Below are 143459 nucleotides of genomic sequence, written 5' to 3'. Positions count from 1 at the left end.
GTGCAGTGACCCAAGCAGGAATCAAACCTGGGACCATGGTGCTGTGAAGCAACAGTGCTAACTACTGTGCTACCGTGAAACTGCCTTCTGATCTTGGTATGGGGAGAAATGCTTATCATTTGGAATATTTTGAAAACTGGCTACTGCTGTCTCTACGCAGATTTCTACCTGTTGCTGGAGAACCTATTATGTTTTGTGGCCTCAAGTACACAGTAGCAAGATGTTTTGATGTTGGTACAATATTGGCACAGGTTTCAAATGGCCTCCATGAAGTGGGCAACCAACCTGATTCCCAGCCTACCTAGGAAAAGTCCCTCAGAGGTGTAAATGCATTGGGGAGCTGTTCTGACAATTCCTTAATATTTTCCCAGACATCTTGATACCAACGACACGGGGGAGGTCCGGGTGGGGATGGTCTGGGAGGCTCTGAAAGCAGTGATCTGGGGGGAGCTGATTTCCATCCGGGCCCATAGGGAAAGGAGGGAGAGGAAGGAGAAGGAGAGACTGGTGGGGGAGCTCCTGGATGTGGATAGGAGGTACCCGGAGGCACCGGAGGAGGGGTTGTTGGGGGAACGGCGTAGTTTGCAGGCCAAGTTCGACTTTGTTGACCACCAGAAAGGCGGAGACACAGTGGAGGAGGGCGCAGGGCGCTGTGTATGAGTATGGGGAGAAGGCGAGCAGGATGTTGGCGCACCAGCTCCGTAGGTGAGATGCGGCTAGGGAAATTGGTGGAGTGACGGATAAGGGTGGGAATGTAGTGCAGAAGGGGGCAGAGGTAAATGGGGACTTTAGGGACTTCTACGAGGAACTGTACCGGTCGGAGCCTCCGTGGGGAGGGGGGGGGGGGGGGGGGGATGGAGAGCTTCATGAACAGGCTATGTTTCCCAAAGGTTCAAAAGGGGCTGGGGGCGCCGATAGAGTTGGAGGAGCTAGTCGGGGATTGGTCAAATGCAGTCAGGTAAGGCGCCGGGGCCGGATGGGTTCCCGGTGGAATTTTACAAAAAGTATGCGGATCTGGTGGGTCCCCTGTTGGTGCGAGCCTTCAATGAGGCACGGGAGGGGGGGGCTTTGCCCCCGACGATGTCGCGGGCGCTGATCTCTCTGACCCTGAAGCGGGATAAGGACCCCTTGCTGTGTGGATCATACAGGCCTATCTCGCTCCTCAATGTTGACGCTAAGTTGCTGGCGAAGATCCTGGCCACCAGGATAGAGGACTGTGTGCCAGGGGTGATACACGAGGATCAGACAGGATTTGTCAAGGGACGGCAGCTCAACACGAATGTGCGGAGATTGCTAAATGTTATTATGATGCCGGCGGTGGAGGGGGAGGCGGAGATAGTGGTGGCACTGGATGCAGAGAAAGCGTTTGATAGAGTTGAGTGGGGGTACCTGTGGCAGGTGCTGGAGCGATTCGGGGAGGGGTTCATCAAATGGGTGAGGTTGCTCTACGCGGCTCCAATGGCGAGTGTAGTTACCAATGGAAGGAGATCGGAGTACTTTAGGCTCTACCGTGGGACCAGGCAGGGGTGCCCCCTGTCCCCCTTGCTCTTTGCATTGGCGATTGAACCTCTGGCTATGGCATTGAGGGAGTCAAGGAGGTGGAGGGGTTTGGTGCGGGGTGGGGAGGAACATTGGGTATCGCTGTATGCGGACGACCTGCTGTTGTATGTGGCGGACCCAGAAGGGGGAATGCCGGGGGTGATGGAGCTGTTAGCGGAGTTTGGGGGCTTCTCGGGCTATAAGTTAAATTTAGGCAAGAGTGAGGTATTTGTAGTACACCCGGGTGATCAGGAGGAGGGAATTGGGAGGCTCCCGTTTAAGAGGGCAGTGAAGAGTTTCAGATACCTGGGGGTGCAGGTGGCCAGGAGTTGGGGGACTCTCCATAAGCTTAATTTTACCAGGCTGGTGGAGCAGATGGAGGAGGAATTTAAAAGGTGGGACATGGTGCTGCTATCATTGGCGGGTAGAGTGCAGTCCGTCAAAATGACGGTTCTCCTGAGGTTCTTGTTCCTCTTTCAGTGTTTGCCCATCTTTATCCCTAGGGCTTTTTTTAGAAGGGTGACTAGTAGCATTATGAGCTTTGTTTGGGCGCATGGGACCCCGAGGGTGAAGAGGGTCTTCTTGGAGCGGGGTAGAGATGGGGGGGGGGGGGGGGGGGGCTGGCGTTACCCAATCTCTCGGGGTATTATTGGGCGGCCAATGTGTCGATGGTGCGCAAGTGGATGATGGAGGGGGAGGGGGCAGCATGGAAACGGATGGAGAGGGCGTCCTGTGGAGATACAAGCCTGGGGGCCCTGGTAATGGCACCGTGGCCGCTCCCTCCTACGAGGTATACCACAAGTCCGGTGGTGGCGGCTACCCTCAAGATTTGGGGGCAGTGGAGGCGACATAGGGGAGAAGTGGGGGGCTCGATGGAGGCTCCGTTAAGGGGGAACCATCGGTTCGTCCCGGGGAACATTGATGGGGGATTCCAGGGTTGGCACAGAGCAGGCATCAGACAGCTGAGGGACCTATTCATTGATGGGAGGTTTGCGAGCCTGGGGGAGTTGGAGGAGAAATTTGGGCTCCCCCCGGGGAACATGTTCAGGTATCTGCAGGTAAAGGCGTTTGCTAGGTGGCAGGTGGAGGGATTCCCTTCGCTCTTGTTATTCACGGGGTTTGGGGGTGGGGGGGGGGATGTGATACATGGGTCGATACGGTCTTGGGGGTGTTACAGTTATTATGGGGTTATTTTGTTGCATTTCATTGTTTGTTGTCATATTTTCTGTAAAAAAGTCCAATAAAAATTAATTTAAAAAAAATAGTTTCCCAGACCTGTGCCACTACAAGAAAATGCAACCCGTTATGTTTTCTCTCCGTTATTTAAAATAAATTTTGAATACCCAATTCATTTTTTACAATTAAGGGGCAATTTAGCGTGGCCAATGCACCTACACTGCACATCTTTGGTTTGTGGGAGCGAAACCCACGCAAACATGGGGAGTTTCTCTCTACATTGATGTTATAGTATCCAATTTGGCCCATCGAGTCTGCACCGACTCGCTGAAAGAGCAGCCTACCTCGGCCCACGCCCCATCACCGTAACCCCACCTCACCTTTTTTGTATCACAAAGGGACAATTTAGCATGTCCAATTCACCTGACCTGCACATAAGAACATAAGAACTAGGAGCAGGAGTAGGCCATCTGGCCCCTCGAGCCTGCTCCGCCATTCAATTAGATCATGGCTGATCTTTTGTGGACTCAGCTCCACTTTCCGGCCCGAACACCATAACGCTTAATCCCTTTATTCTTCAAAAAACTATCTATCTTTACCTTAAAAACATGTAATGAAGGAGCCTCAACTGCTTCACTGGGCAAGGAATTCCATAGATTCACAACCCTTTGGGTGAAGAAGTTCCTCCTAAACTCAGTCCTAAATCTACTTCCCCTTATTTTGAGGCTATGCCCCCTAGTTCTGCTGTCACCCGCCAGTGGAAACAACCTGCCCGCATCTATCCTATCTATTCCCTTCATAATTTTAAATGTTTCTATAAGATCCCCCCTCATCCTTCTAAATTCCAACGAGAACAGTCCCAATCTACTCAACCTCTCCTCATAATCCAACCCCTTCAGCTCTGGGATTAACCTAGTGAATCTCCTGGGCCTCACGGTAGCAGGGCCTCACGGTAGCATGGTGGTTAGGATCAATGCTTCACAGCTCCAGGGTCTCAGGTTCGATTCCCGGCTGGGTCACTGTCTGTGTGGAGTCTGCACGTCCTCCCCGTGTGTGCGTGGGTTTCCTCCGGGTGCTCCGGTTTTCTCCCACAGTCCAAAGATGTGCGGGTTAGGTGGATTGGCCATGCTAAATTGCCCGTAGTGTAAGGTTAATGGGGGGATTGTTGGGTTACGGGTATATGGGTTACGTGGGTTTAAGTAGGGTGATCATTGCACGGCACAACATTGAGGGCCGAAGGGCCTGTTCTGTGCTGTACTGTTCTATGTTCTATGCACACCCTCCAGCGCCAGTACGTCCTTTCTCAAGTAAGGAGACCAAAACTGAACACAATACTCCAGGTGTGGCCGCACTAACACCTTATACAATTGCAACATAACCTCCCTAGTCTTAAACTCCATCCCTCTAGCAATGAAGGACAAAATTCCATTTGCCTTCTTAATCACCTGTTGCACTTGTAAACCAACCTTCTGTGACTCATGCACTAGCACACCCAAGTCTCTCTGAACAGCGGCATGCTTTAATATTTTATCGTTTAAATAATAATCCCGTTTGCTGTTATTCCTACCAAAATGGATAACCTCACATTTGTCAGCATTGTATTCCATCTGCCAGACCCGAGCCCATTCACTTAACCTATCCAAATCCCTCTGCAGACTTCCAGTATCCTCTGCACTTTTCGCTTTACCACTCATCTTAGTGTCATCTGCAAACTTGGACACATTGCCCTTGGTCCCCAACTCCAAATCATCAATGTAAATTGTGATTGTGGGCCCAACACGGATCCCTGAGGGACACCACTAGCTACTAATTGCCAACCAGAGAAACACCCATTTATCCCAACTCTTTGCTTTCTATTAATTAACCAATCCTCTATCCATGCTACTACTTTACCCTTAATGCCATGCATCTTTATCTTATGCAGCAACCTTTTGTGTGGCACCTTGTCAAAGGCTTTCTGGAAATCCAGATATACCACATCCATCGGCTCCCCATTATCTACTGCACTGGTAATGTCCTCAAAAAATTCCACTAAATTAGTTAGGCATGACCTGCCTTTTACGAACCCATGCTGCGTCTGCCCAATGGGACAATTTCTATCCAGATGCCTCGCAATTTCTTCCTTGATGATACATTCCAGCATCTTCCCTATTACCGAAGTTAAACTCACTGGCCTATAATTTCCTGCTTTCTGCCTACCTCCTTTTTTAAACAGTGGCGTCACGTTTGCTAATTTCCAATCCACCGGGACCACCCCAGAGTCTAGTGAATTTCGGTAAATTATCACTAGTGCATCTGCAATTTCCCTAGCCATCTCTTTTGGCACTCTGGGATGCATTCCATCAGGGCCAGGAGACTTGTCTACCTTTAGCCCCATTAGCTTGCCCATCACTCCCTCCTTAGTGATAACAATCCTCTCAAGGTCCTCACCTGTCATAGCCTCATTTCTATCAGTCGCTGGCATGTTATTTGTGTCTTCCACTGTGAAGACCGACCAAAAAACCTGTTCAGTTCCTCAGCCATTTCCTCATTTCCCATTATTAAAACTCCCTTCTCATCCTCTAAAGGACCAATATTTACCTTAGCCACTCTTTTTTGTCTTATATATTTGTAAAAACTTTTACTGTCTGTTTTTATATTCTGAGCAAGTTTACTCTCATACTCTATCTTACTCTTCTTTATAGCTTTTTTAGTAGCTTCCTGTTGCCCCCTAAAGATTTCCCAGTCCTCTAATCTCCCAGCAATCTTTGCCACTTTATATGCTTTTTCCTTCAATTTGATACTCTCCCTTATTTCCTTAGATATCCACGGTCGATTTTCCCTCTTTCTTCCGTCCTTCCTTTTTGTTGGTATAAACCTTTGCTGAGCACTGGGAAAAATCGCTTGGAAGGTTCTCCACTGTTCCTCAACTGTTCCACCATAAAGTCTTAGCTCCCAGTCTACCTTAGCTAGTTCTTCTCTCATCCCCTTGTAATCTCCTTTGTTTAAACACAAAACACTAGTATTTGATTTTACTTTCTCACCCTCCATCTGTATTTTAAATTCCACCATATTGTGATCGCTCCTTCCGAGAGGATCCCTAACTATGAGATCATGAATCAATCCTGTCTCATTACACAGGACAAGATCTAGGACCGCTTGTTCCCTCGTAGGTTCCATTACATACTGTTCTAGGAAACTATCGCGGATACATTCTATAAACTCCTCCTCACGGTTGCCTTGACTGACCTGGTTAAACCAATCGACATGTAGATTAAAATCCCCCATGATAACTGCTGTACCATTTCTACATGCATCAGTTATTTCTTTGTTTATTGCCTGCCCCACCATCTCGTTACTATTTGGTGGCCGATAGACTACTCCTATCAGTGACTTTTTCGCCTTACTATTCCTGATTTCCACCCAAATGGATTCAACCTTATCCTCCATAGCACCGATGTCATCCCTTACTATTGCCCGGATGTCATCCTTAAATAACAGAGCAACACCACCTCCCTTACCATCCACTCTGTCCTTCCGAATAGTTTGATACCCTCGGATATTTAACTCCCAGTCGTGACCATCCTTTAACCATGTTTCAGTAATGGCCACTAAATCATAGTCCTTCACGATGATTTGTGCCACCAACTCATTTACTTTATTCCGAATACTACGAGCATTCAGGTAAAGTACACTTATGTTGTTTTTTTTACCTCTGTTTTGAATCTTAACATCTCCAGTTTTATTCCTTTTGTTATTACTGGGCCTATTCACTGTGCTCCCCTCAGTCACTGTACCTTGTACTGTCGCCCTTATGGATTTCTGACTATGTCTTCTCTGCCTTGCACTTTTCCCCTTACTTCCTTTTGTTTCTGTCCCTGTTTTACTACCTTCCAACTTCCAGCATTGGTTCCCATCCCCCTGCCACATTAGTTTAACCCCTCCCCAACAGCTCTAGAAAACACCCCCCCTAGGACATCGGTTCCAGTCCTGCCCAAGTGCAGACCGTCCGGTTTGTACTGGTCCCACCTCCCCCAGAACCGGTCCCAATGCCCCAGGAATTTGAATCCCTCCCTCTTGCACCATCTCTCAAGCCACGCATTCATCCTATCTATCCTGACATTCCTACTCTGACTAGCTCGTGGCACTGGTAGCAATCCTGAGATTACTACCTTTGAGGTCCTACTTTTTAGTTTAACTCCTAACTCCCTGAATTCCGCTTGTAGGACCTCATCCCGTTTTTTACCTATATCGTTGGTGCCTATGTGCACCACGACAGCTGGCTGTTCACCCTCCCCCCCCCCAGAATGTCCTGCAGCTGCTCCGTGACATCCTTGACCCTTGCACCAGGGAGGCAACATACCATCCTGGAGTCTCGATTGCGTCCACAGAACCGCCTGTCTATTCCCCTTACGATCGAGTCCCCTATCACTATAGCCCTGCCATTTTTCTTCCTGCCCTGCTGTGCAGCAGAGCCAGCCACGGTGCCATGAACCTGGCTGCTGCTGCCTTCCCCTGGTGAGCCATCTTCCTCAACAGTATCCAAAGCGGTATATCTGTTTTGCAGGGAGATGACCGCAGGGGACACCTGCACTGCCTTCCTACTCTTGCTCTTTCTTTTGGTCACCCATTTTCTATCTCCCTCAGTAACCTTCACCTGCGGTGTGACCAACTCGCTAAACGTGCTATCCACAACCTCCTCAGCATCGCGGATGCTCCAAAGTGAGTCCATCCGCAGCTCCAGAGCCGTCAAGCGGTCTAACAAGAGCTGCAACTGAACACACTTCTTGCACGTGAAGGAGCCAGGGACAGTGGACATCTTTGGACAGTGGAAGGAAACCAGACATTCTGGAGGAAACCCATGCAGACACGGGGAGAAAGTGCAAACTGCACACAAGATAGTCACCCAAGGAGGGAATCAAACCCTGATCCCTTGTGCTGTGAGGCAGCAGTGCTAGGCACCTGATTGTTTCCAGCATTTTCTAGTTTGATAAATGTGCATGCATTCATGGTATTTGTTTGTGGGCTCCAGTGCCTGATGGAGGACCCAGCATCGGGGAAGACCCGCTGGGAAGTATTCCCCCTAACTTTTCAACCAGCTCCCTGTGACCCACATCATTTAGCTATGGTTTGGGGGACCCTCATCAATTCTCTGTTAGGTGCACTACCGGTTCTCCAGCTGGCAGGCAAGGCCTTGTTTGCCAACATTAGTAAAGAATTGGGTAGAATTTAATATCCTGCTTAACAAACATTATTTTTTAAAAATAATTTTTATTAAGATTTTCACAAAATATAAACAAAACAATATTAACAAAACAACCATGGTTAAAAACCCAAGAACAACACCCACCCAACTACAAAAGCAACTGCAAACAAAGAAGAAGAAAAAGGCAAACAACAAAATGAACAGAGATAACACCCGCCACATCCCACAAACCCATGCACACAGTTCCCCCTCCCACCGAACCAAACCCCCCCCCCCCCGGTTGCTGCTGCTGCCGACCTATTTCCCTACCGTTCCGCCAGGAAGTCCAGGAAAGGCTGCCACCGCCTAAAGAACCCTTGTACTGATCCCCACAGGGCAAATTTCACCTTCTCCAATTTGATGAACCCCGCCATATCATTGATCCAGACCTCCACATTTGGGGGCCTCGCATCCTTCCACTGAAGAAGAATCCTCCGCCGGGCTACTAGGGACGCAAAGGCCAGGACACCGGCCTCTTTCGCCTCCTGCACTCCCGGCTCCACTGCAACCCCAAACATTGCGAGTCCCCAGCCTGGCTTGACCCTGGATCCCACCACCCTCGACACCGTCCTTGCTACCCCCTTTCAAAACTCCCCCAGCACTGGGCATGCCCAAAACATATGGGCGTGGTTCGCTGGACTCCCCGAGCACCTAGCACACCTGTCCTCTCCCCCGAGAAACCTACTCATCCTCGACCCAGTCATGTGGGCCCTATGAAGCACCTTGAACTGTATGAGGCTAAGCCTCGCACAGGAAGAGGAGGAATTCACTCTCTCCAGGGCATCCGCCCACGTCCCCTCCTCAATCTCCTCACCCCGCTCCTCTTCCCATTTACCCTTCAGTTCCTCCACCGAGGCCTCGTCTACCTCCTGCATTACCCGGTATATGTCCGAAATCCTCCCTCCTCCAACCCACACCCCCGAGAGCACCCTGTCCCGTACGCCACGTGGGGGCAACAAGGGGAACCCCTCCATCTGCCGCCTGGCAAACGCCCTAACCTGCATGTACCGAAACATGTTCCCCGGGGGGAGCCCAAACTTCCCCTCTAACTCCCCCAAGCTCGCGAACCTCCCCTCCACAAACAGGTCCCTCAACCTCCTAACCCCTGCCCTGTGCCAGCCCAGAAATCCGCCATCAATGCTCCCTGGGACAAACTGATGGTTCCCCCGTATCGGGGCCTCCATCGAGCCCCCCACTTCTCCCCTGTGCCGTCTCCATTGCCCCCAAATTTTGAGGGTAGCCGCCACCACCGGGCTCGTGGTATACCTCGTTGGAGGGAGCGGCAACGGCGCCGTTACTAGCGCCTCCAAGATCGTGCCCACACAAGACGCCGCCTCCATCCTCTTCCATGCTGCCCCCTCCTCGATGCTGCCCCTTCCCCGTCCATTATGCACCATCGCTGCGTTGGCAGCCCAATAGTACCCACATAGGTTGGGCAGCGCCAGCCCCCCCCCCCCCACCCAATCCCTGCCCCGTTCCAAGAACACTCTTCTCACCCTCAGAGTCCCAATGCGCCCACACAAATCCCGTAATACTCCTGTTGACCCTCCTAAAAAAGGCCTTCGGGATAAGGATGGGGAGGCACTGGAACAGGAACAAAAACCTTGGGAGCACTGTCATCTTGACGGACTGCACACTGCCCGCCAGTGACAGCGGTAACATATCCCACCTCTTAAACTCCTCCTCCATCTGCACCACCAACCTTGTGAGGTTGAGCTTGTGGAGGGCCCCTTAACAAACATTCTTGATCTCTAACGATATTAGACATAATGTGGAAGTTAGCACTATTTATAAAAGTTTGTGATTGGAAACAAGACTTAATTTAACTAAAGCTGCAAGAATCCGTGCTAGAATATGGAACGGGGTTAGAAGTTTACTTTTTACCCAATGAGTACCAATGGTGGATTTAATCCCCCGCCCCACGCAATGAGAAACGGGTGAATTAAGATTATTCCAGACTGGTCAATGTAACCTGTTCTTTTTCTCTTGCTCTAGCAAGAGCAAGCCCAAGGGCACACAGGAACCTTTCATTTGAAAACTTACATATTCCTTCAATTTAACTCTGCACACTAGAACGTCCGGTCTCTTCACTCAGGGATTACTGTGTTGCGTGAGCAAAGACCAGTAACCTGGCTGTGGGAAGGGAGGCAACCAATCCATGTTCATCCTTACTATGAGGAATATGGCCCTGATTTCTATGGTTGTTTTCCAAGCAAAGGTTACTGGGATCATGGAGTAGTAACTTACAGCTATCAGCCACTGTGGAAGTGTTCACACCTCCTGTGTGCTGTATCAATGTATAGAATCAAACATAGTCCACCATGAATTACAATGCAACCAAAGAGGCAACTGCAGTCACCTGGCTCATGAGATTTTCCGAGTTCCACGAACTTGTCCTGGGCAGGGTTGAAGATTTTACAGAGACACCCACTGATGGGGCTTCAGTTTTGCTGTCGCACACATCCACAAGCATGAATTAAATGCCTCTGTGGCAACATGTTTGATAAGGTACTACACAAAAGGCTCAAGGGGCTGAATTTCCTACTCCTGCTCCCTGGTTCTTATGTTCTAAGAATAAAGGAGTGGAATATTATTTAAATGCAGAAAGCTGCAGCACAGGGATTGAGGATCCTTGTGCATGAATCACAAAAAGCTAGCATGCAAGTTCAGCAAGTAATTGGGAAGGCAAATGGAACGTTGGCCTTTATTTAAAAGCGAATGGAATATAAAAGTAAGGAAGTCCTGCTAAAACTATACATGGAGCTAGTTGGACTACATATGGACAACCGTGAAGAGTTGCCCCCTTACCCAAGGAAATATACACTGGCATCGGAGGCCGTCGAGAGAAGGTTCCATTAGGTTGATCCTGGGTATGGAGGTTTATGAGAGGTTGTACTCATTGGCGTTTAGAAGTATGAGGGGCAAAGATGTGCAAAGAAACAGGCAGTAGTGCAGAAGCAGGGGAGCTGCAGAAGGACTTGGGAGAGGCTAGGAGAGTGGGCAATGTAGTGGCAGATGGAATACAATGTGAAGTGAGAGGTTATGCAGTTTGGAAGGAAGAATGGAGGCATAGACTATTTTCTAAATGCGAAAGAGAAATCTGAAGCACAAAGGGACTTAGGGAGTTCTGGTTCAAGATTATTTTCCGGTCAACGTGCATGTTCAGTCAGTAGTTAGGAAAGCAAATACAATGTTAACATTCATGTCGAAAAGGAGACTTCCGGTGGCGGTGATGTTCGAGTGAGCCGCACATTCGGCGGGCTCTCACTCCGGCGGATGTTTAGGGGCTGATTCCCCGCGATAGCAGGACCATGGACCTGAAGAAAGGCGGCAGCGAATGTGCTGAGGAGCGGGCTGCGGCACATGGAACAGCGGGAGTCCAGGAGGCAGAAGAAGAGAGAGAAAAAGGGACAGAGACAAGGACCTGAAGAAACTTACCTGGAACCTAAGATGGCGGACACACGGACCCCAGACTCAGCAATCCAGAAGGCGCTGGATAACATGCTCCAGGTAATGAAGTCCAGTTTTGAAGCGCTGAAGCAGGACAGCTTGGACCCAATCCAGAAAGCGGTGGATCAGCTGTACCAGAGGCTGGATGCGCAAGATGTTAAAGTTAAGGAGCTGGGAGAGGCGGTGGAGGAGCAGGCGGATGCGCAAACGGTTGCGGCGCTAGAAGTTGACGGGCTGAAGGAGCGGCAGAGAAGACTGCTGGACAGAGTGGAGGAGCTGGAGAATAGAGCCCGCAGGAACAACCTGAGGATGGTCGGCCTCCCGGAGGGGGCGGAGGGAGCTGATGCTGCAGCGTTTGTAGCAGACCTATTGATGCAGCTGATGGGGGCCGAAGCCTTTCCGCGACCGCCGGAGCTGGAGGGGGCACACAGAGTGCACGCAAGGCAGGGGCGGCCGGGCGGACCCCCCCGCCCGATGGTGATTAGGTTCCACAGGTTCGTGGACAAGGAGCGGGTGGTGCGGTGGGCAAAGAGCGGCAGGAGCAGCACGTGGAACAACAGTGTCCTCCACATTTACCACCTAAGCGGTGGCTCGGCGGCGAGCAGCCTTTAAGAATGTCAAGGAGGTGCTGTTCTAGAAGCACGTGAAGCTTGGTCTGCTGTTCCCGGCTTGTTTATGAGGCACGCACCAGGGTCAGCACCCTACTTCTCCGAGCCTGAAGAAGCGATGGACTTTGCGAGGGATCAGGGGCTGGTCCCGAAAAGAGGCCCCACGGACGCGAATTAGGGCCCGAGGACTACCGTAGGAAGGTATGCTGAATGGGCCTGGACTGCTGGTCAGCGGTTTGCTGGGTCAAAGGTTCCAAGTGGAACATTTGGACTCTTTCCTTTGTTCATGGACATTGGTTTGGGTTTTTTTTTTAATTATTGTTTGTTTTTTCCCTTATGTTTCTGTTTTTTCCTCTTTTTTTCTGTTTTTTCCTGTTTGGGCAGATTTGTACTTTTTGTGCAGCTCGCGGAGGACACTGGAGCCGACACGGTAACAACGGGGGGCCAGTCAGCAAGGGGGGGGCCAAGGACATGGGTTGGGGGGGGTTTTTCTTGGGGGGTTTTTTTGTTTTTGTTTTGTTGATGTCCATGCCTTCCTGTGCCAGTGAGTTTGCTCCAGTGGGTTGGAGAAGGGGATGGGTCGCCGGGGAGTGGGGAGGAGGACGGGGAAACAATGGGAATGAGACAGGAGGGCGCCGGAGTGTTGAGTCATCAGGCTAGTAAATTGGCTAGTCAAGGAAGTCAGGTGGGGGGAGATCACTCAGTGGATGGCAGGGGTGGGGGTATCGGGGGATGTTGGTGGGGGGGGGGGGTTGTTCTGCTGACGTGGGAGGGACTTGAAATAGGCACTGGAAAGGAGGTCGAGGGTGGAGGCAGCCAACGGGCGGGCCAGGAATGGCGCGACGCACGGGCCGGGGGCCGGCCCGAGAAAGGGGGGGGTGGGTTGTGCCCCCCGACCAGGCTGATCACCTGGAACGTTAGGGGACTGAATGGGCCGGTTAAGAGGGCGCGGGTGTTCGCGCACTTGCGGGCTCTGAGGGCGGACGTAATTATGTTGCAGGAGACACATCTGAAAGTGTCTGACCAGACCAGGCTAAGGAAGGGCTGGATTAGCCAGGTCTTCCACTCGGACTTGGACACGAAGTCCAGGGGGGTGGCAATCATTTTTTTTTTTTTTTTTTTATAAATTTAGATTACCCAATTATTTTTTCCAATTAAGGGGCAATTTAGCGTGGCCAATCCACCTACTCTGCACATTTTTGGGTTGTGGGGGCGAAACCCACGCAGACACGGGGAGAATGTACAAACTCCACACAGACAGTGACCCAGAGCCAGGATCGAACCTGGGACCTCAGCGCCGTGAGGCGGTTGTGCTAACCACTAGGCCACCGTGCTGCCCGAAGGGGGGGGGGGGGGGTGGCAATCATGATCAACAAGCACGTGCAATTTGAGGTGGAGGGCATAGCCGCAGACAGGGGGGGCAGATACCTGATGGTATGGGGCAGACTGGAGGGGAGAAGAGTGGTGCTGGTGAATATGCCCGAACTGGGATGACGTGGATTTCATTAAAAGAGTGCTGGGGAAGATCCCGGACCTGGACTCTCGCAGGCTAATAATGGGAGGGGACTTTAACATGGTCCTTGACCCGGCTTTGGATCGGTCGTGTCCCAGAACGGGTAGACTCCCAGCAATGGCAAGGGAGCTGAAAGGGTTTATGGAGCAAATGGGGGCAGTGGACCCCTGGAGAGAGGGACAGCCAACAGGAAGGGGCTACTCGTTTTACTCGCACGTCCATAAAGTATATTCTAGGATAGATTTCTTTGTACTAAGCAGGGACTGTATGGGGGAGGTAAAGAACACGGAATACTCAGCAATTACCATTTCAGACCATGCCCCGCACTGGGTGGACCTGCAGATTGGGGGGAGGGGCGAGCTACCAACGCCCGCAATGGAGGCTAGACGTGGGACTGCTGTCGGAGGAGGGGATCTGTGAGAGGCTTCGGAGGTGTATGCAAAATTACTTGCAGGTGAATGACACGGGGGAGGTCTCAGCGGCGACCCTGTGGGAGGCGCTAAAGGCAGTAGTGCGGGGGGAGCTGATTTCAATTGGGGCCCATAGAGCCAAGGCAGACCGGGCAGAGATGGATAGATTGGTCAGGGAAATGGGTCGGATAGATGAAGAGCACGCGGAGTCCCCGGGGGAGGTTTTACTCAGGGAGAGGCAGAGACTACAGGCAGAACTGGGGGCACTATCCACGAGTAGGGCCGTGGAACAGCTTTGGAAGGCGAGGGGCGTGGTGTACGGGTATGGGGAAAAGGCTTGCAGACTGTTAGCGCAGCAACTCAGGAAGAGGGAGGCGGCCAGGGAAATAGGTAGAGTGATGGATGGGGAGGGGCGCAAAGTGGAGGATCCGGCAGGATTGAATAAGGTATTCCGGGACTTCTATCGCAAGCTGTATACTTCGGAGCTGCCAGAAGAACCGGAGGAGATGAAAAGGTTTCTGGACGGGTTAACATTCCCAACAGTAGGTGGGGGGGCAAGTGGATGAGCTAGGGGCCCCGATTAGAGTGGAGGAGGTATTGGGGGGGCCTAAAGGCCATGCATGCAGTCGGGGAAAGCCCCGGGGCCAGATGAATACCCAGTAGAGTTCTATATGAAGTTTTCTGAGCTGGTGGGCCTGGTCTTGGCGAGGGTTTTCAATGAGGCAAGGGACAGAAGGACCCTGCCGCCAACAATGTCACAAGCCACTATATCACTGATATTGAAGCGGGGTAAAGACCCGGAGGCGTGCGGGTCCTACAGGCCAATCTCCCTGATTAATGTTGACGCCAAGCTCCTGGCAAAGGTACTGGCGGTTAGAATGGAGGACTGCGTACCGGAGGTGATTGGGGAGGACCAAACTGGGTTCGTGAAAGGTAGGCAGCTGGCGGCCAACCTGAGAAGATGACTTAATGTGATAATGATGCCCCCGGCGGGCAGGGAGGTGGAGGTAGTGGTGGCGATGGACGCCGAGAAGGCCTTTGACCGGATGGAGTGGGACTATCTATGGGAGGTGCTCGGACGGTTTGGGTTCAGGGAGGGACTGGTGGATTGGATCAAGTTATTATATCAGGCCCCGAGGGCCAGCATCAGGACTAACAGAGAAGTGTCGGAGTACTTTAGGCTGTACTGAGGGACCAGACAGGGCTGCCCGCTCTCCCCGCTGCTGTTTGCGCTGGCCATAGAGCCACTGGCGATTGCGCTGAGAGCCGCAGAGGGATGGAAGGGGATGGCGAGGGGCGGGGTAGAACATAGGGTCTCTCTTTACGCAGTCAACCTGCTCCTGTACGTGTCGGACCCAGTGGCCGGGATGGGAAGTATACTGGGAATGTTGAGGAAGTTCGGCCAGTTTTCAGGATACAAATTAAATACGGCCAAGAGTGAAATGTTTGTGGTACAGGCAAGGGGCCAGGAGAACAGATTGAGAGGGCTACCGTTTAGGCTGGTTGAGGAAAATTTCCGGTATTTGGGAATCCAGGTGGCACGAGACTGGGGCAGGCTGCACAAGTTAAATTTGGCCAGGGTGGTGGAGCAAATGAAGGGAGAGTTTCGGAGATGGGATGCACTCCCGCTGTCGCTGGCAGGGAGGGTGCAGACTGTAAAGATGACAATCCTCCCTAGATTTCTGTTTGTTTTTCAGTGCCTCCCGATCTTTATCCCACAGTCCTTCTTCAAAAGAGTTAACATGATGATCATGAGCTTTGTCTGGGCGGGAAAATCTCCGCGGGTGAAGAAGGCGATGCTGGAGAGGAACCGCAGCGAGGGAGGGCTGGCTTTGCCGAGTTTGATTAATTATTACTGGGCGGCCAACATCGCTATGATAAGGAAGTGGAAGTGGACGGGGTCTATCTGGGAGCGGGTGGAGGCGGCTTCGTGCAGGGGCTCCAGCTTGGCAGCTCTACGGCTCCTCTACTGCTACTGCCAGCCAAGTACTCCACCAGCCCGGTAGTGGTGGCGACCCTGCGGATATGGGGCCAGTGGAGGAGGCATGTAGGGGAGACAGGGGCGCAGTTTGGGCGCCAATCTGCGACAACCATCGGTTTGCCCCCGGGAGTATGGATGGGGGGTTTCGAGTATGGCGGCGGGCGGGAGTGGGAAGGGTGGGTGATATGTTCCTGGAAGGGAGCTTTGCGAGTTTGAGGAGCTTGGAGGAGAAATTTGGGCTGGTAAGGGGAAATGATTTTAGGTACCTACAGTTGCGGGAATTTGTTCGTAGACAGGTCCCATCTTTCCCACGCCTCCCGCCAATGGGGATCCAAGACAGAATAGTCTCTAGGGGGGAGGAAGGGGAGGGCACAGTCTCGGGTAAGGTGCTCATGAGGGAGGAAGGGTCCCAGACGGAGGAACGGAAACTTAAATGGGAGGAGGAGCTAGGCAGGGAAATGGAGGACGGGCTGTGGGCAGAGGCCCTGAGTAGGGTAAATTCGACCGCGACATGTGCTAGGTTCGGGCTGATTCAATTTAAGGTCGTTCACCGGGCCCATATGACGGTGGCTCGGATGAGCAAATTCTTTGGAATAGAGGACAAATGCGCTAGGTGCGCGGGAGGACCAGCGAACCGCGTTCACATGTTTTGGGCATGCCCTAAGCTTAGGGGGTACTGGGAGGGATTTGCAGACGTCATGTCCCGGGTGCTAAAAACAAGGGTGGCGATGGGTCCAGGGGTTGCAATTTTTGGGGTTTCGGAAGACCCGGGAGTCCAGGGGGAGAAAGAGGCCGATGTTTTGGCCTTTGCTTCCCTGATAGCCCGGCGACGAATACTATTGGCGTGGAGGGACTCAAAGCCCCCGAAGACCGAGTTGTGGCTTGCGGACATGTCGCGTTTCCTGGGTATGGAAAAAATTAAGTTCGCCTTGAGGGGATCTGTACAGGGGTTCGCCCGGAGGTGGCAACCATTTATTGACTTCTTTTGCGGGAGAGTGAGCGTCAGCAGGGGGGTGGGAGGGTAGAGTAGAGTAGAGTAGGAGGGATAAAATGGCGGGTAGTACCGGTGGGAGAGGAGCGGGCTTGTGCAGTATGTTACGATTGAAGTATTGAATGTACGTGGATGTTTGCACATTTCTGCCTTTTTTGCTTTCTTTCTGTTGATGTCTGTAACTGTTTACAAAGCCAAAAACTACCTCAATAAAATTGTTTATTAAAAAAAAAACATTCATGTCGAAAGGGCTAGAATACAAGAGCAAAGATGTACTTCAGAGGGTGTAGAAGGCTCTGGTCAGACCCTATTTGGAGTATTGTGAATAGTTTTGGCCCCGTATCAAAGGAAGGATGAGCTAGCCTTGGAAAGGGTCCAGAGGAGGTTCACGAGAATGATCGCTAAAATGAAGAGCTTGTCATATGAGGAGTGGTTGAGGACTCTGGGACTGTACTCGGAGTTTAGAAGGATGGCGGGGGGGGGGGGGTTATTGAAACTTACAGGATACTGCTAGGCCTGGATAGAGTGGGCATGCAGAGGATGTTTCCACTTGTAGGAAAAACTAGAACCCGAGGGCACAGCCTCAGACTGAAGTCACGATCCTTTAAAACAGATGAGGAGGAATTTCTTCAGCCAGAGGGTGGTGAATCTGTGGAACTCTGCTGTGGAGGCCAAATCACTGAGTGTCCTCAAGACAGAGACAGATAGATTCTTGATTAATAAGGGGATAAGGGGTTATGGGGTTAAGGCTGGAGAATAGGAATGAGAAACGTAGCAATGATTGAATGGCAGAGCAGACTTGATGGGCCAAATGGCCTAATTTTGCTCCCATGTTTTATGTCCTTACATTATGGGAACGGATTGGATTCTCAGAGGGCTTAGCAGGGAAGATACAGAGATTGTTTCCTCTGGAGAGAGTCTAGAACCAGAGGAAATAATGTCAGAGTAAGAGGTCACCCTTTTAAGACAGATGGAAGAATTTCTACTCAAGGGTGGTGAAGAGGGCTGTAAAAGCTGGGTCATTCAGTCTGTTCCAGGCTCAGACCAATTTTTAGAGCGTAAGGGAATCAGGATACGGTAAAAAGAAGTTGAGGATTTTCATCAGATCATTCATTTTTTTTTTTTTTTTTTAAATAAATCTAGAGTGCCCAATTATTTTTTCCTATTAAGGGGCAATTTAGAGTGGCCAATCTACCTACCCTGCACATCTTTGGGTTGTGGGGGTGAAACCCACGCAGACACGGGGAGAATGTGCAAACTCCACATGGACAGTGACCCAGGGCCGGGATTTGAACCCGGGTCCTCAGCGCCATAGGCAGCAATGCTAACCACTGTGCCACCGTGCTGCCCTATCAGATCATTCATGATGTTATTTTTTTTAAAATGAGTACCCAATTTTCTTTTTAGATGAAGGGGCAATTTAGTGTGTGGCCAATCCACCTGGCCTGCACATCTTTGGGTTGTGGGGGGGGTGAGACCCACGCAGACGCGCAGAATGTGCAAACTCCACATGGACTGTGACCTGGGAGCCGGGATCGAACCCGGGTCCTCGGTACCGTGTAGTAGCAGTGCTAACCACTGCCACCGCAGGAACAGCAGACTCTTATGGGCTGAATGGCCACTTCCGCTCCTACGATTTGCATACATCCTTTATAGATCATAGAATTTACAGTGCAGTAGGAGGCCATTCGGCCCATTGAGTCTGCACCGGCTCCTGGAAGGAGTGCCCTCCACAAGGTCAACACCTCCACCGTATCCCCATAACCCAGTAACCCCACCCAACACTAAGGACAATTTTGGACATTAAGGGCAATTTATCATGGCTAATCCACCTAACCTGCACATCTTTGGACTGTGGGAGGAAACCGGAGCACCCGGAGGAAACCCACGCACACACGGAATGTGTAGACTCCGCACAGACAGTGACCCAAGCCAGAATCGAACCTGGGACCCTGGAGCTGTGAAGCAATTGTGCTATCCACAATGCTACCGTGCTGCCCCTTATTTTATCTTTGTCCAATTAATCTACGTTTTGTTTTTATAAATTCAGAGTACCCAATTGGGCCATTTAGAATGGCCAATCCACCTAACCTGCACATCTTTGGGTTGTGGGGGTGCAAACTCCAAATGGACAGCGACCCAGGGCCGGGATTCGAACCCAGGTCCTCAGTGCTGCAGTCCCAGTGTTAACCACTGCACCACATGCCACCCTTGAATCCATATCTTAGCACACTTACGTGCATAAAAAGCAAGAGGGTAGCCAGGGAAAGGGTTGGCCCACTGAAGGACAGGGGAGGGAATCTATGTGTGGAGCCAGAGGAAATGGGCGAGGTACTAAATGAATACTTTGCATCAGTAGTCACCAAAGAGAAGGAATTGGTGGATGTTGAGTCTGGAGAAGGGTGTATAGATAGCCTGGGTCACATTGAGATCCAAAAAGAGGTGTTGGGCGTCTTGAAAAATATTAAGGTGGATAAGTCCCCAAGGCCTGATGGGATCTACACCAGAATAATGAAGGAGGCTAGAGAGGAAATTGCTGAGACTTTGATGGAGTCTTTGGATCCTCACCGTCTTCAGGTGATGTCCTGGAGGACTGGAGAATAGCCAATGTTGTTTCTTTATTTAAGTAGGGTAGCAAGGATAATCCAGGGAACTACAGGCCGGTGAGCCTTACGTCAGTGGTAGGGAAATTACTGGAGAGAACTCTTTGAGACAGGATCTACTCCCATTTGGAAGCAAGTGGACGTATTAGCGAGAGGCAACACGGTTTTGTGAAGGGGAAGTTGTGTCTCACTAACTTGATAAGAGTTTTTCGAGGTCACAAAGATGATTGATGCAGGTAGGGCAGTGGATGTTATCTATATGGACTTCAGTAAGGCATTGAACAAGGTCCCTCATGACAGACTGGTACAAAAGGTGAAGTCACACGTGTTCAGAGGTGAGCCGGCAAGATGGATACAGAACTGGCGAGGTCATAAAAGGCAGAGAGTAGCAATGGAAGGGTGCTTTTCTGATTGGAGGGCTGTGACTAGTGGTGTTCCGCAGGGATCAGTGCTGGGACCTTTGCTGTTCGTAGTACATATAAATGATTTAGAGGAAAATATAACTGGTCTGATGAGTAAGTTTGCGGACGACACAAAGGTTGGTGGAACTGCGGTAGCGATGAGGACTGTCAGAGGATTCAGATCGTTTAGAGATTTGGGTGGAGAGATGACAGATGGAGTTTAATCTAGACAAATGTGAGGTAATGCATTTCATAGAATTTTTTTTTTAAAAGTGCAGGAGGCCATTCGGCCCATCGAGTCTACACTGGCTCTTGGAAAGAGCACCCTACCCAAGCCCACACCTCCACCCTATCCCCATAACCCAGTAACCCCACCCAACACCAAGGGCAATTTAGCATGGCCAATCCACCTAACCTGCACATATTTGGACTGTGGGAGGAAACCAGAGCACCCGGAGGAAACCCACGCACACACGTGGAGAACGTGCAAACTCCGCACAGAGTGACCCAAGCCGGGAATCTAACCTGTGACCCTGGAGCTGTGAAGCAATTGCTCTAACCACTGTGCTACCATGCTGCCCCACAGATCTATCCCAGAATAATGAAGGAGGCTAGAGAGGAAATTGCTGAGACTTTGACAGAAATCTTTGGAAGATCTAATACAGGTAGGGAATATACAGTGAATGGTAGAACCCTCAAGACTATAGACAGTCAGAGATCCAGGTGTACCCACAAATCACTGAAAGGGGCAACACAGGTGGAGAAGGTAGTCAAGAAAGCATACGGCATGCTTGCCTTCATTCACCAGGGCATTGAGTATGAAAATTGGCAAGTCATGTTTTACATAGAATTTACAGTGCAGAAGGAGGCCATTCGACCCATCGAGTCTGCACCGGCTCTTGGAAAGAGCACCCTACCCCCTATCCAAGGTCAACACCTCCACCCTATCCCCATTACCCAGTAACCCCACCCAACACTAAGGGCAATTTTGGACACTAAGGGCAATTTATCATGGCCAATCCACCTAACCCGCACATCTTTGGACTGTGGGAGGAAACCGGAGCACCCGGAGGAAACCCACGCACACATGGGGAGGATGTGCAGACTCCGCACAGACAGTGACCCAAGCCGGAATCGAACCTGGGACCCTGGAGCTGTGAAGCGATTGTGCTATCCACAAGGCTACCGTTGCAGCTGTATAGAACATCAGTTAGGCCACACTTGGTGTATAGTGTTCAATTCTGGTCGCCACACTACCAGAAGGATGTGGAGGCTTTAGAGAGGGTGCAGAAGAGATTTACCAGGATGTTGCCTGGTATGGAGGGCATTAGCTATGATGAGAGATTGAATAAACTGTTTGCTCTCACTGGAATGATGGAGGTTGAGGGAAAACCTGATAGAGATGTACGAGGCAAGTTTTTTTTTAATACACAGAGGGTAGTGGGTGCCTGGAACTCGGTGCCAGAGGAGGTGGTTGAAGCAGGGACAATAGTGACATTTAAGGGGCATCTTGACAAATACATGTATAGGATGCGAATAGAGGGATACAGACCCCAGAACTATAGAAGATTTTAGTTTAGACAGGCAGCACGGTCTGTGCATGCTTGGGAGTGCCGAAGGGCCTGTTCCGGTGCTGTACTTTTCTTTGTTCACTCTGCGCCTAGGCCATCTCAAACTGCTGCTGAACAATACTTAGAAATGAAAACTGTCGCTGATACTGAAGCAGGACAAGGACCCGGAATCCTGCGGGTCATACAGGCCAATCTCCCTGATCAATGTGGATGCCAAGCTCCTGGCAAAGGTCCTGGTGATTAGAATTGAGGACTGGTGATTGGGGACGATCAGACAGGGTTTGTGAAAGGCACGCAGCTGACAGCTAACTTGAGAAGATTGCTTAATGTGATCATGATGCCCCCGACGGGCAAGGAGGTGGAGGTAGTGGTGGCAATGGATGCTGAGAAGGCCTTCGATCGGGTGGAGTGGGGCTATCTGTGGGAGGTGCTCGGACGGTTTCGGTTCGGGGAGGGACTGGTGAATTGGGTCAGACTACTGTACCAGGCCCCAAAAACTAGAGTTAGGATGAACAGGGTAGTGTCAGATTATTTCAGACTACATCACGGGACCAGACAGGGATGCCCACTCTCTCCGTTGCTGTTTGCGCTGGCCATGGAGCCGTTGGCGATTGCGTTGAGAGCTGCAAAGAGATGGAAGGGAATGACCAGGGGCGGGGTGGAACATAGGGTCTCTCACTATGCGGACGACCTGCTCCTGTACGTGTCGGACCCACTGGCCAGGATGGAAAATATACTGGAAACACTGATGAAGTTCGGCCGGTTTTCAGGATACAAATTAAATATGGCCAAGAGGGAGATGTTTGTGGTGCAGGCAAGGGGCCAGGAGAATAGACCGAAGGAGCTGCCATTTAGGCTGGTTGAGGAAAGTTTCCCGTACTTGGGGATACAGGTGGCACGAGACTGGGGCAGGTTGCACAAGTTAAATTTGACTAGGGTGATGGAACAAATGAAGAGGGAGTTTCGGAGATGGGATGCACTCCCGCTGTCACTGGCGGGGAGGGTGCAGACTGTAAAGATGACAGTCCTCCCTAGATTCCTGTTCCTCTTCCAGTGCCTCCCGATCTTTATCCCACAGTCCTTCTTCAAAAGGACTGGCAAAATCATCATGAGCTTTGTCTGGGCGGGAAAATTCCCGCGGGTGAAGGCGGCGATGCTTGAAAGGAGCCGCAGCGAGGGAGGGCTGGCTTTGCCGAGTCTGATTAATTATTACTGGGCGGCTAACACAGCCATGATAAGGAAGTGGATGGTGGGTACGGGGTCTATCTGGGAGCGGGTGGAGGTGGCTTTGTGCAGGGGCACCAATTTGGCAGCCCTGGTCACAGCTCCCCTACCGCTGTCGCCGGCCAGGTACTCCACCAGCCCGGTAGTGGGGGCAGCCCTGCAGATATGGGGCCAGTGGAGGAGGCATGTAGGGGAGATGGGTGCGTCTGTCTGGGCTCCAATATGTGATAACCATCAATTTTCCCCCAGGAACATGGATGGGGGGTTTTGAACATGGCGGCGGGCGGGGGTGAGGAAGGTGGCCGATATGTTCCTGGAGGGGAGCTTTGCAAGTTTGAGGGGCTTGGAGAAATTTGGTCTGGTAAGGAGAAATTACTTTAGGTACTTACAGATGCGGGACTTTGTCCACAGACAGGTCCCATCCTTCCCACGCCTCCTGCCAATAGGGATCCAAGACAGAATAGTCTCCAGAGAAGGAGGAGAGGGTAGAGTCTCACATATTTATAAGGTGCTCATGAAGGGGGAAGAGTCCCAGATGGAGGAACTGAAACTCAAATGGGAGGAGGAGCTTGGCAGGGAGATGGAGGACAGGCTGTGGGCAGAAGCCCCGAGTAGGGTAAACTCACCCGCAACATGTGCCAGGCTCGGCCTGATTAAATTTAAGGTCGTACACCAGGCCCACATGACGGTAGCTCGGATGAGCAAATTCTTTGGGGTAGAGGATAAATGCACTAGATGCGGGGAGGACCAGCGAACCACGTTCACATGTTTTGGGCATGTCCTAAGCTTAGGGGGTACTGAGATTTGCGGGGATCATGTCCCGGGTGCTAAAAACAAGGGTGGTGATGGGTCCAGGGGTGGCAATTTTTGGGGTTTCGGAAGACCCGCGAGTCCAGGGCGAGAAAGAGGCCGATGTTCTGGCCTTTGCTTCCTTGATAGCCCGGCGACGAATACTGCTGGCATGGAGGGACTCAAAACCCCCAAAGACCGAGCTATGGCTTTCGGACATGTCAAGTTTTCTGGGTATGATGGGAGGTGCTGGAAAGGTTTGGGTTCGGGGAGGGGTTTGTCAGTTGGGTGAGGCTGCTATACGAGGCCCCAATGGCAAGCGTAGCCACAAATAGGAGGAGATCGGAGTACTTTTGGTTGCACCAGGGGACGAGACATGTGTCCCCTGTCCCCCTTGCTCTTTGCGTTGGCAATTGAGCCCCTGGCCATGGTGTTGAGGGAGTCGGGGAATTGGAGGGGTCTGGTGTGGGGTGGGGAGGAGCACAGAGTGTCACTTTACGCAGATGACTTGTTGCTATATGTGGCGGATCCAGTGGGGGGAATGCCAGAGGTGATGAAGATTCTCAGGGAATGTGGGGGCTTTTCAGGGTATAAGCTCAACCTGGGTAAGAGTGAGTTGTTCGTCGTGCACCCGGGGGATTAGGAGGAGGGGATTGGTAGGCTCCCATTGAAAAGGGCAGGGGGGAGCTTTCGGTACCAGGGAGTCCAGGCGGCTGGGGGACCCTACACAAACTTAACCTCAAGGCTGGTGGAGCTTAAAAGATGGGACATGTTGCCACTGTCGCTGGCGGGGGCAGGGTGCAGTCAGTCAAGATGAAGGTGCTCCCGAGGTTTTTGATCCTGTTCCAGTGCCTCCCCATCCTTATCCCGAAGGCCTTTTTTAAGAGGGTCAACAGGAGTATTACGGGATTTGTATGGGCGCATGGGACTCTGAGGGTGAGAAGGGTGTTTTTGGAGCGGGGCAGGGATGGGGGGGGCTGGCATTGCCCAACCTCTGTGGGTACTATGGGGCTGCCAACACAGCGATGGTGTGCAAGTGGGTAATGGATGGGGCAGGGGCAGCATGGAAGAGGATGGAGATGGCGTCCTGCGTGGACACGAGCCTGGAGGCGCTGGTAACAGCGCCGTTGTCGCTCCCTCCAACGAGGTATACCACGAGCCCGGTGGTGGCGGCTACCCTCAAAATTTGGGGGCAATGGAGACGGCATGGGGGGAGGTGGGGGGCTCGACGGAGTCCCCGATACGGGGGAACCACCGGTTTGTTCCAGGGAGCATTGATGGCGGGTTTCTTAGCTGGCACAGGGTAGGTATTAGGAGGTTAGGGGACCGGTTTGTAGATGGGAGGTTTGCGAGCTTGGATGAGTTAGAGGGGAAGTTTGGGCTCCCCCTGGGGAACATGTTTAGGTACATGCAGGTTAGGGAGTTTGCCAGGCGGCAAGTGGAGGGGTTCCCTCTATTGCCCCCATGTGGCGTACGGGACAGGGTGCTCTCGGGGGTGTGGGTTGGAGGAGGGAGGATTTCGGAAGTGTACCACGTAATGCAGGAGTTAGACGAGGCCTCGGTGGAGGAGCTGAAGGGTAAATGGGAAGAGGAGCTGGGTGAGGAGATTGAGGGGGGGGGACTTGGGCGGATGCTCTAGAAAAAGGGTGAATTCCTCCTCTTCTTGTGCGAGGCTTAGCCTCATACAGTTCAAGGTGCTGCATAGGGCTCATACGACCGGGACGAGGGCGAGCAGGTTCTTAGAGGGCGAAGACAGGTGTGCTAGGTGCTCGGGGAGCCTAGCGAACCATGCCCATATATTCTGGGCATGCCCAGCGCTGGGGGGATTTTGGAAGGGGGTAGCAAACAGTGTCGAGGGTGCTAGGATCCAGGGTCGAGCCAGGCTGGGGGCTCGCGATATTTCGGGTAGCAGTGGAGCCGGGAGTGCAGGAGGCGAAAGAGGCCGGTGTTCTGGCCTTTGTGTCTCTAGTAGCCCGGCGGAGGATCTTGCTCCAATGGAAGGATGCGAGGCCCCCAAGCGTGGAGGCCTGGATTTCTGATATGGCGGGGTTCATTAAATTGGAGAGGGTGAAATGTGCCCTGAGGGGATTAGTACAAGGATGAAAGAAAATTAGAACTTTTCCATATATGGTAGTTAATGTACAGGGGTTTTTTTTGTTTTTTTTTATATAAACGGTGGCAGCCTTTCCTTGACTTGCTGGCAGAACGGTAGGAAAATTGGGCGGCAGCAGCAGCAACCGGGGGGCGGGGGGGGTTTGGTTCGGTGGAGGGGAGGAATGTGTACATGCGTTTGTTGAATATGCTAGGTGCTAACCTATTTCTTCTTTTTATAATTACTGGGGGGGGGGGTTCTTTTTTTTGTTTTTGTTGTTAATACTGTTTTCTTGGTATGGAAAAAATTAAGTTCGCCTTGAGGGGATCTGTACGGGGGTTCGCCCGAAGGTGGCAACCCTTCATCGACTTCTTCGCGGGAGAGTGAGCGTCAGCCGGGGGTGGTGGGGGGGCAGATTAGAGTAGAGTAGGAGGGATAAATAGGCGGGTAGTGTCGATTGGAGAGGAGCGGGCTTGTGCAGTATGGTTCGATTGAAGTATTGATTTTACGTTGATGTTTGCACATTTTTGCCTTTTTTGTTTTTATCTGTAACTGTTTACAATGCCAAAAAATACCTCAGTAAAATTGTTTGATAAAAAATGCAAGCTGCTTAGATTTGCAGCAACCCAGCGAACTCAAAATACAGCCACTGAAAAGACTAGAAAAACCTCAATAAATTTGATAGATGAAATTTAACAAGGAACAGTGTAAAGCGATAGCATAAGCTTTAAGCAAAAGGCACAGAAACACAATAACCATGTGCTTTACGCTGCATCTTTGAATGTTTCTACAAAAGGCAGTTCTGCATTTGATCTTCCCTGATGCCACTCTGAAGCTGTTAAAAGTGAAATCATGCCCCCTTTTTAAAAACACTAGTTGCCATAAAACAAGGTCCCAATCACTTGGACAAGCCGGGAAGTGGGGGAAAAAAAAGAGGTGTGATGTCATCAATTAGGCGACAGGGAGTCAGTACTATTATAGTTACTGAGGAGATAGACGTGGTTTTAATTCTTAAATTTCCTGGCTTACTATTCTGGTAAGAGAGTTGGAACCAGAGTGTCGAATGGTTCCAACTGGAGGGTAATTGCTGATTGGAAGCTTGACCTTGTGCAGTCCTCGTGTGGGGGCCCCAGCTGATCTGGGATACTTACTGGGTAAAACATGGCTAGAGATCACAAGTCCTGGGCCAATGTCCCCAATCAAGCAGATGGGACTGTCGTTCTCCTCAGCAAGACTGGGCCTCCAGTACTCTGCTGCACTGTAGTCTTAGCATATGATTATGTACAGAATGAGAGATTGCCACTTTCCTGAACTATACATCAGGGCAAAAAGCAAGAGGCAATGAAGATTAGATTTAAGAACCAAGGTTAGAGGGAAATTAAAAGATAAAGCGAAGAGAGGGGGAAATAATTTTCACCTAAAGAATAATTTCCATCATCCAATGTGCCTTAGAGAGGAGAGGAAAACAGAGGAATGGATGCCAACATATGAGAGTTCCGAGAAAGGGGACAGAAACTTGGTGAGAAAATATTTCAGGTTTTGGGAGAGATGTTCAGGGGCTGCTTGGTACAAGGTTTGCAGGGGGTGGTGTGGAGGGGAGGTTAGGCAGTTTAAGGGTGGCTGATGCAAGTCTTTGCACATGGAGATTACACTTAAAATGATTCCTTTTTTTCCTTTCAAAATGTCCCTTTTATGTGGGTCATGGTTACTGGCAAAATAATTACTTAATAGTTGGGGGGCTCAGGATGAGTTTTCATACAGCGAGTTATAGGCTGGAATGAAGTACACCTGAAAAGGTGGTTGCAGCAGATTCAAAAGCAAATAAATCGGAATTGAATTTCTACTTGAAGAAAAGCTACAAGGAAAGAGCAGGGGAATAATTCTATTTGAAGCTTAAAGAGCTGAATGGTTGTTTGTATTGATCAGAGTAGTGGACTGATTTTCCACCTCATGGCAACCATTAATAGTCAATCACTCACAGCACAGACCCACACCATCTACAATAAGGAAACCACAAGGAAGTTAATGCTAATATTACTTTATTTGTAGAAGTTGTCTTAATTATTCCAATATGGCTTTATAGATACACAGGTAATACAATTTGTACAAATGTCACTTTCACATTCAGTTATAAAAGCACAGCAGTGTTAATGAGAGCAGCAGTGGACTCGCGTCGTTGATCCTGCTCTAGTTAAATTCATGCGGTAAATCAGTGTACAGCAGTTACTATTTGTTAACCTGATCATTTACTGTAAACTACATTAACACAAGACAGGAACTGTACAGTGACAGTGTTACAGGTTAGGGTGTAGTGACAGTGTTACAGGTTAGGGTGTAGTGACAGTGTTACAGTTTAGGGTGTGGTTTATTAATGTAGAGGGCGAGGGAAGTGTGCTGGACAGGTCTGACTAACCTGAACAATCAGCTTCAAAATTGCTTTAATGCTGTTCATTTAGTAAGAAACATGTTGGGGAGGAATGGTGAGAAGGGGGTCACAAATAGGCTAAAAGGAAACATCTAAACAGGAACATTACAATGATATGTTGAACATTAATTGTACACAATATCAAGGCACATCTTGGAGGTCGTTATGAATGTCCAAACAAACCTTGAATAGTAATTGAATTCAATGCATCTTTTCACAGATAAACAGGTTTCCCAGTGAGCCTGGCCTCTAGCATACAACTCCCTAAACCAATGAGTTTTAGCAATCTGACCCCAGTTTCCCAACAGTTGAAAGCAATTAGCCAATGATGATTGCATTTCATCCTTTAGAACATTGGAACAGGCCCAGCATAACATTTGCAGGTTGAACAACAATGAAAAAAATCATTAAAATTATCTTTATTCTCATAAGGCAGCATTTTAATCTCAAGTCATTCCATTAGATGATCAGCTTTGTCAGGGCTTTTGAGCCCACTTCAATATTTTAGTCACCTTGGTGAGGTTCATTTCATTCCATATCCAGGGTAAAGGCAGCTTCAGTCATGCAAATTAAATTACGGAATATCAGCTGTAACCTGTAGTAGCTGCATAATGAGAATGATGTATTTGTCATGGACTCATTCACTCTAGATTGCTGTAGGTTTAACCTGTTACTTCAGGAATACTTTAGCTGTCCAGGATCAGATTTGTGATGTTCAATAGAGTATACTTGGATATCTATCCAAAGTGATTTAAGGAAAAGGACTCTTTTGCATTTAAGATATTCTTAGAATTACATTTCACATTATTTTAAGATAAAAACAAGAGAGAATCTTCTAACCCCTTCCTCAAACATTCAGGCACCATCTTCCTACACACGGGTCCCGAAGAAAGCAGGAAAGGGTATTGGTTCAACAATGGATATCATATCATCATCAGGATATCAGCATAAAAGCAAGAATCCATTACGTTAAATAACTATAACAGTGTAGATATAGCTCTCGAACTGATTCGGGATTGTCAATCAACAGGACACAACAGTGGTACTTGGTCTTGTCACAGTAGAGTTGTACTTGTCGCTTTCACATTCTGTTTTTCACGAGTTTGTTTGTTTGGAGCTCTGCAAGTGTACACAAAATTATTTTACAAAGGGGGTTAGCTCAGTTGACTCGCTGTGTAGTGCAAAATGATGCCAACAGCATCATTCCAGGACCAGCTGTGTTAGTTCATAGAGGCCTGCCTCCTTACCTTGCCCTACACTTTGTGCCCCTTGCACCATATAACCAATAGCCTCTCCGAAAGGAGTTTCCCATGACCCTTCCTGGACTATGGCTAATTAATTAAGTATAGCTGCTGCTTCTCAGTTTATGATAATTAATTCCAATTGTGGGCCACAATGTTTGATAATATAATAATCTTTTTTTTAAATATAAATTTAAAGTACCCAATTCATTTTTTCCAATTAAGGGGCAATTTAGCGTGTTCAATCCACCCACCCTGCACATCTTTGGGTTGTGGGGACGAAACCCACGCAAACACAGGGAGAATGTGCAAACTCCACACGAACAGTGACCCAGAGCCGGGATCGAACCTGGGACCTCGGCGCCGTGAAATTATATAATAATCTTTAATATCATCACAAGACTTGCCTTGCATTAACACTGCAACAAAGTTACTGTGAAAAGTCCCTAGTCGCCACACTCGGCACCTTTGTCACAAGCAGGCTTACACTGCAACAAAGTTACTGTGAAAAGCCTCTTGTCGCCACATTCTGTCTCCTGTTTGGGTACACGGAGGGAGAATTCAGAATGTCCAATTCACCTAACAAGCACGTCTTTCAGGACTTGTGCGAGGAAACCGGAGCACCTGGAGGAAACCTACGTAGACACGGGAGAACATGCAGACTCCGCATAGAATGACCCAAGCTGGGAATTGAACCTGGGTCCCTGGTGCTTTGAAGCAACATTGCTAGCCATTGTGCTACAGTTTCTCAAGTAAAATGTTGCAAAACAAAACAAAGACGTCTCGACATTGGGAACAGTGAGACTTCAAAAGACAAATAGGAAGTTAGGCAAGTACAACCTCAGCCTAAACGTATATCTAGAAGACTTCAGACAATGCAGAATTCACCTCGTACTGCACCAGAATATCAGCATGGATTGTGACATTTAAAGAATTGCTATTCGGAAAGCTAGAACACTAGTGGCACGGTGGCAGTGGTTAGCACTGCTGCCTCACAGCACCAAGATCCCAGGTTCAATTTCGGACTTGGGCGAATATGTGGAGTTTGCACTTTCCCCGTGCGCTGGTTTCCTCCCGCAGTCCAAAGATGTGCAGTTTAGGTGGACTGGCCATGCTAAATTGCCCCCGAGTGTCTAACAGATTAGGTGGGATTACAGGGATAGGGTGGGAACCTGACTAGGTAGGGTGCCCTTTCAGAGGTTCGGTGCAGACTCATTGGGCCGAATGACCTCCTTCTGCACTGTAGGGATTTGATGAACATTATAGAAATCATGCAAAGCAGTAAATGTCATTCAAGAAATGTGCAGATTTGTGAATCAATATTCTTGATTTACATGGAGCTGGGAACCACCAACACAATACAATGCTGGAGTCATATCTACTTGGGTGGGTAGAAACATGAAAGAGAAACAGTGATTTTACATCAAAACTACAGCAACCCACTTTTAGGATATTTCGCAGAATTCTCATCAGAATACCAGGTGTACCTTTTGACTTGAACAAAACAAGTGCATAGCACAGAGTGCATCAGAGGAGGACCTCAAGTGTTCCCAAATCAAAAAAACAGTGCAGTTCTCAAGATATCATGGGGGATCTCGATGCAAAGGTAGGAGTTCGTACACACAAGCAGAGAACATAACGGAAGTGGCATATCGGTCAATCTGACTGTTCCTACAGCACCAATTAGGCAAGGCTGAACATGGAGAAGTCCAGGAAACAAAACAAGAAATCAGTAAATATACATTTATGAAACTATCAGTCAAAATTATATCCTGGAGCAGACTGACAAAGATCACAAAAAGTGATTGCCATAATCAAGCTGAAAATTCCTATTAAAGTAAAAGGCAAGCTGGAGGTGAAATAAATGTTTTAAAAAAGTTCAACACGTTCAAGGGGATCTTAATAGAAAGTGCAATTAAGGTTCCAACAAAAAAAAAGTGTTAAGCAAAAATGGATGACCGAGAAATGATGGAGTTGATGGAAGAAATGCAAAACCGTCAGTGAGCTTAACTTCAGTAGTAGGGAAGATGCTGGAATCTATCATCAAGGAAGAAATTGCGAGGCATCTGGATAGAAATTGTCCCATTGGGCAGACGCAGCATGGGTTCGTAAAGGGCAGGTCATGCCTAACTAATTTAGTGGAATTTTTTGAGGACATTACCAGTGCAGTAGATAACGGGGAGCCGATGGATGTGGTATATCTGGATTTCCAGAAAGCCTTTGACAAGTTGCCACACAAAAGGTTGCTGCATAAGATAAAGATGCATGGCATTAAGGGTAAAGTAGTAGCATGGATAAGAGGATTGGTTAATTAATAGAAAGCAAAGAGTTGGGATTAATGGGTGTTTCTCTGGTTGGCAATCAGTAGCTAGTGGTGTCCCTCAGGGATCCGTGTTGGGCCCACAATTGTTCACAATTTACATAGATGATTTGGAGTTGGGGACCAAGGGCAATGTGTCCAAGTTTGCAGATGACACTAAGATGAGTGGTAAAGCGAAAAGTGCAGAGGATACTGGAAGTCTGCAGAGGGATTTGGATAGGTTAAGTGAATGGGCTAGGGTCTGGCAGATGGAATACAATGTTGACAAATGTGAGGTTATCCATTTTGGTAGGAATAACAGCAAATGGGATTATTATTTAAACGATAAAATATTAAAGCATGCCGCTGTTCAGAGACTTGGGTGTGCTAGTGCATGAGTCACAGAAGGTTGGTTTACAAGTGCAACAGGTGATTAAGAAGGCAAATGGAATTTTGTCCTTCATTGCTAGAGGGATGGAGTTTAAGACTAGGGAGGTTATGTTGCAATTGTATAAGGTGTTAGTGAGGCCACACCTGGAGTATTGTGTTCAGTTTTGGTCTCCTTACTTGAGAAAGGACGTACTGGCGCTGGAGGGTGTGCAGAGGAGATTCACTAGGTTAATCCCAGAGCTGAAGGGGTTGGATTATGAGGAGAGGTTGAGTAGACTGGGACTGTACTCGTTGGAATTTAGAAGGATGAGGGGGGATCTTATAGAAACATTTAAAATTATGAAGACAATAGATAGGATAGATGCAGGCAGGTTGTTTCCACTGGCGGGTGACAGCAGAACTAGGGGACATAGCCTCAAAATAAGGGGAAGTAGATTTAGGACTGAGTTTAGGAGAAACTTCTTCACCCAAAGGGTTGTGAATCTATGGAATTCCTTGCCCAGTGAAGCAGTTGAGGCTCCTTCATTACATGTTTTTAAGGTAAAGATAGATAGTTTTTTGCAGAATAAAGGGATTAAGGGTTATGGTGTTCGGGCCGGAAAGTGGAGCTGAGTCCACAAAAGATCAGCCATGATCTAATTGAATGGTGGAGCAGGCTCGAGGGGCCAGATGGCCTACTCCTGCTCCTAGTTCTTATGTTCTTAATTCGAATCAACAGATTGAACAGAGAAATAACAGTGCAGACAGAAAAAAGAAAAGTGGCCGAACGACAAATGCATTTCAGTGGAGACAATGAAAACTGCACCCCAAGGCCATTCACCAGCTTGTTAGCAACATTTTGGAGAAGCAAATAATTTGTAGCAAAGTAGCTCTTTGTAAGCAAAGGATGGATCAATTCTAATGGAAAAGGGCTAAAAAAAAAAAAATCAGGGGAAGTTGGAGTAAATACATAACAATTGTTGAATGACAGAAGCTTCCAATCAAAAATGAAGACAGGCCCAGAAAGAGAAGTAGCAGGAGGGGTAAGAATTTAAAAACGATGTTATTCACAACACTGAAGATCTAACCAGATTTTATCACTTTGTCAAAGAAACCTGGTTCAATAGAATGCAAGATACATCAATAGACTAACTGAGTCATGGAATGAAGGGTTATCCTTACATCCTAACAGCTAAAGTTAGAGAGAAAATTAAATCAGATTTCAGACATTCCAAATAGCTTTGTCGAAGATGATAGAAGAAATGCAAATCTTTTATTGATTACACTCAAGCACTTGATTAACACAAATCATCCTGTGAAAATGCTGAATGACAAACATAGATGGGAAAGATCCTGGAATCAACAGGAATATTGACTGGAATCCGGTAGTGACAATTAGACATTAGGAAGCAAACTGGGGGTTAGACAAAGCTGCATTCCCACACCAGACAATTTCTCCATATACAGTGATTGCATTGTTAGAGGAATTGAAAGGAAGAATGTAAAGTGATCAACAACATCTGCTCTGCTGGTGATTCCATACTTCTCTCAGCAAATGAAGATGACCTGCAAAAATGAATGGACAAGCAAAATGGTATATACGGTCTTTTACTCTACTGCATTATGTTAATGAAAAAGAAAAGGAGACACTGCAGGATGCAACATCACTGCAAATAGGAGCTAGAACTTGGCAATGAATACCAACCATTCAGGAAGCACAGCAACACCCAAGGTCAAAAGCACTATGAAAGTCCAAAAAAGGTTTGGACAAACTGGAAGTGTATTTACAAAATTAAGCAACATTCCAAGAGATATCAGCTTAAGAGTTTCGAAATGAGAATCTGTGCACTGTATAATGTTAGATTTGGTTAATGAATTATAAATGTGAAGCTCGGGAGCATTGGGAAAACAGAAGGCAGTGTCCATGCAGGATGCCAACTGTAAGCTGCGTGAAGAAAATAACCAACACAGAATGCTGAATTGAGGCTGGGACAAGAGAACTCTTAAATAATATATATTTTTTCTTTTTTTTAAAATTTAGATTACCCAATTATTTTTTCCAATTAAGGGGCAATTTAGTGTGGCCAATCCACCTACTCTGCACATTTTTGGGTTGCGGGGGCGAAACCCACACAGACACGGGGAGAATGTGCAAACTCCACACGGACAGTGACCCAGAGCCGGGATCGAGCCTGGGACCTCAGCGCCGTGAGGCGGTTGTGCTAACCACTAGGCCACCATGCTGCCCTTAAATAATATTAAAAGATAAATATTAAAAGACAAATGGAATTTTGTGAATATGCTATCCAAGCTGAAGTGTCTCATCACCACTATAAAGATCAACAGAACAAGAGCAAGAGGCCAACAACAAAAGCAATGGCCTGACAACATTTAGATTGGTTTAACCAGAGCCCCAATGAGGTAATTCACTGATGCCATGATCAGCAAGTTTGGAAGACCATGGTCACCTGTGCCAATCAACTTGGCACTAAGACGATGGCAGAGACTAGAGAAGGCTTGCCAGTTTGACTCAACTGTCAAACTGGGGGGGGGGGGGGGGGGGGGGGGGGGGGGGGGGGGTGGGGGGGGGGACAAGAGAAGAGAAGAGAAGAGAGAGAGAGAGAGAGAGAGACGAGAGAGGAGAGAGAGAGAGAGGAGAGGAGAGAGAGAGAGAGAGAGAGAGAGAGGGGGAGGAAGAAGAAGAGGGAAAGAGGTGATCGAGGTTCCTATGCATTGAGTGGATAAATACATATGGGACTCAGTCAAATATAGGGTTCTCTAACTGAGAATATTCATGAAGGCCTGCCTTCTCAACCTTGGCCCTCACCAGAGGTGTGGTGATCCTCAAGTTAGACCACCACCAGTCAGCCCTCCCCCTCAAAAGGGAATCCTATGGTCATCTGGGACTATGGCGACTTTATTTCACTCTAAATGGTGCAGAGGGGGTGGGAAGAGTTAAATATATTATTTGTAAGATAATGCAAAGTCCAAACATTCCATTAACCTATTTCTTCTCATTTTTCCCCACTGGGAGCACAGGTTGAAATATATTGAACAGTCAAGAGGGATTCCCAACTGCAGTTTGTTTTATAAGCACACCAAATGCAGCTTCACTTTGGTCAGGTGTACTGCACAACTATTGAGACCAGGGCTAATATCCACCTAACCAGGAGGCATGATTGCTATTTACTGGTACGAGCTTTGTACAATGGCAGGTTTGGGAGATTGTGCAAACAGGCACAGGTTCAGGCTGGGAAGGCCTTGCAGCAAAGCTAGACTGAATGCAGAGGACAATTTCACAAATACTGAGATCTCAATGTAAAATGGCATTAAAATTTTGAAGATGGTCTCACAACAACAAAAAAAAAGAAAATCACGGAATAGACAAATTGTGAAATCACAAAATTCTGCATCAACGTGGGCCTCAGCTGGAGAGCCCAATCTCTTATCATTTAACTCTGGGAGGCTCTGTCACCACAGATGGTGCGATCTCTACAATGACCTGCTCTTCTGCAGCAGCCACAGTCAGTGGGAAAACCTGCGGGTAGTGATGCGCTATGGGAGCACCAAGTTTCATCTGAAATGTTAAGAGGCAGCCCCCCTCACCATGTGCTTGCCTTGGATGGATGTAAATGATCACATGACACCAAGAACAGGAGAGCATCTTCCCTGGTGTTCAAACCAATACTTTTACCCTTAACAGTCAATCATCTGTTTATAGAATCTGTACACAAATTTGCTGTACATCTTGTACATAACAGTAACTACATCAAAAGGAATGGAAAAGGAAAAAGTTCTGTTACACTCGCTCAGATTAATGTTGAAATTGGACAGGAAACTTGCAAATGGAGCTTAAATGGGCTCAGAGTTTTCCAGCACAGAGACCCATTACGTCTGTGCGAGACCAAGCAGCTCCCATCTATTCCAGTAATCGGACGAGAAGTGAAAAATAAATTCACCTGGCCAAAAATGGAACCAACATTTTTTTTTTTTTAAATTTAGAGTACCCAATTATTTTTTCCAATTAAGGGGCAATTTAGAGTGGCCAATCTACCCATCCTGCACATCTTTGGGTTGTGGGGGTGAAACCCACGCAGACATGGGGAGAATGTGCAAACTCCACATGGACAGTGACCCAGGGCCGGGATTCGAACCCGGGTCCTCAGTGCCGTAGGCAGCAATGCTAACCACTGTGGAACGCACATTTTTTTAAAAAAGGATAGTTACTCAACACATTTAAAGATTTTACTTGCCTCAGGATGGTGTCTTCTCAGCTGCACCTTTTGCACACTCTACGGTAGAAGACTGATCCATTTGGTGCCCGATCTGCATTTCTTCACTTCCTGGCTTTTCAACTGCCTTAAAAGCCTGATTTTGATCGGTCTCTTCATTTTTGTTACCAGTGGATTCCATTGCATCACCTTCCAGCTTCTCATTTGCAGCTTCTGGTGTACAGTCCTCAATAGGAGAGATCATTTTGGCTGGGACATCTTGCGAAGTTTGTTCTTCAGCCTGTGGCTGGGCATTTACAGGTTGGTCTTTTCTCGCCAGTTCGAGAGACTGGTGCGTTCCTTCAGGCTTCTCTAAAGATTGGCAGCATTCTACTTCAGTCATCTTGGATACGTCAGGCAACGATGCAGATTCTTCAGAAACATGGTCAGATAACGATTTCCTTTCTCGCTTAGTTTCCACTGATGCACCAGCTTCAGTCTCAACTGCTTTCTGATCACCCTCTACTGCTGCTTCAGACACCAACTCGATTGACTGAGTCACTGCCACCTCTTTCGCCAAAGCGTCAGTCTCCTTGCTTTCCAGGGTTCGCACTCTTTGGCAAACTTCATTACCTTTTCCTTCTGTTGTGGTGACCAGTTGTAGCCCTGGTATCTTTTCTTTATCTTCTTTATGCATTTGCTCATCGTCTTGACCGTGTTCATGCTCAGCAGAAACCCGTGCCTCTATTCGAACAGTTGGCATCACAACATCCTGCATTAGCCCCCGAGCAAGCATTGTGCTTTGCTGTTCAAATGTCTTTGCTTGGCCAACTTCTAATTTGGTCTCTGTTTCCAAAGATTGTAATCGCTGTTCAACTCCAATTGTATGTTCAACTAACCCTCCTTCAAGCCGATCGGTGCTGGAGCTTTGCTGCCTTTGCCCATCAGAAGTGAGCCTATTTTATGACTCACACCAGGAGTGTCCACCATGCTGCCAGCAGCTGCTTCTATTGCGACCTCTACAATGGCAGCTGCAGTTTCTACCACTAGACCTGGTACCACATCAGGCTGAGCCAGTTGGAGAACCTGGTCTGCAGCACTTAACTCTGAAAGTTCCGTCACCACAGGCACGACGGTCTCTGCAAGGACTTGTTCTTCTACAGCAGCTGCAGTCACAGGGAAAAGCACTTTGTGAGGCTCTGAATTCTCAGCTCCAGAAGGATCCACAATCAGGGTCACAGTCTCACTTTGTACAGCATGAAATTCATCAATGGAACCAGAGTGCAATTTTACTTCATGGTCAGTTCCTAAAGTTAGATCATCAAGTTTGGATCCTTCTTTGCCTCCTTCAGTTGAAGTTTCTGTGGAGGCCAACTCTCCAGGAGACTTCAACTTGATTAAATGTTCATCAGTTGCTCCATTGGACCACTCCACAGCATCTCCTTTTTGCAATTCAGCAGCCCTTTCAGTGGCTTCACATAGTTTAGGTATGGTCACATCAACTTGTCCCCTCTTTATTTGCTCCATCCAATTGGCCATCTGTATGTGGAGTCTCAATGAATTCAGCTTCATGTGGACCTGGTTTGTCCTTTTCCACAGTCGATAGCTCACACCCCACTTTCTCCACAAGTTCGATCACTTGGTCAAGACTCTCGCCTTCATGTGTAGCTTTGACCTCTTCGGTTGCTGTGCTTTGTAACTTGCTAGTTACACAAGGTATGGTCATTTCAAATTCTTTGGTCACTGATTCAACCACCTCAGTTTCTGGAACTTCCACAAGTTTTACGTTACAAATGGTATCAACTACTTCTGTTTCCACATGCTTCACAACCTCAATGATTGTACTCTCAGTAACTAAGTTTTGAATAGTTTCTTTAGACTGTTCTACAATACTTGGCTCTGGATGTAGAATTTCAGTTGCTGGAATCAACATTTCGACTACTTGTTCCTTTGGTCTCTGCTCCTCATCCATTCCTTCAAGAGTTTTTGTAGTCTCTCCACACACTGCCTTACTCATTTCAGTTTCCATATTCGCAGCAACAGTTTCCTCACATGCTTTGGTTTCAACCATCTCTTGCATAATCGTGATAGCACTGACCTGCTCGTGTGCAATTTTATCACCTGTTGCCATTATTTGTACATTCTTTTCAATTTCTTCCAATTTTGTAATTGCTAGATCACCTTTTTCTTCATAAGCAGCCTTGCCCTCTTCCACTTCCACCTCCACTAGACCAACAGCAACAGTACCCTCACTACATACGGTCTCCGTCTCCACCACAACTGGACTGGCATCAATAGCCTCTTCACCAAGTACAGCCTCCGTCTCCACCACAACTGGACTGGCATCAATAGCCTCTTCACCACGTACAGCCTCCGTCTCCACCACAATTGGACTGGCATCAATAGCCTCTTCACCACATACAGCCTCCGTCTCCACCACAACTGGACTGGCATCGATAGCCTCTTCACCACGTACAGCTTCCGTCTCCACCACAACTGGACCAACGTCAGTACCCTCTTGACTACGTGCGACCTCCACCTCCTCAACTGGACTGGCATCAATAGCATCTCGACAACATGTGGCCTCCGTCTCCCCTGGAACTGGACCGATATTAGTGCCCTCTTGACCATGTGCAGACCTCCGTCTCCACCACACCTGGACTGGTGTCAATCGCATCACTACTGGACTGATTTCAGTGGTCTCCCCATTAAATTTAGCCTCCAACATGGCATGGGTGTCTTCAGTACACACAACCTCCATCACTTCTACAACTGGATTGATTTTGACAGCTTCTTCACTTTCTGTAGCCTCCTCACTCCCACCACTGGAGTGATTTTAGTGGTATCTTCACTACACACAATCTCAGTCACCACAACGGGACTGATTTTTTATTGCCTTTTTCCCTGCACGCAACCTCCACTTCCACAACTGGAGTGCTTTTAATGGTCTCTTCACTATGTAGAACCTCTGTCACTCCTACAACTGGAGTGATCTGCACATTCTCTTCACCAAGGACAGCCTCGGTCACTTCTACAGCTGGGATAATGTTGACGGTCTCTTCACCACACACCTCTGAAACGGTCACCACTGGAGTGATTTCAATGATCTCTTCATTACATACCACTTTGGTCACATCCACTGGAATGATTTCAGTGCTCCGTTCACACACCACCTCAATGTTCTTTCCACTCGCTAGAATCTCTCTGCATATCCCCACAGCCACTTCCCCACCAATTTCTTGAGCTTTTCCAACAGTCTCTTCCAAAAGAGCCTCAACTTTTTCCGCTCTTATCTGATGTGCAACTTCTGGAATTGCTCCACTTGTCTGTTCCAACATCACTTCAACCTTCTCAGCAACCTCTGCTGGGATTGCTTCAGTAGCCTCCCTTCCCATCTTCTCAGCTATCTCTGCAGGAGCAGCTACAATAGTCTCCTCACATTCTGGCAGAACCTTTTCCATACAGCTGGTTTTAATAGTTTTGATGGACTCTTCACACGAAACCTCTGGCTTTACCACATCTTCTGCTCGACTGACTCCAGAGGTCTCTTCAAGTACACTCTGCACATTTTCTGTCCCAACCTTCTCTCCACAGCCTCCGACATTCCAGTTTCAACTCAGCCAAAACTATCAGCTGCCACAATCTTGTTCACTGAAACGTCCTCATCGACCATGGGCATTAACCCAACAGGCCCGTCAATCTGTTCTAGCGAAACGCTACATTCCACACCTTGTGTTGTACTTCAACTACCACCTCCTGAACCACCTCCACTGTAGGCTCTAGGCGGGCGGAAGCAGTGCTTTCTATTGGAGGAATGGTTTTGGGCTCGAGACTCTGGGCAGCTGAAGCCTCTTGCATTTTAATCATCGTTTGCTCAAACCATTTTGCCACATTCCTGCTGCACATCTACAGTGGCAACCTGGATAATCCCATTAGAGACCTTGGAAGCAACATCAGATTTCTCACTTTCTACTTTCTGGGCAGATTCAGGCAGTTCCATTTCACACGAGGCCTCAACCACTTTATCCTGGATTTTTCCCACGGAGATTTCAGGCTCTCGCTGGCTGCTTTGCATCTCTGACGCAGCCATCATTTCACAGAAGGACACGACCGGACCCACCGACAACTTCACTTTTCAGCCAGCCTCCTGCAGGACCTCCTGGGTTTGCCTGGTTACCAGGGCTTCATCCTCCCCGTATCGGGGTGCCTCTGCAGTAGTCACGGGCGTCTCCGTAACGCGAGACTGCTGAAACCATCTCAGGTTGTCTCCTCGGTTAAGGATCCTCGGCCGGTTACTCTGGTGCAGTCACAACCTCAGAGATCATCTCTTGTGCTTCTTCAGCAATCTCAACCGTATAGTTTCACTAGTCGCTTCTGCTAACGGAATTGCATCACCAACCGCCACCTCTCCTTTAAGAGTTCATTCATAACCACAGTTTCTTCACTCTCTGCTCAATGGTGTCGGAACTGCTGCCGATATCCACGATGGAGATCTTTCATCAATGCTGCTTTTGATGACATCCAACTGCCCCCGTTCATTGTGACAGTTTTCTCAGCATGGGGTTTCTCCTGTTTCAGCTGGAGCTTCATGCTGAGTTAGAATTTCGTCCGTGTGAACAGAGTCCTGTTGCAAGGGTTATCTGCTGCTCCTTAGTCATTCCCTCTTCTTCCACAGCATCATATTCAGAGAGGGGAACCACTGCAGGTGTGTCAGACTCTTCTCACCTCTTGCTCACTCCAAACTCTGCCCATCCTTCAACACCTTCAGCCAGAGGTTGCTCAGGTTTAGCATCTGACCTCTTCTTTCTTCGGCCTGGTATCAGTTTTTTGAAAGAAGCCCACGACTCCTCCTTGGCAGATTCGGTTCTCCGGATGAACAGCTTCAGTGGAGGGTTACGGATTCATCTGCGCGTTCTTCAAGCTTGTGATTTGGACTTGCGCCTTGAAGTCACCAACCTCTTAAAAGATTCCCATCGTGGAGACAGCCCAGACACTTCATCTTCCACAGGACTCGCAACACCTTCTGGAGGTGTTCCAACTGGTTCCTGATCGGTAATCTTGCAGACTGTTAGCCTGCAATTCTCAGCACCATCTTGCACTTGACCCCTTTCCTCAGGTCAACGTTTTGGGCCTCCTCATTTGGGGCATCCGAATCAGATAGTTTCCTTGCCCTTTTCTTCGAAGATCCAACACAGATTAAGGCTTCCCAGGATACAGGGGCATCAGCTTTCTTTTTAGAATCATCAGTGCTTTGTTCTAAACTATGTTCCTCAGCAATCGATTTAGCTTCTTCCCTTTCGACTGATGCAGCACTCTCATTGGAAGAGAGGGTTGCACTCTTCACTTTATCAGTCTGTTCATCTTCTTTGTCACTATCAGATGGTATTTTGGGACGTTTTTTTGATGTCACTAACTTTTTAAATGAAAGCCCATGCGGTGATGCTTTCCTTCTTTGCCCTCTCCATTGGTGGCACAGTTTACTCCCTCTGCCTCTGGGTTCACGGCGCTTCTACTGTATCAGCTGGGGTTGTCTCACCCATTTCTTCTGGAGGGGTTAGAGGAGACTCTGACTTCTGCCCTTCAGGACTGCCTTCAGATTCAGTTGAAGACTGTAACGCACATCGTCACCAGCATCTCCCAGTTTGGTATCCCTTTCTTGGCTTTGTTTTTTTACCAGACAGCTTTTTGATACTACTGCTTGTGAAGAGTTTCTCAGGGGGCTGCCTTGCAGCTTGGCCTTTTCCTGTGATGACAAGAGCTCTGCCTCGCCCATTATAGGGTTCCTGCACCTTGACCAAAGATTGCTCCTGGACTATATCAGTCCTGTTCAGCGCAAAGCCCCTGGAGCTCCAATGCAGGCAAATTCCGCTTTTACTTCTCCCTCAGCTGATGCACTTGGCTCATTCCTCATGATGAGCTGGTTCACCTGATCCTTCTCCAATGCTGCAGCAGTAGCCGCCACCAACTTGGTCCTTGCAATTTGTTTTGTTCTGTAGAAACACCATCTTGTCGTTAGCAATTCCCAGGTGCTCTTTTGCCTCCTAACACTGGCAGTTCTGCTGTGAGGTCCTCAAAGCCATCATCCCTCTCGCTCTTTTCTTCCACTGTCTGAACATCCAAGATCTCTGCAGCTTCCTGTGAAGCAGAGGTCTCGTTTTGAGTTTTGGCTCCATGGTCACCGTTAGCATCTTCAGTGGAAATGACCTGCTCCCCATTTACTTCAGCCTTTTCCCCAATGACAAGTGGCTCATCTTTAGCTTTCTTAAAACTTGGCTTCCTTCGCAAAACCGAGAAAAAGCCTTGCCTGAAAAATCTCTTGAGTGGAGAATCCACAGCAGGGCTCTCTACTGGGCTGGCTGCAGACTCCACCGCCACCAATATCTCCTCAGCTGCAGCTGGTTTTGGTTCTGCTTGGCCAGTGGACTCTTCCATTTTCCCAGGGGAAAGAACTTCAGGTGGACTTCCCTCTGCCTCTTCGGCGACTGGACTCACTTCACCATTTGTGCTTCCTTCCATTTCTTGTTTGGACTCACTGCCCACTTGACCATCTTCATCCTTTTTCACAGTCAGTAACTGCACAGGCTCTAACTTCACCGGCTTCTCTTTCTTCACCGTGAACTTGCAGCCCACAAACTTGAAGACCTTCTTGAAACCAATCTCACCAGCTTGTGCCTCCTCTCCAATTTCTGCAGGAGGATCGGTGGCTTCTGGAGAATCTCTCTGTTCACCTTTGACCTCCGGGGGAGTCTCTTTCTGTTCAAGCTCCATTTCCTCCAGCTCTTCGTCTCGGAATAGGCTTGTTGGTTCAACTGTAACAGAAACACCCAAAAAGGTCAGTCTCTTGATTTGGCAAAACAAAAATTAAACAAGTAGACAACATGTTTCGAACAATTTGTCGATTAAAGATTTAAAATGCAGTCACCGCTACAGCTAAATCGCCTCCCATTCCTTACTCACATGGTATAAAAGTCAAATTAAAATATTTTGCCATTTCCAATTTAATCAAGTTTAATTGACGTCAATTTTCCCCAATGGGATACCCCAGCAGGAAGGCAATCTTTCTAGATTTATTTTCCTCCGGCACCTCGGGTGCTTACTTAGTTGCACCTTGTTCCTCTGGCCCCATGCAAAACAATGGTCAGCAAGATTCCATCATTAGTCCTGATCCATGACTGTCTTTTGCTCATACCCAGTGGTGTCCTGCTCATTGGAGGACCTTCACCACGTCTTCAGCTAGTCCCATGCTCATCTTCCACCACCTGGTGCCCATTCTACTGCCACTCGCGCAGAGGAGACATCCAGGAGACAAATACATGCCCTGCATGTCTCAGTCATCTCTCCATGTCCCACAGGTGCCACCGCGTAGTCCATTGTAGCATTGATGGTGATGTCAGAGATGCCCAGTATCTATGTAGGCAACATTGGTGAAAGACGTTCCAACTTGCATGCTGCCTTTGCTTTTTTATTTTTAAGAGTACCCAATTATTTTTTTCCAATTAAGGGGCAATTTAATTCACCTAACCTGCACATCTTTGGATTGTGGGGGTGAAACCCACAGAGACACAGGGAGAATGTGCAAACTCCACACAGTGACCCAGGGTCGGAATCGAACCAGAGTCCTCAGCGTCAAAAGCAGTGGTGATAACCACTGCGCCACCATCCTGCCTATGTTTTTGCTGTTTTCTTTCATCTCTCGCTGGTACAGATTGTGGTTGGTACTATGGACATGTAGACTCTCAGCTTAATGTCATATTGGCATTTGATGGGGCAGCATGGTGGCACAGTGGTTAGCATTGATGCCTACAGCGCCGAGGACCCAGGTTCGAATCCCGGCCTGGGTCACTGTCTGTGTGGAGTTTACATGTTCTCCCCGTGTCTGAGTGGGTTTCACCCCACACCCAAAGATGCAGAGTAGGTGGATTGGCCACTCTGAATTGCCCCTTAATTGTCAAAAAAACAATTGGGTACTCAATTTTTTTTTTTAATTGGTGTTTAATAACTGCTCGAAGACTGTTTGCTGACTCGTGGACGTCTATCTGTATGCCATCATCCCTGGGAATGTTACTTATGTAGGGGAAGTGATTGAAGTCCTCTTCTGCTCTGATGCCAGAAGGTGATGGGAGAACCTTATTGCCATCCAGCCATCACTGACTTGGTTTACTCAGAACTGGCATGTAGACCAACCTCTGCATTGCTACTCAAACCGGGGATCATGATTTGACGGCATGAATGATTCTAGGACCATGTGGTCTACAAAATCTAGGTCTGTCAACTGGTGGTTTAGCCACAGTTCACCAAAGTCTGCCCCCCACCATCAACTTCCTCAGTTGTTCAGTGATTAGCACTACTGCCTCAGTGCCCAAAGACCCGGGTTCGATCCTGGCCCTGGGTCATTGTCCGTGTGGAGTTTGCACATTCTCCCCATGTCTCCTCCTCCTCCCCCGCCCTTAGTCCACACACAAAATCCAAAGGTGCACAGGTAGGTGGATTACCCATGCTAAATTGGGCACTCAAATTATGAAATCAATGACCAAGGGGACAGTGGTGCCGGTGTTGGTCTCAACAGAGCAGCTGAAGTCCTGGTATACAAGGCTTTCAAGATGTTGATATACTGCTCCGGACTGCCGTATTGTCTTGTGATATACCAGAGTTGACAAGCAGTGGCTTTGATACTCTAGGCTCTGGTCCAATTTGTTCCTGGGCGTAAAGATCTGCTCACTGTAAAGATCAGGCAGGTTTCTGGAGGTGGAAGATATACAAAGGATACGGTCTACTTCTGTTGAGGAGCACCATGCTGAAGACTTTGCCAGATACTGACAGCAGTATTATGCCCTTCAGTTGTTGCAGTCGTTGAGGTTCCCTTTGTTTTGCAGCTTGACAATTAATGCTCACCTCCAGTCACCCAGCCCAGATCTTGAATAGCCAAGGGGACCAGCGGTTTACAGGCATCAATGGACTGGTATACAGAAGACTAATCCAACATCTACAGTAGCACAAACACAGCCCATCAAACTTGCACTTACATAGCATCTTTAACACAAGATTCAACAAGGTCTAACGTGACAATAAATCAATGTTAAACTAAATATGATATTAGGAAGGGTGACTGAAAACAAATTCTAACGCAAGGGTCCGAAAACATTGGTGGGAGTAGTTTCTAGGCCAAACACCAGTGGTAATGTCAATTATAGTACAAATCAGGAAATTAGAACTACGAGTGGGTTTGGGGTGGAGTTGGAGTTATTTGCCTTTTCCTATATTTGCAATAATTTTTGTTGCATGGTTTGTTGACAAACTATTGAAAAATCTGAAATGGAACCATACAACAAGAGTAATACAGTAATCATGGGGATTTCAACCTATATACACTGCATAAACCTAATCAGCACTAATGTTGTGGATGAAGAATTCTGTACGCAAGATGGTTTTCGCGAAGTCAGTTGAGGCACCAACTAGGGAACAGCCATTTTAGAGCCAATAAGCCAATTAATATTCTTGTGAAGCCTTGTGTACCTTGTTGAGGAGGATGGGAGATCTCCTCCATTTATACCCAATCTGTGTTGGGTTCTTGTCCCCATTCCCGCACCATTTCTGCCGTTGCTGCCCAGTGGTAGTATTGTAGGTTTGGTACGGCCAACCCCCATTTGATTTTTACTCTTTGCAGTGTCGGTTTAGGAATTCTCGGGTTCATAGACCACACACACGAACGCCATGATTAGACGGTCTACGTTTTGGAAAAGGCCTTGGGGATGAATCTAAACAGAAAGAGGAACCTTGGCAGTACATTCATTTTGATCGTCTGCACTCTTGCTGCCAGGGAGAGTGGGAGTGAGCCCCACCGTTGAAGGTCTTTTACTTCCTCCACCCGGCTGGTCAGGTTCCACTTGTGGATCTGTGACCAGTCTCTGGCTAATTCAATCCCCAGGTAACAGAATCTGTTCTGGGGCGTTTAAACGGGAGCCCCTTCAGCTCGGTCCCTCCCCCTTTTGGGTTCAATGGGAATGCCTCACTTTTGCCCAGGTTAAGTTTGTAGCCAGAGAAGATTCCAAACTCTTTCAGTATTTGCTTATTAATACATGATTGATTGATGTTATGGTGTGTATTAGATGTATTTAATCTTATTCATGGGATCATGATTAGTGAACATGCCCAATTTCAATCTTGCAGCACAGAGATGAAGGAGGGACAGTCATGCAGCCCACTCTAGCCTAGGTTCCCCACCACCGATAGAGCGCCTTGGAGAAATTGCAACTGGAGTATTGGTCTCCTTACCAAAGGAAAAGCACTAGGAAGATTCACTAAAATGGAGGAATCATCCTATGAGGAACAATTAAATAGACTAAGCTTTTATTTGCCAGAGTTTAGAAGAATGGGAGGTGTTTCTCATTCAAACATAGAAAATTCTTACAGGGTTCAACAGAGTAGCTGCGGGTCATCTAGAACTCGGTGAGTCTCAGAAGGGGAAGACCATTTAGAACTGAGATTAGGGAAGGTGAATCCTCCCCCAGATGCCTGTGGAGGCTCAGTTGTTGAGCCTGTTCAAGACTGAGATCCATGGATTTCTACATCTTCATCAAGGGATACAGGGATAATGCAGGAAAATGGTGTTGAGTAGACGATCAGTCATAAACGCTTTGAATGATGGAGCAGTCTCGAAGGGCTGAATGGCCTACCCCTGCTAGTTCTTGTGTTCCAATTTCTTGACTGAGATGGTAAAAGATATAGTTGGCAATGGTAGAATAAAGGGAGTGGGGCAGCAGATTGTTGGGTTGTAGAGAATAGGTGGGGTGACATGGAGGGGAGAAGCCCCGAATAGATTTCAACATGTGAAAGCTATGGTGAAGCTACTCAACTTGCATGCAGGCAACAAAACAAAAAATCAAAACGGAGGACAGAATTCATGGTCCAAGTTGTTGAACTCCATATTGAATCCAGAAGGCAGTAAAGTGCCAAATCGGAAAAAAGTGCCTTGCTGTGTTCCTCCAGTTTGCATTAGGCTTCACTGGAATATTGTAGCAGGCCAAGGACAGAAATGTGGGCATGAGAGCAAGATGGTGAATTGAAATGGCAAGTGACAAGGAGGACTGGGTTTCATTTGCAGAATAAGTAAAAGCATTCTGCAGCGATTAGAGGCATATGTGGCCTTGGGTCATTTGCAACCTGCAGCCTGCTCACCGCCTCACTCCCCAATCAGTGGGATAGAAAGACACATTTGTTGGTGACAGAATGATAAACAGTATTAATAGAAGCATATTCTATCAATATCACTTTGCAATTTTAAGTTGACAAAGCTGTGACAAATGGATTTCAAGACGAAAAAAATCCACTTTATGAATCAAACAAAAGGGATAGAATAGGGACACTTTCTAAATTTTTTAAAAGCTAGAAGCAGCACAATCCAAAGGAGACCTGGAACAATATCATTAAAATTCAATAAGAGTTGATAGAATGCAAATGGAATTATGTCCTATATATTTATGGGGCCAGAATAGGAGTGGGTACAAGTCATGCTGCACCTATACGAAGTGCTGGTTAAATGACACCAGAATTATCCTAGGCACAACACCTTAAAAAGGAGATTTTGGCCTTGGATGGCATGCAGCATAGATTTACCAGATTACCTAGACTCAAAACTACGAGATTTTACACAAACTAGGTTATATTCCATGGAACGTAGAATCGGAATCTCTGCACTGCAGAAGGAAGCCATTCGGCCCATCGAATTTGCACCGACACATGGAAAAATCACCCTACTCCTGCAACCCCACTTAACTGTTGGGCTACCAATGGGCAATTTTGTTTGTAAGCATGGCCATCCCATCTAACCTGTGAATCTTTGTGGGAGGAAACCAGAGCACCCAGAGGAAACCCATGCAGACACGGGGAGAATGCGCAAAAATCAGTGACCCAGAATTGAACCCTGGTCCCTGGTGCGGTGATGCAGCAGTGTCAATGATTGAGGTAAGATGTTAACGGGGAAAGTGGGAGAGAAACTATTTTCACTGGTTGGGGAGTGAAGGACTGGCAGGCATAAATAAAGTTAGAGCCAGACCTTTCAGGAACAGAATAAGGAAAGGCTTCTTTCTACACACAAAAAAAGGATGGGACTTCCGGTGGCGGTAATGCGCAGTTGAGCCGCACATTCGGCGGCTCCCGTGATTAACGGACTTCGGGGCTTTTTTCAGGGCCCCCAACGGAGCTGAGGAGGCAAATCCCGACAGGGGAAGGAGGCCAGGAGTCGCCCCAGCGGTCCGGACCAGGAGTGGGGCAGAGAGAAGATCGACGGAAACACCCAGGAAAAATCGGGGGCAGGAAAACAAAATGGCAGCCGGCGAAAGCTTTGAGGAGCTGAGGAAGTGGGTCCAGGAGCAGCAGACGATTCTGCTGCGCTGCTTCCAGGAGCTGAAGTTGGAGCTGCTGGAGTCCCTGAAGGTAACCAACAGGGAACTGATGGAGAACCGGACAGCCCAGGGGGCTGCGATCCGGGAGCTGCAGCAGCAGGCCGCCGAAAGGGATTACGAGGTCGTGGCCGTGGTGGCGAAGGTGGAGATGCACGAGGCGCTCCATAGAAGATGGCAGGAGCGGTTCGAGGAGCTGGACAACCGGTCGAGGAGGAAGAATTTATGGATCCCGGGCCTCACGGAGGGTCTGGAGGGGTCGGACCTAGCGGCCTATGTGGTGATGATGCTAAACTCGCTGATGGGGGCTGGGTCCTTCAGGGGCCCCTGGAGTTGGAGGGGGCCCACAGAATTCTGGCTAGGAGGCCCAAGTCGAACGAGCCGCCACGGGCGATGTTGGTGAGGGTCCACCGGTTCGTGGATCGTGAGTGCGTGCTCCGGTGGGCCAAGAAGGAGCGGAGCAGTAAATGGGAGAACACGGAGGTGCGGATCTTCCAGGACTGGAGTGCGGAGGTGGCGAAGCGGAGGGCCGGGTTTAACTGGACGAAGGCGGTGCTCCATAGACGGAGTGTGAAGTTCAGCATGTTGCAGCCGGCGCGTCTGTGGGTCACCTTATAAGGATCGGCACCATTATTTTGAGTCCCCGGAGGAGGCGTGGGCCTTCGTGCAAGCAGAGAAAGTAGACTCAAACTGAGGGTCCCTCTGATGGGGGATGCTGTATAATACTGTATTTATTTATACTGTATTTGTATTTGCTGGGTTTAGGGTAAGATGTGGGGTGCCTTTAGGGTGGGTGGGGTGATGTCGTACGGGTTTTTTCTTTATGGGTTTTCAAGCAGTTGGGTGGACGGGTTCAGGCAGAGGGGTAAACAGGGTGTTCGGCGAGCTGGTGGGGGGGACTGACAATGGGTGTGGCCCTGGAGGAGGCGGGGCCCGGCAGGGCGAAAGCGCGGGCTTTCCGCGCTGTGAGAGGGAGGGGGCGTGTTTTCTTTTCCCATGCAGGAGTGGGGGAGAGGGTGGACTCGTTGACGGGCACAATGGAGGAGGGGCAGTCCCACATTGAGAGGAGCCGAAAGTAGGGCAGGAGCCGCCGGGGTCAGCAGAAGTTAGCTGGCTCTCGGGAGTGCTGTAAGGGGGGGGGGTGCCGCCGTGGGAAACTGGCAGAGCGTGGGACGCTGGCCGGGGGTGGGCAAGGGATGGGGTATGGCTAATCGGCAGGGGACGGGGGCAGGGAGCCCCGGATCCAGCTGATAACCTGGATGTGAGGGGGCTGAATGGGCCGGTCAAAAGGCCCGAGAATTTGCGCACCTGAAGGCGGATGTGGCCATGCTCCAGGAGACAACCCTGAGAGTGGTGGACCAGGTCCGGCTGAGGAAGGGGTGGGTGGGCCAAGTATTCCTCTCAGGGCTGGATGAGAAGAGTAGGGGGTGGCGATCCTGGTGGGGAAGAAGGTGTCGTTTGAGGCGTTGAAGGTGGTGGCTGACAGTGGCGGGGAGGTACGTGATGGTGAGTGGCAAGCTGCAGGGGGAGCGCGGGTAATGTTGGTGAATGTTTATGCCCCAAATTGGGACGATGCGGGGTTTATGCGGCGTATGTGTGGGCCGCATTCCGGACCTGGAGGCGGGGGGTCTGATCATGGGGGGGGGGGGTACTTTAACACAGTACTGGATCCCCCACTGGATCGATCCAAGTCCCGGACGGGTGGGAGGTCGGCGGCGGCTAAGGTGTTGAGGGGATTAATGGACCAGATTGGGGGGGGGGGGGGGGTGTGGTGGTGGACCCTGGAGGTTTGCCGAGGCCAAGGGCCAGGAACTACTCGTTTTTCTCCCTTGTACACAAGGCTCTCGAGGTTGATTTTTTTTTGTCCTGGAGCCAGGGGGCTGGTGTCGAGGGTGGAGGAAGTGGAATACTCCGCCATTGCCATTTCGGATCATGCCCCGCACTGGGTGGACCTCGGGCTGGGGGAAAGAGAGGGACCAATGTCCGCTCTGGCGCTTGGAGGTGGGGCTGCTGGCAGATGAGGAGGTGGCCGGAAGGGTCCTGGGGTGTATCGAGAGATACCTCGAGGCCAATGATAACGGGGAGGTTCGGGTGGGGACAGTCTGGGTGGCATTGAAGGCGGTGATGAGGGGGGAATTGATCTCTATCCGAACCCATAGGGAGAGGGGGGGGAGCAGAGGGAAAGGGAAAGACTGATAGGGGAGATGGTGCAGGTGGATAGGAGATATGCGGAGGCCCCAGAGGAGGGATTGCTGGGGGAGAGGCGTAGCCTTCAGGCCAGATTTGACCTACTGACGACCAGAAAGGCGGAAGCTCAGTGGAGGAAAGCACAGGGGGCGGTGTATGAATACGGGGAGAAGGTGAGCAGGGATGCTGGCGCACCAGCTCCGGAAGCGAGACGCAGCCAGGGAGATTGGGGGAGTGATGGATAGAGCTGGGAAGGTGGTGCGGAGGGGGGGGGGGGGTAGATGTCAATGGGGTCTTCAGGGATTTCTATGGGGAATTGTACCGGTCTGAACCCCCGGTGGAGGGGAGTGGAATGGGGCGCTTCTTGGACAAGTTGCGATTCCCGAGGGTTGAAGAGGAGCAGGTGGAGGGACTTGGGGCGCCGATCGAGCTGGAGGAGGTGGTCAAAGGGATAGGGAGCATGCAGTCGGGGAAGGCGCCGGGGCCCGGATGGGTTTCCGGCTGCCTGAATTCTATAAAAGTATTTGGACCTGTTGGGCCCCCTGTTGGTCCTTAGCGGGGGGGGGTCTACCCCCAACTATGTCACGGGCGCTGATTTCCTTGATCCTGAAGCGGGACAAGGACCCCCTGCAGTGTGGATCATATAGGCCGATTTCGCTGCTGAACGCCGACGCTAAGCTACTGGCAAAGATCCTGGCCACTAGAATAGAGGATTGTGCGCCTGGGGTCATACATGAGGACCAGACGGGGTTTGTGAAGGGAAGGCAGCTGAACACAAACGTACGAAGGCTCCTCAACGTCATTATGATGCCAGCTGTGGAAGGGGAGGCGGAGATAGTGGTGGCATTAGACGCGGAGAAGGCCTTCGATAGGGTTGAGTGGGAGTACTTGTGGGAGGTGTTGGAGAGGTTTGGGTTTGGGTAGGGGTTTATCTGGTGGGTGAGGCTGCTCTACGAGGCCCCGACGGCAAGTGTAGCCACAAATAGGAGGAGGTCGGAGTACTTTCGGCTGTATCGGGGGACGAGACAGGGGTGCCCCCTGTCCCCCTTGCTCTTCGCGTTGGCGATTGAGCCCCTGGCCATGGCACTGAGGGAGTCAGGGAACTGGAGGGGCCTGGTGCGGGGTGGGAAGGAGCATAGTGTCGCTGTACGCAGACGACCTGTTGCTGTATGTGGCGGACCCGGTGGGGGGGATGCCGGAGGTGATGAGGATTCTTAGGGAATTCGGGGGTTTCTCGGGGTATAAGTTGAACCTGGGCAAGAGTGAGGTGTTTGTGGTGCATCCGGGGGATCAAGAGGAGGGGATTGGTAGGCTCCAATTGAAGCAGGCAGGGAAGAGCTTCAGGTATCTAGGGGTCCAGGTGACGGGGAGCTGGGGAGCCCTGCACAAGCTCAACCTCAAAATTGGTGGAGCAGGAGTTTAAGAGATGGGATACGTTACCGCTGTCACTGGCGGGGAGGGTGCAGTCCGTCAAGATGACGGTGCTCCCGAGGTTTTTGTTCCTGTTCCAGTGCCTCCCCATCCTTATCCCGAAGGCCTTTTTTAGGAGGGTCAACAGGAGTATCACAGGATTTGTGTGGGCGCATGGGACTCTGAGGGTTCGAAGAGTGTTCCTGGAACGAGGCAGGGATAGGGGGGGGGCTGGCGTTGCCCAACCTCTGTGGGTACTACTGGGCGGCCAACGCAGCGATGGTGCGTAAGTGGGTAATGGACTAGGAGGGGGCAGCGTGGAAGAGGACGGAGGCGGCGTCTTGTGTGGGCACGAGCCTGGAGGCGCTAGTAACGGCACCGTTGCCGCTCCCTCCAACGAGGTATACCACGAGTCCGGTGGTGGCGGCTACCCTCAAAATTTGGAGGCAATGGAGATGGCACAGGGGAGAAATGGGGGGCTCGATGGAGGCCCCGATATGGGGGAACCATCGGTTCATCCCAGGGAGCATTGATGGTGGATTTCTGGGCTGGTACAGGGCAGGGGTTAGGAGGTGGAGGGACCTGTTTGTGGAGGGGAGGTTCGCGAGCTTGGGGGAGTTAGAGGGGAAGTTTGGGCTCCCCCCGGGGAACATGTTTCGGTACATGCAGGTAAGGGCGTTTGCCAGGCGGCAGATGGAGGGGTTCCCCTTGTTGCCCCCACGTGGGGTACGGGACAGGGTGCTCTCGGGGGTGTGGGTTGGAGGAGGGAGGATTTCGGACATATACCGGGTAATGCAGGAGGTAGACGAGGCCTCGGTGGAGGAACTGAAGGGTAAATTGGAAGAGGAACTGGTTGAGGAGATTGAGGAGGGGACGTGGGCAGATGCCCTGGAGAGAGTGAATTCCTCCTCTTCCTGTGCGAGGCTTAGCCTCATACAGTTCAAGGTGCTGCATAAGGCCCACATGACTGGGTCGAGGATGAGCAGGTTTTTCGGGGGAAGAGGACAGGTGTGCTAGGTGCTCGGGGAGCCCAGCGAACCACGCCCATATGTTTTGGGCGTGCCCAGCGTTGGGGGAGTTTTGGAAGGGGGTAGCAAGGACAGTGTCGAGGGTGGTGGGATCCAGGGTCGAGCCAGGCTGGGGACTCGCAATTTTTGGGGTTGCAGTGGAACCGGGAGTGCAGGAGGCGATAGAGGCCGGTGTTCTGGCCTTTGCGTCCCTAGTAGCCCGGCAGAGGATCTTGCTCCAATGGAAGGATGCGAGGCCCCTAAGCATGGAGGCCTGGATCTCTGATATGGCGGAGTTCATTAAATTGGAGAGGGTGAAATTTGCCCTGAGGGGATCAGTACAAGGATGGAAGAAAATTAGAACTTTTCCATATATGGTAGTTAATGGCTAGATGAAATGAACTGTAAATCTGAGACTGATAACACCTTTAGTCAACAAATGTCAAAGTGATTTGGGGCAGATCAACTACGAGTAATTTCATCGAATGATAAACATGTTTTGAGGGGCTAACTGGCCTATTCCTGTTCCCATGCACACAGATGACACGGGAGAGGGGGAGGAAAGAGAGAGAGAGAGCCCATGAGTAGAGCGAGACAGAAAACACTGCCTGCAATTGGAGAGCAATAGGCCAGCCAATGAACATAGTACAGAGAAATAAATACAGATATTATATACACATATACAGCAAAAGGCAAAATAAACAAACACTGATAATGCTGAACCCAAGTAGAGTGGGCGAGTTCAAAAGAGAGCAAGCTTTGAATGAAGACAAAAGCTGGACGAGTCAAGATTGAATAGATTTTCCCCCTAGCGAGTGTAAGCAAGGACAGTGATGCTGTTTCAAACTCCCCCCACCCTTGCAAGTATAACTGAGGCACACCATTCTGAGTGTATGCAGTCATTATCTCCAGCTTCTGCAAAGGGCACAATGCATTTTGGACCAAAGAAAGTCATGTGACAAATTGCTTTGTGTTAGCAAATAACTTCAGAAATCAAACAGGCTCCTATTTCCTTCATACCCGTCTAGAGCCGCCAGCAAGGAGATGCAAACTTGAAATCCTCAACTGAAACACTTTTACAAACGTTATTTTAAAATTTGCAAACCATGACAGTTCAGCAAATAGCAAAAGGCTCCAAACCTGGCTCCGAGCTGAAATCCTGCTCATCTCCCGGCATCAACATAAACAACAGACTGCAAGTTCATCCAGCAAGCACTGCAACAGTGCAGCAGCAATTCCAGTCATCACAAGGTTCTCTTCAGGGGCACATGAAAAATCTGCGCACCAGCTCGGCTCCCAGGCTCTGCATTGCAGTCCTTCCCAAGCCGCTATCAAGTACTGCTAGAACGGTCCCTTTGATATTAGCACAATCAAGGTCATGGGTTAGGTTACAGGGGGCCAGATGTGGACCTTGAATTAATTTACAACTGCAAATAACAGTTCAGAAGGGTGACCTTCGTTACTGTCTGTGTTTTCAATAGGGTTGGGGGGCTCGAGCAGCATCAAGTACCTTCTCCTCCAGTTTGGGTAATTCGAGGAGACAGACAGGCTCACCTTCAATGCACTGCAATGAAAGGATTGAGCAGTCAGCTTTTCTTGTCCAATTTCTCAAAAGCTTGAGAGAGAGACAGGGATTCTATTTAATGATACCACATTTGTGCTGGGAGCAACCAAGTGACTCAAAGGCAATTTTTCTTAAATGTTAGCCTAACTTTGAGATAGACGATTTAACCCCTTCCCCAGAGATTTGTATTTGGTGATCACGGATGGATGATATACAATTTCCCAAAGCATCTTGCTAATGAAATCCACAAGCTCTTTGCACTATTGCTCCAAGTTTCTGCTTCAAGCCTCAGTGGGTAAGATATGTGCTTCACAGATCCCTTTGGAAAGAACCCCATTGGCAAATCCCTCGAGTGCAAGGCTGCTGTGGTGCCTTGGAAAATATGGTTGATGGATAAAAGCTAGTTAGAATAGTGCCATAGGATCTTTTACACCCGCCAAAAGGGCAGGTGGGGCATGGTCAGCATCTCAACTGAAAGATGGCACCTCCAACAATGCAGCACTCCCTCAGTACTGCTCCGAAGTGTTAGCCTGGATTACGTGCTCAAGTCTCTGCAGTGAGCTTGCATCCATGACCTTCAGATTCAGAGGCTAAGTGTGACCACTGAAACTATGGCTGACATGATAACATATGAAGGGGAAGTCCAGAACATAAATACTTGCAGCAAAGCCAGCAATCCCTGCTTTGTTGCCTGACACATCTATACTGACTGCAGAGAAATTCAAATGAACCACTTCAGAAATAAACTGTTAAATTAACTAAAACTTTTCAAAGGAAGTAGATTGTTTGCTCACAGACCACGCATGGAGTTTACCATCTGACAGAAGGTCCTACACTAATTAATGTTTGCTTTAAAAGCATTACAGGGGCCTTGACAAAGAGCAGCCTTTGCTGGCAGATCTTTTGAGTGCATGTTAATTGTTCTCTCCAAAGGGATTGGTGAAACACAGATCTTGCCCAATGAGGCCTAAAGGGGAAATTTAGATTTCATCCACAAGACCAAGTCTATCCAACCCACTGCCCGGTCGGTCACTTCCCTCCCTTCCCCTAGTCCACCAGGCCAAACTTGCTCAAAAAAAAAGGTTCTCCTCCACCCCCCCCCCCCCCCAAACACTTCTAATCCCCACTCATGCCCAGTGAGAGTTCAGCTCATTGACGAGACCACCTCCTGCTCCCTTGATCCTGTTCGCATTAAATTGCTGACCAGCCAACTCCCCCTCCTGGTCCTCAAGTTAGCTTTATGTTAACAATGTTCTCTCCTCGGGTGCTGCCCTCCCCTTTAAATCTTCCCGTCATCAACCTACTCCTCAAAAAGAAACCTTTGATCCCCTCCCAACCTTGCAAACCATGCCAATCGCCAACCGACGTCTCTTTGACAAAGGCCTTGAAAGTGCTGTGCTGTCAACTCATTCATACCAATCTTTCCCAGAAATCCATGCCTTGAATCCGTACACAGGTTTCTGGTTCAAACAGGTGCCCACCCCCATGTGACTGTTCCAACAGGTAAACTGTCAAGTATCCCTCCTCATTGATCGGGCTGCAGACTTCATTCTCCTTCAATGCCTTGTCACCATTGTTGAGCTGGGTGGGACTGACCCCACTTGGCTCCATGTTTAGCTATCCATTTGTAGCCAAAGAAGCACCTGCATTGACTTCTCTTCCCACTCTCACACCCTTAAAGATCTATCCGTGGACCTTTATTTCTCATCTAAAAATATTGGAATGGCCAACACCATTGTCTTTGGTCCCCACTACAAACTGCATTCCCCAACCACTACATCCCTCTAACCAACATCTATTTGAAGTGGAGCAGGACTGTCTGCAACACTATCACGTTTGCCAAAGATGACTTTCTAACCACACATCTGGGCCATCGCCAACACCATCCATGGTGTTTAAACCTCTGCCACATTGCCAACTACAACTCGCCTCAGCTTATCCACCACCAAAATCTTCATCCACATCTTTGTTACCTCCTAGATTCAACTATTCCAATGTACTGCTAGTCACTTATCTTTGAGCCCACGCAAATTTGAGTTTGTTCAAAACGGAGGTGTGCAAAGTGCATCTCTTTTTAAAAAAAAGCTAAAGTGTATAAAGTCCAGGTCCAGTGTTCTATCTTTCATTCCCTACTGTGGAAATGCCTGAAGACTTTCTATTAAGCACTATATAAATGCAAGTTGTTGTTGTTGAGGCTCCTGCCAGGATTTCAGTGACATAACAGTGAACTTCCCAAGCCAGCATACAGAGACCCATTCATCACCAAACTGGGCACCTGTCTCCATGCCCATTGGTTGGGTATCCTCAGTCCAACGCCAGGAACTAATTAAGTCTAAGGAGTTGTGCAGGTCTGGCATGTCTCCATTGGAAACACCCGCTTTTATTGGAGTCTTTCCCATCCTCAGTAGCAGATCGAAGTTGAGCCAACTGAATTGGATTTGGTAAATACTCACTTTTCAAAGACGAAGCTGGAAACCACAGCCTTCCAGCTCCACACTGGAGATCAATACATGGTGAGATGGGCCTAGGAGTGGCATCAAGCCAGTCTTCCAAAGTCAGATTGGCTGACCTCAAAACAAAGAGGTAATTCATTGATGAGGGAGTGGACCTCAAAAAGCCCCATGTTTATAGTGTGTAAGTGACAACACAAAGGGGCCATGCAGCCAAACAAATCAATCTAGATTGTTTACCCATCACGCAAACGAATACTTTTAATCATCTTGTTTAAATACCCTATTTCCATATTCCCTTCATCCACTATCATTAGCCCTGAATGAAGTGGTTTCTTCCCCAAATTCTAAACCTGGAAGCAAACTCCACAACCTGATAATCATAGAATTTACAGTGCAGAAGGAGGGCATTCAGCCCATCGAGTCTGCACCGGCTCTTGGAAAGAGTACCCTACCCACGGCCAACAACTCCACCCTATCCCCATAACCCAGTAACTCCACCCAACACTAAGGGCAATTTTGGACACTAAGGGCAATTTATCATGGCCAATCCACCTAACCTGCACATCTTTGGACTGTGGGAGGAACCGGAGCACCCGGAGGAAACCCACGCACACATGGGGAGGATGTGCAGACTCTGCACAGACAGTGACCCAAGCTGGAATCGAACCTGGGACCCTGGAGCTGTGAAGCGATTGTGCTATCCACAATACTACCGTAATGAGAGCACGTGCATTTTATTATGCTTTATTTTACAAAACAGCCAATTCCTGAACTGCCCCAGTCTGCATGTGTTATAAGTGCATTAACAAATATAGGTCAAGCACCTGGTGCCCCTCCATGGTGTGGCAGAGGTTTTTCTTGCTTTTCCTGAGACAGTAGATGGCAGCATCGAACAAATTAAGAACCTTAGGCTGTTGTGACTCGACAGTGCATGCAAAATACATCAAACTGATATTACAGTGAGAGCGAAATGGGCCCCAAATTAACTAAACCTGCAGGAGTCTCCCAATCTGCAAGATCATTGAAAACAGCATGACAAGACCATTTCTTGTTAAAGTAACAGTGGTTTAATTGTACATTATTTTAAGTAGTGGAGGGGAGGAAGTATAGACCAATGAATGGCAAGTTTTGGAGATGAGATTCACTGAGCTTATTGTTGAAAGTGCATTAGAAAAAGGGAGTGTGAAAATAAAAAGGATGGATAATGCAAGTCAAACACCTAGTTTAATGGACAACAGAACAGAAAATGGTTTGCAGCAAAACCCCTGTGCCTTCAGGGCTGAGGGGCCTTTTTTATGCACATAATCACAAAACCTTATGCTCTCTGCCTCGAGAGGTACATAAATAGACTAAGAAGCAGCTAACTCAGTTAATGGAACAAATAATGTACCCAGTAAACATTATCATGCAGGCAAATAAGAAAACAAGACACTAACACTTGTGCCCTTGGTTCCAAAGATAGATTTGTGAAATAAAGCCAGAATCATACTCCGATCTCACAATGGCCCATCTGGACAGCACTTTTCCCCTCTGTGGCTTCAAGTATGTGGAGCAAACCAATTGAAGTGCAGCTGGGAGGTGCAATAACCAGTGACTGGACAAGTATCAAAGGCATTTATGACTAAATTCAATGAGGAACATGTCCAACCAATGTAATAGGCTGTTAAGTTACAAGAGTCCACATGGTAGGACACTAGGTCAGAGGTGGTACTGATTAAATTTCATGTTTCTCTACTAGTCAAACGGCATCTAGTTCTAGCCATCAAGTAACAAGAGACACAATTAAGGCCAAAGTTAATCCACTAATGGTCAAGGTTTTGAATAATGAGAAAAGATTGGAGGCCTCGGCTTGGAAAGGAAATACCGCAGTGCCCTCTATTTTACCTATATGACAAGTATTTTGTGGCCCTCAAGGGAACAAGAGATTCAAACTAATTTAAAAAGGGGCAATGTTAGGTCTATTCTTCAGAGGGCGATCAGCATTACACATACAGCACTTGCATTTGGGTGGATAAAGTTTGCCATTCAATATTGGACACTGGAGGCAACAACCCCTGTCTGTCTGATGAATTAGCCCTAATGCAAACAACTTCCACTAACTAGACCAGCATACTGCAGCTGGTAGCTTAGAAACAAGAGTAAATATTCCAGTGCTGCATTAATGGAGCACAAAAATACAATTGGCAAAGTCAAGAAAAACATCTGCATGCATAAATCACTGTGAAATGGTCAAGATGTCGTTAAAGAACTGTAGCACATGAACATCCTTTTGGCAAGGAATCCTGAAATTCTGAACCTGTCTGGCCTATAGTCTCATGTGACCCAGAAAACCATTCTGTAATAACAGAATACTCCATGGGCAATGTCATTCTGGCCATCAACAGCCACAAGCCAAGAATATATACATTCTTTAAATCCTCCCCCTACTCAGTTAATTTTTTCCAATTAAGGGGCAATTTAGCATGGCCAATCCACCTATCCTGCACATCTTTGGGTTGTGGGTGTGAAACCCACGTAAACACAGGGAGAATGTGCAAACTCCATACGGACAGTGAACCAGGGCCAGGATCGAACCTGGGACTTCGGCACCATGAGGCATCAGTGGTATGCACAGCACCACCGTGCTGCCCCTTAAATCCCCTCCCTGAGCAAAGAATGAATGAGACCTCCACATGGTGCTCAGAATGAAACCAGGCAGCCCAAGGGGACATCAGAAGTTAGTACAGGACACCTTCATTAGGCTTGCCACATCCACTGACACTGCTCATCATTGGCATGGGTTTGTGACCCATGAACCCCCAGCCCATTTTTAAAAAAAGAGATAAATGAAGTGCAGCACGGTGGTGCAGTGGGTTAGCACTGCAGCCTCACGGCGCAAGGTCCGTCAATTGTGGGCTAATTAAAGTTGGGGATGTGCAGAGGGCCAGACTAAAAATGAAAAAAAAGTCAGTAACAGATTAGAGAATAGGAATAAAATATCATAACATTGACAAGAGGAACAGCAATGGAATTTTCACCTCAACAAACCCTTGCCAGACCAAGCAGTCATTACACAATCTTTGCCAATTGGTTGAGTACAAGAGGTCTTTAATTTTTGTTCACAAGTAGGATCTTAACATGGTCATAGTTCAGCAATAAGATACATAGGGCAGTATGACTTAAAACTTTTGAACCAAGATCATAAATTTATGGACAAAAATGGAGATGACAATCTCAAACCCTCACACAACAGGAATGGAATTTAATCATATATCAGTGGCCTTTAACCATAAAATGAATCCCAAATTGTTGCTCCGTCAACCTCACTGATTTACAGCAGCACTGGATAAACCCAGCAACTGAAGTCAGATTAAATGGGAGGGGAAATATGGTAAAACAGTACCACAGATTAGCAACGGGAAACATTTGAAGAGGAGGCACAAAGGGTTCAAGCTGAACATATTTCAGGAAAATAAAAGAAAAGGTCTTAATAAGGCGTCGACAACAAAGGAGCTGGTCAAGGCTCTGGGTGGGGCCAGAGATGAGAGTCAAGTCAGTAAGAGAAAGACACACAGACAGGTTGGCAGAGATATTAGACATTACCTCAGATTTCATAGAACAGACAATCAAAATGGGCAATTTAAATTACAGAATGCAGGAGGCAAGAAAGGCAGAAAAAAAGAAATGTGAATTAACAATGCGAGTAGTTAGAGCACCCAATTTTTTTTCCCCCAATTAAGGGGCAATTTAGCATGGCCAAGCCATCTACCCTGCACATCTTTTGGGTTGCGGGGTGAGACGCACAGAGAATGTGCAAACTCCACACAGTGACGTGGGGCAGGAATCGAACCGGATCCTCGCCACCGTGAGGCAGCAGTGTAAACCACTGCCCTAATTGTCAATATAGCGGATGCTAGGGCAGCATGCTGGCACAGTGGGTTAGCTCCGCTGCCTCACGGCGCCGAGATCCCAGGTTCAATCCCAGCTCTGGGTCACTGTCCGTGTGGAGTTTGCACATTCTCCCCGTGTTTGCGTGGGTTTCACCCCCACAGCCCAAAGATGTGCAGGCTAGGTGGATTGGCCACGCTAAATTGCCCCTTCATTGGGAAAAATGAATTGGGTACTCTTAATTTATTTTTAAAATGTAGTTGATGCAATATGTCAAGAGGTCAAACAATCAAAAAATTGGGCAGCATGGTTGCACAGTGGCTAGCACTGCTGCATCAACCAGGATCCCAGGTTCAATTCCGGCCTCCGGTGACTGTGTGGAGTTTGCACTTTCTCCCCGTGTCTGCGTGGGTTTTCCTCCGGGTGCTCCAGTTACCTCAGACTATCCAAAGATTTCCAGGTTAGGTGGATTGGCCATGATAAATTGCTCCTCAACTGTCCAAAAGATTAGGTGGGGTTACAGGGTGGAGGGGTGGTCTCAAGTAGGGTGCTCTTTCCAAGGACCAGTGCTGACCCGATGGGCCGAATGGCCTCCTTCTGCACTGTAAATTCTAGGATTCTATGAAGAGTAGGCAAAAATAAGGTTCAGCAACTAACATAGGATTTTGTTGCAAAGTCACATCGGCCTCACTTTCATTATGTAGCACGGGATACTTTGCAACGAGGTATCTATTATACACCAGACAACAGTCTCCGGCAGCTGCAGTTCAATCACCGAAGAGATTTTTCTACACATTGAAACAGTGGCCGGCGCCATGTGACAGCTGCAGATTCCACACACCACCCAAGGCTGCGTTCTTGCTGCAATGACAGGTTCAGGCACTCCGTCCACTTCTATCCTGCCCGAGCTCATTGTGTCGCCCTCCTTGCAGGGCTCGGAGCTTCCAGGTCGAGCTAAAAACAGCACCCTTTCCCCCCCCCCCCCAAAAAAACGACCATTTATTTTAACAAGTGGTCAGACATGCGGATTTCCCCCACCTACAACTTCAAACCGGGTCACGTACAGCATCCACCCACTGCAGCTCTGCACTGCACATCCTTCTCACGACCAACACCTCATTGAAGTCTGTGACGAGTAACAGCCGAGCATCCCATGGCAAACTAAGCACCCCGTCAATCACTCGGCCCAGAAATGATACAATGTTTAATTTTAAATTCTGGAGAAAGAGAAAGATTAGGCTAGAGGGCAGCGAGAGCGAGTGAGGGCTGAAGAGTGAACAAGGGGACACACCCACATCTGCAGCTCCCCTACCTTTTCTTAGTTGTGTGACTGAGCGATCCCAGATTCAACAGCTTTTTCCCATCTACCCCCTCCGCCACCAACCCCACCTCCCCAATCACCAATTTTTTTTATTTTTTGCAACCCGGGAAAAAAAAAGTACTTCTCAAAAAACATTTTTCTGAGTGGTACTGACTGCAGAGTCCACAAGAGACTACTTCATTCCTGAAGGCTGAAGAATCCGGGAGGGATCAAGATCTGACAGGTGTAGTGTGATAAATTCTACTACAAAGAAAGATTGACCAGCCTTTTTAAGGATTACAAACTTGAAAAACCACCAACTTCTCCCAATCTGGCCAGTTTTTTTTTTTGTTTTTACAAGATTGCATTCCCAACATTCGCTTTCCCTCTGGATTCAAACCTTGGAATGGAACCGCAAGCGACCTATCACAAGGAGCAGCACAAGTCCTAACAAAAAGACCAAAGCAGACTGACCTAGCCACACCCTTTCCCAGAACAATGCCAGAGAGAATACACAGCCTGGCAAAGACACAAACGTTTAAAAAGAACCATATTTAAAAACATACACACAGCAGAGTTTTAAAGTGACCATACCTGTGGCTGCTATTACACCTGGCATTCTCCAGTGCTCCAAGTGTGAAATGAATCTTGCTTTATATTACAGACTTGTTGAGAGAGAGAGAGAGAGAGAGAGAGAAGCTGGCTGCTGTGCACTCCAGTTTAACATCTAGTCCAGTTAATTAAAAACCCAATCGATCCCTGCTCCCTCACCCGCCTCCGCCGGAATCCAAAGGGAAAGCTAACCGAATGCACAGCTTCCTGCAGTGCGAAGGATGCGCTTCTTCCTCCCCGCCCCCCCAGCTGTCCACTGGCAGGCTCTGCTCTAATGAGATAAATCTCCGGGGGGGGGGGGGGGGGGGATTCGAACCACATTCCTGCATCTTTGGCAGACAGAGGGCGGGGTAAGATAAAAAAAATGACAGCTCGTCATGTGATTCGGGGGGGGGGGGGGGGGGGGGCTCTACTCAGGGTGACTAGCCCAATCAGAAGACACCAGCTGTACAAAGTCGAGACGTCTGCCATCAGACACTGGCCCAGGAAAGAAAATTCCTACAAGTCTGCTCTCCAGACAGTCGGACAAAGCCGAAGTGAGCAAGCTACAGACTTAAATGGTGTCAAAAATATTTCTCATGTTTCGTTCCTCCTTGAAGTAACAGACCCGCCCCCTCCCCCACATACCTTCTGCATCCCAGCTACTTATCCCTAGCATCTTATTTGCACATGCACCGCAACCTGCTCCAAAGAGCAGGGACCACGGTTTATTCTTTCTTAATCCTCATCCCAAGGGAACTAGGGACCCCACACGAAGTGGGTCCACCTCCCCACTTTGCTCCAACCAGAGATTGAACCGTCTGCCTCACTGATGAACACTGCCTCAGCTACTCGCTGGGTAAGTGTGCCAAGGCCGCAGGGCAGCCAAGGTAATGGAAGGCTGAAGGGTCAGCTCAGAGATCAGTGATGTGTTCAGTCTCTTCAGCACCACACCTCAGGAAGAGGAGACTGGCCTCAAGAGGCGACAGCATGCAGGTTCACCAGAATGACGCTCGGCAGACTTTTTTAAAAAGTTAAATTATGAGGGTGGATTGCACTCGACTTTAGAAGATTAATGGGTAATCCAATTCAATAAAATAGAAAAATTATTTCCTCTGTCAGGACATTTCCCCTAAAGTTCGTGTCGGACCCTTCAGGGCAATGTCAGAGAGCACTCCTTCACACACATACGAGAAATATTTAACACGATACCCCAAAATGAGGGTCAACTGAAAATTTCAAAACCAAAACAGAATTTGGTCATTTAGTCATTTGACAAAGGGTGGACGCAAAGAAACTGTTTCCGTTAGGCGAGGACCCGTGGGCACAGCCTTAGAATTAGAGGGGGTAAATTCAGAACAGAAATGCGGAGACATTTCTTCAGCCAGAGAGTGGTGGGCCTGTGGAATTCATTGCCGCGGAGTGCAGTGGAGGCCGGGACGCTAAATGGCTTCAAGGCAGAGATAGATAAATTTTTGATGTCGCGAGGAATTAAGGGCTACGGGGAGAATGCTGGTAGGTGGAGTTGAAATGCCCATCAGCCATGATTGAATGGCGGAGTGGACTCGATGGGCCGAATGGCTTTACTTCCACTCCCATGTCTTATGGTCTTATGGACATAAATTCCTTGCAGAGGATATTTAGCCCATCGAGTCTGCGGCAACCCTCCAATACAGCACCCGATGAAAGCCCACTCCCCTGCTCTATCCCTGTGACCCCATAACTTGCACATCTTTGGACTGTGGGAGAAAACCAGAGCAGCTGGAGGAAAGCCACAGACACAAGGAGAATGTGCAAACTCCGCAGTCACTCAGGTCAGAGTTGAACCCAGGTCCCTGGCGCTGTGAGGCAATGTGCAGGGTGGGTGGGGCTACAGGTATAGGGGTGTGGGCCTAGGTAGGTGCTCTCAAGAGGGTTAGTGCAGACTCAATAGCCTCCTTCTGCATAGTGGGATTCTATGGTTATAATTACGAATTATGGGGCAGCACGGTGGCACAGTGGTTCGCACTGCTGCCTACGGCGCTGAGGACCCGGTTCGAATCCCGGCCCTGGGTCACTGTCCACGTGGAGTTTGCACATTCTCCCCGTGTCTGCGTGGGTTTCACCCCCACAACCCAAAGATGTGCAGGATAGGTAGATTGGCCATTCTAAATTGCCCCTGAATTGGAAAAAACAATTGGGTTCTCTAAATTTATAATAAAAAAAATTAAAACAAATAATTACGAATTATAGAGGTTATATGGAAAGGTTGAGTAGACTGGGACTGTACTCGTTGGAATTTAGAAGGATGTGGGGGGATCTTATAGAAACATAAAATAAAATTATGAAGGGAATAGATAGGAGAGATGCGGGCAGGTTATTTCCACTGGCAGGTGAAAGCAGAACTAGGGGGCATAGCCTCAAAATAAGGGGAAGTAGATTTAGGACTGAGTTTAGGAGGAACTTCTTCACCCAAAGATTTGTGAATCTATGGAATTCCTTGCCCAGTGAAGCAGTAGAGGCTCCTTCATTAAATGTTTTAAAGATAGATAGTTTTTTGAAGAATAAAGGGATTAAGGGTTATGGTGTTCGGGCTGGAAAGTGGAGCTGAGTCCACAAAAGATCAGCCATGATCTCATTGAATGGCAGAGCAGGCTCTAGGGGCCATATGGCCTACTCCTGCTCCTAGTTCTTATGTTCTTATGTTTTTATGAATGTGAGTTTGTTGGGCTAAGCGTGATCACATTTTCCAGAACCAGCATATGCTGACATTGGCCAAATCTGCTCCTGCTGTGCTTCAAGTTTATATGATGTAAAATATGTATTTCCATTCCTTTCTCCCTCATGTTTTAGAGTTTCTCCTTCATTCATCCTCACTACCCCTGTGCTAGTCAGTTCTGCATTTTGACTACCCTTTGGGTAGAGAAGTTCCTCCAGAATTCCCTGTTGAATTTAGTAACTATATTTAAGGCCTCTAATTTTTGCACCCCTCAACAAGTGGGGGATATTGCTACATCCACCTCAAAATACCTTCGTTGGACAATTACTCAACTTTCTCTTTTGTAGAGAAAAAAAGCCCAAGCCCCTCTTCATTTATCACAATCTCAATTCTGATATAATTTTGTATCATCCAAAGCCTCAATATTCTTAGAATATGGAGACCAGAACTGTGCAAAATGCATTTTGCTCCTCGACCCCATTTGGAGGATTTTCCAAAATTCACCACCTCAATAGATTTGCCAATGATTCACCTATTCTGCAAGTTTACTTCTATCGTCCTGTATTTCCACTGCTTTCCATAGTATTAACTTGCTTTCCGCCTCAATTTGGGTTTGTCCACACATTGTAATCGCCCTTCCGATCTCAGAGCCCAAATCGTTCATGCAAACATTGAACAGTGGTCCCAAAGCCAATCCTTATGGAACACCAAATGCAACCATTGATCAACGTGATAAGCATCTTTAATCTGTATTATTTCCTCTTTTGTACTCTCTCATGCTCAGACCTTGCTCATGAATTTTCCATTTTTCCTTGCAGTACATTTTTGAAGGCCTCCCAAGTTCCTTTGTGCTTCTGATTTCAGAAGCATTTCCCCATTTAGAAAATAGACTATGCCTCCATTCCTCCTTCCAAAGTGCATAACCTCACACTTTTCCACATTGTATTCCATGTGCCACTTCTTTGCCCACTCAGCCTGTCCAAGTCCTTCTGCAGTTCTTTCTCAATACTACTTGTCCCTCTACATATCCTTGTATCATCTGCAAACTTAACAACAGTGCCTTCTGTTCCTTCTTCCAGATCATTAATGTATATTGTGAAAAGTTGTGGTCCCAACACCGGCCCGAGGCACACCACTAGTAACCGGCTGCCATCCTGAAATAGACCCCTTTATCTCCACTCTGCCTTCTGGCAGTCAGCTCTATCCATGCCAGGAATTTACCCTCAACACCATGGGCTCTTAAACTTATGCAACAACCTCCTTCAACAATCTCCTATGCGGCACCTTGTCAAAGGCCTTCTGGAAATCTAAATAGATCACGTTCACCGCTTCTCCTTTGTCTAACTTCCCGGTACCTCCTCAAAGAACTCTAACAGATTTGTCAGACATGACCTCCCCTTGACGACTCAGTCCTATTTTATCATGCACTTCCAAGTACTCCCGCAATCTCATCTTTAATAATGGTTCAAATTCTTACCAATGACCGAAGTCAGGCTAACCGGCCTATAATTTCCTGTCTTCTGCCTCCCTTCCCTTCTTAAACAGTGGTCTTAAATGAGCCACTTTCCAGTCCTCTGGGAACCTACCTGCCTGCAGTGATTCCTGAAAGATCACCACAAGTCTCCACAATCTCCTCAGCTATCTCTTTTAGGAGCTCTGGCATCCCACTGGTGTCTTCCACCATGAAGACTGATAGAAAGTAACTATTCAGTTCCTCTGCTATTTCTTTGTTTCCTATTCCTACTTCTCCAGCCTCATTTTCCAGTGGGCCAATGTTTATTCTTAACTCTTTTATATTGAAAAAAACTCTTCCTATCTTCTTGTATATTACCAGCTAGCTTACATATTTCATCTTCTCCCCCCCCCCCCCCCCTATTGCTTTTTTTAATTGTCCTCTGCTCAATTATAAAGGCTTCCCACTAATCCTCGCCACTATGCTTTTTCTTTAGTCTTTATGCTGTCCTTGACATCCCTCGTTAGCCATGGATGCCTCGTCCTCCCCTTAGCAAGTTTCCTCCTCAGGATGAATTTCTGTTGTGCCTCCCGAATAACCCCCAAAAAAACTCCTCCCATTGCTGTTCCACTGTCTTCCCTGCTAGGCTCCCTTTCCATTCACCTGTGGCCAGCTTCTCCCTCATGTCTTTGTAGTTACCCTTATTTAAATGCAATACTATTTACATTGGATTCCAGCTTTGCCCGCTCAAACTGCAGGGTAAATTCTATCATACTGTGGTCACAACTCCAAGGGTTTCTTCACCTTAAGTTCCCTAAATCAAGTCTGCCTCATTACACATCACCAAATCCAGAATTGCCTGTTTTTAGGAGGCTCGGTCACAAGCTGCTCCAAAATACTATCTCTTAGACATTCCACAAATTCCGTTTCTTGGGATCCACTACCACCTCGATTTTGAAGTCGCCCATGAAGATTGAGATATTGCCTTGCTCATCTCCCGATTTATTTTCTGCCCCACATCCAACTGCTGCTCGGGGACCTGTACATAATTTCCATCAGGGTCTTTCTACCGTTGTGATTTCTCAACTCTACCCACAGATGTTCTATGCCTCCTGATCCTATAATCGCTTCTTGCTAGCGATTTAACGTCATTCCTTACTAACAATGCAACCCCGCCCCCTTTGCATATCTGCCTGTCCTTTCAATAGGACACATATCCTTGGATATTTAGATTCGAGTCCGGATTCCCTTGTAGCCATGTCTGTGATGCCCACAACATCTTACCGGCCAATTTCAAAGTGTGCAACAAGCTCATTTACCTTGTTCTGTATACTGCACACATTTAATTAGAACACCCTCAGTCTTGCATTGACCAACTCTTCTAATACTAGTCACTTTTTGCTTTGCCCGAGGATAGATTCATGCCATTTTCTATACTCTGTTCTATTACGTGGTCTGTAAACTTTACTAACCTCTCCTGAACCCTCAGCTCCTTTAACTAGTTGAAAGCCCTCATCATTAACCTGCACTTCTGCCCTCTCCTTAACATTGATTTTCTAATTCTCCATACAACTGAACCCTCCTCCCACTCGACTATTTAGTTGTCAAGAGGAATCATTCAGAGTGAAGCATCCTTTCCTCAGTTAGAATCATAGAATTTACAATGCTGAAGGAGGCCATTCAGCCCATCAAGTCTGCACCGGCCCTTGAAAGGGCCCCCTACTCAAGCCCATGCCTCCATCCTATCCCCGTAGCCCAGTAACCCCACCTAACCTATTGGACATAAGAGACGGTTTAGCATGACCAATCCACTTAACCTGCACATCTTTGGACTGCGGGAGGAAACTGGACCATCCGGAGGAAATCCACGCAGATACGGGGAGAACGTATAAACTCCACAGCCAAAGTCACCCAAAGACGAAATTGAACCTGGGTCCCTGGAGCTGAGGCAGCAGTGCTAACCACTGTGCCACTCCAACAAGTTGTTGGGGTTTGTCTGGTTTCCCAATTTAAATTTTGATCTGGTCCAGGTACAGTAACAAAGGAGTCTACAGGATAGTGGAGGCAAGTGGCTCTCTGGTTGCTAATCATATACTGTATGGGTGCACAACATATAGAACAGTACAGCACAGAACAGGCCCTTCGGCCCTCGATGTTGTGCCGAGCAATGATCACCCTACTTAAACCCACGTAACCCGTATACCCGTAACCCAACAATCCCCCCATTAACCTTACACTACGGGCAATTTAGCATGGCCAATCCACCTAACCCACACATCTTTGGACTGTGGGAGGAAACCGGAGCACCCGGAGGAAACCCACGCACACACGGGGAGGACGTGCAGACTCCACACAGACAGTGACCCAGCCGGGAATCGAACCTGGGACCCTGGAGCTGTGAAGCATTGATGCTAACCACCATGCTACCGTGAGGCCCCAAAAGCAGCACAGCAGGCCCCAAAAGCAGCACAGCACACTCCAACTCAGGCATTTGAATAGAAAAGTAAGCCAGCATTACACAATTTTCAATACATCTTTAGTCAGTTCAAAACAACTTTTCATTTATGCAGAGCGCGATTTAACAGCAACATTTTGAAGTGTCATTTTGGGCAGGTTTGGCAGGGCTTTTCTCACCAGCTTTTTCAGTGAGATTTACCCACACATGGGAAAAAAATTGAACCGTTTCAGTGCGGTAGCGAGCAAAAACTGCCATGTGCTTCCAGATGCTTGGCCCGGCAAGGCCGTCGCTGCTATAAAATATGTTAACTGGACCACATAACAAGGCCCCACAGGGTTCACGCAGTAAATGACTGTCCCACTGGCCGAGTTGCCTAGACCGTGCTCACCAGCCCCCTGCCAACAAGGGACAGCAGCACTTAAAATCGATCCTGCACAGCCAGCCCCACACAGCTCACAGCAACGCCACTGAGAAGACCAGCCCCACAGTTCGGGGACACCAACTTGGCCAGACTCTGGGACACGGTCTTGAGGGTCAACCACAGAATAGCAAGTGCCGCCTACGAGAAAGTGACAGCAGCCATCAGCTCGTGGAGCATCACAAGGAATGGAACCCAATGCCGTAAAAGGTAAACAACATCCACCAGGTCCCTGGCACCACTGCCCCACCCCCCCAAAACCATAAGCCCAGAACCACCCCAGGCAGCCAGCCCATTTCCAGTGCCACCTATGCTGGCCCCACTCTTTTGCACCCACCCCCATTCCATGCAACACCTCCCAAATACTCCAGCCCCCAAACTCCCTATTCTCTGTCCCATATTTCTCTCTCTCCTCCCACATACGCTTAAGACCATAACACATAGGAGCCGAATTACGCCATTCGGCCAATCGAGTTTGCTCCGCTATTCAATCACGGTTGATATTTTTCTCATTCCCCATTCTCCTACCTTCTCCCCACTTAATCAAGAACCTATCTCTCTTTTAAAAAATAAATTTAGAGTACCCAATTCATTATTTCCAATTAAGGGGCAATTTAGCGTGGCCAATCCACCTACTCTGCACATCTTTGGGTTGTGGGGGCGAAACCCATGCAAACATGGGGAGAATGTGCAAACTTCACACGGACAGTGACCCAGAGCCGGGATTGAACCTGGGACCTCAGCGCCGTGAACCTATCTGTCTTAAATGATTTGGCCTCCACAGCCTTCTGCGGCAAGGAGTTCCACAGATTCACCACTCGTCAAGCTGAAGAGATTCCTCATCTCAGTTTTAAAGGATTGTCCCATCAGTCTGAGGCTGTGCTCCTGGGTTCTAGTTTCTCCTACTAAAAGGAAACATCTTCACCACCTCCACTTTATCTAGGCATCCCAGTATCCTTAAGTTTCAATTAGATCCCCTCACCCTTCTGAACACCATTGAGTACAGACCCAGATCCTCGGCCCTCATGTGGCAAACGTTGTTGCAGGGATCATTCTGGTGAACCTCCTAATAATAATCTTTATTGTCACACGTAGGCTTTCATTAGCAGCATGGTGGCACAATGGCTAGCACTGCTGCCTCAATGCCGAGGTCCAAGGTTCGATCCTGGCTCTGGGTCACTGTCCACATTTCCCCCCCCCTCCCCCGTTTTGGTGCAGGTTTTGCCCCCACAACCAAGATTTGCAGGGTGGGTGGATTGGCCACGCAAAATTGCTCCTTAATTGGAAAAAAAAATAATTGGGTACTCTAAATTTAATTTAAAAAGGGTAGGCTTACATTAACACTGCAATGAAGTTCATGTGAAAAGCTCCTGGATGCCATACTCCGGTACCTGTCCAGGTACACAGAAGGAGAATTCAGAATGTCCAAATTACCTAACAGCACGCCTTCTGCCAGTCAGCTAATCCTCTATCCATGCCAGTATCTTACCCTTAACACCTCGAGTTCCTTAGCCTCCTATAGGGCACCTTGTCAAAGGCCTCTGGAAATCTAAATAAATCACTTCCACTGGTTCTCCTTGGTCTAACTTCCTTGTTACCTCGAATTTGTCAGACATGACCTCCCCTTGACAAAGCCGGGCTGCCTCAGTCCTATTTTATCATGCACTTCCAAGTACTCCACAATTTTAAAAAAAAAATGAATTTAGTGTACCCATTTTTTCCAATTAAGGGGCAATTTAGTGTGGCCCATCCACCTACTCTGCACATCTTTGGATTGTGGGGGCGAAACCCACGCAGACACGGGGAGAATGTGCAAACTTCACAGACAGTGACCCAGAGCCAGGATTGAACCTGGGACCTCGGCACCATGAGGCAGCAATGCTAACCACTGTGCCACTCTAAGCAATCTCATCTTTAATAATGGACTCAATATATTACCAATGGCCGAAGTAACGCTAACCAGCCCATCATTTCCCGACATCTGCCTCCCTCCCTTCCTAAAACAGCAGTGTCACGTTAGCCATTTTCCAGTCCTCCCGGCATCCAACGATTGCTGAAAGATCATCACCGATGCCTCCACAATCTCCTCAGCTATCCCCCTTAGAACCCCCGACCCCATTATTTTCCCTCACTCTTCTCTGTTCCTCCCTTCCCCTCCCCCCTACCATTGGACAATTCTCATCTAATGGTGCCAGCCCATTGAGGTGATGCAAGCGAGCCCTAAGTGAACAGGCAAGAAGCGGACAGGCAGATTGAAGAGCAGCAGCGCTCAGTGGATCATCACCCACCCCTGCCCTCGACAGTGACCCACTGACAGTCCCATCATCCTGGAGCAATGTTACACAGATCCTAAGACAGGGTAGGGGGAAGAAAAGGAAAGAGAAAGGAGAGGATGCACTGAGGGATGGTGGGGGCACAATGACTGATGTGGCACGTCCTATGGAGAAGCAGGTGAGGGGTGGGGGTGCCTCCCTGATCCTGGGTTTACTGAACCCTCGCCGTTGCCGCCAGTCCTCCATTCTCCAGCTGGTCCCACGGGTTCTGCCTGGGCCCATCCTCCAGTCCTTCTTTGTCCCGAGGTGGTCACATGTTCCTCCCCCTCCAGCACATCACCTCACTGCAGTGCCAGGTTGTGGAGGGTACAGCAGACTACTACAGAATGGCAACCCTCCAGGGGCAGGGGGGTGTACTGCAGGGCACCACCGGAGCAGTCAAGACGTCGTAACTGCATTTTGAACCACTGATTGCCAACCCAGGTGGCTGCATAGGCCTCGTTGTATTGGGTCTCCCTATCGGTCACTGGCCTCTGTACTGGCGTGATAGGCCAGGTCCTCAGCAGGTGCCCATTATTCTCCAAGAGCCAACCAGCCATCCTGAATGGTCTCTGAAGAGGCCGGGGATAGCCTACTGCCAAGGTGTAGATGTCATGCACACTCCCTGGGAAGCGTGCATACACGTGCATGATCTCCCATGTGCTGGTCACACACAAGCTGGACGTTCAGGGAGCAGAACCCCTTACTGTTGATTAGGGCACTCCCAGATGGCCGGGTGAGCACTGGACAACATGTGCCGTCCACTGTCCACCAGTCGCCATACTCCGGCGCCAATTAGAGTACGCTGAGGGAGAATTCCGAATGTCCAATTCAACTAACAAGCATGTCTTTCGGGATTTGTCGAAGGAAACCGGAGCACGCGGAGGAAACCCACGCAGACACGGGGAGAACGCGCCAACTCCGCACAGACAGGGACCCAAGCCGACTCGAACCTGGGTCCCTAGATTGAAGCAACAGTGCTACCCACTGTGCTGCCCAGATGCCATACAAGTCCCTGCTCGAGCCCTGGAATGATCCTGAGAAGCAGAGATTCAGGGCTGCGGTGACCTTGATGACAACTGGAGCAGGTATCCTCCTCCACCACATGGTGCCAAGTCCACAAAGACATGGCACAGGTGCCGCACCGTCCCTTGTTGAGGCGGAGCATCCTGCAGCACTCACTGTCGGCCATCTGTTTAAATGACGAGCAACACCTGTACACCTTGTGCCTCCCTACCTGATGGAAAGCCAGGCCCACCGTGTGGGGGGGCAGGGCCCTGCACATGGGCAGTGCCACAGGCCTCTGTAGGTATTCCTGCCACTGGCTTCTGGCTGTCTGGCTTGCCAGCAACACTACAAGGGCAGCTTCTGCGGGGTCCAAGATATTATCCACTCCTTGTAATATCTGTAAGGAATTGGAGAGCAAGACAGACTGACAACCAGTGGTGTCTTCCACCCCTGGACGCACCATTCCCCCATTGCTTCCCCCCCCCCCCCGCCAATAGACCCCCGGCCACAACAGGGGGGCCCATGCTCACCGGGGCCCATGCACACTGGACCCCACACCCTGTCCCCCAGACACCCGCACGTAATGTTACGTGGACCAGGCACTGGTCCCTTCTCTAGTGTACACACCCACCCTCTGGTCACTGAAATGTCCCCAGTGCTGGGGCCCAGCCCCTGGGTGTTTGGATGTTGGCCGTGGTGTTGCCCCCTGCTGTATTCATCACGGTCCGATTGGGATACTAGGCAGCAACTCCCACTTTCTATGTGGCACATTTACCTACCCACAGGAATCCACTTCGGAGCTTTGTGAAGTACTCACGTAACTATAATTGCCAATCCCCAATTAGTGTAGCCTTCAGCCAAATGGCCAGAGGCCTCTGTAGTCAGTGCAATTATGGGTGGACAGGCAGGGGTTGCCACCAGAATGAGTGTACACTATCCAGGTGGCAGCATGACAGGACTCTTTCCCTCCTCTCTCCTCCCCTCCTCTCCCTCCCCTTCAACCTTTGCGATGTTAGTTTAATGATTAATATTGCCACACCGGTGCCACAACCATTGGGAAGATTTCTGACTCTTTGAATAGTGCCATGTGATCCTTCACGTCACTGAAGACATCACCTTCGCATAATGTCTCATCTGAAAGACAGGAGAACTACATCACCCTGGAATGTCAGCCTAGATTTTGTGCTCAAGTCTCTGGGAACCTACTACTTTCTGACTCAAGGTGGGGGGAGGTACTTAAGAGCAAAGGTGGGCTCAAGAAATGACAAATGAGCACATTAAAAAAAAAATCATAGATGCCACTGTTTCAGAAGAAGTTTATTGCAATGAAATCAACATTTCACAACAAATCATCCCAAATCTATCCTCACATTACACTTGCTGGTGAGTGACTGAACTGGTGGTGCTAGTTTTGTTGGCAGCGACCATTAAGTAAAGCTGCCAGCATGCACCCAATGGGCTACCCGGCCACAGCAAGCCTAGATGTTTCTCCTTACTGGCTACAGCCTCCTGCACGAGATCAACACACCTGGGAAATATCTCCATCATCTACAAGTTTCAGCAAGATATAAATGCATCCTTAATAAAGGTACATGCAAGTTAATTACATGGGATCTGAATCCATGTTTTTAAGTCACATTCTGTGATTCAGTCCAAGCGAGAACCAGTCGATTCGACAGTTGCCCCTGCAATGTACACATGCACACAAAAAGGGTCCTCCACTTGTCTGAAAAGCCGGCCCTAATCAGCAATCAAGTAGTCCAAATATTGGCAATTTTTATTCTAAATGAAAAAGAACAGCTTCCCAAGTACAGATCAAGGATTGTTGAAGATTTTAAGATTATCAGTATTGAAACAAGTTATCCAAATCTTAATTTGGATTTTTAAAAATATAAATTGTGCACAAGGAGGAGATGTTAGCATCAGCAATGGATGCCTTCCCATTTCAGGTACACCCATTAGCAAACTCTCCAATTGTAGATAAAGCAAGGGTTAGATACAGAATAAAGCTCCCTCTACACCAGTTCACCAATATGCTGCTGATGTAACAGATCACACCCGCTTTCACAACTCGGGCATTATTCCCTCCACCCGCCATGAAATCCAGTCATAAAAAGTTGGCACAAATTGGCAATTTCTATGTTGTAGGGCTCATGCTGACTGGGAGTTGATCGGTAGAGCAGCACGGTAGCATTGTGGATAGCACAATCGCTTAACAGCTCCAGGGTCCCAGGTTCGATTCCAGCTTGGGTCACTATCTGTGCGGAGTCTGCACATCCTCCCTGTGTGTGTGTGTGGGCTTCCTCCGGGTGCTCCGGTTTCCTCCCACAGTCCAAAGATGTGCAGGTTAGGTGGATTGGCCATGATAAATTGCCCTTAGTGTTTGGTGGGGTTACTGGGTTATGGGGATAGGGTGGAGGTGTTAACTTTGGGTAGGGTGCTCTTTCCAGGAGCCAGTACAGACTCGATGGGCCGAATGGCCTCCTTCTGCACTGTAAATTCTATGATATGGACCAATTTGTTTTACATACAGCCTCACAGCCACAAGACAAGAGGTAATTTCCATCCAATCAGTCTGTGCTGATTTGACCTAGGACCCAGAGGTGCACGGTCTCGCCCACCGCACCATTTTCTCATTTTGACATGCCTTTCCCCTCCACCATCCCAAAACACAATCTACCTCGCTCACCTTTGCCAGGAATGACTTCCTCCTGGAGCCCATTCAGCTGCTCCAATTTTCCATTGATCACATCTTGGTCCTCAGAATTCCCATGGATTCCAGAAATCTGGCCATTCTTCTGAACAGGCTGCTGGAAAAGGGGAAAGTACATTTTAGGTTAGAATATTAAATACATACACACCTTCCTCCTCCCCCTTCCATTCCTTCAAGAGAGTTGGGCCTATTTCTGGCTGGGGTCAGGGTAGGGTGAAATCACCTCATGCAAAATGGTGCACTAGATAGAATTACCAGACTGAATGGTTTCCCATCTTAATTCCCATCACCTACAGAGGTCTGAGGGCATCTTTCCAGATTCTCTCCCCCCTCCTCTTCCTTTCTCCCCCCTCCCCCCTCCTCTTCCTTTCTCCCCCCCTCCCTTCTTTTCTCCCCCCCCCCCCCCCCCCCCCCCCCCCCACCACACACACACAGCTGGCCTGATTATTAAATCTGGTGTTTCACCTCTCCCAGTGGATCACATGGTTTGGAGAGGGGTGTCTATAAACAGTGTACAAAATTGGTACTGGGGCTTAGAAAACTAAATTGGGAGGCCAGGTTGCATAAATTCGGCTTCGTTGAATCTGATCAAAGTGTAAAATGTTAAAGAAAAAAGGATTTCAGAGAGAAGCTATTTTCTCAACTGTGGAAATGGTGGGGGGGGGGGGGGAATGAGGCAACATGATGTTCAAATTAGAACAAAGAACAATCAGGAAAGATCTGTTCACTTGGGGAGAAAGAGTTCAAAATTTTCACTGTACTAAAGGTTGTTTAATTTTAGATATGAAACCAAAGTAAACAGAATTGGCATACAGGTTGACCATGATATATACAAATGGTGGTGCTGTTTAGAGGGACTGAATGGCTTGATTTCTGTCATGCTTCTAGAAAGCAGGGAGTGGGATTAATTGGACAGCTCTTTGGAAAAGATGGTGTATGCACAATGGGCCAAATGGCTTCCTTCTGGGCTTCAGATTCTACATTCATATTAAAACTGTGGCAGTGCATTCAAAACATGGTCAAACAGGTAGAGTATCAACCTGCAAATCATTCTAGCACGTGCCAGTGACAGTGGGGGATTCCTGGTCAGCCATGTGCTGTAAAGGACTTTGGAGCCTGCAGCATCACAATCCTAGCTCCAGGCTACAACATGTAAATAAAGGGACTATTGCCACAGTAACTCAAGACTCTCGAACTGTAACACAGTAAACCGGTAGGCTCAGCCCATCACGTCTGCACCGACTTGGTGAAAGAGCACCCTACATTGGTCCACTCCCCACCCTATCCCATAACCCCATCTAACCTGCACATCCCTGGACACGAAGGGGAATTTTAGCATGGCCAATCCACCGAGCCTATATATCTTCACACTAAGAGGAATCTGGAGCACCTGGAGGAAAACCATGCATACGCAGGGAGAGTGTGCAAACTCCATGCACCCAAGGCCGGAATTGAACTCCAGACACTGGTGCCGTGCGATGCTAACCAGTGTGCCACTTCATGCGCAGTTGGAGCTGCAAGCCTACGGACAAACACCTAACCGCAACAGTCATCAGGCCTAGTATGGAATCCAATACGAAACAAATGGAACTAACATGCAAGGGGTTACACAAGCCTGCTACTTAATATATTCCCATTGAATGTCTTCAATTAAAGGCAGCAACTAGATTTCACTTTTCTATGGAGTTATGCAAGTTGAAGCCTCATTTAACCACGGACACAGCATTACTGGTTTGGCTCGAGTAATGTCCACTGTTTCCTTTGTAAGAACCAAGTCGTGTTTGCTCCAATCATTCATGTGGTGCAATTAAAACCCAGCAGTATGGTTTGAATTCAGCTTTAATCTCTGGTCCCTCGCTCTACCCCCCTACCCCCCAAAAGAGGGTGTCAGGTAATCCCTTTGGTATGCTGCCATTAACAGGAGTGCCTTTGTAGAGAGCCCAGAATTCATGACAAGAGGGGCAGGGCAGCAGCTGGTGAAGTTGAGGCTCAAGCATCGAGCCAGTCAAGAAAGCAAAGGGGACACAATCAGCAGTCTGGAGAGTGTGGCGACACCCATTGTTTAGGTGGGCTTTTAAGATAGAGCACCAGCAAAATCCTCAGGGACCACTGGACAGGACTGCTTGATTCAACAAGGGAAAGAATTTCCTTTTAAATGCAGGGATATGCAGACATTCAGGCTCCTGATTATTGATAAGATTGCAAGTACTGAATATGCCATTCTGCCTCAAAGGCACCCAGGACATCTCGTCTCCTGCACTGATACACGAGAAATAGCTGCTGAACATCACTTTTTATTTGCTAAACAAAGACAGAGGAGATGGTAAATCCCTTGCAGAAACCATTGTATCTTTTGAGGAAAGACTGGATAAATATCTGAAGCAGGGAATGATCTTTTTATTTATTCTTGGAACGTGGACAGAGTAGACACGGCCAAAATTTATTGCCCATACCTAGTTGCCCTGGATACAGAATGGCCCGCTGTGCAGCTTTATAGGGTAGTTAAGAGCTTGTGGGGGTCATGAGTCAGAAATAGGACAAATCAAGTAAAAGGATCACGTTTCCTTCCTCAAAGAACATTCATGAACCAGCAGAGTTTTTACAAAAAGCTGTTTCCATGATCACTTGTACTGAAGCTGGATTTTTATTTCCATATTTTGTAAATCAACTCAAATAATCAAAGTGCCAGAATGGGATTTGAAGTTCATTCTCAGTTCAGGCCTCTGGATTACCTAGGGAGTAATAATGCTGCCTTACATAGGGTGGTATAAACCACACAGGGTGACAGGGTCGGCACTGGCCTTGGTTTGCATATGTAAAGTGTTGTCACAAGCTCGATAGGCCGATGGGCTCCTGTGTTATGATGGTCTGCGGCTCTATTGGGAATCCAAATATAAAAGTACAAATATTGCATGCACTCGTAGCTCTGTCAACACCAGAGTTCTGCTCAGGAGCTCCTTGCTTCAAACCAACATCAATGTGTCGTGCTGCCTCTGTCCACTAGGGCTCTCTACCCACAAGCCAGAGAATGAACTTCAGCCCGCCCACTCTTCCCAGAGACCACCAAGCCTCAAATTCCAAAAGCTGAACTCAGCAATACTAAAAATCTGCCTTCAGGTAGAGCTCGAAGGACAAGGAAGGAAAGGATGGGTGAAGGGCCACCATGCCCAATGTCAGGTTGTGAAATAGATTGGGAGGCAGCGACTAGTGGTAATATCACTGGATGTATAATCCAGAGAGCCCAGGCTAATGTTCTGGGGATACAGGTTCAAATCCACCATAGCAACTGGTGGAATTTAAATTCAATTAATAATCCAGGACAATATAAAACAACCTGTCCCATAGCGTGGGCAGCACGGTAGCAAAGTGGTTAGCACTGCTGCCTCACGGAACTGAGAACCCGGGTTCGATCTCAGCTCTGGGTCACTGTCCATGTGGAGTTTACACATTCCCCCCGTGTCTGCACAGGTCTCACCATCCATAACCCAAAGATGTGCAGGGTAGGTGGATTGGCCACCCTTAATTGGAAACAAAAAAAATTGGGTACCTCTAGTTAATGTCCCTTAGGGAAGGCAACCTACTGGGCAGTGCGGTAGCATAGTGGTTAGCACTATGGCTTCCCAGCGCCATGGTCCCAGGTTAGATTCCAGCTTGGGTCACTCTGTGTGGAGTCTGCACGTTCTCCCCGTGTCTGCGTGGGTTTCCTCCGGGTTCTCCGGTTTCCTCCCACAATCCAAAGGTGTGCAGTTTTGGTGAATTGGCCATGCCAAATTGCCCTTCGGTTAGATGGGGTTGCAGGGTTACGGAGTGCTCTTTCCAAGAGCCGGTGCAGACTTGATGGGCCAAATGGCCTCCTCCTGCACTGTAAATTCTATGATCATTACTCAATGTGGCCTATATGTAACTTTAAAACCACAGCAATGTTAACAACTCTGAATTGCCCTCTGAAATGGCCTAGCAGGCCACTCTGTAGAAGGGCAATGAGGAATGGCCTTGCCACCAATGCCCACATCCCACAAAAGAATAATAAGTATCAAGATGAACAAAGAACGCACAGGAACAGGCTCTTCGGCACTCCATGCTGCCCGTCTAAACTAAAATCTTTTACACTTCCGGGGTCCGTATCCCTCTATTCCCGTTTTTGTCAAGATGCCCCTTAAACGTCACCATCGTCCCTGCTTCCACCCACCTCCTCCGGCTGCAAGTTCCAGGCACCCACTACCCTTTGTGTAAAAAACGTGCCTCGTACATCTCCTCTAAATCTTGCCCCTCGCACCTTAAGCCTGTGCTCCCTAGTAATTGACTGGGAAAGTCTGACTATACACTCTGTCTATGCCCCTCAATTTTGTAGATCTCTGCCCCTCAATTTTGTAGATCTCTATCAGGTCACCCCTCAATCTCAAGTCATTCCAGTGAGAACAAACCAAGTTTATTCAACCTCTCATCATAGCTAATGCCCTCCATACCAGGCAACATCCTGGTAAATCTCTTCTGCACCCTCTCTAAAGCCTCCACATCCTTCTGGTAGTGTGGCGACCAGAATTGAACACTATACTCCAAGTGTGGCTTAACTAAGGTTCTATACAGCTGCAACATGACTTGCCAATTTTTATACTCAATGTCCCGACGAATGAAGCAAGCATGCCGTATGCCTTCTTAACCTCCTTCTCCACCTGTATTGCCCCTTTCAGTAACCTGTGGACCTGTACACCTAGATCTTTGACTGTCAGTATGTAAATCTGCGTAATTTTCTGCGTAAGTGGGAAATTCTTGATACAACTGCAGGAGACAACAGCTAAGGCCATTAATCCCAGCTCAGTTTAACCGTGAACTCTCCAGATCAAAAAGGCCTTGCAGGTTCATCAGACTTGACCAAAATCTAGGCTGCCCTTCAAACGCAATGTTAAACAAAGGCCCGCTCAGGTGGGTGTAGAAATCCCATAGCAGTTATCCCAACGAGGAACAGAAGAGTTTTCCCCAGTGTCCTGGTCAATATTTCCCCTCAGCCAACAAGAACAAACAAAAGATGTGGTAATTATCCTTTTTGTGGAACCCAAAGTGGACTACTGCATTTATAACACTTCCAAGCTGAAGCACTTCAAGAATGCAGAAATCATAATACAAGACACTAACCACAAATACAAGTTTTTGTTTTTTTAAATTCCACTCCACTACATCTTTTTACAACTTCTTGGAATTATATTTGTCAGCGCCAATAATCCCCCATAGTATTTCCCAATCTAAACTTCAAAAATTAACTTATCCCCTTGAAAAATCAGTCTATACACCCTAGCCTTTGCTACCACTATTGGTCCTCAAAATGTTTTCCAAACCTCTTAGTCCCATTGAAACCCTCAGTGTCCCAATGAAGCTGTAGCATTTCAGCATTTCTCAACTCTATATCCCCTCATTGGTAGCATCTTTGTAATGATTAGTCACAATCGCCTTTCCATCCACAGCTCCAACATCTTTCCTATGATGGGGTGCACCCAATATTGTGGTTTACAACAGTGCAAGGTGATGCGTTAGCTGTGTTGGTCTAACATAGACTGCAACTGGATGCAGTAAAACAGGAAACAGGCTTCCGACAAAGGAGATGGTCCAACACAGTTTTATTGAACTTGTTGATTGCTGTACATTATCTGCTGTGGGTTGACACTATTAACCTAACTGATAACCTCCTACTGGCTTAACCAGACTAGCTCTCTATCACATGGTGATGATGTTCACTGGCTTGTACACTGCGTCCTGTGAGAGAGAGCCTTAATGCCCTGTGGGCTTTATGGTGGTGGTGTCCTGTCTGGTGATTGGTTGTTCTGTGTTGTGTGCGTTCATTGGTTATCCTGTGTGTCAATCACTGCCTATCTGCACCTCATGATATACACGAGTGGATATTATGACATCTCCCCCTTTTAAAATAAATTTTGGAACGTGGCTGTATATACATGCATAACTATGTACAAGTGGGAAATGAATGAACATATGTACATGGGGTGGTGTTTATCGTGCAGATACAGAGCAAACTGAACAAAATTTAAGTCTATAGATTCAGTCTGTGGTGGGCGACGAATTCTTGTCGATCGCCACAGAGGTGGAGGGGGGGGGGGACGCCGGCAGCTGCCATCTCGGTGGCCTTGTGGACAGGTGGGATCGCTGCCAGATCGGTGGCCTCGTGGTGCAAGACGTCCGGAGGAGACATGATGACATGCAGAGAAGTGCGGTCGGGTGATGGAAAGGGAACTTTACGCAGTGCCCTCCTGTTGCACCGTAAAATGGAGCCATCAGCCATTTGGACAACAAAAGACCTGGGAGCAACCTGTCTGACGACAACAGCTGGGGCTGACCAACCTCCCTCAGGCAGTTGAACGCGAACATCATCGTCGGGAGCCAGCACAGGCAGAGCCGTGGCATGAGCATTATACGCGATCTTCTGCTGGTCCCTGGATCGCTGCACCTTCTGCAGCACCGTGAGGTGGTCAAGGTCTGGAAAATGGATGGCTGGAACAGTCATCCTCAGGTTGCAGTTTATGAGCAACTGCGCCAGAGACAAACCAGTTGACAGAGGGGTTGTCCTGTATGCCAATAGCGCCAGGTTGAAATCCGAGGCTGAGTCTGCAGCCTTGCACAGCAACTGCTTGACAATATGGACCCCTTTCTCGGCCTTCCCGTTTGATTGCAGGTAATGGGGACTGGATGTGATGTGACTCAAGTGGTAGGATCGTGCAAAGTCGGACTACTCTTGGCCGTAGAAACATGGACCATTGTCATTAATTACCGTGAGTGGTATCCCATGCCTGACAAATGTCTCTTTGCAGGCTTTGATGTGAGGTCTGACAGTTTCACCACTTCCGGGTAGCTGGAGAAGTAGTTGACCAGGAGCACGTAATCACGCCCATTGGCACGAAAGAGGTCTATCCCCACCTTGGACCACGGAGAAGTCACAATCTCGTGCTGTTGCAGTGTTTCCTTGGGCTGAGCTGGTTGAAACTTCTGGCATATTGTGCAGTTGAGTGTTGGCAATGTCCTGGCTGATGCCAGGCCAGTAAACTGCCTGCCAAGTTCTGCGTCGACATTTCTTGACCCCCAGGTGACCCTCATGGATCTTTCTGGGCACCATGTTTTGCATGCTTTGGGGAATGACGATTCCATCTAGTTTAAGAAGGATCCCCTCAACAGTCAGCTCGTCCTTAACGTTGACGAACTGGGGGCACTGCCACTTTTGCCAGCCATGGGCGAGGTCCTTCATCACACGCTGCAATAGGGGATCTTTGGCAGTTTCTTCACGTATTTGTATAACTCAGTCATCAGTTGCTGGGAGGTTGCTGGCACACAGTTGCACCTCTGCTTCAATGTGGCGAATGAAGTCGCCCTGTTCACACGGCGTGGTGACGGATCAGGATAGGGCATCTGCGACAATCAGCTCCTTATCCGGTGTGTAGACGAGTTCGAAGTCATATCGGCGTGACGAAGAAGAATTCACTGCAGCCAAGGTGTCACGTCATTTAAAACCTTTTGAATTATGTAGACTAAAGGCCTGTGGTCTGTTTCCACCATGAACTTTGGCAGGCCGTATACGTAGTCATGAAACTTGACTATTCCTGTCAGGAGACCCAAGCACTCCTTTTCGATCTGGGCATACCGTTGTTTGGTCGGAGTCATGGCCCTGGAGGCGTATGCCACTGGAGCCCAGGAGTCGTCTTGCTGGAGGAGCACCGACCCAATGCCGTCCTGGCTGGCGTCAGTATATATCTTGGTATCCTTGGTTGGGTCAAAGAATGCCAGTACTGGGGCTGTGGTGAGCTTCGCCTTCAGCTCAATGTGCGCTTGATGTGCTGGAAGCCACTGGAACACTGTCGACTTTTTCACGATGCCAGAGGGCTGTGGTGTGGGATGCCATGTTGGGAATGAATTTCCCGAGAAAATTCACCATCCCACGGAAACAGAGGGCCACCTTTGTCCTCTGGGGTCTTCATGGCATTGATTGCCAGCACCTTATCAGCATCAGGTCGCACACCCTGCTAGGAAATGTGGTCACCCAGAAACTTGATAGCGGATCGACCAAATGAACATTTGGCCTTGTTGAGCTGGAGGCCGTTTTCATGTATCCTCTGGAAAACTTGTTTGAGGCGAGCGATGTGATCCTCAGGCGTTGTGGACCAGATGATCACGCCATCCACATAAACTCGCACGCCCTCGATCCCTCCATCATTTGCTCCATTATGTGATGAAATACTTCGGAAGCTGATTATAATACCAAAAGGCATGCGATTGGAGCAATACCTGCCGAACGGAGTGTTAAAAGTGCACAGCTTCCGACTGGACTCGTCCAGCTGTATGTCAGAACCCACGGGAGGCTTCCAGCTTAGTAAAGAATTTGGCATGAGCAATCTCACAGGTTAACTCTTCACGCTTTGATCGGGTAGTGCTCACGCATGATGTTGTGATTCAGGTCTTTGGGATCAATGCAAATGCGGAGTTCACCAGAGGGCTTCTTGACGCAGACCATGGAGGTGACCCAGTCTGTTGGTTCCGTGACCTTTGAGATGATACTCTGGTCTTGGAGCTCTCGTAGCTGCGATTTCAGACGATCTTTGAGAGGGGCCAGAACCCGGCGCGGTGCATGGATGACAATATGGCATTCGGTTTGAGCAATATCTTGTAACGATATGGGAGCGTGCCCCTTCCATCAAACACGTTGTGGTATTGCGTGAGAATGTCGTATATCTCAGCCTGGAGATTTACATTAGGCGAGGCAGTCGCCGGTGTCGAGGACATGGCATGGACGTGCGGGAGCAGATTTAGGAGTTTGCATGCGCGAACACCAAGCAGGGATGCCTTGTCAGGCCGGACGATCTCGAATCGTAACGTCACTTTGATTGCCTTGTGAGATACACCTAGCTGACATGATCCACTGGCAGCTAATGGCATTGCCATTGTAGTCAAGGAGCTGGCAGGCTGGTGGAAGAATACTAGGTTGGTCTCGGATGCTGTCGAGGTCAGACTGTGATAAGAGGTTTGCAGATGCGCCAGTGTCCAATTTGAATCGGATGCAAGCCTGGTTAACTGTGACGGCAGCACACCATTCGTCGTCAGGATCCACAGTGAGGATTGAAAGGCAGTTTGCAGGCACAATGGAGGCCAGCTCGCGCGTGATGATTATGCCCACCCGGTATGGAGACTCGAGGCAGTCAGCATCGGGGTCCGTTGGGCTGTTGGGCTCCGAATCCTGCATGCCTTGTTGTACGCAGCGGACACGTCTGCGCTGCAGCTGGGATCACTGGCTGTTGGTTGGTGGAGCGGACCTGCATACGGCCACGTAATGCCCAGGCTTTCCACACTGTAGACATCGCCTTCCTTCGGCTGGACATTGCCACTTGAGTTTTAAGAGCACAGGCAACACAACAACTGACCAAATGCACTACTGGGCACCACAAGAGAATTGACTAGCTTACTATCTCCACTTGCCCAGCCCCATCTCTAACCTCCTACAATCCTACATCCTCCTTTAACATACAACTTACAAATGTAGCACTGGTCAAACTTTTGATAACCCAACTTCCCCTTGAATGACTTGGTATTGAGCTTTGTTGGAATGCTGTGAAGCAACTTGGGATGTATTATTACAGTACAAGCACGGTATAAATGCAAGTCACTGTTGAAACAAGCAGTGCAAGTTTAAAGGCATTCCATTCCTGAATAAACTGCAATATTAATATAAATATCTTGTATTAAAATAATTCTAGTCCAATGTGCAGCTTAGATTTCGCACAGAGAATCTTAAAGACAACTGCTGTTATGATCAAATAACTGATTGTTCATATAAACTTGGGAGAACATAAATACACTCCCACTGGTGGCGGTAGTGTAGAATAAATTTAGAGTCAAAATAATTTTTTTTCCATAATTTAGCATGGCCAATTGGTCTACCCTGCACGTCATTTTGGATTGTGGGGCTGAGACCCACACTGACACTGGAGAATGTGCAAACTCCACATGGATAGTGATCCGGGGCTGGGATCGAACCAAGGTCCTTTGCTCCGTGAGGCAGCAGTGCTAACCACTGCGCCGCCGTGCTGCACCAGTTAGATTATATCTGACATACAAACAAAGAACGGTATGGGTGTCTAAGAGTTTCAAGTTCTGGATTTCTTTGTGATGTTTACATCAAGGTTTCCAGGTCTGCAGGGACGATACCAATTTAAAAAAAATAAAGCAAACTTTACAGCGCAAGACGCCAATGTACACATTGTGACTATGGCAGGAGTGACTCCAACCATTAAATTCTATTACAACAGGTCAATCAGAGGGGGCTTGAAGGTAACAAGAGGTCAAACCTGGGAACCCCCACTAGCTGGCAGCATGGAACAGAAAGTAGGCTATGGCAAGAAATGGCCAAACACTGTACCCTGCACAATCTAGCCTCAGAATAGATTTTCAAAATTTACCAAAACAAAATGTTACCACACCAGAAAAACAAAAGTCAGCTCAGGCTTCCTGCTCCTGCCCTTGCAGAGAAAACATCCAGAGAGACAGCGCCTCCTTCAATAAAACCCAAGCCACCCACTCAGTTTCAGCTTCTGCCAAGCAAACTCAAATGCATAACAGGATTCTACCGTAATTATATTAGTTGACACTCTACTTAGCGAGTAAACTCATAATAGTAAGTTGAATAAATGTTTGAACTCAATCACATTCTTGACATTGTGGTGTCTGATTAAACTTCACTCTCAACAGATGGGAGTCACCAATTTGTTTCTCCCGTTACACCCTCAAATAGGTTCAAAGCATTTTCTCTGTAAACATTTGTTTCCCTTCCAAACCTTTAAGATTGGTTCTGGACTGGCACTGCAAATAATAGTCCTACCGTGACCCACATGACATCTATTGTAAACTCACCCACAATTCAAAACCCTCCCATTTTCACCCCCCTGATTAAGTGTGTAACAACACAAAGCCCAATTCAGTAAATCAATCAGCAACAATCAGTACAGAGGGAAAAGAATATGGAGCTCGAGTACAATCTTAGACAGGCCCTCTTAGATTGCTCCAGCAATTAATGACAAGGATAACAGCCAGCATATTATCTCAAAATTTACAGCAGTCACCAGACACACCAACAGGTGTTGACTAGCAAACAATAGGGGGGGGGGTCCAAGAGATGAAATGGAGTGCATACAAGTTACATCAGACATCAGGTGATGACCCCAGTAACAACCACAATGTTTTTATACAGCATTTTTCTTTTATAAATTTAGAGAACCCAATAATTTTGTCCAATTGAGGGGCAATTTAGTGTAGCCATTTCACCTATCCTGCACATTGTGGGGATGAAACCCACACAGGCACGGGCAGAATGGGCAAACTCCACATGGCCAGTGATCCGGGGCCGGGTTCGAACCAGAGTCCTCAGCACCATAGGCAGCAGTGCTAATCACTGTGCCACTCCTTTATATCGCATCTTTAACATTGAAAATCATATCAATGGACTGAATAGGAGCATAAATCAACTAAAATGTGACAAGACAAAGATATTAGGACAGACATGGCAGGTTTTTAAACAAGGTGCATGAGAGCGCGCGCGCACGCGAGAGAGAGGAGAGAGAGAGAGAGAGAGAGAGAGCGCATAGGACAAGTGTTGCATTTGGGGTTGGATATGAAGACGAGGGGGGTGGCGGTGCTGGTAAACAAGATGGGTGGCGATCGGGTTGGGGAGCATTGCGGCAGATTGGAGGGGGGGGGGGAGGAGAAGGAGGGAAGAGACCCTTGGAGGTTTGGGAGGGAGCACGAGATCTCAGACTTCTCCCACGTGCACTGCGTGTACTCTCGGATTGATTTTTTTCGTGGTGGACAAGACGCTTCTGGCGGGGGTACGTGGAACTGAATGGCCCAGGTTATGGAAGGTGCTTACAGCAGTGATGGGGGGAATTAATCTTGATCCGGGCGTACAGAGAGAGGGAGGAATGAGCAGAGATAACAAGGCTGGTGGACAAGGTTCTGCAGGGGGATAGGAGGTACTAGGAGGCAGGATTGTTGAAGGAGGTGGTGGCATGTGGTGCAGTGGTTAGCACAACTGCCTATGGTGCGGAGGACCTGGTTCAATCCTGGCACTGGGTCACTATCCATGTGGAGTTTGCACATTTTCCCCATGTCTGCATGGGTTTCACCCCCACAACGCAAAGATGTGCCGGATAGGTGGATTAGCCACGCTAAATTGCCCCTTAATTGGGAAAAAAAATAATGGGGTACTCTAAATTTACAAAAAAAGGATTGTTGAAAGAGAGGCAGAAGCTCCAGATGGGAGTTTAGGCTGGTGTCCACAGGGAAGGCAGTAAGGCAGTTGCGGAGGGCCAGTGTATGAACACAGGGAGAAGGCGAGTGGGATGCTGCCCCACCAACTTAGGAGGCGACAAGGGAGATTGGGAGGGTGAAGGATGGGAGGGGAAGAGTGCGGCAATACCTGGATGGGTTGGAGTTCCCCCAAGGTGAAGGAGGAACAGGTGCAAAGATTGGGTGCCCTCATTGGGCTGGTGGAGGTGATGGAGAGCATGGGGGCAATGCAGGCAGGGAATGTCACAAGCAGATTCCCTGTGGAATTTTGAGAAGTTTGGAGGGGGAGGCAGAGGAATTTTAGGAGGGGGGGGAAATAAAAAGAGAACCTGGGCCTCTGCTGATAAGGGCATATAATGATGGGGGAAAAGTGGGAGCTCCCCACTAATTTATTGCAGGCGTCTATATCCCTAAACTGAATACTGAAGAAAGATAAAGACCCTGAGCAGTGTGGGTCCTACCGTCCAATATCGCTATTAAATGTGGATGCCTGGGCAGCATGGTGGCATAATGGTTAGCACTGCAGTCTCATGGCACTGAGGTCTCGGGTCGAATTCAGCTCCGGGTCACTTTCCGTGTGGAGTTTGCACATTCTCCCTGTCTTTGCGTGGGTTTCGCCCCCACAACACAAAGATGTGAAAGGTAGGTTGATTGAACATGCTAAATTGCCCCTTAATTGGAAAAAATGAATTGGGTAATCTAAATTTATTTTATTTTATATTTTTTTTTAAAAGAAAAGAAATGTGGACGACAAGTTGCTGGCAAAGATCCTGGCCTCATGTCGAGGACTGTGTGCCGGGGGTGATGGGGGAAGACCAGACGTGGTTTATAAAAGGGAGGCAATTGGCAGCAAATGTTAGGAGATTACTAAATTTCATAAATGATGCCCCTGGAGGAACAGGGCGTAGAGATTGAAGTGGTCGCAGAGAAGGCTTTTAAGCAGGTGGAGTGGAAGTGTTAGGTCACTTTGGGTAGAGGTTTGTGGACTGGGTCCGGCTGTTGTATAAAGCGCTGGTAGCGAATGTGCAGACGAATCAGGGGAGTTTGGGGTACTTTGGGTCCACCGTGGGCCAAGGCAGGGGTGCCCACTCTCCCCATTGCTTTTTGCCTTGGCAATACAGGGACTCAAAATGGTGCTGAGCATCAAGGAGTTAGAGCGGGTGTCTGTCTGTCTGGGAAGAAAAACAGGGTCTCGCTGTATGCAGACAACTGGTTGCTGTATATTTCAGACCCACTTGGGGGTATTGGGGAATCACTAGTATCCTGGAAGTGTTTGGTCGGTTTTCTGGATACAAACTAAATATTGGGAAGAGTGAAGCATTCTAGACTTGGTGATTGCGAGAGCTGCTGTTCGAAGTAGTAGGGGAAAGAGTTTCAGGTACTTGGGCATCCAGGTGGCACGGGGATGGGCGCAGTTGCATAAGGTGAACCTGGCTTGGTTGGTGGAGCAGATGAAGGGGGATTAAGAGGTGGGATGAGTTTCCAGTATCGCTGGCAGGGCGGGTGCACACAGTGAATGTGACGGGACTGCCAAGGCTCTTATTTGTCTTTCAGAACCTCCCTTTCTTCGTCCCAACATCATTCTTTAAGTCAATGCTTTGATTTCAGGGTTTGTGGGGGTTACGATGGCGGTGTGGTTGGAGTAGGGCGGGGGGGGCTGGCCTTGCCAAATATAATGAATTATTGGGCAGCAAATATCGCTCTGTTTAGGAAGAGGGTAGCGAGGCAGGGGTCGGCATGATGTAGGATGGAGGTGGCCTCTTGCAGGGGAACGGGTTTAGGAGCATTGTTGACGGCACCTCCGCCATTCTCATTGGCCAAGTATTCCACAGGTCTGTGGTGGTGGCGGCCCTGCAGGTCTGGGTATAGTGGCAGCAGCATCCGAGGTCGGAAGGTGCCTCGGTGTGGGATCAATTTGTGACAATCACAGATTTGCACCGGAGGGCTGGACACGAGCTTTCGGGGATGGCGACAGGCAGGAATCGAGCAGTTTGGGGACCTGTTTATGGGGGGCAGCTTTGCAAACTTCGAGGACCTGAAGGAGGAATATGAGCTGCCTAGCGGGAATGGGTTTAGATACTTAGATACAGGACTTTGTGAGGAAGCATGTGCCGTCCTTTCCCGCCCTCAGGACTGCAGGGTAAGGTGCTATCAAGGGAGGGAGCGGGTGAGGGCAAGGTGTCCGAGATCCAAGGATTATAGAATTTACAATGCAGGAGGCTATTCGGTCCATCAAGCCTGCACCAGCCCTTGAAACAGCACCCTACACAAGCCCAAACCTCCACCCTATCCCCGTAATCCAGTAACCCTTCCCAACCTTTTTCGGCACAAAGGGCAATTTTTCATGGCCAATCCACCTAACCTGCACATCTTTGGACTGGTCGCTGGAGCTGTGAAGCAACTGTGCTAACCACTGTGCTGTGTCGGCGTCGTGCGCCCCCCCCCCCCCCCCGCAGATAGGAGATGTTAAACAGATACAGAAGGAACTGGGGTGGGAAATGGAGGCCAAATTGTGGGAGGATGCTCTCGAGTAGGGTGAATGCGTCGTCATGAGCGAGGCTCAGCCTTATCTAGTTCCAGATAGTTCATAGAGCGAACACGACAGTGGCTAGGATAAGTTAAGTTTTTTTGAGGGGGTAGGGGGCAGGTGTGGGTGGTGCGCAGGGAGGCCTGTGAACCATGTTCTTGTGTTCTGGATACATCTGAAGCTGAAGGGGTCCTGGCAGGGGTTCGTGGACGTAATACAAAAGGTGGTGAGGGCGAACATAGAACATACAGTGCAGAAGGAGGCCATTCAGCCCATCGAGTCTGCACCAACCCACTTAAGCGCTCACTTCCACCCTACCCCCCTAACCCAATAACCCCTCCTAACCTTTTTGGACACCAAGGGCAGTTTAGCATGGCCAATCCACCTAACCTGCACATCTTTGGACTGTGGGAGGAAACTGAAGCACCCGGAGGAAACCCACGCAGACACAGGGAGAACCTGTAGACTCCGCACAGACAGTGACCCAGCAGGGAATCGAACTGGGGACCCTGGCACTGTGAAGCCACAGTGCTAACCACATGCCACCGTGCTGCCCTAAGGTGGCCCCGAGTCCAGAAGTGGCGATATTTGGTGTGTCAGAAGACCCAGGAGTCCAGGGGGCGAGAGAGGCCAATGTCCTAGCCTTTGCCTCCCAGAGGCGGATTTTGTTTGAGTGCAGAGTCCCGGAGCCACCAAAAGAGGGTGTGGATGAGCGACCTGGCAGAGTTCCTAAGGTTGGAGAAAATCAAATTTGTCTTAAGAGGGTTAGTTGATGGGTTTGCCCAGAGGTGGAAACCATTCATCTACTTCCAAGGAGAATTAAGGTGTCAGCAGGGATAAAGGGGTTAAAATGGGGAAGGCAGGATGGGAGGCGAATGGCAGAGAGGGGGGGTTCGGGGTGCTGTTAACTAGTTATTTATTATGATGGTATGTATATTTTCACAAATGCCTTAATAAAAATATTTTTAAAAAGATCTCCAAAACTGCCTGATATTGGCATTCAAATTCGGGCCTCTTGGCTGCCAAGATGTTTTTTTACATCAAAGGCACGCTGTATAAATACTAACAGTTGTTGAGTTCAATCAGGTTTCAGAACAAAATTGCTCTCGTTTTGAAGTTTTTTTATACATCTTTTGACAAAAAGATTTTTAAAAACCAAACTGTACCTTGTGGCATACTTTCACTAGAGTTCTTTTGGGGGAAAGAACATCAGTCGGTGTAGTATAGAGAATGGTTTTGATTTTACGGAAGCTGGTTTCTCACAAATGCTATTTATCACGTGGCCAGGACTAAAAAGTCATCAGCAATTCTCCTCACGTTTAAATACATTAAAAAGTTTTGTTAGGGTGGCACAGGGGTTAGCACTGCTGCATCACAACGCAGAGGACCCGAGTTCGATCCCGGCCCACTATCCAAAGATGTGCCGGGTAGGTGGATTGGTCATGCGAATAATAAAAAGTTTACCGATTATTAGGCTACTGTTTGTATCGTTTAATCATAAAGCTGATTCAGCAGAATTGGGTACCATGTGGGAGAGAACGCCTTTGATCTTGCACGAGGAGAGAGTATGGGGGAGAAGTAAAAAGAGGAAGTTTGATTTTGCAGCAACTTGCCCACCCGTGTGCCACTTACAGACCATGGTTTCAAATTCAGCCAAGACTGCATCATTCACGTAGTCGCCACAATCTAGAGAGAAAGAGGTCTCGAGGCACTTTTGCAAGAGTGAAAACAGACACCAGTATGAAGTGGCAGCAAAGGTGCATTGTATAGGCAGATAGCAGGAAGCAAGGTGGAGCTCAACAACTGGAACTATAGGTTGATTATTTATTGGAGCTGTTCCAGATCAGAAAAGGTTGTGAAGGTTAATGAATGATTGTTCCCACTACTCAGCAAAAAATTGCCAAAATAAATCACAGTTTAAGGATTACCTTTCTAGAAATGGAATGGTGAGGTGAACTCACAGGGCGGACAGTGGTTAGCACTGCTGCCAGGGGCCCAGGTTCAATCCCAGCCTTGGATGTCCACGTGAAGTTTGCACTTTCTCCCAGTGCCTGTGTGGGGTTTCCCCCCCACTCCCCAGTTCAAAGATGGTGCAGGTTAGGTGGATTGGCCTCACTAAATTGTCCCTTTGTATCTAGGGGTGTGTAGGTTAGGTTAAGGGGTTATTGGGATAGGGCAGAGATGTGGACTTTGGTGGAGTGGCCCCTCTTTCAGAGGGTTGATGCAGATTTGATGCACTGTAGGGATTCTGGGATTATCAGAACAGGGAATGGGAATACAACAAGTAGTTCATTTTGCTATTAAATGTTCGCAACATTTAAAAAGGAATTGGTTAAATAAAGAGATTCACATTGGTTTGTACCTTTCACAACCTCAGGCCATCTCAACGTGCTTTGTAGCCAATGAAATGCTCTTTTGAAGTGAAGTCATTTTTAATGTGGGAAATGTGACAGGCAATTTGTGCAAGGTCTCAACAAGCAGCAATGAGATAGTCACCAACTACATAATCTGTGATGTTGGTTGATAAATAAACAGCAGCAGGACACTAGACAACTCTCTTGTTCATCAAAATAAATGCCATGGGGTCTTTTTATATCCACCTGAAAGGGGTGGGTGGGGGGGGGGTGGAAGAAAGAGAGAAGTGGAGCATCCATTTAATATTTCATCTGGACAACAGCTTCGCCGAAAATGCAGCACACCCTCAAACTCTGACTCCGGAAGTGAATGCTACCGCTGACAGTGTTGGAGAGGAAGGGTATCAATTGTATTGGGGGCGGGGGGGGCGCATTCCTAGCACCTACTTAGTCCGTCCATTTGATCCCATCACCAAAATGATGAATGCAGTCACATAAAACATTAATCTCATCCACTTAGGCTGGATCCATGCCAATATTAGAGGTAAAAAGAAAAGACATCACAACCTAGGGAGAGTCTAAATAACAGTCCATTTACCATGTGTTCCCAGAATACTGGCAAGCCCACTCTCAAAGCTCTCCAAATCCAATTTAATCATGATTCAGCATCGCGAAGCTAATCAGCCAATCATGTCAGTGCTGGCCCTTTGGCAAAGCTATCCAATTAATTCCACTACCCTGCTCTTGCCCCACAAATGTTTCCATTTCCAATGATTTATCTAATGCTGTTTTGAAAGTTTCCATTTAACTTTCTTCCAACACTCTTTCAGACACTGTTTGCATAAGTAGTGCTCTTTTGTGAACCACGTTAAATTCCTTCTCTCGCATTACCAAGCATCGTTACAGCAGCTCCTCCTCGCATTCATCAAAATCCTTCCTGATTTTTAAATCCATAACTACATCCACCAACTCTTGCGCAATTACAATTATTGCAGCTCAAGGCTTTTCCCTGCCTGGCTGATATTCTGCAAGTACAATGGAATAAATATTTTTATTAATAGCTTCTCAGGCAGATTCCCATCCAATAACCTGCTCTGAAAACTCTCCACACATTTTGAATGCTGCAACAAATTCTACCACAATAGCGGAGACAAACCTCAACATGCTTTAAGTTAATTCTCCCCCCCCCCATCCCCAGTGTTAACAGATCCTTTAAAAAAATTCCAGGTTCCCAATTCAAATCTGCACCTGTACCTACGCTGAAAATGAATTCAGCTTTTTCCGGAGCCGCTCGGTATTTGTATATATGTTTCACAAAATCCATTCAGTTGTAAACAATACATCTCAACAACTAAAAAAGGGTGAAAACATTAGGTAATGGAAATTAAAGGCTATCCAGGTGCTTTTGTTGGGACTCATTGGGATTGTTTCAATTTACTGTGGATATAAATTATTTGGGCATCATACCTCAAATTATAAAGAATCATGTCTGAGGATTTACCTTCGCCAATTAACAGAACTGTACAGCGATGATGCTAATAGCTCAACAGTGGCTCCTTCCAACCAGGCATACTATTTTGTACCGTAGCCCTTGTTCTATTAGTCAAGGCAGGGGACGGCGGGATGGTCGCTGTAAATTCCAAAAGCAAAAAGAGTTGCTTTGGGAAGCCAAGTGCATTTAGTCAGTTGGGCAATCTTGTGAACTAAATCATCAACTGATGCAGCAAAAAGATCAGGTGGCATAATCAGTGCCGAGTCTCTCTCTTGCTCTGGCCAATGAATCGGGTGGGGTTCAGGATAGAGCATAGAGAAATACAGCACAGAACAGGCCCTTCGGCTTACAATGTTGTGCCGAACTTTTGTCCTATGTTAATCATAAATTATCATAGAATTTTGGACACGAAGGGCAATTTATCATGGCCAATCCACCCAACCTGCACATCTTTGGACTGTGGGAGGAAACCGGAGCACCATGAGGAAACCCATGCACGCACAGGGAGGATGTGCAGACTCCACACAGACAGTGACCCAAGCCAGAATCGAACCTGGGACCCTGGAGCTGTGAAGCAATTGTGCTATCCACAATGCTACCATGCTGCACTACAAATTAATCTACACCCCATCATTCTACCGTAATCCATGTACCTATCCAATAGCCACTTGAAGGTCCCTAATGTTTCCGACGCAACTACTTCCACAGATAGTGTATTCCATGCCCCCACTACTCTCTGGGTAAAGAACCTACCTCTGACATCCCCTCTATATCTTCCACCATTCACCTTAAATTCATGTCTCCTTGTAATGGTTTGTTCCACCCGGGGAAAAAGTCTGACTGTCTACTCTATCTATTCCCCTGATCATCTTATAAATCTCTATCAAGTCGCCCCTCATCTTTCTTCGTTCTGATGAGAAAAGGCCCAGCACCCTCAACCTTTCCTCGTAAAACCTACCCTCCATTCCAGGCAACATGCTGGTAAATCTCCTTTGCACCTTTTCCAAAGCTACCACATCCTTCCTAAAATGAGGCGACCAGAACTGCACAAAGTACTCCAAATGTGGCCTGACCAAGGTTTTGTACAGCTGCATCATCACCTCACTGTTCTTAAATTCAATCCCCCTGCTAATGAACGCTAGCACACCGTAGACCTTCTTCACAGCTCTATCCACTTGAGTGGCAACTTTCAAAGATCTATGAACATAGACCCCAAGATCTCGCTGCTCCTCTACATTGCCAAGAACCCTACCGTTAACCCTGTATTCCGCATTCATATTTGTCATTCCAAAATGGACAACCTCACACTTTTCAGGGTTAAACTCCATCTGCCACTTCCCAGCACAGCTCTGCATCCTATCTATGTCTCTTTGCAGCCAACAACAGCCCTCCTCACTATCCACAATGCCACCAATCTTCATATCATCTGCAAATTTACTGACCCACTCTTCAATTCCCTCATCCAAGTCATTAATGAAATTCACAAACAGCAGAAGACCCAGAATTGATCCCTGCGGTACGCCACTGGTAACTGGGCTCCAGGCTGAATATTTGCCATCCACCACCACTCTCTGACTTCTATCGTTTAGCCAGTTCGTTATCCAACTGGCCAAATTTCCCACTATCCCATGCCTCCTTACTTTCTGCATAAGCCTACCATGGAGAACCTTATCAAATGCCTTACTAAAATCCATGTACACTATATCCACTGCTTTACCTTCATCCACATGCTTGGTCACCTCCTCAAAGAATTCAATAAGACTTGCAAGGCAAGACATACCCCTCACAAATCCGTGCTGACTATCCCTAATCAAGCAGTGTCTTTCCAGATGCTCAGAAATCCTATCCCTCAGTACCCTTTCCATTACTTTGCTTACCACCGAAGTAAGACTAACTGGCCTGTAATTCCCAGGGTTATCCCTATTCCCTTTTTTTGAATAGGGGCACGACATTCGCCACTCTCCAATCCCCTGGTACCACCCCTGTTGACAGTGAGGACGAAAACATCATTGCCAACAGCTCTGCAATTTCATTTCTTGCTTCCCATAGAATCCTTGGATATATCCAGTCAGGCCCAGGGGACTTGTCTATCCTCAGGTTTTTCAAAACGCCCACCACATCTTCCTTCCTAACAAGTATCTCCTCGAGCTTACCAGTCTGTTTCACACTGTCCTCTCCAACAATATGGCCCCTCTTGTTTGTAAATACTGAAAAGTACTCGTTCAAGACCTCTCCTATCTCTTCAGACTCAATACACAATCTCCCGCTACTGTCCTTGATCGGACCAACCCTCGCTCTAGTCAATCTCATATTTCTCATGTGCAAAAGGCCTTGGGGTTTTCCTTGATCCTACCCACCAAAGATTTTTCATGCCCTCTCTTAGCTCTCCTAATCCCTTTCTTCAGTTCCCTTCTGGCTATCTTGTATCCCTCCAGCGCCCTGTCTGAACCTTGTTTTCTAAGCCTTACATAAGTCTCCTTCTTCCTCTTAACAAGACATTCAACCTCTCTCGTCAACCATGGTTCCCTCACTCGACCATCTCTTCCCTGCCTGACAGGGACATACATATCAAAGACACGCAGACATGGAGACAGAGCTTTCTCCATGCCCCCACCCCCCAAAAACCCTGCACACAGGAGGGAGGTGCATGGCACAAGCAGCCAAGAAAATGTCTCACGGATACTGCCAAGAGTGACCCATTACAGAAAAGGATATAGATGATTCATGTGGCTGTGCCAGGCCAACATCGAAAATGGACGACAGCCAACAAGTGATGTCAAAGTGAATCACAAAAATGTCAAATATACTGAGAGGTAATTCATGTTCATTAAAGACAGATGCAAGTGAGATTACAAATGGATAATAATGCAATGGATAGAAACCAACAGCAGTAGAATTAATTTATTCAAACCCAATAATATCAGTGCTGAGCTGACAGAAGGGAATTTAATTAGTGACCAAACTGGTGTTCTCCAATTCCACAGCATTCCAACCTCTGGAAGCAAGAGCCTCCTTAGGAGCCAATTCCACATTATTGGAATCTAGCATGAGTGTGAGAGGGGCAGATGCACTGGTTTGCTTCGTGTCAATCTGACGATTAATTATCTCAAACGCTGCCGTGACAGAATTGCTGAGTTCTAACTAATTAGGCGCCCTGCAATGTACTCAGCTGGCCACCTTGGCTGTCTGGTTACTTATCAACAAGCAGCAGGGGGGCACAAATTAAGAAAACCCGACTGAAATGATGGTAATAATACAGGAGTCATTCAGCCCCTCGAGTCTACTCTACTATTGGATTAGATCATGGCTGGTCTGTACCTCAATTTACCCTTCTTTGATCCCTCATCTAGTAAAAATCTGTTAAGGATCCTTTATCTCTATTCTGTCTCCAATCTCCCAACACAATCATACAGTTCAATTAACTTCACTAATACTCTGGAAACCTGTCAAAGCTTTCTGGAAGTTTACGGAAACAACATTCACCTCTCTCTCTCTCTCTCTCTCTACACCCCCCACCCCCACTGCAGCGTGACCTCAAAAATGCAACTATTTAGTCAGGCATGACCGACTGTTCACAGGTCCAAGTACACACCCCCTCTGCTCAGCTCACATAAGTCACTCAGTGATCAGAGTCCAGCAACTTCCCTCAATTTGATGTAAAAACTTTCAGATCAGCGATTACCTAATTTCTTTCCTCCCTTCTTAAATAATTCACAATTCACACCTCTTTAACCTGGGGTTACCCCCATTTCTGCATCAGTAAAGGCAGTGCTCCGAAAGCTCGTGTTTGAAACCAACCTGTTGGACTTTAACCTGGTGTTGTAAGACTTCTTACTGTGCTCACCCCAGTCCAACGCCAGCATCTCCACATCATTCTTAAATAATGGAGTGGCATTAATAATTTAGATTGGTCACATGTACCAAGGTACAGTGAAAAGTATTGTCCTGCGTACAATCCAGTCAGATCGGACCATGCATCAATAAACATAGGACATACAATAGAAACACAATATAAATACATAGACACTGGGCAAAGCATACATAGTATAGTGCGACACAGTAGAGAAGATACATGGAGAGATCAGTTCAGTCCATAAGAGGTCCATTCAAGAGTCTGGTAACAGCTGGGAAGCAGTTTTTGAATGTTAGTGCATGTTCCCAGACTTTTGTATCTTCTGCCTGATGAAAGAGGTTGGAAGAGAGAATATTCATGATACCCCATGCACAAGGAGTCTTTGATTAGCATGGTAGATTTGATTTGCAGCACGGTAGCATTGTGGATAGCACAATCGCTTCACAGCTCCAGGGTCCCAGGTTCGATTCCAGCTTGGGTCGCTGTCTGTGCGGAGTCTGCACATCCTCCCAGTGTGCGTGGGTTTCCTTCGGGTGCTCCGGTTTCCTCCCACAGACACAAAGATGTGCAGCTTAGGTGGATTGGCCATGATAAATTGCCCTTAGTGTCCAAAATTGCCCTTAGTGGTGGGTGGGGTTGCTGGGTTGTGGGGATAGGGTGGAGGTGTTGACCTTGGGTAGGGTGCTCTTTCCAAGAGCTGGTGCGGACTCAATGGGCCAAATGGCCTCCTTCTACACTGTAAATTCTATGATTATGCTGCCTGCTTTGCCAAGGCAGTGGGAGATATAGACTGAGTCAATGGATGGGCGGTGGGTTCACGATCAAAGGGCACAATTTCCGAATACAGAAATGGCCAGCAGGCTAAAGGAGCTTTGGGGCATATCACGCTAGAGCAATTATCAAAACTTTAGACAGAGGCAAGGAATACACAAGAGGCCAGGGCTGGAGTATTGGAGAGTTTTATGCATGGCCTGAACAGAAACCATGATCATGAGATAGGGAGGATTAAAATATAATGCTGCTGAGCATTAAACACTGGTTGGTGGGTACAGGATTGGGAGTCAATCAATGCCTATTTATGCACCCAAATTCAATGACAGCATGCAATTATCTTCCCTTCGTGTAGTAAATCGTCTTTCAAAAGTTATCATGCAGGGAAAGTGCAAGGGGCCAGATGTGGAGCACAAGAGATTCAATGGTTGTAGGATTAGAGGAAACCACATTAGGGGGGGGGGGGGGGGGGGGATGATGCAAATAGGATGATGAGAATTCCACACTCAATAGATATGTTCTGTTTGTGTTGCAAGATCAGCAAGGGCAGCAGCAAACATCAACTGAGAGCTGTTCTAATTAGAGAAGTATTTTACACAGGTTTTACAGATGAATGGTAATGGGATGACACAAACATTCCTCATAGCACCGCCAATTTCTTTTAAGTATAGGGTAGTGAATGCACACAGCCCAAGTAGAATGAAAGCTTCCTGCCAGACTGCTTTCCAAAATGCACACTTTAAAATTACTGTTTAAAAAAGATTCACTTGTCCCTCAGCTTGTAGGAGGTGCACTTCACGCAAGAATATCAATCTTCAACAGAGTATATTTAAGTGGCTCATTCAAGGGGAGGCTTTTGGGTCAGGGGTGGGTTTATCTCAGTAAAAAGTCTTGCTTTGTTGTGCAGCAGCAAGAGATACATATGCACTATTCAACATTCACTCGTTGGATACAGATTTGCCAAGCAATTCCAAGCATTGCTTCATAGAAATGTCAAAACGGATTACTCAGAATGAACATGAAATTTAAACAATCTGGGCCAACAATCCCAGGATGTCTCAACTCGCTGGACGTCCTGCTCTCCTGTCACATCCGTGCGCACTGACCTACATTCCCTCCCAGCTAAGCAACAGATTTGAAAATTCTCATCCTGGTTTTCAAATCCCTCCAGTGCAGGGTCTCTGCCCTACCCAACTCTGGAATCTGCTGCAGCCCCATCCTCCCAAGACATCTTTTACTCCTCTAATGCACCCCCAATTTTAATTGCTCCAGCATCAGGGCACCAGTGGCGCAGTGGTTAGCACTGCTGCCTCATGGCGCTGAGGACCCAGGTTCAATCCCAGCCCATGTGGAGTTTGCACATTCTCCCCACGTCTGCGTGGGTCTCATCCCCACAACCCAAAATGATGTGCAGGCTATTGGCCACAATAAACTGCTCCTTAATTGAAAAAAAAAGAATTGGGTACTAAAAAAATTTGCTCCAGCATCAGTGTGCATGCTTTCAGGTTACCTCATTACCGAGACCTCATCACCGAGCTCTGGAACACCTTCCCTCTCTGTACCTCCCTATTTCACTTGCCCCTCAAAACCTACCTCTCCAAACAATCCTCTCTTTGGTCCTTTGAGCCAATATCTCATCTTGCTTGATATCATACTTTATGTATTGCTCTAATGTGAAGTGCCTTTAGACATTTTAACACATTGAAACACACGTCGTTGTTATTGCAGCTCTCAAAACAGACAGATTCATGCATTCCTACTTTTTCCTAAATAAATTTAGAGCAACCAATTCATTGTTTCCAATTAAAGGGCATTTTGTAGCGTGGCCAACCCATCTACCCTGCACATCTTTTGGGTTGCAAGGGCAAAACCCACACAAACGTGGGGAGAATGTGCAAACTCCAGAGTGACCCAAAGACGGGATCAAACCTGGGACCTCGGCGCCGTGTGACAGCAGTGCTAAACACTGCACCACCGTGCTGCCCTATGCATTCCTACTTCCAACAGCAGCAGACACCCTCCCTCCCACTGACACCAAAGTTCCCTCAAACTTTGTTTTGTCATGTGTGGCTCATCATTTAAGTGCATGCTACACTTTCAAACTGTGTGTACGCAGCCACAGTCATGCATGCTATGTTTCTATGCAGTGTGTCAGAAGGCAGACTGCCACTTTCGAGTTACTGCGTAGCTGCACTGCTTGGGGGAAGACTGGCCAACACGCTGGGTTAAGCAACTCTGTTAGCCATGGTTCAGCAAATAGGTTTCAGTCCCACTCCAGCTCTTCATGTAGGCCGACACTCCCAGACCACTGCAGTCAGAGAGGGCATTAAATATAAGAGGTGCCATTTCTTTCAGATGAGCCCCATCTGCTCTCTACAATAGTATTTCACAAGTCTCTCAGCCAACACAGCATCAAACACTTAAAAGTTTATAAAAACCTTTGAAAGCACTTACATTCCAGTCAATGTAATTAGGTAAACAAGCACCCCTCAGCATTTAGGCACAACTGCAAGGCCGCAATTTGATGTAAACAAGAGGCTGCAAAGAACTTCAGAACATGTCGCAATAAGATCAAAGAGAGGTCAACATATGAACTGCAATGTTTATTTTAATTTTTTTAAATAAATTTAAGAACACAATTATTTTTCCCAATCAAGAGGCAATTTAACATGGCCAATTCACCTACCCTGCACATCATTTGGATTGTGGGGGTGAAACCCACGCAGACACAGTGAGAATGTGCAAACTCCACACGGATAGCGACCCAGGGCCGGGATCGAACCTGGGTCCACAGCATCGAGGCAGCAGTGCTAATCACTGCACCACCGTGCTGCCCATTTGAACCACAGTTGGAAGAGAGATTTCAACGGCAGGACTTCCATTGACAGTGCCTTTCAATCACCTCAGGGTGCCCCAAAGTGCTTCACAAGAGCCATTGAAGAACTTTCTGAAGTGTGGTCACTGTAGAAAATAGACATGGCAGTACAGAAGCAGAGAGTTAGGAGAGGCGATGGAAGCTTTTGTACAATAAAGAAACCGTAATCGCAAGTGGCCTTCAACTTCAAGGGGGGATCAAAATGAGCCAGCAACAGCGGAAAGGGAGTACTAGAGAGAGGATTTAATGGTCCACCTGAATGATATAGAAACAGAGAATAACAATCTCGAGCTGAATATAGACAGAGAAATATGTAGGAAAGGAAATAAATGAATCCAATTTGGAAAATGTATTTTATTTTTTCTGCAGGGGCAATTTAGCACGGCCAATCCACCCAGTATGCCACTATGTTGCACACAGCAAGCTGAAAGCTAATACAAGCATTTACAACTATGATAAGCCAACTGAGAAAAACAAATACAGAATGATATTATAGAAATATTAGGGAGAAGGAGCCAAGGTGCCATTAGCATGGCCTCCCCCTTCAAGAGGGAGCTACCATGAACTCCCCGTCACAAAAATTACTGTTCAATAACAGTCTTTGAAGAGAGGGTAGGATGCCATTCTCTTCAAGGTAATGGAGTAGGCTACAATTGATCGAATTGTGTTATAAGCTAGTTCAATGATCTGGAGGTGGTCAAGTATATAGTAACAATGCCAATAGTTGAATATCTTGACGATGGCCATCATCACTACCATACCAAAGATGAATTCCTAATTAGCCTTAAAGGGGAGAAAGGAAAGCCATCCAACCTAAAGTATTTAAAGTTGGCTAACCAATGGCATGCGGTTACAGCCAGGAGGAGAAATTAGATGCATAATCCAAGGAATTAATCAATTCCAAGATGAAAACTATATGTCCCTGAAAATGCAAATGGTTTTGTCCCAGAGTGACCCAACCATGGCTTGTGTATTGAGGATTTATATTGAACAGCTTTGACAAAGTTATCCAGACTAAAAATGTTAGCTCCCCCCTCTCTTTCTCTCTCCACAGATGCAATCAGACCTGTTGAGATTGTCCAGTATTTTTGTTTTTTGTTTCAGATTCCAGCGTCTGCAGTAATTTCTTTTTATATACGAAGTCTGATGGTGTGCGAGGGAAGGAAGCAGGCAAGAATCTGTACGACCAAGAGAACGGTAGGAAGCAAAGGTAATTGGCTGAAAAACTAGAGGGGATTTGGATCACCCATGCCCGAAGGCAAGGCGGCAGCAAATTCAGGAATGACTTTCAAAATAGGGAATTGTATAAATTATCAAAAAAGGAAACATTTAGAACATAGAATTTACAGTGCAGGAGGCCATTCAGCCCATCGAGCCTGCACCGGCCATGGAAAAGAGCACCCCATTTAAGGCCAGAACTCCGCCCCATACCCGTAACCCAGCAACCCCACCCAACCCCATGGACACCAAGGGCAATTTATCATGGCCAATCCACCTAACCTGCACGTCTTTGGACTGTGGGAGGAAACCGGAGCACCCGGAGGAAACCCACGCACACACGGGGAGAACGTGCAGACTCCGCACAGACAGTGACCCACGCCAGGAATCGAACCTGGGACCCTGGAGCTGTGAAGCAACAATACTAACCACTGTGCTACCGTGCCGCCCCACATTTGTGGGGTTATGGGGCAAGGGAGTGGGACTAAATAGATAGTTGTTTCAAAGATACAACATCGACACATTTGGGCCAAACGGCTTACTTCCGTGATATCTTTCAATGACCCCGTTATAGTCAGAAGGAGCAGGTGCAGCGGTGCAGTATTTTGGAGGTGGTAGTACAGTTAATGACAAATGGGGCTTAATAACTGCTGGGAAAAGCAAGTAAGAGAGGAAAAGATCCAATTTAAAGCTGGATCAGGTTTGACAATAGTACAAAGCAAGGACATCATAGAAATGCTAACAGACAAGTAATTAATTCCAAAGTGCTGTTATTGCTGAACATTGGAAATGTAACCAATTTGTGCACAGCAAGTTTCCACAGCAGCAAATGGCCAGATAATGTGTCCTTGACAACAACATTTATTCCTAACATCACAGACCTAACATTCATTGGATAGGAAATGTGGTACCATTATTCCAAGAAGGGAGGAAGAGATAAGCCAGTTAACTTCAGTGGTGGGGAAACTATTGGAAGCAATTCTGAGACACAGGATTAATCTGCGTTTGGAGAGGCAGGGATTAATCAAGAACAGTCAGCATGGTTTTGTTAAGGGGGGAGCATGTCTGATCAACTTGATTCAATTTTGGTGACCAGGTGTATGCATTTGACGTAGATATTCAAGTTTGCAGATGATACGAAAATTGGTGAGGTGGTAAAGAGCATGGAGGATAGCTCGAGTTACAGGAGGGTATAGAATCCCTACACTTCAGACGAAGAATATTCAAGCCATTAGGTCTGCACGGAACCTCCGAAAGAGCACCCTGCCTAGGCCCACTTCCTCGCTCTATCCCCATAACGTCATATAACCTGCACGTCTTTGAATTGTGGGAAGAAACCAGAGCACCCACAGGAAACCCAGAGACAGGGGGAAATGTGCAACTCCATCTAGAGTTTCCCAAAGCCAGAATTTAACTCAGGTCGCTGTGATGCAGCAATGCTAACCACCATGCCACCCAGACTGGTCAGATGAGCAGATTGTGGCAAATGGAATTCAGTCTAGGTAAAAAATGTGAGTGATGCACTTGGCAGGTCAAGCAAGGCAAGGGAATGTATGATAAATGGCAGGACCCTGGGAAGCACCGAGGATCAGCAGCATCTTGGTGTTCATGTACACAGGTCCCTTACAATAACTGGGCAGGTGGATAAAGTGGCTAAGGCAGCATATTGATTAGCACTGCAGACCAGAGTTCAATCTCGGCCTGGATCACTGTCTGTGTGTGAAGTTTGCACATTCTCCGTGTCTGCATGGGTCTTACCCACAGAACCCAAAGATGTGCAGGGTAAGTGGATTGGCCACATTAAATTGCCTCTTAATTGGAAACGTTTAAAAAGGCATATGGTATACTTGCCTTTAACCGAGGTAGGGAGGTTTTGCAGGAACTTAAAATGTTGGTTAATTAGCATGGCTGCCTCACAGTACCGAGGACCCAGGTTTGACCCTAGGTCACTTTCAGTGTGGAATTTGTACATTCTCCCAGTGTCTGCATGGGTCTCACCTCCACAATCCAAAGATGTGCAGGCTTGTTGGATTGACCACACTTAATTGTCCATTAATTGGGAAAAAATAAAATGTTGGTTAGGCCATAGCTAGAGTATTGTGTGCAATTCTGGAATCCACATTCCGGGGATGTGACTGGAAAGGGCGCAGAGGAGATTTACCAGGCTGTTGCGTGGGCTGGAGAGTGTTAGTTATGAAGAGAGTGGACAGACTGTGATCGTTTTCCTTGGAACAGAGGAGACCGAGGGGCATGATTGAGATATATAAAATTATGAGGGGTGTAGACAGGAAGAAACTTTTCCTCTTGAGGTTTCAATGACCAGCAGACATAGATTTAAGGGAAGGGGCAGGAGTTTAGAGGGGATGCGAGGAAAAGCTTTACCCAGATGGTAGAGAGAGCCTGGAAGTCACTGCTTGAAAGGGTGGTGGAGGCAGAGACCCTCATAACATTTAAGTAGTGTTTAGATGTGTACTTGTGATCCCAATGCATACGTCGAGAGAGAGAGAGAGAGAGAGAGAGACGGAGAGAGAGAGAGAGAGAGAGAGAGAGATAGAAATGAGCAGAAGAGTCAAAAATACAATGCACACAGGGCGTTGAGGCACGATTGCTACAAGACTGATGAAATTAGTGGTAACCTTACAAAATAGTTAGGAAATTGGAACACAGTTAGGATGGAAGGGACATTCTTGGATTAAGAGCAGCAATATATGGGGCAAGACCATAAGACAAGAGCATAAGCAGGCCATTCGACCCATCGAGTCTACTCGTCATTGAATGAGATCATGGCTGATCTGATGTGATCCTTAACTCCCACTTTCCTGCCTTATTGCCACAACCCTCAATTAAAAATCTGTCTCTCTCAGTCTTGAACAGACTCAACAACCCAGCTTCTATAGCTCTCTATGATAAAAGATTCCACAGATTCAGTACCCTCCGAAGAAATTTCTCTTCATCTGACTTAAATAGACATCCCCTTACTCTGAGATTATGCCCTCTCTCAGCATCTACCCTGTCAAACGCCCGGAGAACCCACTCATTCTTTTAAACACCACAGTACAAACCAGACCTACTCAAACCCAGGATCAACCTACTGAACCTTCTCTGGGCTGCCTCCAATCTTTCCTTACACAAGGAGACCTCCCTCCAAGTGTGGTCTAACTATTGTCTTTAAAGAAGCAACTGAAATAGGCACGGTGGTGGGGTTTTAGGCAGGGAATTCCAATATTTAGGACTAAGACAACAGATGGCAGTGCCAACCACCAAAGACAAAGCTATTAAAATTATGGGACACAGAACAGGAGTGCACAAATTTCAGCTTGTAGGACCTGAAGGCGATTACCAAGATGGAGAACATCTGTTCAGCTGTTTCTGCTGCTGCCTCCCTGCCCCTAGCCAACATAAGTTTCCCCTCTGTCCTTATCCTGATCTTGCAATGCAGCACTGCTGCCTACAGCGCTCAGGACCAGAGTTCAATTCCGGCCCACTGCCCGTGTGGAGTTTGTGAAAGTATATTTGGTACTCTTAAATTTATTTTTTAAAAACCCGAACTTGCATTTTTCACCCCGCAATCGCCCCTCTTACCCACTCAGCTCATCTGAAGCACGAGCCTCAGGCCCTGCCTCACAAATCTGTATGCACAGAACTGCTGATCACCCACTGTTTCTTCCTAGAGGTTAGCTGATATCATCTCCTCTCAGGTACTGTCCCGTCCCCTTCAAATCTGTCAATAACCGCCACATCCTCCTTTTCTTTCCTCCTCCCCCCCTCACCAAGTCCTTTAACATATTGTTGCCTCCCAAATCTGTGCCATAAATTATTGATTATTACGGGTTAGTAAAAAAACAAAACTTGTAGTTATTAAAACTTGGCACATTCCCATGTCCCCAAAACCCCTCAAGTGGACACACTTACACTAGATTATACAACTAATCTTTTGCACAGCAAGATGTCAAAAACGGCAAGAAGACATCCGGTTGCGGTGATGCGGAGCTAAGCCGCACGTTCGGTGGCTCCCGCTATTTTCGGTCTTTTGGGCTCTTTAAGGGCCCGTAGCGGCGCTGGCTGGACTTTTCCCGGTGAGGGAACACGTCTGCTGAGTTTATCTGCTGGTGGATGGACTGGACCAGGAGCGGGGTGGTCAAAAAATCGGCTTTGGAGCAGAGAAAGGTGCGAGGCAGGAAGAACAAGATGGCGGCGGGCAGGGAACCGGCAGCGTGGCAGCAGTGGGCGCAGGAGCTGCTTCAGAGAGCTGAAAGCTGAGCTGCTGGAACCGCTTAGGGCCTCACTGGATAAGCTCATGGCGACTCAGACGGCTCAGGGTGCAGAGATCCGCGAGTTACGGCAAAAGGCCTCGGAGAACGAGGATGAAATCCTAGGCCTGGCAGTGAAGGTGGAGTCGCACGAGGCGCTCCACAAAAAATGGCAAGTGAGGATGGAGGAAATGGAGAACCGCTCGCGGCGGAAGAACTTGCGGTTCCTGGGCCTCCCGGAGGGGCTGGAGGGATCGGACCTGGGGGCCTATGTGGCCTTGATGCTGAACTCGCTAATGGGTGTGGGGTCCTTCCAAAGGTCCTTGGAGCTGGAGGGTGCCCATCGAGTGTTGCTGAGAAAGCCCAGACCGAATGAGCCGCCAAGGGCGGTGCTGGTCCGTTTTCACCGCTTCGTCGACCGTGAATGTGCGCTGTGATGGGTGAAGGAGAGGAGCAGCAGGTGGGAGAATGCTGAGATCCGGAGTTATCAGGACTGGAGCGCGGAGGTGGCGAAGAGAAGGGCTGGTTTTAACCGGTCGAAGGCAGTGCTGTACAAGAGAGGGGTGAAGTTCGGCCTGCTACAGCCGGCACGCCTTTGGGTCACTTATAAAGATCGGCAGCTCTATTTTGACTCCCCGGAAGATGCCTGGGCCTTCATCCAGGCAGAGAAGCTGGACTCGAACTGAGGACTGAGGGGGGTTGGGGACTGATGTATATTGTCCAGAGGCTCTGTTCTCCCTGGTGGTACTTTGTGGGTCCTTTGTTGTTTTTTCTCTTTTTGGGACTTTTCAACTATTTATTGTGGTGCCTTTTTCACTGGTGGAGGGTTGGGGGGGGGGGGGTCGGGGTTTCAGATGGAAGCGCGGGCTTTTTTCCCCCCACGCTGGAGGCGGAGTGGGAGGGGCCTGCACCAGGCAGGGGGGAGTGGCGGTTGTGTCACACCAGGGGGGTCGTTGGGGTGGCGGGAGCAGCCGGGGTCAGGAGTCTGCTTACTTACGGAAGTACGACGAGAGGGGCAATGCAGCTGTGTGTGGGGGTTTGGGGGGGGGGGGGGGGTTACCGGGTTGCTGCTGGAAGGGCCGAAGGGGAACAGATGGTGAAGGGGGGGATCGGGTTGGGGCTCTGCCACCGTGGGGAACGGGCCGTGGGGGTACTGCGGGCTCATGGTGGGCCGAGGGAGAGTTATGGCTGATCGGCGCAGAGGGAGGGGGAAGAGCCCCCCGATTCGGCTGGTCACATGGAATGTAAGGTGGCTGAATGGGCTGGTCAAGCGGGCCCAGGTGATGGCGCATTTGAAGGGGCTGGGGCGGATGTGGCTATGCTCCAGGAAACGCACCATAGGGTGGCGGATCAGGTGAGGCTGAGAAGAGGGTGGGTTGGACAAGTGTTCTATTCGGGGTTAGATGCGAGGAACGGGGGGGGGGGGGTTTTGGTGGGAAAGAGCTTGTCGTTTGTGGCATCGAGCGTGGTGGCGGACAGCTTTGGCAGATACATAATGGTGAGCGGTAGACTCCAAGGGGAGCAGGTGGTGCTGGTCAATGTGTACGCCCCAAATTGGGATCATGTAGGCTTCATGTGGCGCATGCTGGTCCGGATTCCAGACCTCGAGACGGGAGGCTTGATATTGGGAGGAGATTTTAATACAGTGCTGGACACAGCCCTGGATCGTTAGAGGACCAGGACCGGTAATAGGCCGGCGGCAGCCACAGTGCTAGGGGGTTTATGGACCAGATGGGAGGGGTGGACCCTTGGAGGTTTGAGGCCGGGAGGTAGGGTGTTCTCGTTTTTCTCCCACGTCCATAAGGCTCCCGGATCGACGTTTTTGTCTCCAGCCGGGCACTGATTCCGAGGGTGGTAGGTGCGGAATATTCGGATCAACGCCCGCTGTGGAGGTTAAGAGGTGGGGCTGCTGTCGGATGAGGAGGTATGTGGGCGGGTCCGTAGGGGTATTTAGAAGCGAATGATAATGGGGAGGTGCAGGTGGGGGTGGCCTGGGAGGCGTTGAAGGCAGTGGTTATAGGGGAGATGATTTCTATTAGGGCACACAGGGAGAGGGGGGAGAAAAATGAGAGGGAGAGGTTTGTGGAAGAAATGGTAAGCGTGGACAGGAGGTATGCGGAGGTCCCGGAAGGAGGGTTTTTGAGGAAGCGTAGTCATCTCCAAGCGGAGTTTGACATATTGACCACCCGGAAAGTGGAGGAGGGTGCAGGGGACGGTTATAGAGTACGGGGAGAAGGCAAGTCGGATGCTGGTCCACCAGCTCCGGAAGCGGGAGGCGGCGAGGGAGATAGGGGGAGTTAGAGATGTAGGAGGGAGTCTGGTGCGGAGTGCAAGGGGCATTAACGGGGTGTTCAGGACCTTATATGAGGAATTGTACCGGTCAGTGCCCTCTGGGGAGGAGGGTGGGATGGACCGCTTCTTGGACAAGCTGGAGTTCCCGAGAGTGGGGGAGGAGCGGGCGGAGGGTCTGGGGGCCCCAATCGAGTTGGAGGAGCTGATCAAGGCGATGGGGAGTATGCAGTCAGATAAGGCACCGGGGCCTTTTACAAGAAGTTTTCAGACCTGTTGGGCCCGCTATTAGTGAGGACCCTGAATGAGGCGGGGGGGGGGGGGGGGGGGGGGGGGGGGGGGGGGGGGGGGGGGGCCTTGCCCCCGACGATGTCCAGAGCATTAATTTCATTGATTTTGAAGCGGGATAAGGACCCCCTCCAGTGTTGATCTTATAGGCCGATCTCACTCCTCAATGTGGACGCAAAGCTGCTGGCCAAGATATTGGCCAGGAGGGTGGAGGATGTGGTTCCGCAGGTCATTCACGAGGACCAAACAGGTTTTGTGAAGGGGAGGCAGCTGAATGTCAATGTGCAGAGGCTTCTTAACGTCATAATGATGTCGGCGGTGGACGGGGAGGCGGAGATAGTGGATCGATGGATGCGGAGAAAGCTTTTGACAGGGTGGAGTGGAGCTACCTGTAGGAGGTCCTGAGGAGATTTGGGTTTGGTGAGGGATTCATTAGGTGGCTGAGGCTGTTGTATAATGCTCCGGTGGCAAGGGTGGTGACGAATGGGAGGAGGTCAGAGGACTTTCGGTTGTCCCGGGGGACGAGGCAGGGGTGGCCTTTGTCTCCCCTGCTCTTCGCGTTGGCGATCAAACCCCTGACGATTTACTGCTGTACTTTGCGGATCCGGTGGGGGGGATGCCAGATGCGATGAGGATCCTGGGGGAGTTTGGAGACTTCTCTGGCTATAAGCTCAATGTGGGGAAGAGTGAGCAGTTTGTGGTGCATTTGGGGGACAGAGAGAGAGCGAGAGAGCGAGAGAGCGAGAGAGCGAGAGAGCGAGAGAGCGAGAGAGCGAGAGAGCGAGAGAGCGAGAGAGCGAGCGAGAGAGCGAGCGAGAGAGCGAGCGAGAGAGCGAGCGAGAGAGCGAGCGAGAGAGCGAGCGAGAGAGCGAGCGAGAGAGCGAGCGAGAGAGCGAGCGAGAGAGCGAGCGAGAGAGCGAGCGAGAGAGCGAGCGAGAGAGCGAGCGAGAGAGCGAGCGAGAGAGAGAGCGCGAGAGAGAGCGAGAGAGAGCGAGAGAGCGAGCGAGAGAGAGCGACGCGAGAGAGAGCGAGATGAGTAGCAGCGAGAGAGCGAGAGACGAGCGAGAGCGAGACGAGACCCCCCGAGGCGCTGGAGAGAGAGCCCAGAGGATGAGACGAGAGCGAGAGAGCGGAGAGAGAGCGAGAGAGGAGAGGAGGTGAGAGCGGAGAGAGAGCTGAGGACAGAGAGCGAGAGAGAGCGAGCTGAGCGAGGCGAGGAGAGAGCTGACCGAGAGAGCGAGAGAGAGCGAGAGAGAGCGAGAGGAGCGAGAGATATCGACGAGCGGAGGAGGAGCGAGCCTGAGAGCGGAGAAGAGAGCGAGAGAGAGCGACTGAGAGAGCGAGAATGAGAGAGCTGAGATGAGAGCTCGAGAGAGAGCGAGAGAGAGCGAGAGAGAGCGAGACGGAGAGCGAGAGAGAGCGAGAGAGAGCGAGAGAGAGCGAGAGAGAGCGAGAGAGAGAGCGAGAGAGAGAGCGAGAGAGAGCGAGCCCGCTGAAAAGGGCAGAGAGGAGCTTCAGATACCTGGGAGTCCAGATAGCCTGGAGCTGGGGGGCCCTGCATAGGTTAAACTTCACGAGGCTGGTGGAGCAGGAGTTCAGGAGGTGGGCTGTGTTGCCACTCTCCCTAGCGGGCAGGGTCCAGTCGGTTAAGATGACGGTGCTCCCAAGGTTTCGGTTTCTTTTCCATTATGATTCCGAAGGCTTTCTTTAGGAGGGTTAACAGGAGCATTACGGGGTCTGTGTGGGCGCAGAAGACCCTGAGCCCAGAATCCTGGATCAACGACATGGCTGGGTTCATTAAACTGGAGAGGGTCAAGTTTGCCCTGAGGGGGTCAGCGCAAGCGTTCTTCCGGCAGTGGCAGCCTTGCAGCCTTGTTCTTGTGGCTCTATGTTTATTATTCTTTCTTGTTGTTAATTTATTGTTTTTGTATTGGGGGGGGGGTTATTGTTTTTCTCTTTTCGTTGTTGGGATAAAATTTGTTGTTGGAAAATTTGAATAAAATTTTTTTTTTTTTTTTTTTTTAAAACAGCAAGAAAAGTGATATTTCAGGCAAGGCACATATATTAGCCAGTATGTTCCTCAAGACAGTGCGGAGACAGATCTCATGTCCAGTTTGGTCAGAACTTGGTTCAATATCACAATATAAAGTGCAGCACTCAGTACTGGCATATCAGTCTAGATTTGGGACTTGGGAGCTCTCGAATGGCCGCTGCACCCATGATTCGAGTCAGAGGTAACAAGAGTTTTACCACAGAGTAAGTGTAACATCCATGCCAAATTTCTCTTTAAAATACATTGGTGTTCAGGCCCTTTGAACCCGTCATCTAGACACTAGAGAAGGCCTAGAAATAAAAATCAAGGACAGAGTCAGTTCTTCAGATGTCTGAAAACCAATGAAAGCACCAACTTGCATTTCTATAGCACCTAAAGATCCCCAAGTGTTTCACAAGAGTGTTATGCTAGAAAATGACAGCCTTGGATATTACAACATATGACCAAAATCTTGATTTTAAAAGGAATGTTGCAGAGGAGACAGGGTAGAAAGACGTAGGGGGTTTTGGAAAAAAAGTCAAGATTAGGTCCTAGATGGCTGAAGGCACGATCATCAATGATGGAGTAATTAAAGTCAACGATATGCAAGAGGGCAGAATTAGAGTATGAAATCTTAGGGCAATTGCAGCGTGGGAGGAGAGTAGAGGGTGTTCCTATCTTTTTTTTAAAATGTATTTTATTAGAAACACGTATCAAAACAGGTTACACCACAAACATACTTCCCAGCAATCAACTATACAGTCTGTAAATTTTTCCCCCTTTTTCACCCCCCCCCCCCCTCTCGACAAACAGCTCTTCAAACACGGTCACAAACAGAGGGGTTCCTATCTGGAAGAGCTTGGCCATGAAGGGATTAGAAAACCAACAAACATTTAACAGCGCATTGCTGCCTCACGGCACCAAGGTCCCAGGTTCGATCCTGGCTCTGGGCCACTGTCCATGTGGAGTTTGCACCTTCTCCCCGTGCTTGCATGGGTTTTGCCCCCACAACCCAAAAGATGCACGGGGTAGGTGGATTGGCCACACTAAATTGCCCCTTCATTGGAAAAAATTAATTGGGTACTCTAAATTTAAAAATAAATTAAATTAAAAAAAACAGTGGCTGTGACAAGCTGGGAGATAATGTGCGTACAAGCAGGACCTGGTACAAGGTAGGATAAAGGCAAATCATTTTAGGGAAAACAATACAAGAAAGAGTAAATTTCAGAGGTCCAGCATAATTATGACATTAACTTAGTAACTAAAACCCCAATAGATAAATGTAGAGAACTCAGAAGCACAACAATCTCCAAGAGCCAGAATGTCACATAAATGGATTCAACTTTAGTCCAGAAGATAGTTGGGACTGTTTTGTTCGAGGTTATCGGCCTCTTCACCCAAACCATGAGGTTTAAATTGATAGCATGCGACTGTCATTGGGTCACGCGGAGCAAGAATCCATGTGAGTCCAGTTCAGAATGCTGACTGAATCAAGTCATTTAAGTTGAACCCAACGAAATGCTGGCCTTTTCCAATTCCAGAAACTAGTTAGTGACTGTAGGACAACTAATCTGATAAGGAGTGTTCCACATGCAGCTGTGCTACTGCTCATTTCCCCATCTTCCACAAACCGAGAGAAAACATGTTTTCACCAACACTGCATTTCGTTCAGCCTGTTGGACTGTTCTCTCCACCCCCCACTTACAATTAACCTGGTAATGAACAATTAACCTGGTAATGAACCCACATACCTAAATCTTACAAAAGACAAGTTTGCTGAGCAAGTCGACAGGCACCCAGAAAGGGTAGAATTCCAGCCAAACTGCTCAAGGGTGGAAAGTCACACCTACTGTCACACCTTTGTGAACGTCTTCTTCACTGTTGGAAGGCAATTCTATCCATAGGACATGCATGAAGCAACAACTGCAGGGGTATCGCAGGCTCCTTAGGATCTTTGGTGAGGCCTTCGATAGAGCTATGCTTAAAAGACTCCCATTTACTTGCAGGCCAAGCGCATCCAGAAGGGCAGTGCAGCTTCCGTATTGGCAGATCTATGACCTGCCCCATATGCCAGCTACAAAAGGAGCAAAGGGAACAGGATATTCCCATATACACTGGGCAAACAAAAAGGCAAACTTCCACTAAATTTCTTTCACAGTTGTTATCCTGGCAGCCAACTCTGATTCGCAGGCCCTAGCAATTAGACAAGAGGGGCTGATTACAGTGTGCAGGGGAGACAAAGTAGAGTGTGTTGGGGGGGGGGGGGGGGTTTGGGGGGCAGGGGGAATGGGGCAAGGTCTTCACTGACCTCTTGTCACCATCACCAAAGAATGTGGAGAACTTGATGGAAACCTGTGGCCAGTAGCTCGCACAGGTTATGTTCTATGCCTGTCCAGGAACATTCCACTTTCCCCACATTGGGAGCAGCACAGATCCACATTCAGGTAAATTATCTACTTTGTAAATTATTTTAAAAGCTGCAATGTGGAACAGATTCTCCAATGAAGCTGTAGCCTATGGAACCATTATGCTCCTGCCATTTAAAATCCTTTATAGAAAATGTTTATTTGGATTGTCTGTAATGTCAAAATACATTGCAAAGTACTTTTAAAACAGGATTTTCAGAATGAGGTGTTATATATATGTTAATCTATAATTTTAATGATTATATACTGAACACTTTTTACTGATGTCTCGTTTTTGCTGGGGTCAGCATTAAAATGGGTCACATTGGGAAATAGTTGGGGAAATGCTGATCTAAAATTAAGTATGTGCAAAAACAGAGACACTGAAAAACACATGTACTCATGGCAAGGCAAGTGCATTAAGAAAGCATACCTAATACACAGCTTTGTGAACAGGGACATTGAATACAATAGCCATGTTAAACCTTTGCAAATTACTGGTTAGACATCAACAGGAGCAGTGTGTACAATTCCCAGCACCACACTTCAGCAAGGATGTCAAGGCCTTGGAGGAGAAGGTGGGGTTAGAGTAGAGAAGAGATATCTAATGAGGTATTCTAAATGAGGTGTATTCAAAATGGAGGGGCTTTAATAGAGCAAGGAGGGAGAGAATGGCAAGCGAGTCGATAACCAAGGAGGACTGCAGATCAAACATAACAAAAACAAAACGGAGGGGATTGTTAAGATCTGAAACACACACTATTTTAAAGAATGGTGGAATCAGTGGAAAATTTCAAAAGGCAATTGGACATGTACTCGATGGGCTAATTTGCAGGATTTGGGGCAGGGGGATCTGAGACACTGAACCAATTGGACAGCTCATTCAAAGGAATGGCTTCATTCTGTGCTTTATGATTCTCCTGTCCTTCCACAGAAGTAAGCCAGAATACTGCAACAACGAGGATCACTGCAGCAATAAAGCACAGATGATGACTGGTAGGTTTACTTACTGACAAGGTCAATACTGAGCAATACTCTAAACAAATGGCTTGCCAGAGGGTATACTTGTCACGTCTTCTACAGGACATATATACAAGATTCTGGTAGCTTTACTTACTGACAAGACAACTAATTATACCCATGTGGCATCCATAAGCCTGGCCAGTGCAGAACCAGAGGATCCACCAACCCACCGCAAGTCCTGAAAGACTAGTTTGTTAGATGAATTAAACTTCCAAATTCTCCCTCTGTGTACCCGAACAGGCGCTGCAATGTGGTGACTAGGGGCTTTTCATAGTAATTTCAATGCAGTGTTAATGTCAGCGCACTTGCGACAATAAAGATTATTATAAAAATTCTTTAACGTGGGGTTCAAACCAACAACCTTGTGACTCAATGACTCAAGACAGAAGTGCTCACATTTAAATGGTGTTGGAGGTGAAAGTTAAATTGTCAAAAATCCCCTCTTTTGAGCCAATTAGCTTTATAGACTCTGCAAACAATTACAAATTCTTGTATACATTTTCATAATGGAAACTGCCATATATGCAATAAATGGTAAGCTGCTGAGCAGTGGAGGGGACAGAATGACTTGGGAGTGTATAAAGGATCCTTTATTGGCCAACACAAAGTATAAGGAGGTTGTGAAGGAACTATACAAAACACTAGTCAGATCACAGCTAGACTACTCTGTACACTTCTGGCCATTGTATTAGGAGTTAATGGAGATTTGTGAAGATGTTGCCACTAATGCAGAATTTTAACAACAAGGAAAGACTGAATCGGCTGGGGTTTTTTCTTTGGAACAGTGGAGGCTGTGGGGAGTTTAATTTGGTATGTATAAAATTACATGGGGACTGGATGGAATGGATATGAAGGATCTGTTTTCATTCGCTGGGTTGGGGGTAGATTTAAAGTAATTAGTGAAAGGATTAGAGAGGGATTAGTAAGAGTATTCTCTTTCCCACCAGAGTCTGGAACTCACTGCCTGAAAGGTTGGAAAGGTAGATGGCCTTGGCACATTAAAATAATACTTGAGGCTACTGACCAGGATTTGGAAAGTGGGATAAGTCATCATTTTTCAGCAGTCACAGACACTGGACCAAATGACTTGCAATAAATCTTTCTAGATACACTCCTGGTGAAGTTTTGATTCTCCATTGGCAGAAACCTCTATTTGGAGAGTGATGGGCAATTTCAATTATAAATATTGACATAGGAATTAATTTTTTTTTTAAAGAATATCCAGTTTCTTTTCCAATTAAGGAGCAATTTATCATGGTCAATCCACCTACCCTGTACATCTTTGGGGTGTGGGGGCGAGACCCACGCAGACACAGGGGGAATATACAAACTCCACATGGACAATGACCCAGGTCCGGAATTCGAACCAGAGTCCTCAGCACCGTGAGGCACCAGTGCCACATTATGCCACCCCCACAACATAGGAATTTATAATGGAGATCTGAAATGGGAGGGGGGGGGGGGGGGGGGGGGGGGCTGAAAATGAGACTTCAGACAGGAATGGAATGACAACTTAAATTATCCCCATCCTCAGACATAACAGAGTGTTCAAGGTCACCTGTAACAGACAAGATATACATATTCCATATTGTTTTTAATTCCCCTTTTCGTTTTTTAAAATAAATTAGGAATACCCAGTTATTTTTTCCAATTAAGGGGCAATTTAGTATGGTCAATCCACCTAACCTGCACATCTTTTGGGTTGTGGGGGTGAAACACACGCAGACACGGGGAGAACGTGCAAACTCCACACGGACAGTGACCCAGGGCCGGGATTCGAACCCGGGTCCTCAGCGCCATAGGCACCAATGCTAACCACTACACCACAATTCCCCTTTTCTATCCGCATTCCTTTCTGCCTCACTCATTTATTTACTGTTAACATTTACAGTTGTAATAAAGCAGCCGTGCCCTTCAGTGTTCTTAATTTCACTTTTGACAGCGAAATGAACATTCCATTAATGTCATTCTCATTTGAAGCCAACTCCCAAGGAGCAGGAATCCCCAAAAGAGATTCCCATGGGAATGCTGGAGGACAATGTCACTAGAGACACCCTGAATCTATTGAAACCAATAGTTGTCAAGCATTCCAAGGCTTTGTTCTTCACTGTACCAGGCTGACATTAACTTAACAAAACTCAATTTAATGGACCTGGAATTCGAATTGATCAGACTTTATGAAGATGCGACAATGTCCAATTATCTCCAGGACCTACGGATATTGTACAAAGATTATTTTGGAAGGAGAACAAGTGCAACACGAGGGCCCACTTCCAGTGACAATCAATTATCCCAAGAGGGAAAAGAATCCTCCGATGACAAGAATGCAAACTGCTATGCCTCACAGTTACTGCGCCATTTCACAAGGTTATGGCTGACCTCTTACTTCAGCTCTACTTCATCGTTCCCATAATCTTTGATTCCCTTAATGCCCAAGAAACTAATCAACTTTAGTCACGAACATGCAGCCCGTTGGGGTAGGTGCTTCCAAGGCTAGCCCCCAGGGGATTCTGTTTAGAGGTTCCTGCTACTTACGACTTGAATTCCCCGAGGGTACCCAGAACTGCCAGAGTCACCAAAAATAAAAGCCTTAAAATCAGCGTGCAAGTGGGTGGCACAATGGTTAGCACTGCTGCCCCACAGCACCAAGGACCCAGGTTCAATCCCGGTCCTGGGTCACTGTCCGTGTGGAGTTTGCACATTCTCCCCATGTCTGCTTGGGTCTCACCCCCACACCACCAAGATGTGCAGGGTAGGTGGATTAGCCATGCTAAATTGCTTCTTAATTGGAAAAAAAATAATTGGGCACTTTAAATGTTTTTTTTAATGTGTGCAACCTGTTTCAAGGCACATTAAGCACCAATGTCCAGAAGCACCTCCCCCAATTCCAGAGCATTGGACACAATCATAAAATCCCGAGAGTGCAGCAAGCTAGTCGGCCCATCAGGTCTGCACCGACCCTCTGAAAAGAGCACTCCACCAAGCCCACTTCCCCCAACCTCTCCAATAACCCCTTCACCTAACCTACACATCTTTGGACTGTGGGAGGAAACCAGAGCACCCAGAGTAAACCCATGCAGACATGGGTAGACGTGCAAACTCCATACATCATACAATTGCTTAGTTAACAGGCAGAAATTGAGAATGCCATCCCAAAGTAGCACTGCTGTCTGACCACCCTCCCAAACCTCAACATTCACGCTTTGCTATAATCACAAACCTAACTTCCCCTCCATTTGTCCATCTCCAAAAGCAACCCTCAACCTCTTTCTCCCCCCCCCCCCCCCCCCCCAAAATCTGACTGCTCCCAACAGCCCCTGGAACGTGTTCAAACAAGAACATGTGCCAGAACTGAAGCTGCACAATGGTTACAGAAGGAAGGCAAATCCAAGAAAATGATTCCCAATGCAAAGAGATTTTGGTAAGTTATGTTGTAGCCTGCCAAACTTAGTGAGTATTCCCATCTTAATTTAAACTCTGAACATAATGAAGAACAGCTGCAAACCTCAGCAATTGAATCCCTGGTCTCTGGTTTGTCAATAGTTACAAAAAGTCCTCAAAGCAAATGGGGATATCTAGGGCTGCAAGCAAATTAATCCAAATATCCTGCCAAGTTGTGAATACTACATAGTGCACAAGTCGGATAAACAGTGTGCAAAATGTCATTCCAAAAAAAAAAGCAAGCAGCAGTTTAGAAGCTATAACCCAGTGTTTACATTCCCAAATAGCCAAGTGTTAGGAAGAAGTGCAGGTTTCAACAAAGTTTGTACTCAAGTTTAATATACCAGTGCATTGGACTGGAGTGTCTGAAGGACTCCGATGGTTGAGAGTGCATTTCTGTACAAGCTTGGCAGTAAGGTGCTGCACACACACTATCACCCCCTAAAAGGAGTCAATTAGAGAAGGGACAAGTAACATGAGCAATTTTAAAAGTTTTAAAATAAAGTCAATGACATCCAAATCTAAATTGTTACCAAGTCCCGTCCACCTGTGTTTTTTGACCTACGTTAGCTTCTGGATCACCAACACCATTGCACTGGTATGTTTAAATCCCTCCATGGTCTCGCTCACTACCCCTCTCTCCACATCTCCAACTTCCTCTGCCTACACACTCTCCACAAACTTTGCATTTTGGAATTCTTGACTGCTGACGTGGTTCTGATTTTTGTTTTGCCACAAAATGGGTGGCTGTGTCTTCAGCTGCAAGGCTCTAAATTCTGGAAATTTCCCTTCCTAAAATTCAACACCTCTGCTCTTTCAAGACATTTTGCAAAACACTTGCTTGGACCTTTAGGGGGAGACAATGGCAAAGTGGTAACGTCACTGGACTAACAAACCAAGAGACCCAGCCAAATGCCCTGGGGAGAAGGGTTCCAACACCACAGCAACTGGTGGAAATTAAATTAAATTAATAAAATAAATCTGGAATATAAAGCTAGCCTCTGTAATGGTGGCCATGAACCTATCAAGTGTCTTTATGGTGAATGCAAGAAATTGTTATATTTTAAAGTAATTGTATTCAAAAACCCTGGGTATGTCTGCTAAAGCTGTGAATAAGGAGTTAGTTGTAAAGGTGATGTAATCATTGATTTTAATCATTTACTTGCAAAATGGCTAATGGAGTATTGTTTATAGGTAGGAGGTTCCCTGGGATGTATAGTTAATGAGGGATGGTGTTTATTCCCAGCTAATCAGGTCATAGGACACCGTAGTGGAATACAGATGATGTAATTAATGGAAGGAGCCAGGTCTGTCTGTAGTTTTGCCATAGGATTGGAGTCTGATACGACAGGAGGATTTTCAGGTTGTTCTTGAAAGGGTCTCTCTCCAAAGACTCGCAGAGAACAGCAAGTTACCCTAAATGCTAACTTTATTTATGACTGGATTTTGAACTGTATTGGGTTGCTTGGTTGGAATACATGTATAGTGACGGAAGTTAAAGATTTTCCTTGTGTTGAAGAGCTGTATAACTGTTAATTGTAATTCTGTTTCTTTGATGTTAGTGGTCAATTCGGTGTTTAAAATTGAAGTTTGTTTTAACATAAAACGATAACTATTGGTGGGAATCATCATACCCAATTATTTTTTCCCCAATTAAGGGTCAATTTACCTTGGCAAATCCACCTACGCTGCACATCTTTGGGTTGTGGGGGTGAGACCCATGCAGACACAGGAAGAATGTGCAAACTCCACATGGACAGTGACCCAGGGCCAAGATCAAACCTGGGTCCTCGGCGCCCTGAGGCAGCAGTGTTAACCACTGCACCACCGTACCACCCAATCATTCCTGGGGTGAAGTATCCTTCCCTCAGTTTAATAAATTTGCAAATTGGTTGGGGATTCCCATCCGGTATCCTAACAAAAATCAGTGTCTGGTCCAGGATCCTAACATCATAAAGACATATCTGGTTCACTGAGGGCTTTTAGGGAAGGAAATCTGCCATCCTGGCCTATGTGACTCCAGATCCACAGCAATGCAGCCGTCTTTTAACTTCCCATGATGGCAAGTAGGGATGGGCAACAAACATTGGACTTACCAACGACACCCATTTCCCATGAAAGAAATTTTTAAATCTTGTGCGTCGCATGTTAAACGTTGTCTGATGACCATCTTGTGAAGTGTCTTGGGAATACGGTCAAAAAAGGCTCGATAAATGTAAATTGTTGATTAAAATAACAGAGCACATAACAAGTAGAGGAAATACTCGAAGTCAAGATCAAAAGCTGGGACAAAGGAAGGCATTGAGGCAGAGAGAGCGAAGGCCCTGGGCCTAAGTAGCTTAAAGTATAGTTGGAAAAGGTCACTGGAGGTACACATAACTCAGGTCAGAGAAGGGAAGATTTGAAATTGGTGCAACTCGAGATGGGGAGGAAAATGCAGAATTTCCAGAAAGTTCTAACTGGGGCAAACACATCCAAAACCAGAACATTTTAGAATGTGTCATACCCATGGCTGTTTGTTTGAATAAGACATTCAATAGAAACTTTCAGTCTCCTTCCAGTTTTCAAACACTAGAAAAACTGCCCAGAGAACAGAGGCTACATTTAACAACCAAGATTCTGGCCAAATGGCCGAGACTAAAATTAGTTGCAGTTTTTGAAGACGCAATTTGGTGGGAGGCAAAATAAAACGTTTACTGGACTGGAATCCTAATGAATATTAAAAGAACACTGGATATTGCCTGGGGGTCAAGCAGATTCCAAACAAGTCTTTTATTTTTAAGGTGGAGGAAAATTACTAAGGCAGATTCTTTTTTAATAAAATGGAAGAGTTCAATGGAATTAGATTGGGCAAGAAGAAAAATTCCAGAATCACTGATGTCAATGGTTAGGAGAAAGGAACAGGATGTAATTCAGCCTCAGGAGCCCGCTTTACCATTCTGTAACTCAACTCTATTTATCTACCTTACTTAGATACCCTTACCCAACAGAAGTCTATACATTTTAATCCTCAAACTCCCCAATTATTACATTAACCAAAGCTTCTGCATGAGCAGGTTTTGCTCAAATCAGCATAAACCCCAAACCCCAATTCACTGCAAATTGAGGCACAAAGCACAATGGCTGAGGGATGCAGTTCTATTTTACCAGGGAAGCTTTACACAGGATTACCTTCCCTTCATTGGAGAAAATTGACTATGCGAGAAACACATGAATCGGCATGGTGGCACAGTGGTTAGCACTTCTGCCTCAACATCAGCATGCCGTGTTAAGACTTCAGCCTGGGGGGGTGGGGGAGAAGAAACGACTGTGGGGCTTGCACATTCTCCCCATGTCTGCGTGGGTTTCCTTCAGATGCTCCAGTTTCCTTCCACAGTCCAAAGATATGCAGATTAGGTGGGTTGCAGGGATAAAACAAGGGAGTGGGATTAGGTAGAATGCTCTTTCAGAGGATCGTTGCAGACTACATAGGGTGAAGGCCTCCTTCTGCATTGTAAGGATTCTATGATTACCTTACTGTTGTGTGCATTTCAAAGATCTCCTGCAAAGTTACATTTGACAGATATCTAAATAGCCTGAAAGGGGAATCTCTAGATTAAGGTCCACAACCAGCTAATCCCCAATTGAAAACAAGATGTCGCAATTTTTATTCAAAGATTGTATTAACTGAACAGGTTAAAAGAGAGCATTCTCCACATACCCAGGTTAAAGCCAGAATTATCAGCTGTCCATGGTTTTAAAGCTAATCACTCAGTTCAAATCTTAGGAACAGCAATACAAACATGCTGATGTTCAAACTGCACACAAGTCTTCGCCCACTCCAATCACCTCCTTTCCCTCCATTGTCCCTTCCCTTTCTCCTACAAATAAACAACAAGGCTTCCTTAAATGCTATCTATTTCAACCACTTTTATTCGTTAACAGTGCATTGCAAGGATCAGACTAAACTCCCCGAGTCCAAGCAAGGAGCGGTCTACAGATTTCAAGCTATACCAGCTGTTGTACCGCAAACCGCACTGATTTGTAAAGTGAAGATACGGAGAACCCCAGAGAGAGAGAGCAAATGGGTGTTTTAATTTCTTCCTTCCTCTTTGCTCCCAGGGGAGCAAGGGTGAAAAGGGAGAAGGGGAAGGGTCGTGAGAACGTCCACACTCGTACTAAAGGAATTTGGGCTGTGAATGGCTAATTTTATTTTATTTAAGAAATTGTGGCCACTCAGAAATCAAGCTCTCCCCTGACACATGGCAGAACTGAAATATAAGCCCCTATACTGCAGCAACCATTTGACTCAACTCAAAGTCCTTTGCAGAGAAGGGACTGGTCGAGCAGGGAAGAGTAGATAAGATAGACACTTATTGGTCCACCCGACAAGGCAGCCTTTCAGTCTTTTTAACTTTCGGTATGTTAACAGCACAGGAACACACCATGCAGCCCAGTAGGACTGTAATAGTGATTATGCTCCATAACAAGTCAGTCTCATCCTAACCCTGTCAACATATATTATTCCTTTATGTATCCAAGCTATTCACCTCAACCACATCCATGTGATATCGGTTTCATATTCTAACCACTGAAGGAAATACATTTCTCTTATTTAGTAACCATCTTGTGTTCATATTGGAGTTGGACCATTCAAGAACGAAATTCGAAAACACTTCTACACAACAAAAATGATGGTAAGCACTTGAGGAACACTTATTCTACAATTATCATTTGATGCAAGACCAAATGTTAATTTTAAAATCAGATCAATAGATATGTTGCAGACAGGTAAGAAGGGGGTATGGAGAAAAAGTGGGTGTGGAGTTAAATCACAGGTCAGCCATGACCCAGGGCTCTGGAGTGGGGGAAAAGAGATAGGAGAGTGGGACTGGCTCTTGCAGAGAGCTGGTGTGGACCCGACAGGCTGAATGGCCTTCTAGGATGCAAGCATTCTTATGATTATATTCCATTTATGATGTGGAAATGCTGCCGTTAAACTGGGGTGGCACAGACAACACCAAGTTAATGGTGTTAAGACTTCTTACTATTCTATTTATCTACCCTCATTTTAGATTTCCCAGAAATGGATGTTTCATTACATCTACCTTACTGAGCCACTCATTTAAAAAAAATCTTTTTATTGGCATTTCCCATATTTATAAACAGTTGTACTGGTACACATCACATCTTTCTCGCCTGTGCTAATTTCCTTCATTATACAGAGATGTTTAGTTTGTCCTTCGTTTAACTGACATTTCATTGCCCTCTGGGTCGGTCTATGGCTCCTTCCCCTTCCCCGTTGTCCTCCCCTCCCTGCCGTCTTCGGCTGTGCTTTTCTTTTATTTTCCAGACAGAATGGAATCATCTCATGGTTTTTCCGCCTTCCTTCCACCCCCCCCCTCCCCCCCAGGTTGCGCAGTCTTTTGGTAACTCATCTATCTTGGGTGTTTTTTCTAAAATTCTTATTAGGTTACTCCTCGTTGCTGGCCTCGAACAGGTTTTGGAATAGGCTGGCGAACTGCCCCAAGTATCCAGGAACCTTCCTCTGACCCTCGGATGGCGTACTTAATCTTCTCCATAGGTGGAGAAATTCTGAGAGGCCAGCGAGCCAGTCTGCAGCTTTGGGTGGTGCTGCCGATCGCCAGCCGAGCAGGATTCTCTGGCGTGCAATTAGGGAAGCGAAAGCAAGGGCGTTGGCCCCCTTCCCCATGTGTAACTCTGGCTGCTCCGATACCCCAAAGATTGCCACGATTGGGCATGGCTTCACCCTCACCCCCACAACCTTGGACATTGCCTCGGAGAAGGCTGTCCAGAACCCTCGGAGAAGGCTGTCCAGAACCCAGCAAGCTTGGGCGGCCAGCCCAAAACATGTGGGTGTGGTTGGCCAGGCCCCTCTGGCACTGCTCACATTTGTCCTCCACCTCCGGGGAGAACCTGCTCATTCGGGTTCTGGTCAGGTGCGCTCTGTGCACCACTTTGAGCTGCATTAGGCTTAGCCTTGTGCAGGTGGAGGTGGAGTTAGCCCTGCTCAGTGCTTCGCTCCAGGGTCTCCATCCCAACTCTGTCCCCAGTTCATCCTCCCATTTTTGTCTGGTTTTGTCCAGTGGTGTTCGGGCTCTGTTCAGTAGCCGTCCATATACTTTACCCACATAGCCCCCCCCCTTCTCGTTGCTTGTGCCTATCAGGTCCTCTAGTAGTGTGGTTTCTGGGGCACCCCACTGTTTCTTTGCAGAGGAAGTGTTTTATTTGGAGGTGTCTCAATTCCTGTACTTTTGCTAGTTTCCACTTCCTCGTCAGTTTGTCCTGTGTCGCCAGTCTGCACCCTACGTAGAAGTCCCCGACCGTCACTGTGCCCCGTCCCGCCTCCATCTTTTGAAGGTGGTATCCAGTATGGCTGGGGGGGGGGGGGGGGTCTGTAATTACCACAGATGGGGGCCATAGGGGACATTTTGGTTATCCCGAAGTGCTGTCTCAACTGTGTCCACGTTCTCAGCGTGGCCACTGCCACTGGGCTCGTTGTGTATCTTGTTGAGGAGGATGGGAGTGCTGCTGTGGCCAGGGCCCGGAGGGTTGTTCCTTTGCAGGATGCCTCCTCCATTTGTACCCAATCTGTGTCGGGTTCTTGTGCCCATCCCCTCACTCTTTCTGCCGTTGCTGCCCAGTGGTAGTATTGTAGGTTCAGTAAGGCCAAGCCCCCTTTGATTTTCCTTCTTTGCAGTGTCTGTTTGGGAATTCTCAGGTTCTTTCCCCCCCTCCGCAAGCGTCATGATTAGACGGTCTACGTTTTGGAAAAAAGCCTTGGGGATGAAGATCGGGATCGATCTCAATAGGAAGAGGAACCTTGGCAGTACGTTCATCTTGATCGTCTGCACTCTCCCTGCCAGAGAAAGTGAGAGTGAGCCCCACCTTTGAAGGTCTCTTCTTACTTCCTCCACCAGACTGGTCAGATTCCACTTGTGAATCTGTGTCCAGTCTCTGGCTATCTGCATCCCCAGGGAATGGAATCTGTTCTGGGCTGTTTTGAACGGGAGCCCCTTCAGCTCTGTCCCTCCCCCATTTGGGTTCACTGGGAATGTCTCGCTTTTGCCCAGGTTAAGTTTGTAGCCCGAGAAGGTTCCAAACTCTTTCAGTATTTGTAATATTACCTTCAGTCCCTCCTGTGGCTTCGAGACAGAGGAGCAGGTCATCTGCATAGAGTGAGACTCTGTGCTCTCTGTCTCCTCTCCGGATTCTCTTCCAGCTTTTGGCATCCCGCAGGACTATCGCCAGGTGTTTGATCGCTAGCACGAACAAGAATGGGGACAGGGGCAACCGTGTCTTGTTCCTCTCTACAGCTGGATGTATTCAGAGTTAGTGGTGTTAGATCGGACACTCGCTTTGGGAGCGTTCTACAGGAGCCTCACCCAGGCGGTGAATCCCGCTCCGTGCCCAAACCGTTCCAGGACCTCGAAGAGGTATTTCCATTAGACTCTGTCGAAGGCCTTTACTGCGTCCAGAGAGATGATTACCCCGGGTGTTCTCTCCCCAGTGGGGCGTCATTATCACATTCAGCAGCCACCTAATGTTCGCTGTGAGCTGCCTAGCCTTGACAACACCCATTTGGTCCTCTGCGACCACCTCTGGTACACAGCCCTCCAGCCTTTTGGCCAGAACCTTTGCGACTATTTTTGCGTCCACACATTCAGCAGTGAAATTGGTCTCTATGATCCACATTCCGTCAGGTCTTTATCTTTTTTGGGTATCAGTGAGCTTGTGGCCTGCGCTAGCGTTGGGGGTAGGGTGCCCCGTGCCAGTGAATCTGCAAACATGTCCCTTGTGTGTGGGGCCAGGACTGGTGCAAATTTTTTTTATAGAAGTTCGCCGGTAACCCGTCGGGTCCTGGTGCCTTCCCCGCCTGAATGGAGCTGATGCTCTCCATGATTTCTCCCAGGTTGGGGCCTCGGAGGTGTACAATCCCCGGTAGAAGGTCTCAAATGCCCGATTGACCTCCTTTGGTTCTGTTTATTGAGCCATTCATAACTTTAAAGATCTCCAGCCAGTTCACCAAAAGTGCCCAATTTTTTTTTTCAATTAAGGGCAATTAAGTGTGGCCAATCCAGCTAACCTGCACATCTTTGGGTTGTGGGGCTGAAGCCCACGAAGACCTGGGGGAGAATGTTCAAATTCCACACAGAGAGTGACCCAGGGCTGGGTTTGAACCCGAATCCTCAGCGCTGTAGGCAAGTGGTGCTCACCACTGCGCCACCATGGCCAGGTCACCATTAAGGGGGAAAAACAGAACTTTAAAATCAACAACGAACCATTAGCCATATCAAAAGCAGTTCTCCCCTTGAAAGATCAGGATTAACATCCCGCCACTGAGGCGCAATCAAATGGATGGTCTCTCACACATCAAGTCTCAATAAGATTCAGACACTGTACAGGTACAATAAAAGAGGCAATGAAAACACCTGATGGGAAGCTGCACTAATCACACTATGTTATAATAGATGGCGGTGGTTAGCACTGGTGCCTCACAGCGCCGAGTTCCCAGGTTCGATCCCGGCTCTGGGTCACTGTCAGTGTGGAGTTTGCACATTCGCCCCATGTTTGTGTGGGTTTCGCCCCTACAACCCAAAAAAATGTGCAGGGTAGGTGGATTGGCCATGCTAAATTGACCCTTAATTGGAAAAGGTGAATTGGGCACTCTAATTTTTTTTAAAATAAATGTTACAATATTAGAATGACTCTGAAAACATGGGAAAATAGGCCAAGAGATTCTGGGTGTTAATTCTGGGTTCCCAGCACATCAACTTTCCTTCACTCCTTCGTCGTCAGCCTAAATCAGGGGTGGGCAAACTTTTCCGTGCAAGGGCCACATTCAAAAATTCACAATTTTAAAGGGCCGCATAGTATATTAATTAATAGTCCCGGTTGTAACCAATTAGCGTGCGGCATATACCTCAGCACTTCCCCCGGCGGCATCCTGCCTTTAACCCTCTTTTTCTCTACTTTTCAAAAATGGCGCTTAACCCAGTTATGATTCTGGGCGCCTCATATAGAACATGGAACATAGAACAGAACAGCACAGCACAGAACAGGCCCTTCGGCCCTCGATGTTGTGCCGAGCAATGATCACCCTACTCAAGTCAACGTATCCACCCTATACCAGTAACCCAACAGCCCCCCCAATTAACCTTAAAAATTAAAAAAAAAAATTTTTTAATGACTTGATCTTGGTGGGCCGCATAAAGACCTTTGGCGGGCCGCATGCGGCCCGCGGGCCGTAGTTTGCCCACCCCTGGCCTAAATCCTAAACTCTGGCATTCCCTCGGCAAAACTCTCTCCTCCTTAATGACACTCTATAAAACATTTCTCTTTATCTAAGTTATTGGTCATCAGTCCTAACTGCACTTTAAGTGGTTGTGTCAAATTATGTCCAATAACACTCCTGTGAAGTACCTTGGGTTGTTTTACTATGCAAGCTATTGTTACTGAAAGGGAAGAAATAGCCTTCACCCTATTCAGGCCCCATGCTGCGAAGCCCATAGTTACTCGGAATGTATCACAACACAGTTAAACTAAAAAATCCCAGCCAACCCACAAGTCTTTTGAACAAAGACCACAGTTAAAGAAAAATACATTTCACCTAACCGGGAGAGAGAATGGTTACCGGTGAGGTTTCCTTCTATCTAGTCTTTCATTGAACCAAGGAGGGCAGGGAAATTCAATCTGATCCAGTTTGTACAGCTATCTTCACAGGGTGGACTTATTAGAAATCTTGCCTCAGACGATGGTTGGTTCAAGCTTGGCTGAAAGTTGAGGCTGTTCTATCTTTGGATGTGACATTAAACCAATTGTAACCTTTCAAGAGGATTCACCAAGTTCTCCCAAGTCCTGGGCAACATTCCTCCATAAAGAGACACATTGCTGTGCCCAAAATGGCTGTCACATTTGTCAACACAACAAGATACACTTCAAAATAATTAATTCAATTTGGAAGAGTTAAACAGATTTTTAATTGGTAATGGGTTGAAAGGTTACAGAGAACATGCATAACCGTGGAGTTAAGGCCAGGATGGGATCAGCCATGATTTAATGGCAGAGCAGACTCAATGGGCCAAATTACCTCATTCTGCTCCTATATCTTATGAACGTATAAATGTCCATGAAGCGGAGAGATACATTAAAGGTGGACTGTTCTAATTTGGGATCTTGCTGTGCAAAATTTGGCTGTGACATTGGGCCAAGCATCACAAGCCAGTCAGGTGTTTTGGAATATCACATCGACAGAATAACAGCCTCTATAAATTGGAAGTCTTCACCATCCAATTTGCTCTTCGACCATTTGCACCTGAACTGTCAATATTAGAACTCCATAGGCGGCACAGTGGTTCGCAATGCTGCCTTACGGCACCGAGGTCCCAGGTTCGATCCCGGCTCTGAGTCACTGTCCATGTGGAGTTTGCACATTCTCCCTGTGTTTGCGTGGGTTTCGCCCCCACAACCCAAAGATGTGCAAGGTGGGTGGACTGGCCATGCTAAATTGCCCCTTAATTGGAAAAAAGGAATTGGGTACTCTAAATTTATTTTTAAAACATTTAGAACTTCATGAAGATTCCCAGAGATCCTTCACAGTTAACAGTCTCAATATTCATGCTCCCCCCCCCCCCCAAACCAAACATACATCACCCACCTCTCTGCATGGCCCATTCCATCATCCTCTGTTTAACAAGTCTTCTATTTTAATCAGCAAACTATGGAGGAACAAAACAAATGTGGGTGCCCAGGTACAGAAATCAACTAAAAGCTAGTGGACAGAGACAGAAAGTAATCAAGTGGGGTGCTCTGTCAAGAGCCGGTGCAGGCTTAATGGGCCAAATGGCCTCCTTCTGCAATTCTATGAAAACCTTGAATGGAAATCTTGAGGAAATTAGTGGGGGTTAGGAAGTTTTCAGTTGTGTACAATTTGGTCAGACCTCCATCCATTGTACTGCATACAGGTTTGGGTTACACACCTTGAAGGACATAGTCTTGGAAGATATGCAGCATTGAGTCATTAGAATCAGACCCAGGTTTAAAATGTTAGCTTGTATTTTGAGTGATGATGGAGGGCTGACCTAATAGAGATAAAAAGGATTCTCCAGCACCTTCCCATTCCAATGGAAGGTCATTGAACTAATTAACTCTGTTTAACATTCAATATAATTTACCAATCTCAGGCAGTTACTCTTGACCCAGGTAAACCCAATAGGTCTGTAAATTCCTGACCCAAATATCCACTTTTCTGGATGAGTAATTCCTCTATCCCTCAGGTTTTTCTGCACAGTTCCCATTTCCATCGAGTTTTTTTAAAATGGTAATATAATTTGAGCCTCTGCTTTCTTATCCCGTCTTTGGGATGTGTATACCATCAGAGCTTTTCGATCCTTATTTACCTTAACCTTCTTATAGTATTTTTTTTAAAATTTAGAGTACCCAATTATTTTTTCCAATTAAGGGGCAATTTAGTGTGGCCAATCCACCTACCCTGCACATTTTTGGGTTGTGGGGGCGGAACCCACGCAAACACGGGGAGAACGTGCAAACTCCACATGGACAGCGACCCAGAGCCGGGATCGAACCTGGGACCTCGGCGCCGTGAGGTAGCAGGGCTAACCCACTGTACTGCCCCTAGTAATTTTTAAGGCACACCCTTTTCAGGTACCCTACAGTTCCACTCCCCACATTTCCTCTGATACTCCTGGAGCTTACATTGCTCAATAAAAGTTGAATGAAGCTACTTCAGCACCTGTCAGGCATTATTCTTCATCACACCCCGTATATACCCCTCTTTATAAATCATATTTTGTTCTATTCTTGGAACACGTGTCTATATTCATAGTCACAGACACAGACCCGCCTTTTTTTTGCCCAACTAGCCAATTACTATGCTCCAGACAAGCCTCCTCCTGCCTTACTTCATCTCAGGTGACACATCCCCACACACACACACACACACACACACTGCTTAATCCATCATCCACAGCCAATTAATCAGAGTAGCCATCTTCCACCCACTGAAATTGGCATTATGACAATGCATTGGTTGGGAAGTCAGAGGCATGAGTAGGGATAATAGGAACTTACTCCAATTGACAAGATGTGGATTGCGATTCTCTTCCTCCATCGTCACCCATCTCTCTCCCCCCACCCACCCAAAAAAAAATGAGGACTCGGCTTTACATTTATAACTTGGGATGAGGGAAGAGAGCCATATATACAGTACAAGTTTGTTGCAGCATCTGCTACTCCTAGCTAGCATAGTAACTCCAAAACGTTTGCTTACAGACCTCGCCCGCTCATTCACGTGCCTCCTTGCTCAACAATGAACTCCCAATATGGTAACGGATCCTTTGTAATTCTATCCAGTCTGCCTGAGCAGCAATTAAACCACCCCTTTCTGTGGTTGCGAAAGACTCTGACGAAAAAGCTTCTATATTCACTGGCCTGACCAGGGATGTTGGTTAATTCTCTTGTCCCAGGGGGAAGGCCACTTTTGTCCAGGGGGAAAACGGGGCCAACAGCAAAATATGCTGCTTCGGACACACAATAAAACCCACATCCTGAAGAGTACCGCCGTGCTCCTGAAGTTCACATTCGGCTTAACTGATCAGAAAAGTCTGATGGTGTCTCCGGAGATCTTGTCCAATGCAGCATTCAAAATAATGATTTATGTTGACAGGAATATCGGAATACTTAGTACCCAAGGTGAAAAGGTACTGACATTTGCAACCATTAATTTTCCCAACATATTTTTTTTTAAACACCAAAGTTTAGATTTGAAGTCAACGGCTGGGACAATTTTAGTTTAAAGACTGGGGAGGGGGGGTATGAGGAGAGATGAGATAGGTGACCTTCCTCATTCCCTCACAGTTGGTCCATTGGGAGGCGGGAAACCAGATTTGGGACTTTAGTTTGACCAGTGCATGTAGAAGGATCTAGAAGACCCAGTCTGACTGGACTGAGTGCATCCTTCCGCACCCCACCCCAACAACTCCCATCTCCGCATCCCCACAATCAGCCCCAGGATAGTTATGCACTCACCCTGCCATCCGGCCCATCTGTGTGCTGCCTCTCCTCGCTCGCCTCTTCATTCGGGCTCTCGGCTGGGCTGTGTTGCCCGGGTTCCTGCGCCGAGACGCCGGCTCCCATCTCTGGGCTTTGCTGAGTGTTTAACTCGGGTAACGGCGAATAACGGGGAGCGGCTCCAAACACCGACAGGTTCCGGCTGTGTCCGCAAACGCGCCCCGCTTCACTATACCCTCACTCACCCCTGGCCCGCCTGCTCAGTCACTGTCTCCTGGGGTCAGGCTGGACCCTGTGTCCCTCTCCCCTGGGGTCAGGCTGGACCCTGTGTCCCTCTTCCCTGGGGGTCAGGCTGGACCCTGTGTCCCTCTCCCCTGGGGGTCAGGCTGGACCCTGTGTCCCTTTCCCCTGGGTCAGGCTGGACCCCGTGTCCCTTTCCCCTGGGTCAGGCTGGACCCTGTGTCCCTTTCCCCTGGGGGTCAGTCTGGACTCTGTGCCCCTTTCCCCTGGGGTCTGGCTTGCTCCCTCCTTCCTTCCTTCCTGGGTGTTTCCCCTCTGCAATCTCCTCTCCAGTCCACACTCAGACCCTGCAACGTGCTGTCTGCTGCAATCCTCAATCCACAGCCCTCTCCTGCCTGACCCAAACCCTATCCCGAGCCAATGAGAAGCCTCGCAGGGAGGGACCTGCGCAGGGAATGGAGGCAGTGACCAACCCGCGCCCCCCCGGAATCTCGCCCACTGACCTGTGAGAAGGAAGATCCACTCGGAGCAGCAGTGATTCAGCCAACAAATAGTGACTGACTTTAACCTCGTTCTTTAACCCCTTCCTGCTCCCAGCATCTTCTCCCAGAAAGCTCTCCCTTTCCACAGATGTAGTGACTGTTTCTGACACACAGATTTGTGCCTTGTACAAAGTGAAGAGATACCGGGAAAAAATGCATATCCAATGATCAACATTTCTATAGACTACACAGAAGAACTAAGTAATGTTTTTAAAATGCATTTATATGGCGCCTTTCACGACCTCAGAACACCACAATGTGTTTCACCACCAGAATGAGTACTGTTGGGGTGGAGGAACGGCCGCTGCCAAGTTGCACAACGTAAGATCCCACAAACAACCTTGTGGTTAGGGCCAGATCATCCGCTGGAGGGGTAAATGTTGAATACTGGGCTGGCCCGCTCCTGTAAAATAGTGACATGGGACCTTTTCTACCCACTCTCCAGGTAGAGCCTTATCTGAAAGACAGCAGTGTTGAAACTGTAGTGACACAGTAATTCTCTGGGATTTTAAAAATACATTTAGAGTACCCAATTTTTTCCCCCCAATTAAGGGGCAATTTAGCGTGGCCAATCCACCTACCCTGCACATCTTTGGGTTGTGGGGGTGAAACTCATGCAAACAAAGGGAGAATGTGCAAACTCCACACGGACAGTGACCCGAGATTGAACCCGGGTCCTCTGCGCCATGAGGCAGCAGTGCTAACCAATGCGCCTCCGCGCCGCCCTTAGTAGTTCTCTTGTTAACTGTGAAACAAGAAAAAGCCACGAGGACTTGAACCTTTTCCAAAGTCCGTGGTTATTTTGAATTGGTCTATTTCCCAATTTATTTAACCTGAAGGACAGAAATACAGATGAATCCTTCAGCACGGGGAGGCAGTGGTTTCATGGTATTATCACTGGGCCTGAGGACACAGGCTCAGATCCCACCAGGGCAGCTGATGGAATTTAAATTTGGCTAATAAAAGCTGGAATTAAAAGCTAGTCTCAGCAATGGTGAAACTATTAATTTCTGTAAAACCAATGTGGTTCACTCGGAAAATCTGCCACCCTTATCCACAACACAGTGGTTGATTAAAAGTCTATAAAGAGGGCGGCATGGTGGCGCAGTGGTTAGCACTGCTGCCTACGGTGCTGAGGACTGTTCTATCCCGGCTCCGGGTCACTGTCTGTGTGGAGTTTGCACTTTCTCCCGTGTCTGAGTGGGTTTCACCCCAACAACCCAAAGATGTACAGAGTAGGTGGATTGACCACACTAAAAATTGCCCCTTAATTGGAAAAAAAAATAATTGGGTACTCTAAATTTATATAAATAAATAAAAAGTCAAAAAGGAAATACACTGTTCGGATGGACCAACAGGCATTGATCTTGGGAAATGACAACAGCAAACCCAGATCAGTGTCCCTGCAAAGTCCTCCTCACTAATACCTTGGGGCTTGTGCCAAGATTGTCTCCCAGATTTGTCAAGCAACAGCCTGACATTGTCACACTTAACTAATCATGTCCCAGACACTACCATCACCATACCTGGGTATGTCCTGTTCCACCAGCAGGACAGTGTGATGAATGTAGGAATTATTGTAGGTATTTGGTGCAATGAGTGTTAAAAGCCTGAGTTAGTATGTGTATGATTGCCAGAGCCATGTTTTTAAAAGAAATCTTAGTTTGAAAGACAATCGGCGATATTTTCCGTTCCTGAGACTAAGTGTTGATGCTGGGGAAGGATTCGTAGACTTCCACGACAGAAAACCTGGCACTGCACCTGGGCCGATTCAGCGGCCGCTGAGGGGCTAGCACCATCAACGACGTGGAACACAATCGATTCCAAAGAGAAACAGTGCAGGATTCGCCGGGTCCGTGATTGACACTCAGGAGGCTGACAAGCTGCAGCCACATAAACACGCTTCATTCCCCACACACACTCATCCCAGCCAACAAGAGGTCCGCTAATGATATGACAAGAGTGTTTACTGTATGTGCGGAGTGGAACACACTGACGCCATTGTCGAGGCACCAGAGAATTGAGATTTGGCGTGAAACCAGCGCCCGCCACGATTTCGGCATAAAAAATGATTCTCTGCCCAACCATGTTTCCTGATTCTGACATCAGCCAACAGAGAATCCCACCTAACTAAATCTTGAAACCTGAGGTGTAATTAAAGCATCGTAAAAAGCTTGGGCTAATGCGGCTTTGTTTGGTTAAGGGGATTCCCTGTGGAGTTAATTAGATTTCAGCTTGGTAAAATTATGTAATTACTGGAAGGAACCCAGGTATCAGGCATTTTTTCAGAAAAGCCGAGTTTAATTGTGTGTTAGCTGGGGATGTGAGCAGAAGTGAGGCATCTCAGTTCAGTTAAAAGATAGGAGATGGTGGTGTAGTGGTATTGTCACTGGATTAGTATTCCAGAGATGATTAATACTTAATCCCCCCATTTACATTCCTTTTGTCTTTCTGTCCACAGCATCTTTGTCAAACTCCACCTATCGCTGTCCCCCCCCCCCCGCCCCGTACTCAGCCCCACTGCTCTATGCCCCCCACACAACAGTATAAATCTGATCCTGTTTCCACTTCTCTCCAGCTTTGACAAAAGAGTCATCCAGACTCAAAACGTTAGCTCCCTTCTCTTTCCACAGATGCTGCCAGACCTGCCACAATTGTCCAGTGTTTTCTGTTTTTGTTGTTGTAATCCAGAAACCCAGGTTCGAATCCCACCACTGCAGATGGTGAAATTTTAATTAAATACAAAATTTGGAATTAAAAGTCTTTTTTAAAAAATAAATTTAGAGTACCCAATTCAATTCATTTTTTCCAATTAAGGGGCAATTTAGCGTGGCCAATCCACCTACCCTGCACATCTTTGGGTTGTGGGGGTGAAACCCACGCAAACACGGGGAGAATGTGGGAATTAAAAGTCTAATGGTCACCATGAAATTATTGTCGATTGTCATAAAAAACCCATCTGGTTCGCTAATGTCCTTCAGGGAAGGAATCTGCCGTCCTTACCTGGTCTGGTCAAAATGTGACTCCAGATCCACAGCAATGTGGTTGACTCTTAACTGCCCCCTCAAGGGCAATTACTGGTGAACATTAAATGCTGACACAGCCAGCGGTGCCCACATCTCATGAACCAAAAAAATTAAAATGTATATAGCCAAATTAGCAGTTTCTTTCCTCTTTTAAGGTATTTTATTCCAAACACATGTGACAACAGCAAAATACAAAATATATAGTCCATAAAATCACAATCCACAGTTTGTACAGTTTTTCCCCTTTTATCCCCTCCCCCCGTGGTGAACAATTCCTCAAATAGCATCATGAACAAACCCTACCACAGCTTGAAGCCCTCCTCTGACCCTGTCAACTTGAACTTAATCTTCTCCAGCTGGAAAATGTCGTAGAGGTCCCCCAGACCAGCCACCACCCCCAGTGACATATCCAACCTCCAATTTAACAGGATCTTTCACTGGGCAATTATAGAGGTGAAGACCACAACATCAGCCTCCTTCCCCTCTAGAAGCTTCCGAGACCCCAAAAATCGCCACCATAGGCTCTGACCTCCATCTCCACTATCTTGGGTAGCATTCCAAACACCGTCTCCCAATAGTTCTCAGCTTCTCCCAGCCCCAGAACATATGTGCATGGTTCGCCTGCCCTTGCCCACACTCAGTGGCCACCCCCTGGAAGAACCCAAACATCTTCGCCCGAGTCATGTGCACCACCTTGAACTGAATCAAGCTCATCCTCGCAAAGGAGGAGGTTGAGTTCACCCGCTGCATCGCCTCACACCACAGCCTCCAACCGATTTCCCACTACAACTCCTCCTCCTATTTACTCTTGATCCTCACCACTTGAGGCCCATCCAGCTCCCCCAACCACCCGTATATATCTCCAATCCTGCCCTCCGCAAAGTCATCAGGAAGCAACAGTGCTCCAACAGCATGTAATCTGGCAGCTTGGGGGAATGCCCTCCACTCCTTTCGTGCAAAGTCCTGCACCTGCCCTTACCTACACTCACTGCCCCTCGGCAGCTCAAACCTCTCCCCCTTCCAAGAACAAGTCCCTATCCCACTCCAGCTTCGCTTCCCTCCACTTCCCACACATCCCATCCATCGCCCTCGCTTGAACCTGTGGTTCCCACTCAATGACGTGAACAACAACATTCTTTCCAACTTAAAATGCCTCCTCAACCAGTTCCGCACCGATTATACCACCAGGCACCCCTTATACTTTCCCGGAGCTAACTGCAGCGGGGCCGTCACCATGGCCCTTGTTATATTATTTGTTTTAGTTATTTTAGGATGGTGAAGATTGTAGTGCTAACAAAGAATATTAAGCTGTGTTCAATAAACAAAGCTAATTTATTACACTACACGGAATTAGATTCAAACATATTACTAAAGAATTAGTTAAGTAAAGATTATACTACACTTCTTCACTATTAATTCAACTATCTCACACCTACTCTGCCTTGCTCTCTTCCACTCTCTCCAGCTATCTCCCAGGAGTCAAGGAGGCATGTGGTATTTATATAGTTGCTCTATAGCACCATCTAGTGACTACAGTAGTAACATTACATTAACTCTTTATGTGCTTTACAATATCCACATATTGTGACAGCCCCCTTTGAAAAATTTGAACTTGCATTCAAATATACATACAGGTACAATATGGGAATTGTACAATAATGAACATTAAAAGTTACACATGTGTTAAATCAGTGTTTTACAGTTCATAAATTGAGACAATCAGGTTTCTTTCTTGATCTCGTTGATCTTCTCAATCCAACTGTCAGTGAGTCAGAATTTTCCGACTTCTGATTGGTATTTGTATCAGAAAGTTGAGTATCAGACGATGAAGTACTCAGTTTCAACAAATGTCCAAGAAACCTACTGTTGGAAAATAACTGTTGAGGTTTCATTGGAGTTGGAGGTTGCTTCACCTTCAGCAATGCACAACAATTCTCCTAAATATCGAACCTTCCGACGTGTTTACAAAGTAGGAATGTGGAGCTGCCTGACTAAAAACATGAGCAGTGCAGGACCATCCACCTGTTGGATCTTGGACAAGTACACAATCTCCTGGAACTGGCGGAATCAGCTGTTTGGCTGACTTGTTATAATACAAGCTTTGAGTATGCTGCTGCTGTCTCAGCTTGTTTACGATTGGTTTATCAAGATTCGGTACAGTTAGGCTTGGTAATGTGGCACGCAGCTGAATGTTCATAAGAAGGTGCGCTAGTGAGAGACCTGCCGATAAAGGAGTAGCTCAATAACTTATTAAAGCTAGAAAAAAATCTTTTTTTTAAACAATTTCTTCACAATACCCACATCTTTCTCAGCTTTCCCATTGGACTGGGGATACAGAGGGCTTGATGTGACATAATTGTAGCACTGAGCAAACACAGTCCATTTCCAACTGTCAAAACAAGATCTATTGCCTGTTACGACCGTCAATGGCATCCTCTGTCTAGAAAAATCATCTTCAGTTGCCTTGGTGACTGACTGCGAACTCGAGTTTGTAAGTTTGATAACTTCTTGATAATGTGAGTTATAGTCAATAATGGCCATAAGACCATAAGGCATAGGAACAGAATTAGGCCACTTGGCCCATCGAATCTGCTCCGCCATTCAATCATGGCTGATATTTTCTCATCCCCATTCTCCTGCCTTCTCCCCATAACATCTGATCCCCTTATTAATCAAGAACCTATCTATCTCTGTCTTAAAGACACTCAGTGAATTGGCCTCCACAGCATTTTGCGGCAAAGAGTTCCACATATTCACCACCCTCTGGCTGAAGAAATTCCTCCTCATCTCTGTTATGACGAGGTAGTCTTTGCCTTGAAAGTGGAAAACATCCATTCCCACTTTAAACCATGTAATTGTAACAACATCCGTCATTGTTAATTTCTCTTTCTGTTGAGCTGACTGGTTTCTTTGACAAATGTCACATTCAGACCCCGTGGGGTGGCGTGAATCCCGCTCCGCCGCTCCGACGCCAGCTGCCGAATTCTCTGACGACGGTTTTTGGGCGGGGTTTACATCACGCCGGTCGGGGGCCGTTGGCAGCGGCCCCTCCCGGCAATTCTACGGGCCCTGATAGGCCGAGCGGCCGTCTGTTCCTGGCCAGTCCCGCTGCCGTGAATTGGACATGGTCCATCACGACGGGACCTGGCTTGTAGGCCATTTAGTAGAGTCCTCAGGGGGGCGCAGGGGGATCCGGCCCTGGGGGACCCCCACAATGGCCTGGCCCACGATTGCGGCCCACTGATCTGCGGGCGGGCCTGTGCCGTGGGGGCACTCCTTCCTTCCACGCCGGCGTGGAGAATGTTGCTCATTCTGGGTGAGTGTGCTTAACACTCAATTTGGCTCTGTTTCTTTACTTAGCTCTGGAGTCGCCAGGTATCGTTAAGATACCGCCACAAGTTTCAAGGTGACGTTCAAAGCAATAAAACCATACACCAATTAGTAAGTTCAAACAACTGAGTTTATTATAATACAATTATAAAACTACCCATGCACACGCTAAGAGGATTAAACTATTCCTACCACTAAATAAACAAATACTTATCTCGAAGGAACTGCCGGATCAGGGAACAAGGCCTCTTGCTCTGCTCTGGTCTGCAGACTTCGGGGTGGTACAAGTTAAAAAGGGGTCAGGAGTGTCTATCTCTGGTAGCGATCGTTGTGAGACTTACTTACTGGCGGCTGCTGTCCCCAAACCTCTCCTCTCCCTCGTTCAAGGTCTTCTTGGCAAAGCTGGTCGAAATGCTGGTCCAGAGAGGAGGGCTGGTTCAGAAGAGAGGAGGGCTGGACAAGAAGAACGAACTATGTGTGGGACCTATCTTTTATAGGTCCCAGGGATCCGCGCCCCTTTGGGCGGACCCCTTTACCTGCTCAGAATCGATTGGGTCTCTTCCCAATCGATATGTTTGAATCCCCCCAATACTGAGGCTGTCCCTCGGCTACTGGGCGGGCCTTCAGGTGCTTTGTCTTCGAACCCCGCTGGTGCCGGAGTGTCTGGTATTCTATACAATGTTGCAGTTACTTCCCCATTTGTGTCCATTGTCTCCAGGATCGTTCCATTAATATGCTAACTATACCGGAGATTGCCTCATTAGTATGCGGAATGTTCGTTTCGGTGCTGTCTGCTCTCTTAGCAGACAGAATACACATTTGCTAGGTGCAGCCTGCTGGTGCTGCAAACATTGTCCATTTTGACCTGTATGCTTTGCATTCCTCCATTTTGTATTTAGGGAATGGCCAACTTCGGTGGCGACAAGATGAACCCCCCTGAGCATGCGCAGGAACACGCCGGCTGGTTTGCGCATGCGATGAATCACGCCGGCGGTTCTGCGCATGCGCCAACTCGCGCCAGCCCTTTGGCGCCGGTTGGCGCGACGCCAACCCCTCTGGCGCCAACCTAGCCCCGGAAGTGCGGAGAATTCCGCATCTTCCGGTCAGCCCAACACACGGAGTGGTTCACGCCGTTCTTAGCGCCAGCGTCGGGCCGTCCCGCCAATTGCGGGAGAATCCCAGCCATAATTTTCAAAGTCTGAATTGATGCCAGGCCAATACACAGATTGCTGTGCACTTCACTTACATTTCTCAGTCCCCTGGTGTCCTTCATGGATCTGGGTAAGAATCTGTCTTCTCAACTTTGTAGGAATGACTATTCTATCCAGTTTGAGTAAAAATCCATTAACCACAGAGAGGTCATCTTTAACACTTCTGAAACTGGAACCACTTGCATTTGGCCATCCATCAGTCATGTGATGAATCACTCGCTGCAAAACTTCATCCTTTGCAGTTTCTTCTTTAATTATTCTTAATTTGACATCAGAAACAGGTAGTGTGTTAGCTGGCATGTCAGCTTGAGCTTCTATCACCTGCACAAGATCTGGAATCTTATCCTCATGTTCAGTAGCATGTGATAAGGTATCTGCAAGGCTTAGATCTTTTCCTGGAGTATATACTAGACAAAAATCATATCTTCTGAGTCTCAATAGCATTTGTTGGAATCTGGGCGACATGTCATTTAGACTCTTGTGAACTTAAAAATATATATTTTTATTCTCCATTTTCACATTTTGCTTCAAAATGTACATCCCCCAACAAGCAGTAAACGGTAACAAATACAAAGTCAATACCCTTAACATCAACAACGATCCCATCCTCCCACCACACCCACCAACGGCTCACCTGTCAATATATGCATCAAATAAAACAAACCCTCCCACGGTGGAAAAACAAAGGAGGAAAAGAAAAAGGAGTCCGGGCCTACCATGTTCACCATTAACCTATAGAGTCCACACCCACCCCCTCCCCTCCCCGACACTCAATGCCATCCAGCCTCCGAAAGAGTACTGTAAATGACACCCAAGAGTTGTAAACCCCCCCCCCCCCCACAAACTCCTCCTGTCCACTGCCTCTTGCAAAACTCCTACCCCCAATCTCGGTTCCTTCCCCCCAACTTTCCACCCCGGCTAGACTCATCAGACCCTGTTCTGCCAGGCTCCGATGGCCACAGCCACTCCCCCCTCATGACCCCCGTTCACTGGCCGGCTTAAACCGGCCAGCGTAGAGACCCCCGCCCGGGTCTCCTTCCCCCTTGGCCGGCCCTAGGAAAATCCAGAAATCCCCTTTAGCGCACAAACCCTGCATACGCACCCACGCTCCAAAGAACCCTCATTACGACGGAAAGTCCCATTTATTTCCTTGTCCAAATATACACAACGTTGGCTCCTGTAGCCCATACACCAGCACGCAGTGAAACAAAAAAGAAAAAATACAGTCATGAGGCTACATCGGTTCATGACCATTTATCAATTCTGCCACAGTCCTTCTGCCTTTGCAAACTCCACCGCTGCTTCCGCCGTGCCGAAATAAAAGTCCTTGAACTTGTCGGTCACCCTCAGCTTCGCTGGATACAATGCCGCACTGCACCTTGCTAATGTACAGTGTCCTCTTCACCCGGTTGAGGGCAGCCCGCCTCCTCGCCAGCTCCACCGTAAAGTCCTGGTATACGCATATACCAGCTCCAGCTCACTGCACCACCCGCTTCTGCTTAGCCCAGCACAGGACCTTCTCCTTTACACTGTACCTACGGAAGCACAGAGTCACTACCCTTGGCGGCTCACTCGCCTTTGGTACAGGCCTCCACGACTGATGAGCCCGATCCAGCTCATATCGGGAGGGATCCTCCCCCTCCCCCAATAGCTTCACCAACATCGTAGCAAAATACTCAGTCGGCCTTGGTCCTTCCACTCCTTCGGGCAGCCCCACAATCCTCAAATTCTGTCGCATGGATCTGTTTTCCAGGTCTTCCATTTTGCCTCACAGATCCTTGTTAATCTCCATCACCTTCCGCATCTGCTTCCCCATCGAGGTAAGTTGATCACTGTGCTGCAATAATGTCTCTTCCACTTCCTTCAACGCCTTGCCTTGCTCCTGCACCTCCGCCACTGCGCTCGCCACCGCCATCCTCACCGGGGTAATCGCCTCCCCACCAGCACTTTCAAAACCACCCCCATCTCCTTCCTCATTGCCTCCATGTGTTTTGTGAATTGCCTTTCGAATTCCACGGCCATCACCTTAGTTATTTCTTCAGCCGTAAGCAATGCGACCTCCCCTGGTCCTCCGTCCTCCATTTTCTTTACCGACCCCGCGGCGACCTTTCCACTCCCCGACTGACTTTCAGCTGTTTTCACGGCTGTTTTTTTACTGATCCTCGACATTTCCCTTCCCTGTGACATGGGACCTTTTCTACCCACTCTCCAGGTAGAGCCTTATCTGAAAGACAGCAGTGTTGAAACTGTAGTGACACAGTAATTCTCTGGGATTTTAAAAATACATTTAGAGTACCCAATTTTTTCCCCCCAATTAAGGGGCAATTTAGCGTGGCCAATCCACCTACCCTGCACATCTTTGGGTTGTGGGGGTTAAACTCATGCAAACAAAGGGAGAATGTGCAAACTCCACACGGACAGTGACCCGGGATTGAACCCGGGTCCTCTGCGCCATGAGGCAGCAGTGCTAACCAATGCGCCTCCGCGCCGCCCTTAGTAGTTCTCTTGTTAACTGTGAAACAAGAAAAAGCCACGAGGACTTGAACCTTTTCTAAAGTCCATGGTTATTTTGAATTGGTCTATTTCCCAATTTATTTAACCTGAAGGACAGAAATACAGATGAATCCTTCAGCACGGGGAGGCAGTGGTTTCATGGTATTATCACTGGGCCTGAGGACACAGGCTCAGATCCCACCAGGGCAGCTGATGGAATTTAAATTTAGCTAATAAAAGCTGGAATTAAAAGCTAGTCTCAGCAATGGTGAAACTATTAATTTCTGTAAAACCAATGTGGTTCACTCGGAAAATCTGCCACCCTTATCCACAACACAGTGGTTGATTAAAAGTCTATAAAGAGGGCGGCACGGTGGCGCAGTGGTTAGCACTGCTGCCTACGGTGCTGAGGACCCGGGTTCTATCCCGGCTCCGGGTCACTGTTTGTGTGGAGTTTGCACTTTCTCCCGTGTCTGAGTGGGTTTCACC

At 47.8% G+C, this 143459-nt stretch overlaps 2 protein-coding genes across 2 annotated transcripts; both read right to left on the bottom strand.

The window, feature by feature from the left end:
- Positions 1-27594: 27594 nt before the first annotated feature.
- Positions 27595-132794, bottom strand: akap12b (A kinase (PRKA) anchor protein 12b). The gene is given in 14 exon segments (XM_038792229.1): positions 27595-29116; positions 36160-37078; positions 37177-37656; positions 37757-38942; positions 38986-39728; positions 39995-40355; positions 40357-40478; positions 40707-41237; positions 41240-41542; positions 41544-41830; positions 41833-41929; positions 42133-42926; positions 75931-76051; positions 132147-132794. Coding segments are annotated over 13 exon segments (6051 nt in total). The 5' UTR covers positions 132255-132794; the 3' UTR covers positions 27595-29116; position 36160.
- Positions 37076-38986, bottom strand: LOC119970565. The gene is made up of 2 exons (XM_038805400.1): positions 38435-38986; positions 37076-38380 (listed from the first exon to the last, which is right to left on the bottom strand). Exons 1-2 carry the CDS (start codon positions 38876-38878, stop codon positions 37616-37618), a joined length of 1209 nt encoding a protein of 402 aa, XP_038661328.1. The 5' UTR covers positions 38879-38986; the 3' UTR covers positions 37076-37615.
- Positions 132795-143459: the final 10665 nt, after the last annotated feature.

The sequence above is a fragment of the Scyliorhinus canicula genome, chromosome 1 (genome assembly GCF_902713615.1).
Source record: "Scyliorhinus canicula chromosome 1, sScyCan1.1, whole genome shotgun sequence".
NCBI lineage: Eukaryota > Metazoa > Chordata > Chondrichthyes > Carcharhiniformes > Scyliorhinidae > Scyliorhinus > Scyliorhinus canicula.
The sequence above is the reverse complement of the archived record's forward strand: the minus strand, read 5'-3'. Positions and strand labels throughout refer to the sequence as shown.

Bases quoted from the DNA above. Each gene is read 5' to 3' on its own strand.
- LOC119970565 (XM_038805400.1), bottom strand. From the start codon at position 38,878: ATGGAGGTTGTGTGTACTGAAGACACCCATGCCATGTTGGAGGCTAAA. The intron at 38,381-38,434 runs GCTGTACTTGGT...GTGGAGACGGAG, and splicing joins CAGTTGTGGTGGAGACGGAG to ACCGTATGTAGTGAGGGTAC.